This window comes from Capricornis sumatraensis, chromosome 9 (assembly GCF_032405125.1).
Source record: "Capricornis sumatraensis isolate serow.1 chromosome 9, serow.2, whole genome shotgun sequence".
Classification (NCBI taxonomy): Eukaryota; Metazoa; Chordata; class Mammalia; order Artiodactyla; family Bovidae; genus Capricornis; species Capricornis sumatraensis.
Window position 1 is genome coordinate 5,006,125 of NC_091077.1, and position 144,179 is coordinate 5,150,303.

At 40.8% G+C, this 144,179-nt stretch overlaps 1 protein-coding gene and 1 pseudogene across 1 annotated transcript; both read right to left on the reverse strand.

Annotated features, from left to right (window-relative positions):
* Positions 1-722: 722 nt before the first annotated feature.
* LOC138085564 (zinc finger protein 658-like) lies at positions 723-44,128 on the reverse strand (annotated as a pseudogene).
* An 8,398-nt stretch (positions 44,129-52,526) lies between these two features.
* PRSS38 (serine protease 38) lies at positions 52,527-91,254 on the reverse strand. Its single transcript, XM_068980020.1, has 5 exons — positions 91,074-91,254; positions 90,727-90,889; positions 89,906-90,177; positions 53,253-53,392; positions 52,527-52,781 (listed from the first exon to the last, which is right to left on the reverse strand). Exons 1-5 carry the CDS (start codon positions 91,252-91,254, stop codon positions 52,527-52,529), a joined length of 1,011 nt encoding a protein of 336 aa, XP_068836121.1.
* Positions 91,255-144,179: the final 52,925 nt, after the last annotated feature.

Sequence of the window (144,179 nt, forward strand, 5' to 3'; positions counted from 1 at the left end):
TCTGTCCATGGGCTTCTCTAGGCAAGAATACTGCAGCGGGTGGCCATGCCCTCCTCCAGGGGATCTTCCTGACCCAGGAATCAAACCTGGGTCTCCTATGTCTGCTGCACTGGCAGGCCGGGGTCTTTACCACTAGCACCACCTGGGAAGCCCTAAAACTTAGTCGCTTAACACAACAGTCATTTCCCATGGTTTCTGTGGATCAGGAATTTGGGAGTAGCTTAGCTGTTCTGTTCAGCCTTAAGATCTGCTGTGAAGTTGGATATTGTTTGAAGGCCTGGAGGTCTGCTTCTAGGGGAGGCCACACGGCTGTTGGTTAAAGGCCTCCGTTTCTCTCCACAAGAACCTCTCCACAGGCCTTCTAAGCCTTCTCCTTCCAGGATGGTTGACTTTCTCCAGAACTTGCAGTCCAAGAGACTGAGGTGGAAGTACAAATGCTCTTCAGGCTTTAGCTTTGGGAGTCACACATCATCACTTCCTCAATATCCTTTTGGTCACAGAGCCAACCCTATTCAGTGTGGCTGCTGCAGGCAAAGTCACTTCGGTCACTGCAACTCTTTGCAACCCTACGGGTCATAGCTCTCCAGGCTCCCCTGTCCATGGGATTCTCCAGGCAAGAATGCTGGAGGGGGTTGCCATTTCCTCCTCCAGGGGATCTTCCCGCCCCGGGGGTGGAACCTGCATCTTTTACGTCTCCTGCCTTACAGGTGGGTTCATTACCGCTAGTGCCACCTGCGACGCCGTTCAATGTGGGAGGGGGCTACAGAAAGGCACAAATGAAGTGAGGGTTACCGGAGGCCAATCTGAGGCTACCACAATAGCTTCAGTTGCTGTTATTTAGAGTTCTACAAGTCTTTCCTTTATAGGTGATTTCTCCTCTGTCTGGCTTCTTGAACGATATTCTCTTTGTTGTGGATATTCCTCAGTTTTACTATAATGTGTAGGATATGTTGTACACTTGTGGGTTTATATTTTTCATCAGTTCAGGGAAATTCTCTTAATATATTAATATAACCCTTAATGTTTGTTCAGTTCAGTTCAGTCGCTCAGTCGTGTCCGACTCTTTGCGACCCCATGAATCGCAGCACACCAGGCCTCCCTGTCCATCACCAACTCCCGGAGTGCACTCAAACTCATATCCATTGAGTCAGTGATGCCATCCAGCCATCTCATCCTCTCTCGTCCCCTTCTCCTCCTGCCCCCAATCCCTCCCAGCATCAGAGTCTTTTCCAGTGAGTCAACTCTTCGCATGAGGTGGCCAAAGTATTGGTTTCAGCTTTAGCATCAGTCCTTCCAAAGAACACCCAGGACCGATCTCCTGTAGAATGGACTGGTTGGATCTCCTTGCAGTCCAAGGGACTCTCAAGAGTCTTCTCCAACACCACAGTTCAAAAGTGTCAATTCTTCAGCCCTCAGCTTTCTTCGCAGGTTCCCAAATCAATCCTTCTCACTTTCTCTTAAGAGATTCCAGATAGACACAGATTAGATCCTCCCACTGTATCCCCTTGTGCCATTCAACCTCATTTTTGTGTTTCCCACCCTCTCTGATGCATTCTGGATAAATTCACTGAGTATGCCTTCTGCTTCCTGACTTCTCTCTTCAACTGTGTTTAATCTGCTGCTGAACCCAGCTACTGTGTGCACATTTCTTTAAAATTTCAGTGATTATATTGAACTTTTTAGAAGTTACATTAAAATATTCTATTCATTCCTGAAGGTTTGCTTTTATACTGTGTAACTACATCCTTTATTTTTCATTTTTTAAAAACATTTCACTTGAAAAATAACATCTGTACATAAAATTTCACAAAACAAGATTGTACAGCTGAAAGTTATCATAAAATAAATGCCTTTATGGTGAGAACATCACCCAGATCAAGAAATAGAATGCATCTTGCAGCCCAAAAGTATCCTTATGCTTCTAATAACTCTCTCTTTCTTCCTCCTTGTAATTCTCTGTAGGCAACCACTATTCCAACTTTATAATTTTGTTATTTTAAACGCCTACATTCTTAAACACCATAGTTTATCCTTGCCTGTTTTCTGAATTTCATGTAAATGGAAGTACACAGTACATGTTTTGTTGTGTTCAGCTTCTTTTATTCAATATTAGCGCTGTGAGATTCATGCATATTGTTGCTTGTTGTAATCTGTTTATTTTCATTGCTGCATAGTATTCCATTGTGTGAATATACCACTCTTAAAAATACCTTCTTCTGTAGCTGAATGTGTTTGTTTCCCTGTTTGGGTCAACTGTGAATAATGAGGCTATGTTTTGCCAAATGTTTTACTTTCATTTCAGGTTCAAAGGATTCATTAACCAAAAAAACAACTCATTACAAACAAACAATTTCAATATTTAATAGACAATTATTTAACTTAATTTCAGTATACAGTCATTAAAAGAAAAGAGAAATAGAAACAATAGAGAAGAGTGATAGCACATTTATCACCAAATTGGGCTGATCAACACCCAGACTTAAACAGCATGCTGGGAGTTTGTGTGTGTGTGTGCGTGCGTGTGTGTGCATGTGTGTGTGTGGTGTGCGTGCGCGTGTGCATGTGTGTGTGTGGTGTGTGTGTGCATGTGTGTGTGCCTGTGTGTGTGGTGTATGTGTGCACATGTGCATGTGTGTGTGGTGTGTGCACACGTGTGTGTGCGCGTGTGCATGTGTGTGCACACGCGTGTGTGTGCGTGCATGTGTGCATGTGCTCAGTCAGTCGTGTCTGACTCTTTTGTGACCCCATGGAGTATCACCTGCCAGGCTTCTGTGTCCATGGAATTTTCCAGACAAGAATATTGGAGATGGTTGTCATTTCCTTCTCCAGGGGATCATCCTGAACCAGGGACCCAACCCACGTCTCGTGTCTCCTGCAATGGCAGGCAGATTTTTTACCACTGTGCCACATGGGAAATCCAGCCTGCTGGGAAGTCCCTCGTTAACAGCAATCTGGAGTCCTGACTGGGAGAAGGCCCTGGGTAGGGTGTCCACTGCACGGGTGAGACTTCAAACTGCAGTGCTGGGGGCTCCCACTTATAATCCCAAGCTGCAAACTGATATCATTAATTTGTGTGCAAAAATGCAGCTCTGGTTTTACCTTAACGTTTTACAGGGCTGTCTGTTTTTATGTTGTGAGTCATACGATTTCGCTAAACCTGGGGTGCAGTTGGCCAGACCTCCAGGGGCTCAAGAATTCCAAGACCCACTCCCTTTCTTATCTAAAGTGCCACCTGACTAGGTGTGCTTGTGGGCAGATACGGAATCTGGGCAATGTCCACACAGGCCAGAATCAAGATCAGAGGTGTGCTCTTCTGCTTCTGAAGCCTGAACAAGACTTTCTCCATTTTAATTTCCCTAACCAGCCATGAACATAATTTATTTGTATTTCTTGTTGGACACGTGCATGCATTTCTTTTTATTAACCTAAAACTGGATTGCTGAGTCAAAGGATGGAGGCATATTCAACTTTAGCAGATAGTGCCAAACAATTGAACCAATTTAAATTTTTTCTAGAGTGCACAAGAATTTTCATTGTTCCATATGGCTAGTTTTTTTTTTTTTAAGTATTTGGTATTGTGGTGGATATGGAGTAGTATCTCATTATTATTTAAGCTTGCATTTCCCTTATGAGTAATGAATTGGTTATTTAAATATCCTCTTTTAAGAAGTGTCTATTGAAGTATTAGCCATTTCTCTATTGGGTTATCTTTTTCTTGATTTTTTTTGAAGCTCTTCGCATTTGTCAGTTTTGTGAGTTATATTTTCTTAAACTTCACAGTTTCTCACTGATTCAATGTGTGGGGGCTTAGTTGCGTCTGACCCTTTTTGGCCCCATGGACTGTAGCCTGCCAAGCTCCTCTGTCCACGGGCTTTCCCAGGCAAGAATACTGGAGTGGATTGCATTTCCTTCTCCAGGGGATCTTCCCAACCCAGGGATTGAACCTGGGTCTCTTGTGTCTCCTGCACTGGCAGGTGGATTCTTTACCACTGAGCCACCTGAGAAGTCCTGGGCCACCTGAAGAGTGTCTTCCGATGTCTTCAATAGTGTCTTCTGATGAAAAGAAAATTTTAATTACAATGTTCAAAATTTCATGTTTTTCCTCATGGTTAATGCTGTGTGTGTGTGTGTGTGTGTGTGTGTGTGTGTGTGTGTGTGTGTGCGCTTAGTCACTCAGATGTGTCTAACTCTTTGTGACCCCATGGACTGTATTCTGCCAGATTCCTCTGTCCATGGGGTTTCCTAGCCAAGTACACTGGAGTGGGTTGCCATTTCCCTCTCCAGGGGATCTTCCCGACCCAGGGATTGGCCTCGGGTCTCCTGCACTGCAGGCAGATCTTTACTGTCTGAGCTGCCAGAGAAGCATTAGTCTTATAGGAGGAGGAGAACGCTAAGCCAGGATATGTTCTGCACTGAAGCCCAGGGAGCAGTCCTTGCGTGGGAACTGGGGGCAGAGTTGCTGCAACCTTGAGACAAAGGACTGGCCATCCTGCTCAGATCCTCCATGGGCCCAGGCTCAGGTCAGCCTTGCAGTGGGGGCGGTGCTAGCTTCCCAGACCAGGCACTCCCACTTGGACAAGGATAACCCTCTTGAGAAGAGCAGCTGTTAACTTCTCCAGCCAACACTGACAGCAGCTGGCTGTGGGCACACCAGCTGCCACAGAGGCTCTGGGAGAAAACCAAGGGCATCGACCACATCCTTACTGCTCTTATTAAATCCACTCTCTCTGGCTGGCTTCCTTGAGATTCGGTTGGTCACACGTTCTTAGAAAATGTTGAAAAGGACGGTTGGTGGGATACTCCATGCTCCTGCTGCTGCAGTAGGCCCTAAGCCTGATGATACTCATCATGCTCGCCCTCCCCATGCAGTGTCCTTCTGACGTTTGCTGGCCTTTGTGGTTTGCCTGGGGGCAAGAGAAAACCCAGATTCTCATCCTTGAGAAGTATGAGACACTCCTCAAGCTATAGTGACTTCATTTGCCACTCACAGTCACAACCAAGCATTTGAAGAGCAAAGGACACCCCTGGGGATTGTCTGGGTCTAAACCATTGTTTCTGACCCTGCCTCCGTTATGTAGCCCCAGCCCAACTCCTCAGGATGATCAAGGTTCATTAGCTGTGTCAGCAGAGGTACTCAATCTGGTGGAAGCTATCACTTGAAATCTAGTGGGACTCTTACTGCACTCCCTGGTAGAATTCTATCTTTTCAAGACCTAAGATCTCTGCACCATAGAGCAGACATTGATTTAAAGTACGTGCCACGTGTAAAAGAGTCAGTGGGGATTCGCTGTATGACTCCGGGAACTCAAACTGGGGCTCTATGACAACCTAGAGATGCGGGATGGGGTGGGAGGTGGGAGGGAGTTTCAAGAGGGAGGGGACATATGTACACCAATGGCTGATTCATGTTGACGGATGGCAGAGACCAATACAATGTTGTAAAACAGTTATCCTTCCATTAAAAATAAATAAATTAAAAAAAAATACAGTACATGCCACATTCTGAGACATAGTGCCCCATCCTTGCAGAGTTTTTACATCTAAGCTGGTACGTCATCTGCATCTTTTGGAGGCCAGTCAAAGACAGCTTCTGACTGGTGGGAGAGGTGGTGGGTTCCATGTTTTAAAGGGGACCCTTTAGTGAGGGTCTGCGGGATCCTGTAGAGGTAAATCAGACATTGGTGAGCTTTGTGTTGGCTGAACCACTGCAAGTTGGAAAGGCAAAGTCAGTCCTGGTCAGAAAGGAAGCTGTCCAGTTGCAGGCAATGTGGCCCTGAGCTGGTAGGTTGCTTTCTTCAGGAGGTTGTGCAGGGTCTTAGCCTGGCCTCCCGTCGGCCTCCATGAACTCCCTGCACAGCGCTTGATGGTGGTTGAGTCTTCTGCAGTGGCTGCCCTCAGGTGGCTTCAGCATGTGACAGAAAAATCTCACAGCTTTGTGCCCTCTCCCCAGAACTCCTGCTTCCTACACTCCCAATTTGCTTCTTCCAGGCTCCTTACCTAGCCTAACTATTTGCTGCTCATATTTAGCTGGATTTCCTGCTGCCTCCATGTCTCCCTTATACTTTTATCTTGGGCTGCAAGGTAGATGGTCTTAGGAGGAGGTCCATGCATTAGGAGGTACCTATCACCACTGTTTGCAAGGTTTTCTCTGGGCACAGCAGCAGTCCACTCACTGAACCACCCCATCTTGATTTTCTCTTCTTTGTCAGCTAGTCTTAAGGGCCCCCAGAAGGCCAGGAGGGCTGAGGAAGCGCTTCTGTATGACAGCTTAAAGAACCCAGCTAACTGTTCCTGCAGCTTACTGGCCCCTCTGGACCTGCCTGATGGTGATTAGCAGGGCCCACCTAACCTTATGACCTGGAGGGCCTGGAGCTTGTCATTGGCAGTACGGGCCACATGGCCACTCAGATGCCATGCTTGGATGCTTGCTTTCTGCCAGTGTCTGGTGCATGTCAGGAACTGCAGAAATGGTGAATGAGAAGAGAACCTCCCAACCGGAGCTGATCCGATGTTCCTCACAGTGTCTTTCTGCACCTCATACCTCTCTGGTGCCATGGGATCTAATGAGCTCCACTATCCAATTGGTAAGCCTGGTTATACTACAGCTGGGACCTGACATAAAACCGTTTCCTCTCTGGGCTTCATGTGGTGCAGTCTCCCCAAGTGCAGAGCATGCTGCCTCCAAAAACCAGAGGGGCACTGTGCTTCCTTCTTGGTGGGAGGAGGTGTGAGGTGTAGTGTTTTACCCTTCAGTGTGGAAGAGAAACACCAGGAAGTCCCAATGGGGCCTTGTATCCCAGTCCAATGGAGAAGTATGAATCTCTTTAGGATTTACTGCCCACCCCCCCGCCCCCGCCACCCAACGCAGAGTGTCTTTCCAAGGATCCAATATGCTTGGCTTTAGGGAACCTGAAGAGTGACCCCCAGGTGGACATGCAGAAGAACCTGACTTGTTATAGGTCCCTGTACACTCCTTCTCCATAGGAAAAGCTGTATGGCACTTTGGGTTTCTAGCTGTCAGAGCGAACATGGACCCTGTGTTCCACATCCTTGAAAGATCTGGGTGTTCTCCTTCTCCTAAGATATAACTACTCCGTAAATGGTCATACATCCTGTTGGGAAAGACTGGAGGAGTCACTGCTGTACATGCTTGCCAATGTATGCAAGGTCCTTCATAGGACACAGGTTCTGGGTCTGAACACTGGCTTAGATCTGGAAGCAAGGGCAGAGATAAAGCTTTCCTCTGGGATAGCTGGCTCATCCTTCTTCTCATTCTGATTTTTATTTTTATTTTTCGGTTTGTAAGCTATCTATATTGCCTCAGAAACACCAAGTTCTTACCAAGTTCATTTCCATAGACACCTGAGGGTCAGAGCCCCTAGGCTGCCATCTGACCTTGCTGCTCATGATGGTACTTGTTCATCCTGCTTCTGATAGTCATGCATTGCCCTGACCTCCTTTTTCAAGGGCCCAACATCCCCATGGTTACCAGAGAGCCCAGTTTGGGAATAGAATCTCCTACATTTGGCTCTGCCCACAGAGGAGGGTGCTTTCTAGGTGGCTTTAGTGGTAAAGAATCCACCGGCCAATGCAGGAGACTTAAGAGATGTGGGTTTGATCCCTGGGTTAGGAAGATCTCCTGGAGGAGGGCATGGCAACCTACTCCAGTATTCTTGCCTGGAGAGCCCCATGGACAGAGGAGCCTGGTGGGCTACAGTCCATGGGGTTGCAAAGAGTCGGACACAAGTGCAGTGATTTAGCATGCACGCATGCATGCCACAGTGGAGAGCTCTCTGGGACACACCCTGGGCCCTTGATACACGCGGTGTTTCCGAATTCCTCCTGTAGAATGTGGCTGCTAGTGGTTTCTGATTTCATATAACTGACATATTCTAGCATGCCCACTTCTGTAAAAAGGACATTGGAATTTTGATGGGCATTTCATGTAATCTGTGGATCACTTTGGGTAGTTTTGGATTCTCCTGGGAATATTTTCTTAATAAGCTGCCTGTGCAACAATTCTCATCTCAGGGTCTACTCCTGGGGAGACTGGCCTAAGACAAGCTATTTTACTGATTTTATTTATTTATTTTTTATTGAGGTAGAACTCACATACCATAAAATTCACCAGTAACCATTTTAAAGTGTACAATTAGGGGCATTGAGTACATGCCTACAAATTACATCCTTTATACACTTGTGTGCCCTTTATAATAGATTTATAATTACTGTCTTATGCACATCTTTTCAGTCACATAGGAAAATAAGAGGAGTCACAAGCCGTAAGCCAGTGATGATGGCCTCTACGTTCACTGTGCAGTTATGACGGCCAGTGCCCTTGTTTCCTGCACAGCCTCGAACGACTGTCCAGCGTCCTTCCGTTGTAACTTCAAGTGGAGCATTTCTTATAGGCCAAGGCTACTCATAACAGACTTCCTCACCTCTGGCTAATCTGGGAATATCATTTTTCCTTCATTTTGAAGGACAATTTTGCTGCTATGGAATATTTTGTTGACACTATTGGTATTTAAATTTCAGTGATTATATATTTTTAATTCCCCAAGTTATATTTTCTGCCATCTGTGTTTACTTCAGAATATCCTGTCCTTGTACCCTAGGTTGCTATGCCATCCTCTTATCTTTCTGAATATATTAAATATACTAATGAAAGGCCTTCTAGGAACTGCTCTATGAAAAATTTTTATTGGAGTATAGTTGACTTACGATGTTGCGCTAGTTTCAGCTGCACTGCAAAATGGATCAGTTACATTCACATATGCATTTACACATACCCACTGTGTTTTAGACTCTTTTCTCATTTAGGCCATTCTAGGCTACCGAGTAGAGTTCCCTGTGCTGTAGAGTAGGTCCTTACCAGCTATATATTGTATATATAGTAGTATGTATATATATATCAATCCCATCGCCCAATTTATCCCTCCCGCCCAACCCCCTGATAATCAGAACTTTGTATTTTACATCTGTAACTCTATTTCTGTTTTGTAGGCAAGTTCATTTGTAGCCTTTTACGTATTTCACATATAAGTGATACGATATTTGTCTTTCTGTGTCTGACCTCACTTAGTGTAACAGTCTCTAGTGCGTGCCATGTGTCTGTGCTAAGTTGTTTCAGTTGTGTCTAACTCTGTGCGACCCCATGGACTGTAGCCCGCCAGGCCCCTCTGTCCATGGGATTCTCCAGGCAAGAATACTGGAGTGGGCTGCCATGTCCTCCTCCAGGGGGTCTTCCCGACCCAGGGATTGAACCCACATCTCTAATATCTCCTGCATTTGCAGGTGGGTTCTTGACCACTAGCGCCACCTGGGAAGGCCCTAGGTCCATTCATGTTGCTGCAAAAGGTGTTATTTTAAAATTTTTTATTGCTGAGTTGTATTCCATTGTATATATGTATCGTATCTTCTTTATCCAAGGAATTGGCCTATTATTCCTTTTCTTTCAACCTAAGTCCTGTTAATTTGCCTTCTTTATGCTGTTTCCCAACTGGTTTTTGGTTGCACACATGTCAAGTTTGTTTTTCTTATTATGCCTGTCTCTGTGTGTTGAATAGTAAAGGGTGGTTTCCACCTATACTCTAGCTACCATCTCGAGGCAGAGGGTCCTCCAGGCTCATTCCTCTGCTCTCCCAGGAAGCCACAGTCTGAGTTGCTTAGCTACCCGCCCATCACGGTTTCCTCAGGTCTTTCCATTGTGTTCAGTGGAAGCGTTGAATACAAACAGACCCTAAGTAGCAAGACTACAGGTATGACCAAGGAGCCCAGACTGGTGAACAAAAAAGGGTGTTGGTTGGGCATCCCCTGGGAGCTGACCAAAGTTGGGATGGGGCAGACCAGGCTGTGGGGAGCAGCTCACTGTCCACTGTGCTGCCTACTAACTCACAAAGGCTCCAGAAGCCAGAGTTGAAATCCTCCTCCGTGCAGGTGTGTGGTATCCCTGACACTGGCCTGCAGAACAGGGGGCTCCTCAGAGTGTCACCCTTGAGGGTCCCCTCCCACAACCCTTGCTGGGACAGGTGTGCACACACGCAGGACCCCTACCCAAAGGGGCTGACAGGGAGCTGCCCTGCACCCAGTCTGAGAGCTGCACATGCTGCCATTCATTGGATGCCAGGTACTTTGCTCACCAGTCCCTGTCCCGCAAGCACCCCTGCAGCTGCTCCTGCAGGGCCTGTCTGGGCATGAAGCTATGCCCTTGCAGTCCCTAGAGCCAGGCCTTCTAGGCCCCTGTGATCTGTGCACACTTGGACTCCTGAAAGCTTCCCATGCTCCAATAAGTGAAATGCTGGAAACTGCCAGATTCAATGTTTTTGCCACTGTAATTCAGCAACTCCAAGCCAGGTGTTGCTCACTTTGCAGCTGCCTACAGAAGGTCCTTCTGGGTATAGAAGTCCACTCACACAGACAAATTGGGAGGTAGGAGCTTACTCCCAGGCTGACTGTGAAAGGCCTCCTGGGCAGTGGGATTGCTCAGTGGGTTGTGACCAAGAAAGCAGCCTCTGATCTTACAGTGTTGGTTCTTGGAGGAACCTTGAAGTGTGAGCTGAGCTGGCAGGGGATTGACCAGTGCTGGGCTGATGCCCGGCCTCTGCAGCTAGGCCTCCCTGAGTGATGGTGCGGATGCACTGTGATGTTTGAATGATGATTTCATGTTAAATTTTATCAAAGGTGTTCAAAATGCTCCTACGTCTTTTCTTTTTTGTTCTTTTGATGTTAATTAATAGTTATGGTTTTTCTACTGTACAACTATCATTGCCTTTCAAGAAGTAATAAGAAAATGAACGGCAAACAAAGGAAATAAAGTCCCTTTTCAGAGAATTGATGATCTAACTCAGAAACCTAAGAAGAATCTACAGACAAATATTGCAACAGTTGGAGTTAATTGGATTTAATGGTTTGGAGATCAATATACAGAGTAATTGGGACTTCCCAGGTGGTGCTAGTGGTAAAAGACCCATCTGCCAGTGCAGGAGAGCTAAGTGACATGGGTTTGATCCCTGGGTCAGGAAGATCCTCTAGAGGGCATAGCAACCCACTCCAGTATTCTTGCCTGGAGAATCTCGTGGACAGAGGAGCCTAGAGGGCTACAGTCCATAGGGTCGCAAAGAGTCAGACACACTGAAGAGACTTAGCCTGCATGCATACATACAGAATAATTACACTTCTCTCTTAAATAGCAAGCAGCTAGCTGAGACTTTCAAAGGCAGCCACTGAGGGACTTGGTGCTCTTCAGAGGCCTTGTCAGACCAGGGGTCAAAAGTTGATTCCAAAGCCCACCGAAGGATGGCCCTACTTGGGTAGGGGGTGTGCCTGGCAACTGCACACCTAGGAGCTGGTGGCAGTGTGGTGCTATGGCATTACTGTAAGCGCAGGAGGCACGAACACAAGAAAGCCGCAGCCCATGTGTCTGCCTTCTCCGCACTCTGATTTGTAAGAAAATTTCATGATCAGTACCTAATGTGGCCTATAACAATTAAAAATGGCCTGTCCTGGAAGAGACTCACAGGCAAGCTGACATGAGACCACACACCGAGACAGGTGCCCAGGGAACAGCAGAAACGTAGGGTAGATGCAGGGAAGAAGCCGCTGGCCCAAGCCACCATGGCCCCTGCCCATAATGGTGAGAAGCGGCAGAGCTCTGGATGGACGCACTAGCCCTGAATACCACTGAGACCAAGGAGGTCCCCACAGGAGGGAGTCTCCCTGCCAGGCCTCTCAGGACTGCAGCTGTGCAGGCAGCAGGCTGAGTGGACAGCTGAGATGCTCTGCAAACAGAATAAATGTTTCACAGTCCTTTGGTGTTGGGGAAACAAAGGCCAGTCAGTGGGAGGGGTACTGGAGAGAGCCTCGGTGGGATAAGTTGAGGACCAGGAAGACCTTTCCAAGGGCCTTTGCCAGTTCTGGGCATCCTATCAGCCAGGCTGTGGCTTGGCTGCAAGTGGCTGGAAAAGAGGGCCCAGCAGAGTCCTGGCAACTTGTTGGGTTGGATGAGAAGCTAGAAGAGCTGCGAAGACAGTTCCCCAAATAGGGGAAATTCTGAAACTTCAGACAGCAGATTAAGGTCCAAGACAAAAATCTCAATAGACAAACTCATTTCCCAGCTGTCTTTGATGAAGAGACCTGAGTAGGCGTTTGGGGGAACATAGGATTTCTCTGAAGTTCCTGGAGCTGCAACCAGACTGCACAGAGCCTTGACCCCGGTAGCTCCCGATGGTCATTAGACCATGCCTGCTGTTGCCCAGCAGAGGGGACCAAAAGACCTGTAGCTTCCAACGTGCTTATGCAGAGGAATTTGGCATTCAAGCAAAACTTACTAGGCAGTGAGAGAGAGGATCAAGTACCCTCACTTCAGAGGGGAAACAGACAGTAGTTAGTCTTGCCTTTGCAAAGCATCCCTGAGTGTGAGGAAGAAGCCTGTGTTGCTAGCAGCCTCTCATTTCTCCTGCCCCCCAGGTCTGGGTGTCTCTTTTGCCTGAGTGCTTCCCAGAGCCCCCTAGTGCCAGGGAATTTGTCAATTTATGGGGGGTAGTGCTTAGAGGTCCAGTTGCCAAAGGACTGGGAGACTCAGACATCAGCCATCCCCTTGAACACTGGGAGGATGTCCCCTGCTTCATTCCTTTTCTCTTTAGGACCTCTGTCCTGTTGGGTGGGCAGGCCCACCTCATCTTGGTCATTTATATAAGCATTTCTTTATGGCCATTTATTGCCATACCAGTCCCCTTAACCCATTCCACCTGAAGCAATTATTTTCATATTTTCAAGGTACATTTTTATTGAAATATAACAATGTGTAAATTGTTATTCTGTGATGATGATAAAGTTAGATGTGATTTACATTTAAAATTAAGCATTACCATTTAAAAGAGAACAATTCAGGGGCATTAAGAACATTCGCACTATTGTGCAAAACCCATCTAACTGCACATGTCTTCATTACTCCAAAAGCATAACCATACCAATCACCAGTTGCACTGGGACATTACCTCATCCCCACCCTTCAGATGAGTTCAGTTCAGTTCAGTCACTCAGTCGTGTTCGACTTTTTGCGACCCCATGAATCCCAGCACGCCAGGCCTCCCTGTCGATCACCAACTTTCAGAGTTCACTCAGACTCACGTCCATCTAGTTGATGATGCCATCCAGCCATCTCATCCTCTGTCATCCCTTTCACCTCCTGCCCTCAATCCCTGCCAGCATCAGAGTCTTTTCCAATGAGTCAACTCTTTGCATCAGGTGGCCAAAGTACTGGAGTTTCAGCTTCAGCATCATTCCTTCCAAAGAAATCCCAGGGCTGATCTTCAGAATGGGCTGGTTGGATCTCCTTGCAGTCCGAGGGACTCTCAAGAGTCTTCTCCAACACCACAGGTAAAAGCATCAGTTCTTTGGAGCTCAGCTTTCTTCACATTCCAACTCTCACATCCATACATGACCACATGAAAAACCATAGACTTGACTAGACGGACCTTAGTCGGCAAAGTAATGTCTCTGCTTTTGAATATGCTATCTAGGTTGGTCATAACTTTTCTTCCAAGGAGTAAGCATCTTTTAATTTCATGGCTGCAGTTACCATCTGCAGTGATTTTGGAGCCCCCCAAAATAAAGTCTGACACGGTTTCCACTGTTTCCCCATCTATTTCCCACGAAGTGATGAGACGGGATGCCATTATCTTCATTTTCTGAATGTTGAGCTTTAAGCAATTTTTTTCACTCTCCACTTTCATTTTCATCAAGAGGCTTTTTAGTTCCTCTTCACTTTCTGCCATAAGGGTGGTGTCATCTGCATATCTGAGGTGATTGATATTTCTCCCGGCAATCTTGATTCCAGCTTGTGTTTCTTCCAGTCCAGCATTTCTCATGATGAACTCTGTATATAAGTTAAATTAGCAGGGTGACAATATACAGCCTTGACATACTCCTTTTCCTATTTGGAACCAGTCTGTTGTTCCATGTCCAGTTCTAACTGTTGCTTCCTGACCTGCATACAGATTTCTCAAGAGGCAGGTCAGGTGGTCTGGTATTCCCATCTCTTTCAGAATTTTCCACAGTTTATTGTGATCCACACAGTCAAAGGCTTTGGCATAGTCAATAAAGCAGAAATAGATGCTTTTCTGGAACTCTCTTGCTTTTTCCATGATCCAGCGGATGTTGGCAATTTGATCTCTGGCTCCTCTGCCTTTTCTAAAACCATGTTGAACATCAGGAAGTTCATGGTTCACATATTGCTGAAGCCTGGCTTGGAGAATTTTGAGCATTACTTTACTAGCATGTGAGATGAGTGCAATTGTGCAGTAGTTTGAGCATTCTTTGACATTGCCTTTCTTTGGGATTGGAATGAAAACTGACCTTTTCCAGTCCTGTGGCCACTGCTGAGTTTTCCACATTTGCTGGCATATTGAGTGCAGCACTTTCACAGCATCATTTTTCAGGATGTGAAATAGCTCAACTGGAATTCCATCACCTCCACTAGCTTTGTTTGTAGTGATGCTTTCTAAGGCCCCCTTGACTTCACATTCCAGGATGTCTGGCTCTAGGTGAGTGATCACACCATTGTGATTATCTGGGTTGTGAAGATCTTTTTTTGTACAATTCTTCTGTGTATTCTTGCCACCTCTTCTTAATATCTTCTGCTTCTGTTAGGTCCATACCATTTCTGTCCTTTATCAAGCCCATCTTTGCATGAAATGTTCCCTTGGTGTCTCTAATTTTCTTGAAGAGATCTCTAGTCTTTCCCATTCTGTTCTTTTCCTCTATTTCTTTGCACTGATCACTGAGGACGGCTTTCTTATCTCTTCTTGCTATTCTTTGGAACTCTGCATTCAGATGGGCATATCTTTTCTTTTCTCCTTTGCTTTTCACTTCTCTTCTTCTCACAGCTATTTGTAAGGCCTCCCCAGGCAGCCATTTTGGTTTTTTGCATTTCTTTTCCATGGGGATGGTCTTGATCCCTGTCTCCTGTACAACGTCACGAACCTCTGCCCATAGTTCATCATGTACTCTATTTACCAGATCTAGGCCCTTAAATCTATTTCTCACTTCCACTGTACAGTCATAAGGGATTTGATTTAGGTCATACCTGAATGGTCTAGCGGTTTTCCCTACTTTCTTCAATTTAAATCTGAATTTGGCAATAAGGAGTTCATGATCTGAGCTGCAGTCAGTTCCTGGTCTTGTTTTTGTTGACTGTATAGAGCTTCTCCATCTTTGGCTGCAAAGAATATAATCAATCTGATTTCGGTGTTGACCATTTGGTGATGTCCATGTGTAGCGTCTTCTCTTGTGTTGTTGGGAGAGGATGTTTGCTATGACCAGTGCATTTTCTTGGCAAAGCTCTATTAGTCTTTGCCCTGCTTCATTCCACATTCCAAGGCCAAGTTTGCCTGTTACTCCAGGTGTTTCTTGACTTCCTACTTTTGCATTCCAGTCCCCTATAATGAAAAGGACATCTTTTTGGGGTGTTAGTTCTAAAAGGTCTTGTAGATCTTCATAGAACCGTTCAACTTCAGCTTCTTCAGCATTACTGGTTGGGGCATAGACTTGGATTACTGTGATATTGAATGGTTTGCCTTGGAAATGAACTGAGATCATTCTGTCATTTTTGAGATTGCATCCAAGTTCTGCATTTTGGACTCTTTTGTTGACCATGATGGCTACTCCATTTCTTCTCAGGGATTCCTGCCCACAGTAGTAGATATAATAGTCATCTGAGTTAAATTCACCCATTCCAGTACATTTTAGTTCACTGATTCCTAGAATGTCGACGTTCACTCTTGCCATCTCGTTTGACCACTTCCAATTTGCCTTGATTCATGGACCTGACATTCCAGGTTCCTATGCAATATTGCTCTTTACAGCATCGGATCTTGCTTCTATCACCAGTCACATCCACAGCTGGGTATTGTTTCTGCTTTGGCTCCATCCCTTCAATCTTTCTGGAGTTATTTCTCCACTGATCTCCAGTAGCGTGTTGGGCACCTACTGACCTGGGGAGTTCCTCTTTCAGTATCCTATCATTTTGCCTTTTCATACTGTTCATGTGGTTCGCAAGGCAAGAATACTGAAGTGGTTTGCCATTCCCTTCTCCAGTGGACCACATTCTGTCAGACCTTTCCACCATGACCCGCCCATCTTCGGTTGCCCCGTGGGCATAGCTTAGTTTCATTGAGTTAGACAAGGCTGTGGTCCTAGTGTGATTACATTGACTAGGTTTCTGTGAGTATGGTTTCAGTGTGTCTGCCTTCTGATGCCCTCTTGCAACACCTACCGTCTTACTTGGGTTTTCTTACCTTGCACGTGAGGTATCTCTTCACAGCTGCTCCAGCAAAATGCAGCTGCTGCTCCTTACCTTGGACCAGGGGGATCACTGCTGCCCTTCCTGACCTTCAATGTGGGATAGCTCCTCTAGGCCCTCCTGCACCCATGAAGCCACCGCTCCTTGGGCCTGGGGTTGCTCCTCCCGGCTGCTGTCCCCGACTTTAGAGGTGGGGTAGCTCCTCTCGGCCATGCTTAGTGCACTGGTCGCTGGCCACCGGCCACAGCAACCACTAATTTGCCTTGTCTATTTGGATTTACCTCATGTGGCCATTTCACATAAAAGATATCACACAGTGTGTGTCCTCTTGTGACTGTCTTCTCTCACTTCACATGATTTTATTTTAAATTTATTTATTTTTAATTGAAGGATTATTGCTTTACAGTATTGTGTTGGTTTCTACCACACATCAACATGAATCAGCCATAGGTATCTGTATCTATCTATCTAGAGGTTCCCCGCCTTGACCCTCCCTCCCGCCTCTCCCCCCATTCCACCCCTCTAGGTTGTCACAGAGCACTGGATTTGAGCTCCCTGCATCATCTGGCAAATCCCCACTGGCCATCTGTTTTACATATGGTAGTGTATATGCTTCAGTGCTGCTCTCCTATTTCATCCCATCCTCTCCTTCCCTCACTGTATCCACAAATCTGCTCACTGTGTCTGCATTTCCACTGCTGCCCTGCATATAAGCTCATCAGTCCTATCTTTCTAGATTCCATATATATGTGTTAATATATTATATTTATTTTCTCTTTCCGACTTACTTCACTCTGTATAATAGGCTCATCCAGTTCATTAGAAGTAGCTTATATGTGTCCCCTTTTATGGCTGAGTAATATTCCATTGTATGTACGTACCATAGCTTTTTTATCCATTCATCTGTTGATGGACATCTAGGTCACTTCCATGTCCTGCTGCTGCTGCTGCTAAGTCGCTTCAGTCGTGTCCGACTCTGTGCGACCCCATAGACGGCAGCCCACCAGGCTCCCCCATCCCTGGGATTCTCTAGGCAAGAATACTGGAGTGGGTTGGCATTTCCTTCTCCAATGCATGAAAGTGAAAAGTCAAAGTGAAGTCGCCCAGTTGGACACGACTGAGCAACCCCATGGACTGCAGCCTACCAGGCTCCTCCGTCCATGGGATTTTCCAGGCAAGAGTACTGGAGTGGGGTGCCATTGCCTTCTCCACCTTCCAAGTCCTATTTATTGTAAATAGTACTGCAGTGAAACTTGCGTACATGTGTGTCTTTCAATTATGGTTTCCTCGGGGGATATGCCCAGTGCTGGGATTGCTGGATAATATGGTAGTTATATTATTAGTTGCTCATAATAGTCTTATGATCTTTGTATTTCTTCATAGTCTTAACTTCTCCTCTTTCATTTCTAAATTTATTGGTTTGAGTCTTCTCCCTTTTTTCTTGATGAGTCTGGCTAGTGAGTGGTCTGTTGATTTTGTTTATCTTATCAAAGAACCAGCTTTTACTTTTATTGATCTTTGCTCTTGTTCTATTCATTTCTTCTTCATTTATTTCTGCTCTGATCATTATGATTTTTTTCCTTCTACAAACTTTGGGGTTTTTTTCTTCTTTTTCTAGTTGCTTTAGGCATAAGGGTAGGTTGTTTATTTGATTTTTTTTCTCATTTCTAGAGGTAGGATTGTACTGATATAAGCTTCCCTCTTAGAACCACTTTCGCCACATCCCATAAGTTTTGGGTCATCATGTTTTCGTTGTCATTTGTTTTTACATATTTTTAAATTTCCTTTTTGATGTCTTCAGTGACCTGTTGATTATTTAGAAATGTGTTATTTAGCCACATGTATTTGTGATTATTACAGTTTTTTTCCCCTGTTGTTGATATCTAGTCTCATAGCATGGTGGTCAGAAAAGATGCTTGCTATGATTTCAATATTCTTAATTCAATATTCTGTGGCTTTATATGTGACCCAAGATGTGGTCTATCCTGGAAATTTTTCTGTGTGCAGGTGAGGAAAGGTGTATCCTGCTGTTTGGGGATGGAATATCCTGAAGATATCAATTAGGTGTATCTGACCTAATGTGTGACTTAAGGCCCATGTTTCCTTATTAATTTTCTGTCCAAATGATCTGTCTGGTGGTGTGAGTGGGGTGTTGAAGACCCATACTATTATTGGGTAACTGTTCATTTCCCCTTTTATGGTTGCTGTGGTTCAGTCACGCATTTGTGTCTGACTCTTTGTGACCCCGTGGACTGAAGCATGCCAGGCCTCCCTGTCCTTCACTATCTCCTGCAGCTTGCTAAAACTCATGTCCATTGAATCAGTAATGCCATCCAATCATCTCATCCTCGGTTGTCCCCTTCTCCTCCTGCCTTCAGTCTTTCCCAGCATCAGGGTCTTTTCTAATGAGTTGGCTGTTTGTATCAGGTGGCCAAAGTATTGGAGTTTCAGCTTCAGCATCAGTCCTTCCAATGAATATTCAGGATTGATTTCTTTTAGGACTGACTGGCCTGATTTCCTTGCAGTCTAAGGGACTCTCAAGAGTCTTCTCCAACACCAGAGCTCAAAAGCATCAATACTTTGGTGTTCAGCCTTTTTTATGGTGTAACTCTCACATCCATACATGACTAGTGGAAAAACCAATGCTTTGACTAGATGGACCTTTGACAGTAAAGTAAATGTCTCTGCTTTTTAATATGCTGTCTAGGTTGGTCATAGCTTTTCTTCCAAGGAGCAAGCGTCTTTTAATTTCATGGTTCTAGTTACCATCTGCAATGATTTTGGAGCCCCCCAAAATAAAGTCTGTCACTGTTTCCACTGTTTCTCCATTTATTTGCCATGAAGTGTTGGGACTGGATGCCATGATCTTCGTTATTTGAATGTTGAGTTTTAAGACAGCCTTTTCACTTTCCTTTTCACCTTAATCAAGAGGTTCTTTAGTTCCTCTTCACTTTCTGCCATAAGGGTGGTTTTATTTGCATATGTGAGATTATTGATATTTCTCCCAGCAATCTTGATTCCAGCTTGTGTTTTATCCAGCCCAGCATTTTGTGTGATACACTCTGCATATAAGTTAAATAAGCAGGGTGACAATATACAGCCTTGATGTCCTCCTTTCCCAATTTTCAATCAGCCATTGTTCCATGTCCAGTTCTAACTGTTGCTTCTTGACCTGCATACAGGATTCTCAGGAGACAGGTAAGGTGGTCTGGTATTCCCATCTCTTTAAGAATTTTCCACAGTTTATCGTGATCCACACAGTCAAAGGCTTTAGTTTAGTCAATGAAGCAGAGTGGATGTTTTTCTGGTGTTCTCTTGCTTTTTCTATGATCCAATGGATGCTGGCAATTTGCTCTCTGGTTCCTCTGCTTTTTCTAAGTCCAGCTTGAACATCTAGAAGTTCTTGGTTCACATACTGTTGAAGCCTGGCTGGGAGAATTTTGAGCACTGCTTTATGGTTGTTAGCATTTGCATTATGTATTTAGGTGCTCCTATGCTGGAGGCATACATTTTTATAATTGCTATACCTTCTTCTTGGATTGTTCCTTTGATCATTATGTAGTGTCCTTCCTTATTTCTCATAACAGTTTTTATTTTAAAGTCTATTTTGTCTGATGTGAGTATTGTTGCTCTTGCTTTCTTTTGATTTCCATTTGCATTGTGTATCTTTTTTCACCCCCTGACTTTCAATCTGTATATGTCCTTAGGTCCAAAGTAGGTCCTTTGCAGGCAGTACATACATGGGTCTTGTTTCTGTATTTGTTTAGCCAGTCTGTGTCTTATGGTTGTAGCATTTAATCCATTTGCATTTAAGGTAATTATTGATATGTATGTTCCTATTACCATTAATTGTTTAGGTTTATTTGTGTGTGTGTGTGTGTGTGTGTGTGTGTATTTAACTTATATGCAGAGTACATCATGAGAAACGCTGGGCTGGAGGAAGCACAAGCTGGAATCAAGATTGCCAGGAAAAACATCAATAACCTCAGATATGCAGATGACACCACCCTTATGGCAGAAAGTGAGGAGCCTCACTTTCACTAAAGAGCCTTTTGATGAAAGTGAAAGAGGAGAGTGAAAAAGTTGGCTTAAAGCTCAACATTCAGAAAACGAAGATCATGGCATCTAGTCCCATCACTTCATGGCAAATAGATGGGGGAAAAGTGGACACAGTGGCTGACTTTATTTTTGGGGGCTCCAAAATTACTGCAGATGGTGATTGAAGCCATGAAATTAAAAGATGCTTACTCCTTGGAAGAACAGTTATGACCAACCTAGATAGCATATTAAAAAGCAGAGATACTACTTTGCCAACAAAGGTCCGTCTAGTCAAGGCTATGGTTTTTCCAGTGGTCATGTATGGATGTGAGAGTTGGACTATAAAGAAGGCTGAGTGCAAAGAATTGATGATTTTGAACGGTGGCATTGGAGAAGACTCTTGAGAGTCCCTTGGACTGAAAGGAGATCACACCAGTCAATCCTAAAGGAAATCAGTCCTGGATATTCATTGGAAGGGCTGATGCTGAAGCTGAAACTCCAATACTTTGTCCACCTCATGTGAAGAGCTGACTCATTTGAAAAGACCCTGATGCTGGCAAAGATTGAAGGCAGGAGAAGGAGACAATAGAGGATGAGATGGTTGGATGGCATCACCGACTTGATGGACGTGGGTTTGGGTGGACTCCAGGAGTTGGTGATGGACAAGGAGGCCTGGCGTGCTGCGGTTCATGGGGTTGCAAGGAGTCGGACACGACTGAGCGACTGAACTGAACTGAACTGATGTGGGTCTTTTCTTCTCTTGTGTTTCTTGCTAGAGAAGTTCCTTTAGCATGCGTTGTAAGCCTGGTTTGGTGGTGCTGAATTCCCTTACTTTTGTTTGTCTGTAAAGCTTTTGCTTTTAACATCAAATCTGAATGAGATCCTAGCTGGGTAGAGTAATCTTGGTTGTAGGTTTTTCTCTTTCATCTCTTTAAATATATCCTGCCACTCCCTTCTGGCCTGCAGAGTTTCTGTTGAAAAGTCAGCTGTTAACCTTACAGGGGTTCCTTTGTATGTTATTTTTTGCTTTTCCCTTGCTGCTTTTATTATTTTTTCTTTGTGTTTAATTGTTTTTTAGTTTGATTAATATGTATCTTGCTGTATTTCTCTTTGGGTTTATCCTGTATAGAACTCTCTGGGCTTCCTGGACTTGGGTGGCTATTTCCTTTCCCATGTTAGGGGGGTAATCCCCTCGTTTATTTTCCTCACACTCTTTCTTTTAATCTTCTTCTTCTGGGACCCCTATAATTCAAATATTGGTGCATTTACTATTGTCCCACATGTCTCTGAGAGTGTCCTCAGTTTGTTTATTTTTCATTCTTTTTTCTCTATTTTGTATCTCAGCAAAGGTCCATCTAGTCAAGGCCATGGTTTTTCCACAGAATCAGTGCCTTCCCTGTCAAACTACCAATGGCTTTTTAAAAAGTTATAAGTAATATTTTTTAAATTTGTATGGAGATACAAAAGCTTCAAAGCACAGACCAACTGGGGAAAAATAATCATTTAATTCCAGCAAGTTAAAGAATGTATGTACTGCTTGCAAAGGACCTACTTTGGACCTAAGGACAAAGGAAAGATATAACCATCTGAATGCAGAATTCCAAAGAATAGCAAGAAGAGATAAGAAAGCCTTCTTCAGCGATCAATGCAAAGAAGTTCTCCAAGCCAGGCTTCAGCAATACGTGAACCTTGAACTTCCAGATGTTCAAGCTGGATTTAGAAAAGGCAGAGCAACCAGAGATCAAATTGGCAACATCCGCTGGATCATGGAAAAAGCAAGAGAGTTCCAGAAAAACATCTATTTCTGCTTTATTGACTATGCCAAAGCCTTTGACTGTGTGGATCACAATAAACTGTGGAAAATTCTGAGAGAGATGGGAATACCAGACCACCTGACCTGCCTCTTGAGAAATCTGTATGCAGGTCAGGAAGCAACAGTTAGAACTGGACATGGAACAACAAACTGGTTCCAAATAGGAAAAGGAGTATGTCAAGGCTGTATATTGTCACCCTGCTTATTTAACTTCTATGCAGAGTACATCATGAGAAACGCTGGGCTGGAAGAAGCACAAGCGGGAATCAAGAATGCCGGGAGAAATATCAATAACCTCAGATATGCAGATGACACCACCCTTATGCCGGAAAGTGAAAAGGAACTAAAAAGCCTGTTGATGAAAGTGAAAGAAGAGAGTGAAAAAGTTGGCTTAAAGCTCAACATTCAGAAAACGAAGATCATGGCATCTGGTCCCATCACTTCATGGCAAATAGATGAGGAAACAGTGGAGATAGTGTCAGATTTTATTTTGGGGGGCTCCAAAATCACTGCAGATGGTGACTGCAGCCATGAAATTAAAAGACGCTTACTCCTTGGAAGAAAAGTTATGACCAACCTAGATAGCATATTCAAAAGCAGAGACATTACTTTGCCGACTAAGGTCCGTCTAGTCAAGGCTGTGGTTTTTCCAGTAGTCATGTATGGATGTGAGAGTTGGACTGTGAAGAAAGCTGAGCGCCAAAGAATTGATGCTTTGGAACTGTGGTGTTGGAGAAGACTCTCGAGAGTCCCTTGGACTGCAAGGAGATCCAATCAGTTCATTCGGAAGGAGATCAACTCTGGGATTTCTTTGGAAGAACTGATGCTAAAGCTGAAACTCCAGTACTTTGGCCACTTCATGCAAAGAGTTGACTCATTGGAAAAGACTCTGATGCTGGGAGGGATTGAGGGCAGGAGGAGAAGGGGACGACCGAGGATGAGATGGCTGAATGGCATCACTGACTCGATGGACATGAATCTGAGTGAACTCCGGGAGTTGGTGATGAACAGGGAGGGCTGGCGTGCTGCGATTCATGGGGTCTCAAAGAGTCGGACACGACTGAGCGACTGAACTGAACTGATGGTTACCAAAGGGGACAGTGGGAGTGGTGGAGAGATAAATTGTAATAAACTATAATGAAAAAGAATTGGCAAAAGATTATATATTTCTATACACCTGAAACTAACACAACATTGTAAATCAACTATATTTCAATTTTTAAAATTGAGCTCTTATATATAATAACTAATTCAAAATGGATTAAAGCCCTAAATATAAGACTTTAAGCTAATAAAGTCCCTTAATAAAACATAGGAGGGAAGCTTTATGACTTTGGATTTGGCAATTTTTTTTTTTTTTTTGGATATGACACCAAAAGTATAGGCAACAAAAACAGTAAGAGACAAATGGGTCTACATTAAACTTAAAAAAATGTGCATCAGGGCATACTCAACAGAGTTAGAGACATCCTGGGAAATAGATGGGGAAACAGTGGAAACAGTGTCAGACTTTATTTTGGGGGGCTCCAAAATCACTGCAGATGGTGATTGCAGCCATGAAATTAAAAGACGTTTACTTCTTGGAAGGAAAGTTATGACCAACCTAGATAGCATATTCAAAAGCAGAGACATTACTTTGCTGACTAAGGTCTGTCTAGTCAAGGCTATGGTTTTTCCAGTAGTCATGTATGGATGTGAGAGTTGGACTGTGAAGAAAGCTGAGCGCCGAAGAATTGATCCTTTTGAAGTGTGGTGTTGGAGAAGACTCTTGAGAGTCCCTTGGACTGCAAGGAGATCCAACTAGTCCATCCTAAAGGAGATCAGCCCTGGGATTTCTTTGGAAGGAATGATGCTAAAGCTGAAACTCCAGTACTTTGGCAACGTTATGTGAGGAGTTGACTCATTGGAAAAGACTCTGATGCTGGGAGGGATTAGGGGCAGGAGAAGAAGGGGACGACAGAGGATGAGGTGGCTGGATGGCATCACTGACTTGATGGACGTGGGTTTGGGTGAATTCTGGGAGTTGGTGATGAACAGGGAAGGCTGGCGTGCTGTGATTCATGGGGTCGCAAAGAGTCGGACACGACTGAGCGACTGAAATGAACTGAACTGAACTGATAGAATATTGTAGAACTACAATATTATAGAATTGCAAATTAGAAAATATTTGCAAATCATATGTAATGAGTTAATACCCAGAGTATACAAAGAACTGCTATAACACAACAAAAAGAAACAACCTGATTTTAAAATCAAAGAAGTTAAATAGACATTTCTCTAAAGTTGGTATACAAATGGCCAATAAGCACATTGAAAATGTGCTCATTAGAAAAATGAAAATAAAAATAGTGAGATATTACCTTGCACCCGTTAGGATGTTTACTCTCAAAAAGCATGAAATAAGTGTTTGCAATGGAATAATTTTAGCTCAGAAAAGGAAGGAAATTCTAATATATGCTATGACATGGATGAATCTTGAGGTCATGTTCAGTGGAAGAAGCTGGTCACAAGAGAACAAATGCTACGTGATTCCACTTATATGATCCAAGAGCAGTCTAATTCATACAGGCAAAGTAGAATGGGGATTGCAAGATTGGGGGAGGGAGAAATGGAGAGTTATTAATAAATAGAGTTTTAGTTTTGCAAGATAAAAAGACATGCATGGTGGTGATGGCTGCCCACAATATAAATGTATCTAATACCACTGAAATGTATAGTATAAATGGTTAAGATTGCAAGCTTTATGTTATGTGTATTTTGCCACAGTTTAGAACAATCTAAAAATTAGTAAAGAGGCAAACCGCAGAACTGGAAAAAATATTTGCAAATCACGTAATGGATTAATATTCAGAATATATAAACAACACCTAAAACTCTACAAAAAAAAGCAACCAAGTTAAAAATGGGCAAGGGATTTGAATAGACATTTCTCCAGAGAAATGGCCAATCAACATCACTAATAATTAGGGAAATGTAAGTCCAAACACAAGACATGGCTACACATACATTAGAATGACTATTATAAAAATTCAGAAAATGTTTTTGAGGTTGTGGAGAAATCAGATTCCTGTACATTGCTGCTGTTTAGAATATAAAATGGTACACCTGCTGTGGAAAACAGTATTGCATTTCCTCAAAACATTAAATATAGGATTACCATATGATTCAGCAATTGTAGTTCTGGGTATATACACCAAAGAATTAACAGCGGGACTCAAACAGATATTTTCACGTAAATGTGTATAACAGCATTATTTATATTAGCTAAAAGGTAGAAACAACCCAAATGCCCATTGACAGATGAATGGACAAAAAAACGTAGTGTGTACATCTGGTGGGATATTATTTACTCTTAGAAATTAAATTCTGGTACATATTATGACATGGAAGAGCCTTGAAAACATTACACTAAATGAAATAAGTCAGATACAAAATGAAAAATACTGTCTCATTCCACTTATATATGGTGACAGTTCATAGAGACAGAAAGTGGAATAGTGGGTTCCAGGGACTAGGGGGAGGGCTGTTGTTTAATGGGTTATAATAACAATGAGTTATTGTTTAGTGGGTAAAGAGTTTCAGTTTGGGAAGATGCAAATCTGGGCAATGAGTAATGGTGATGGTTGTACATCCATGTAAATTGAACATAATGCCACTGAACTAACTGTACACTTAAAGATGGTCTAAATGCTAATTTGTATGTCATGTGTATTTACCCAATAAAAAAAACAAAAAAATATTTTAAAACAAAACAGTAAGTAGAAACTTTAGTCTTGGAGAATGTAATCTAGACATTATAAAAGTTTGACCACCTAAAACCATTCTTTTTACTAGTCAAACATTTATTCGTTGATTAGTAAATTCAAGAATTCAAGTTTTCCCTCCATCTCGAAAACTTCACATTTCACAGTCGGTTTGTGTACAGATAAATATATTCTTGTATAGTTTCTATAATACTTGATCTTACGTATAAAACATGTTTTGATACTTCAGTTCTAGCTGAGAATTTTATTTTTAATTCTGAAACTCATACATTTCCTCAGAAAAATTTACCTGAAGCAAACTCAGTATTTGTTAAAAATGTCATTTATCAATATATATCAAAATATATAAGATTTTACTCTAACCTTAATTATTTGATGTTTAAAGTTTACTCTGTGGAAAAAATTGTGTATCTTTCCCTGAGATTTCTGATTTTTATTTAAGTCTTGTCATTCAGGTTACTGACAGATGTTTGATTCATCCTCATGTAAAGTATCTAATATTCAATGATAGGTTGAATTCTAAAAATGAACTCAACAGAGTAAAACCAGAATTCAACAGAGTAAAAACTTAATTTTTGCTTTAAAAGCAAACAAGAAACAATTGGTGAAGATAAGCTAGTGGAGAATTGTTTCATCCAGTTATTGACTCTAGCTTCTTTCACCTTGTACTCGATCATATTTAATATGTGGGACCTACTAAGTCTGCCATGGAAATCTCTCAGTTCCAGCATAACACAGGACAAGAAGAATGTAAGGTGACTTATTAAGACCATTTATTACTTAAATGTAATGGCATCATCATTACATTACATCTAGTCAAACCATGGGTTTTCCAGTGGTCATGTATGGATTTGAGAGTTGGACTATAAAGAAAACTGAGCACCGAAGAATTGATGCTTTTGAACTGTGGTGTTGGAGAAGACTCTTGAGAGTCCCTTGGACTGCAAGGAGATCCAACCAGTCAATCCTAAAGGAAGTCAGTCCTGAATATTCATTGGAAGGACTGATGTTGAAGCTGAAACTCCAATACTTTGGCCACCTGATGCGAAGAGCTGACTCATTGGAAAAGACCCTGATGCTGGGAAAGATTGAAGGCAGGAGAAGAAGGGGACAACAGAGGATGAGATGGTCGAATGGCATCACTGACTCGATGGACATGAGTTTGAGCAAGCTCCAGGAGTTGGTGATGGAAAGGGAAGCCTGGCATGCTGCAGTCCATGGGTCACAAAGAGTTGGACATGACTGAGCAACTGAACTGAACTGAATAGCATTGTACTCTATGACCAGCCCCACCCAGATGAAGGAACAATTGGGAAACTAAGACAAACTATGTGCCCAGTGGAAAAGGAATCAGTTAAGGAAAATAATTTGCTTGCCTATGTGACATGAGCTTTTCTACTGTGTATTATCTAATAAAGTATAGACTGCTGTTGCTGTTAGTTCCTAAGTCGTGTCCAACTCTTTGCAACCCCAAGAACTAGAGCCCACTAGGCTCCTGTCTATGGGATTTCCTAGTCAAGAATACTGGAAGGGTTGCCATTTCCTTCCCCGGGGATCATCTCAACCTAGGGATTGAACCTGAGTATCCTGCTTGGCAGGCAGATTCTTTATCACTGAGCCATCTGGGAAGCCCCATAGCACATTAACACTTTTAAATTCACTTCAGTTCAGTTCAGTCATTCAGTTGTGTCCAACTCTTTGCGACCCCATGAATCGCAGCATGCCAGGCCTCCCTGTCTATCACCAACTCCCAGAGCCTACACAAACTCATGTCCATTGAGTTGGTGATGCCATCCAGCCATCTCATTCTCTGTAGTCCCCTTCCCCTCCTGCCCCAAATCCTTCCCAGCATCAGGGTCTCTCCCAACAAGTAACTCTTCGCATAAGGTGTCCAAAGTACTGGAGTTTCAGCTTCAATATCAGTCCCTCCAATGAACACCCAGGACTGATCTCCTTTAGAATGGACTGGTTGGATCTCCTTGCAGTCAAAGGGACTCTCAAGAGTCTTCTCCAACACCACAGTTCAAAAGCATCAATTCTTCAGTGCTCAGCTTTCTTCACAGTCCAACTCTCACATCCATACATGACCACTGGGAAAAAAACATAGCCTTGACTAGATGGATCTTTGTTGGCAAAGTAATGTCTCTGCTTTTTAATATGCTATCTGCTGCTGCTGCTAGGTCGCTTCAGTCGCGTCCGACTCTGTGCAACCCCATAGACGGCAGCCCACCGGGCTCCCCCATCCCTGGGATTCTCCAGGCAAGAACACTGGAGTGGTTTTTCCTTTTCTTCTCCAATGCAGGAAAGTGAAAAATGAAAGTGAAGCCGCTCAGTCGAGTACGACTCTTAGTGACCCCATGAACTGCAGCCCACCAGGCTCCTCCATCCATGGAATCTTCCAGGCAATATGCTATCTAGGTTGGTCATAACTTTCCTTCCAAGGAGTAAGTGTCTTTTAATTTCATGGCTGCAATCACCATCTGCAGTGATTTTGGAACCCTAAAAAATAAAGTCTGACACTGTTTTTACTGTTTCCCCATCTATTTGCCATGAAGTGATGGGGCCGGATGCCATAATCTTAATTTTCTGAATGGTGAGCTTTAAGCCAACTTTTTCACTCTCCTCTTTCACTTTCATCAACAGGCTTTTTAGTTCCTCTTCACTTTCTGCCATAAGCATGGTGTCATCTGCATATCTGAGGTTATTGATATTTCTCCTGGCAATCTTGATTCCAGCTTGTGCTTCCAGCCCAGCGTTTCTCATGATGTACTCTGCATAGAAGTTGAATAAGCAGGGTGACAATATACAGCCTTGATGTACTCCTTTTCCTATTTGGAACCAGTCTGTTGTTCCATGTCCTGTTCTAACTGTTGCTTCCAGACCTGCATACAGGTTTCTCAGAGGTAGGTCAGGTGGTCTGCTTTCCCATCTCTTTAAGAGTTTTCCACAGTTTATTGTGATCCACATAGTCAAAGGCTTTGGCATAGTCAATAAAGCAGAAATAGATGTTTTTCTGGAACTCTCTTGCTTTTTCCATGATCCAGCAGATGTTGCCAATTTGATCTCTGGTTGCTCTGTCTTTTCTAAAACCATCTTGAACATCTGGAAGATCATGGCTGACGTATCGATGAAGCCTGGCTTGGAGAATTTTGAGCATTACTTTACTAGCATGTGAGATGAGTGCAATTGTGCAGTAGTTTGAGCATTCTTTGGCATTACCTTTCTTTGGGATTGGAATGAAAACTGACCTTTTCCAGTCCTGTGGCCACTGCTGAGTTTTCCACATTTTCTGGCATATTGAGTGCAGCACTTTCACAGCATCATCTTTCAGGATTTGAAATAGCTCCACTGGAATTCCATCACCTCCACTAGCTTAGTTCGTAGTGATGCTTTCTAAGGCCCACTTAGATGGATGGCTCTAGATGAGTGATCACACCATCGTGATTATCTTGGTCATGATCTTTTTTGTATAGTTCTTCTGTGTATTCTTGCCACCTCTTCTTAATATCTTCTGCTTCTGTTAGGTCCATACCATTTCTGTCCTTTATCAAGCCCATCTTTGCATGAAATGTTCCCTTGGTGTCTCTAATTTTCTTGAAGAGATCTCTAGTCTTTCCCATTCTGTTCTTTTCCTCTATTTCTTTGCATTGATCACTGAGGAAGGTTTTCTTATCTCTTCTTGCTATTCTTTGGAACTCTGCATTCAGATGCTTATATGTTTCCTTTTCTCCTTTGCTTTTCACTTCTCTTCTTTTCACAGCTATTTGTAAGGCCTCCCCAGGCAGCCATTTTGCTTTTTTGCATTTCTTTTCCACAGGGATGGTCTTAATCCCTGTCCTGTACAATGTCACGAACCTCATTCCATAGTTCATCAGGCACTCTGTCTATCAGATCTAGGCCCTTAAATCTATTTCTCACTTCCACTGTATAATCATAAAGGATTTGATTTAGGTCATACCTGAATGGTCTAGGAAACTTAGGTCTTTTCCCTGCTTTCTTCAATTTAAGTCTGAATTTGGCAATGAGTTCATGATCTGAGCCACAGTCAGTTCCTGGTCTTGTTTTTGCTGACTCTATAGAGCTTCTCCATCTTTGGCTGGAAAGAATATAATCAATCTGATTTTGGTGTTGGCCATCTGGTGATGTCCATGTGTAGAGTCTTCTCTTGTGTTGTTGGAAGAGGGTGTTTGCTATGACCAGTGCATTATCTTGGCAAAACTCTATTAGCCTTTGCCCTGCTTCATTCCATACTCCAAGGCCAAATTTATCTGTTACTCCAGGTGTTTCTTGACTTCCTACTTTTGCATTCCAGTCCCCTATAATGAAAAGGACATCTTTTTTGGGTGTTAGTTCTAAAAGATCTTGTATTCATAGAACCGTTCAAGTTCAGCTTCTTCAGTGTTACTGGTTGGGGTATAGGCTGCATTACTGTGATAATGAATGGTTTCCCTTGGAAATGAACAGAGATCATTCTGTCATTTTTGAGATTGCATCCAAATACTGCATTTTGGACTATTGTTGACTATGATGGCTACTCCATTCCTTCTAAGGGATTCCTGCCCACAGTAGTAGATATAATGGTCATCTGAGTTAAATTCACCCATTCCAGTCCATCTTAGTTCGCCAATTCCTAGAACGTTAACGTTCACTCTTGCTGTCTCGTTTGACCACTTCCAATTTGCCTTGATTCATGGACCTAACATTCTAGGTTCCTATGCAATAATGCTCTTTACAGCATCAGACCTTGCTTCTATCACCAGTCACATCCACAACTGGGTATTGTTTTTGCTTTGGCTCCATCCCTCATTCTTTCTGGAGTTATTTCTCCACTGATCTCCAGTAGCATTTTGGGCACTCACCGACCTGGGGAGTTCCTCTTTCAGTATCCTATCATTTTGCCTTTTCATACTGTTCATGTGGTTCTCAAGGCAAGAATACTGAAGTGGTTTGCCATTCCCTTCTCCAGTGGACCACATTCTGTCAGACCTCTCCACCATCACCCATCTGTCTTGCTGGCCCCACACAGCATGGCTTAGTTTCATTGAGTTAGACAAGGCTGTGGTCCATGTGATCAGATTGGCTAGTTTTCTGTGATTATGGATTCAGTGTGTCTGCCCTCTAACGCCGTCTCATAACACCTACCGTCTTACTTGTGTTTCTCTTACCTTGGTCGTGGGGTCTTCACAGCTGTTCCAGCAAAGTGCAGCTACTGCTCCTTACCTTGGACAAGGTGTATCTCCTCACAGACACCCCTCCTTTTTTTAAAAAAAATAATTAATTGTTTGGAGGCTAATTACATTACAATATTGCATTGGTTTTGCCATACATTCACATGAATCTGCCATGGGTGTACATGTTTTCCCCATCCTGAACCCCCCTCCCACATCCCTCTCCATCCCATCCCTCTGGGTCATCCCAGTGCAGCAGCCCTGAGTCCCTGTATCATGCATTGAACCTGGACTGGCAATCCATTTCACATATGATAATATACATGTTTCAATGCCATTCTTCCGAACCATCCCACCCTGCTGTCTCACTTACAGGGTTATCGTGCAGTTCAGCTCAGTTGCTCAGTCATGTCCGACTCTTTGCGACCCCATGAATCACAGCATGCCAGGCCTCCCTGTCCATCACCAAATCCCGGAGTTCACTCAGACTCATGTCCGTTGAGTTGGTGATGCCATCCAGCCATCTCATCCTCTGTCATCCCCTTTTCCTCCTGCCCCCAATCCTTCCCAGCATCAGGGTCTTTTCCAATGAGTCAACTCTTCGCACAAGGTGGCCAAAGTACTGGAGTTTCAGCTTTAGCATCATTCCTTCCAAAGAACTCCCAGGGCTGATCTCCTTCAGAATGGGCTGGTTGGATCTCCTTGCAGTCCGAGGGACTCTCAAGAGTCTTCTCCAACACCACAGTTCAAAAGCATCAATTCTTCAGCGCTCAGCTTTCTTCACAGTCCAACTCTCACATCCATACATGACCACATGAAAAACCATAGCCTTGACTAGACAGACCTTAGTCAGCAAAGTAATGTCTCTGCTTTTGAATATACTATCTAGGTTGGTCATAACTTTTCTTCCAAGGAGTAAGCATCTTTTAATTTCATGGCTGCAGTCAGCATCTGCAGTGATTTTGGAGCCCCCCAAAATAAAGTCTGACACTGTTTCTATATTCCATATATATGCGTTAGTGTACTGTATTGGTGTTTTTCTCCCTGGCTTACTTCACTGTGTATAATAGGCTCCAGTTTCATCCACCTCATTAGAACTGATTCAAATGTATTCTTTTTAATGGCTGAGTAATATTCCACTGTGTATATGTACCACTGGTTTCTTATCCATTTGTCTGCTGATGGACATCGAGGTTGCTTCCAAGTCCTGACTATTATAAACAATGCTGTGATGAACATTGGGTTACACGTGTCTCTTTCAATTCTGTTTTCCTCAGTGTGTATGCCCAGCAGTGGGATTGCTGGGTCATATGATGGCTGCCCCTTTTGACCTTGAACATGGAGGTCCTCTCAGCCTTCCTGTGCCTGCGCAGCTGCCCCTCCTTGGACATGAGGTTGCTCCTCTTGGCTGCTGCCCCTGACCTCGGACATGGGGTAGGTGGCTCAGATGGTAAAGCATCTGCCTACAGTGCAGGAGACCTGGGTTTGATCCCTGTGTTGGGAAGAGCCCCTGGAGAAGGAAATGGCAGCCCACTCCAGTGTTCTTGCCTCAAAAATCCTGTGGACACAGGAGCCTAGTAGGCTACAGTCCATGGGGTCACAAAGAGTTGGACACAACTGAGCGACTTCACTTCACTTTTAAATTCAGACACTTGTTTTTCTCTCTGGTGTGCATTCTGGTGTGATGTACTCTTTTTTTTTCCCAGACAAATTCTTTACTGTGAAATAGATTTCATTTTCTATGTTTTCCTTAACATGATACAACATAGCATATTTATGGGAAACTGCCTTTGAATCCAAGATATTTTTGCTCTATTTTACTGTTTTATAAGCTGGTTCACTATCCTACAGGCAGGCTTTGTGAGACCAGATATATCTACTTAAAATTTTACCAGATAGTCTCAACTTTAAGATGAGGGGAATTGACCTAAATCTCATCTAAATTCTTCCTGCTCTGTGAAAATTTTCCTAGTAATGGTATTCAAAACTAACATTTTTCTCCTTTATTTTTTACCAGAGTCTTTATTGTAATTAACACACATTTAAAATTTTTTTATTTTACTTTATTTTACTTTATAATACTGTATTGGTTTTGCCATACATCAACCTATAATTGGGTTAATTACATGAACATATATTTTCCTTCAGCAATTTATCAAATTTGGGTAGCTCATACCCCCAATTTGTAGCATTAGCTTTATACAACACATATTTGATAAATCTGTGAAGTGTTCATTCATTCTGGGTATGAATGCACTATGTAAAAATAAAATTAAAATTAAACATATCTTTAAAGAAGAATTTAACATTCAAGTGATTTAAAGTTTTTCAAAAATATTTGTTGTTTTGTTGTTGTTTGGTCATTAAGTCATGTCTGATTCTTTTTCGACAACCACGTCTTATAGCCTGAGAGGTTTCTCTGTCCATAGGATTCCCAAGCAAGAATACTGGAATGGGTTGCCATTTCCTTCTCAATGGTGTGATGTACTCTTAAGAGCTGCCTTATGCTTTCAATTTTTCACCATTGAGGATAATTTTTGCCATGGGTTTGTCATATATAGCTTTTATTATGTTGGGGTATGTTCCTTCTATTCCTGCTTTCTGGGTTTTTTTTTTTTTTTATAAAATTGAAAGCATTTCCCCTAAAGTCAGGAACAAGAAAAGGGTTCCCACTCTCACCACTACTATTCAACATAATTTTGGAAGTTTTGGCCACAGCAGTCAGAGCAGACAAAGAAATAAAAGGAATCCAGATTGGAAAAGAAGAAGCAAAACTCTCACTGTTTGCAGATGACATGATCCTCTACATAGAAAACCCTAAAGACTCCACCAGAAGATTACTAGAGCTAATCAATGAATATAGTAAAGTTGCAGGATATGAAATTAACACACAGAAATCCCTTGCATTCCTATACACTTACAATGAGAAAACAGAAAGAGAAATTAAGGAAACAAGCCCATTCACCATTGCAACAAAAATAATAAAATACTTAGGAATATATCTACCTAAAGAAACAAAAGACCTATATATAGAAAACTATAAAACACTGGTGAAAGAAATCGAAGAGGACACAAATAGATGGAGAAATATACCATGTTCATGCATTGGAAGAATCAGTATAGTGAAAATGAGTATACTACCGAAAGCAATGTATGGATTCAATGCAATCCCTATCAAGATACCAATGGTATTTTTCAGAGAACTTGAACAAATAAATTCGCAATTTGTATGGAAGTACAAAAAACCTCGATAGCCAAAGCAATCTTGAGAAAGAAGAATGGAACTGGAGGAATCAACCTGCCTGACTGCAGGCTCTACTACAAAGCCACAGTCATCAAGACAGTATGGTACTGGCACAAAGACAGAAATATAGACCAATGAAACAAAATAGAAAGCCCAGAGATAAATCCATGCACCTATGGACACCTTATCTTTGACAAAGGAGGCAAGAATATACAATGGAGAAAAGACAATCTCTTTCACAAGTGGTGCTGGGAAAACTGATCAACCACTTGTAAAAGAATGAAACTAGAACACTTTCTAACACCATACACAAAAATAAACTCAAAATGGATTAAAGATCTAAATGTAAGACCAGAAACTATAAAACTCCTAGAGGAGAACATAGGCAAAACACTCTCCGACATAAATCACAGCAGGATCCTCTATGACCCATCTCCCAGAATGTTGGAAATAAAAGCAAAAAATAAACAAATGGGACCTAATTAAACTTAAACTCTTTTGCACAACAAAGGAAACTATAAGCAAGGTGAAAAGACAGCCTTCAGAATGGGAGAAAAAAACAGCAAATGAAGCAATGGGAGAAGAATTAATCTCAAAAATATATAAGCAACTCCTGCAGCTCAATTCCAGAAAAATAAATGACCCAATCAAAAAATGGGCCAAAGAACTAAACAGACATTTCTCCAAAGAAGACATACAGATGGCTAACAAACACATGGAAAGATGGTCAACATCATTCATTATCAGAGAAATGCAAATCAAAACCACAACGAGGTTCCATTTCATTCCTGTCAGAATGGCTGCTATCCAAAAGTTTACAAGCAATAAATGCTGGAGGGGGTGTGGAGAAAAAGGAACCCTCTTACACTGTTGGTGGGAATGCAAACTAGTACAGCCACTATGGAGAACAGTGTGGAGATTCCTTAAAAAAAAACACACACAAAAAAAACTGGAAATAGAACTGCCATAAGACACAGCAATCCCACTACTGGGCATACACACCGAGGAAACCAGAATTGAAAGAGACCCATGTACCCCAATGTTCATTGCCGAACTGTTTATAATAGCCAGGACATGGAACAACCTAGATGTCCATCAGCAGACGAATGGATAAGAAAGCAGTGGTACATATACACAATGGAGTATTACTCAGCCATTAAAAAGAATACATTTGAATCAGTTCTTTGAATGTTCTTTGAATGAACATTCTTTGAATGTTCTCTGATTACATTTGAATCAGTTCTTTGAATGAGGTGGATGAAACTGGAGCCTATTATACAGAGTGAAGTAAGCCAGAAAGAAAAACACCAATACAGTATACTAACGCATATATATGGAATTTAGAAAGATGGTGATGATAAGCCTATTTGCGAGACAGCAAAAGAGACACAGGTGTATAGAACAGTCTTTGGGACTCTGTGGGAGAGGGTGAGGGTAGGATGGTTTGGGAGAATGACATTGAAACATGTATATTATCATATGTGAAATGAATCACCAGTCTAGGTTCGATGCATGAGACAGGGTGCTCGGAGCTGGTGCACTGGGATGACCCAGAGGGATGGGATGGGGAGGGATGTGGGAGGGGGGTTCAGGATGGGGAACACATGGACACTCGTGGCGGATACATGTCAATGTATGGCAAAACCACTACAATATTGTAAAGTAATTAGCCTCCAATTAAAATAAATAAATAAATATATATATATATATATATATATTTTTAAAAAGAGCTGCCTTATGGACAAAGGTTTTTCCACATTTATAACATTCATAGGGTTTCTCCTCTGTATGAATTCTCAGTACTTCAGAAGCTGAATTTTGGGCAAAAGCTTTCCCACACTTATTACACTCATAGGGTTTCTCTTCTGTGTGAATTCTCTGGTGTGCACTAAAGTGTGACTTCTTGGAGAAAGTCTTCCCACACTCACTACATTTGTAGGATTTTACACCTGTGTGAATTCTCTGATGTAATCTGAGGGTTGAATTATGTGCAAAAGTTTTCCTCCATATATTACATTAATAAGATTTCTCCCCATGTGAATACTCTGATGTGCACTAACATGACTTCTGAGATAAAGTTTTGCCACATTCATTACATTCGTAAGATTTCTCCTCTGTATGAGTCCTCAGATGTACTCTGAGGTGGATGTCTTGGAGAAAGTTTTTCCAAATATATTACATTCATACAGTTAACTACATTTTGTGAATTCTCTGATGTACCCTGAGGGCTTAATTATCTGCAAAGTTTTCCCACATTCCTCACATTTATAAGGTTTCTTTCCTGTATGAGTTTTCTGATGTGCACAGAGGTGTGTCCTCTGGGAGAAAGTTTTCCCACATTCATGACATTCATAAGGCTTTCTCCTTTGTGAATTCCTTCATGTCCACTGAGGTATGATTTCTGAGAGAAGGTTTCTCACATTCACAACATTCATAGAGCTTCTCATCTGTGTGAATCCTCTGATGCGTACTGAGGTGTGTCTTGTGTGCAAAAGTTTTCTGAAATTCATTACATTTGTAGAGTTTCACCCCACTGTGAATTTTCTGAAGTGCTCTTATCAGGGGAAGCACACTGACTGAAGGGCTTCTGTGGTGGCTCAGATGGTAAAGAATCTGCCTGCAATGCAGGAGACCCGGGTTTGATCCCTGGATTGGGAAGATCCCCTGGAGGAGAGTATGGCTACCCACTCCAATATTCCTGAATGGAGAATTCCATGGACAGAGTAGCCTGATGGGCTAAAATCCACCGGGTTATATAGAGTTGGACATGACCGAAGTGCCTTAGCACAGCAAAGCACAGCACTGACTGAAACCACCCACTCTGGCCAGACACCATAGTAACCATTTGTGTGAGTTATTTTATGACAGGAGGTCCTAGTAAGGAATATGGAATTAACAAGCCACCACCAACCAGAAAAATTTGGGAAAGGTCAAAAGGAGATGCCACGTGTCCTGCCACCTCCCAGAATCCTTCTCATTGGCATCCATCTTGGGCTGCACAATGCATGCGCCACCAGGAAGGACTCTGAATCAGAGTGATTGGCCAAAGAAAGCCCAGAAACTAATCTCATCACCATAAAACCTGAGACTGTGAGCCACGTGCAGAGAAGTTCTCCTCAGTTCCTTACCCTCCTGCTCTCTGCCTGGCCACTTCTTTCCAATAAAGTCTCTTGCTTTGTCAGCATGTGTGTCTCCTCAGACAATTCATTTCTGAGTGTTAGAAAAGTGCCCATCCTTGGCCCCTGGAAGGGGGTCTCCCCTCCTGCAACACTCTGAAGTTTGAATTATGGGCAAAAGTTTTCTTATAGTCACTACATTCATATGGTTTCTCACCTGTGTGAATTCTCTGATGTGCTCTGAGGGTTGAATTATCAGCAAAAGTTTTACCACATTCATTACATTTATAGAGATTGACACCCATATGTGTTCTGGAATAATGAATAGGATGTGAATTTGAACAAAAGGATTTCCCACACTTCTCACATTCAGAAGGTTTCTCACCTGAGTGGGTCCTCTGATGTTGAATGAGGTGTGCTTTCTGATAAAGGATTTCCCACATTCAATAAGTTCAAATGACTTCTCTCCTATGGCACATTGCTGATGTACATTGAGGGATGAGTTTTGATGGGAGGATTTCTCATATTTATCATACTAGTAAAATTCCTCTTCTTTGTGAGTTCTCTGATGTATTGTAGGGTCTAATTTCTGGTAGAAGGCATTTGTAAATCCATTATAAACACAGAATTTATCTTTAGTTTGTGTCTTCTGATGTACTGTATGGGCTGAGCTCTGGCTCAAGTTCTTCACACTTAGTGCTTTCAAAAGCACCTTGTTCTATAGCAGTTCTCTGAGGGTGAGTGAGGGGTAAATTCCTACTGAAGTTATTCCCGTTTTCATTACATTCATAGTGTGTCATGGCCATGTGATCTTCATTGGATTCCACAATGGAGGTTTTGTCATAGGATTTGCCACATTCATTAAGATCAGAACATTTCTCCTTTGTGCCAGTTCTCATGAAGTTAAAAAGAGTTGCTGTACCAGTCCTCTGTGACAACCTAGAGGGGTGGGATGGAAAGGTATGTGGGAAGGGGATTCAAGAGGGATGTGGCATACGTATATAGCTAATGCTAATTCATGTTGATGTACGGTAAAAACCATCACATTATTGTAAAGTAATTACCCTCTGGTTTTTAAAAGAGTTGCTTTATCACAGTTTTCCCTAAATTCATTATCCTTACAGGATTCCTCTCCTGTTAGCAACCTCTTAGCTGTAACACAGACAATCTTATTATGTAAAGCTTTTCCATATTCATTACATTCAAAAGATTGCTTCAGGGTTTGAAATTTATGATAATCTTTCACATATCTGAGAGCTTTCACATTTTTATCATATTTGTAAGAGCTCTCCCATATGAGTTTTCTCATGCTGAATATCCAGCTGCAAATTTTCACATACATTTATGTTGTCCTTCTGTCATAAATAGTTCCTATTACCAATAATTCAGAAACAATTGGAAAATTCATATTACATGTGTCACTTTTTGTTGTTGTTGTTCAGTTGCTTAGCCATGTCCCACTCTTTGAGACCCCATGAACTGCAGCACACCAGACTTCCCTGTCCTTCACTATCCCACAGAGTTTGCTCAAACTCAAGTCCTTTGAGTCAATGATGCCATCCAACCCTCTCATCCTCTGTTATCCCCTTCTCTTGCCCTCAATCTTCACCAGCATCTGTGTTTTCCAAAGAGTTGGCTCTTCGCATCAGGTGGCCAAAGTATTGGAGCTTGTTTTAGCACCAGTCCTTCCAGTGAATGTTCAGGGTTGATTTCCTTTAGGATTGACTGGTTTGATCTCCTTGCAGTTCAAGGGACTCTCAAGAGTCTTCTCCAGCACCACAATTCAAAGGCACTCATTCTTCAGCATTCAGCCTTCTTAATTGTCCAACTCTCACATCCACACATGACTACTGGAAAAATCATAGCTTGGACTATACAGACCTTTGTCAGCAAAATGATGTCTCTGATTTTTAATACACTGTCGAGGTTTGTCATAGCTTTTCTTCCATGGAGCAAGCATATTTTAATTTCATGGCTGCAGTCACTATCTGTAGTGATTTGGAGCCCAAGAAAATTAAATCTATCACTGATTTCCATCTTTTCCCATCTATTTGCCATAAAGTGATGAAACTGTATGCCATGATCTTAGTTTTCTGAATGTTGAGTTTTAAGCCAGCTTTTCCACTCTCCTCTTTCATATTCATCAAGAGGGTCTTTAGTTGCTCTTGGATTTCTGCCATTAGGGTGGTATTATCTACCAACCTAGATAGTATATTGAAAAGCAGAGATATTACTTTGCCAACAAAGGTCCGTCTACTCAAGGCTATGGTTTTTCCAGTGGTCATGTATGGATGTGAGAGTTGGACTGTGAAGAAAGCTGAGGACCAAAGAATTTATGCTTTTGAACTGTGGTGTTGGAGAAGACTCTTGAGAGTCCCTTGGACTGCAAGGAGATCCAACCAGTCCATTCTACAGGAGACCAGTCCTGGGTGTTCATTGGAAAGACTGATGCTAAAGCTGAAACTCCAATACTTTGCCCACTTCATGCAAAGAGTTGACTCATTGGAAAAGACCCTGATGCTGGGAGGGATTGAGGGCAGGAGGAGAAGGGAATGATAGAGGATGAGATGGCTGGATGGCATCACCGACTCGATGGACATGAGTTTGAGTGAACTCCGGGAGTTGGTGATGGACAGGGAGGCCTGGCGTGCTGTGATTCATGGGGTCGCAAGGAGTTGGAGACGACTGAGTGACTGAACTGAACTGAACGGAACTGATCTGCCTATTTACATACTTTGGCCACCTGATGCAAAGAGCTGATTCATTAGAAAATACCTTGATGCTGGCAAAGATTGAAGTCAGGAGGAGAAGGGGATGGCAGAGGATGAGATGATTGGATGGCATCACTGACTCAATGGACGTGAATTTGAGCAAGCTCTTGGAGATGGTGGAGGACAGGGAAGCCTGACATGCTGCCATCCATGGGGTTGCAAAGAGTTGGACATGACTGAGCGACTGAAAAATAAAACCTTAATACCTGAGGTTATTGATATTTCTCCTGGCAATCTTGATTCCAGCTTCTGTTTCACCCAGCCTGACATTTCACATGATATATTCTGCATATAAGTTAAATAAGCGGGGTGATAATTATACAGCCTTGATGTATTCCTTTCCAAATTTTGAAGCAGTCCATTGTTCCATGTACGGTTCTGACTATTGCTTTTTGACCTGCATGCAGGTTTCTCAGGAGGCAGGCAAGGTGATCTGGTATTCTCATCTCTTTAAAAGTTTTCCACAGTTTGTTTTGATCCACACAGTCAAAGGCTTCAGTGTAGTCAATGAAGCAGAAATATATGTTTTTCTGGAATTCCTTTGATTTTTTTTATGATCCAGTGGATGTTAGTAATTTGATCTTTGGTTCCTCTGCCTTTTCTAAACCCAGCTGTACATCTGGAAGTTCTTGGTTTACATACTGTTGAAGCCTAGCTTGAAGGATTTTGAGCATTACCTTGCTAGTATGGAAATGAGCACAATTGTACGGTAGTTTCAACATTATTTGCCATTGCCCTTCTTTGGACTTGGAATGAAACTGACCTTTTCCAGTCCTGTGGCCACTGCTGAGTTTTCCAAATTTGCTGGCATGTTGAGTGCAGCACTTTCATAGCATTATCTTTTAGGGTTTGAAATAGCTCAGCTGAAATTCCATCACCTTCATTAGAATTGTTGGTTGTAATGCTTCCTAAGGCCCACCTGACTTCACACTCCAGGATGTCTGGCTGTAAGTGAGTGATCACATCATTGTGGTTATCTGGGTCATTAAAATCTTTTTTGTGTAGTTTCTTTGTGTATTCTTGATACCTGTTTTTAATATCTGCTTCTGTTAGATATTGCTTCTTTAATACTGTTTCTGTCCTTTATTGTGCCCACATTTGCATGAAATGTTCCCTTGGTATCTCTAATTTTCTTGAAGAGATTTCTAGTCTTTCCTATTCTATTGTTTTCCTCTGTTTCTTTGCATTGTACACTTAAGAAGGCATTCTTATCTCTCCTTGCTATTCTTTGGAACTCTGCATTCAAATGCATATATCTTTTCTTTTCTCCTTCGCCTTTAGCTTCTCTTCTTTTCTCAGCTATTTGTAAGGCTTCATCAGACAACCATTTTGCCTTTTTTTTCACTGGGGATGGTCTTGATCCCTGCCTCCTGTACAATGTCACAAACCTCCGTCCATAGTTCTTCAGGCATTCTGTCTATCAGGTCTAATCCCTTGAATCTATTTGTCACTTCCACTGTATAATCATAAGGGATTTGATTTAGGTCATACCTGAATGGTCTAGTGGTTTTCCCTACTTTCTTCAATTTAAGTCAGAATTTGGCAATAAGGAGCCTATGATCTGAGCCACAGTCAGCGCCAGGGCTTGTTTTTGCTGACTGTATAGAGCCTCTCCATCTTTGGCTGCAAAGAATACAATCAGTCTGATTTTGGTATTGACCATCTGGTGATGTGTGTGTGCAGAGTCATCTCTTGTGTTGTTGGAAGACGGTGTTTGGTATGATCAGCGCATTCATTGGCAAAACTGTTAGCCTTTGCTCTGCTTCATTTTGCAATCCAAGGCCAGACTTGCCTGTTACTCCAAGTATATCTTGACTTTCTACTTTTGCCTTCCAGTCCCCTATGATGGGAGGGCTTCCTGGGTGGCTTAGAGGTTAAAGCATCTGCCTGCAGTGTGGGAGACCCGGGTTCGATCCCTGGATCTGGAAGATCCCCTGGAGAAGGAAATGGCAACCTGCTCCAGTATTCTTGCCTAGAGAATCCCATGGATGGAGAAGCCTGATAGTCTACAGTCCATGGGGTCACAAAGAGTCAGACACAACTGAGCGGCTTCACTTTACTTCACTTCCCCTATGATGAGAAGGACATCTTTTTTTTTTTCTTTTGGTGTTATTTCTAGAAGGTCTTGTAGGTCTTCATAGAACCATTCAACCTCAACTTCTTCAGCATTAGTGGTTGGGGCATAGACTTGGATTACTGTGATATTGAATGGTTTGCCTTGGAAACAAACCGAGATCATACTGTTGTTTCTGAGATTGCACCCAAGTACTGCATTATGGACTCTTGTTAACTATGAGGGCTATTCCATTTCTTTAAGGGATTCTTGGCCACAGTAATAGATACAATTATCTACTAATATCTATATAATTATCTACTACTGTGGGTAAGAATCCCTTAAAGAAATGGTCATCTGAATTAAATTCACCCATTCCTGTCTTATTTTAGTTCACTGATTCCTAAAGTGTTGATGTTCACTCTTGCCATCTCCTGTTTGACCACTTTCAATTTGCCTTGATTCATGGACATATCATTTCAGGTTCCTATGCAATATTCTTCTTTACAGCATTGGACTTTACTTTCACCACTAGACACATCTGGGCATCATTTCTGCTTTGGCTCAGCCTCTTCATTCCTTCTGGAGCTATTTCTCTGCTCTTCTCTAGTAGCATAACCTACTGACCTGGGGAGGTTCATATTTCAGTGTCATATCTTTTTGCCTTTTCATACAGTTCATGGCATTCTCAAGGCAAGAATGCTAAAGCGGTTTTCCATTCTCTTCTCCAGTGAACCACATTTTGTTAGAACTCTCCACCATGACCCGTCTGTCTTGGGTGGCCCTACACAGGATGGCTCATAGCCTTACACAAGCCTGTGATCCATGTGATCATTTGGGTTAGTTTTCTGTAAATGTGGTTTTCATTCTGTCTGCCCTCTGATTGATGAGGATAAGAGGCTTGTGCAAGCTTCCAGATGGGAGGGACTGGCTGTGGGGAAAACTGGGTCTTACTCTGGAGGGCAGAACCATGCTCAGGAAATCTTTAATCCAATTAAAGCTTTTAGCTGCTAGTTGCAATTTTAGTGTTCTTGCAGAAGAAGATGAGTGCACATCCTTCTACTCCACCATCTTGCTGGTAGTATGGAGCTCCCTAAAACCATTTTTAACATTGGTTGAAACTTCTAGATGTATGTTCTGTTTGATTCTCTGTAAATATTATTGCGATCATGCCTGAAAAACAAATTCTCTCACATTAACTGTGTTGATGAACTTGTACTCACAGTGTAAGAACGTGGGACTTACCCAAGGTCAACAAATTCATCAAGACAGCCTGCTGTGCCTGCCCCGCTGGCCCTTTCACTATGTGTTGTCACTGTCACTTCTGCTTCTTCAGTTGGTTATTGGAGTGTTCTTGTTCTCATAACCTGCTTCAGCTTTTCTGTTGTTATTTTCATTCTTTTTCAATTGGTTCTCATAACTGTTATCCTTATTTCCTTCACGATTTTGACATGAGATTTGTTTTCATTTGGCTATAGTAAGGCAAGTTTTGTCTCTGAGATCTTTTTGTGTGTGTGATTTGCAGTTTTGGCTTCTTTTTTTCTTGGTTACTGTTTGACTGGGTTACTCCCTGTGTCATTATTTGAATTTTAGTATGATCAATAATACTGAGAAAGGTACAAACTAATCTGATATTAAGACCTCCATAACAATGTATGGCAAAAACCAATACAGTATTGTAAATTAAAATAAAGTAAAAAAAAAAAAAAAAGACCTCCATAAGAGCAATTCAAAATGCATTTTAAGTTGCCACTTTGTTCTACTGAGTGGCGGTCTCTGATGCACTGATATATGTGTGCGGGAGTTCTGCCATTGGAGCACTTACTTTTCCAGGCAGTTTGGTTGCATCTGCAGCCATCATGTGTGTTGTTTCACCAGGAACCAGAAAACTTTGCTAAGGCAGATTAGGAAGAGGAACTAAGGCATGAAGGTCAGCTGGGATGCATGAAGCACTCAGCTTCAGTTGGCCACTTCACCATGTCAGTTTTCTGCCTGATTGACACAGAGACTTGAGTAAGTTGTATTTCATGAATTTCCATTCCAACAGATGTTTGGTATGTTTACTACTGCACATGCTGCGTTATTAACTCTGTTCCTGACAGGATAGAGCTTCCATCTTGACCTGTGTAGTGAAAACTTAACTCTCACTTGCAGACTAGCTTGTGTCATACATACAGGGCCTGAGTATTCCTGGCAGCATTGCCGTACCCAGATGGCTAGCAATTACTTACCTCTTTACAGAAGGATGTATACAATGTAAATAAGAATACATCCTTAGCTGAATCCCCAGTGGCCCTGGATGAGAATGAAGGAGACACAGGGAAAGATATCAAATGAAGTTAAGAGTTTATCTTAACCTATTGCTGTTACAATACTCGTGTTGCAAACATCACAGATCATAATGATGGGAATGCATCACTCTGGCCCTGGGTGCAGCTTTGTCTCAGCTTTGTGCCAAAACACAAGGCCAATGACAGTAAAGACTAACTACTTTGGTGCCTCTTGTCACTCCAAGGCCCTGACAGTGCTTGGTTCACAGCCGTGCTCGGTTCACAGCAGTGCTCAACAAATACCCTGTGACTGTTACCTGGAATGAATACGGGTATGTTTTGTACTAAAGAATTCTAGTGTTCAGCTGTGTGTTCTAATGTTCAGGCTCTCTTGCCCCACATCTTGTAAATAATGACTATTAACAACTGAGATCATCTGCAGCACTGCACATGCACTTCAGGAGGTGCTCACTAGGTCACGAGCTGCTTTGTGTTGTAGGGATATATGAGCTTCACTTAGAAAGTGGCAGCATTTTACTGCTGCCTCTCAGCTGTGTCTGTTGCATCAGCCGCAAGAGGAGAGAATAGAGCATGTATACGCTTATTGCTGCCGCATCAGCCAGGAGAGAATAAACCTGTCTGCAGTTCCTACGGTTCCTTGAGTCTTCTTCCTGCCTCTTAGCTAGCACCTTGCCTACCCTAGGTTCAGCGAACAGTGCAAACTGGATGATCAGCAATATAATCGGTGTAGTGGGCAGGATACCCAGCAGGTAGGGGAGCCTGAGGCTCCACTGGATGGAGGAAGCCAGTGGCCACCATATAGCATGTGGTGCCACATGGCTGCAATTCTCTCAGTGTGGGCTCTGGTGGAAGACTAGGAGGTGGTGGACGGTACACTGGACATCATTGGAAAGGCTTTACAGGTGGTGAGTTCCCGTTTGCCAAACAAGGCTGTACAGACTGCCTGGCACTGTGGGGTGGATTTTCCTGACGGCCCTGAAGGTGAATATAAACAGTGCTCTCAGTGATGCTAGTGCGCAGTGTGCAGAGATGCTCGGAAGGACTGCTGCTGCTGCTGCTGTTGCTAAGTCTCTTCAGTTGGGTCAGACTCTGTGCGACCCCATAGATGGCAGCCCACCAGGCTCCCTGGTCCCTGGGAGTCTCCAGGCAAGAACACTGGAGTGGGCTGCCATTTCCCTCTCTAAAGAATGAAAGTGAAAAGTAAAAGGGAAGTCACTCAGTCGTGTCCAACTCTTCACGACCCCATGGACTGCAGCCCACCAGGCTCCTCCGTCCATGGGATTCTCCAGGCAAGGGTAATGGAGTGGGGTGCCATCGCCCTCTCCCAGAAGGACTAGAGCATCATATATTGGTGTTAGAGCAAGAACCCCATGCTGATGAATCCAGCATCTCTGACAGCAAGGCAGTAAGTGATGGTGATGATGAAAGTTAATGAGGCAGTGAGGCCCATTCATGGTACAGCAGAAAGTGAAGCATGAGCACCTTGTGTGGCCTGGGGAAGGCATCCTCAAGGGGCCCCCAGGGTGACTGAGTTCATGACATTTCAACCATATACTCAGGTGAAGTTGCTCGACTTGGGTAAGCAGTTTTGACAAGAGCCAGGGGAACCTTGGAGCTTGGCTTTTGTGACTCTGGGACACAGGGGTGGGCCCGGCACCTGTGGGGGGTTTTGTGGGTCCTTACTGAGAGAAGTAGAGGGATGGCATGCAAGATGCCATTTTGAAAATGTAAAGACCCTGAAGGGGGCTTGAGCTGACATGAGCCCCATCTGGGTTATGCAGATACAAATATGGGCTGATTTGTGCGAAGGCATAGTGTAAAGGCTGTGTCCTGTAATATAGGTTTAGATGAGTATACTGTAAAGGCTGTGTCCTGTGATGTAGGTTTAGTAGAACAGTGTACTGTAACAGCTGTGTCCTGTGATGTAGGTTTAGTAGAACAATGTAGTGTAACATCTGTGTCCTGTGGTGTAGGTTTAGTAGAACAATGTACTGTAATGGCTGTGTCCTATGATGTAGGTTTACTAGAACACTGTACTGTCAAGGCTGTGTCCTGTGATGTAGGTTTAGTAGAACAGTGTGCTATAACGGCTATGTCCTGTGATGTAGGTTTAGAACAGTGTACTGTAACGGCTGTGTCCTTTGATGTAGGTTTAGAACACTGTACTGTCAAGGCTGTGTCCTGTGATGTAGGTTTAGTAGAACAGTGTACTGTAAACGCTATGTCCTGTGATGTAGGTTTAGTACAACAGTGTACTGTAACAGCTGTGTCCTGGGATGTAGGTTTAGTAGAACAGTACACTGTCAAGACTGTGTTCTAAGATGTACTAATTCTCATTCTCTTGCAGATTTAGAAGAGTTGAAAGATTTTGGAATCATGTGGATGGGCTGTGATTGCCACAGAGATCCCCTCCTTGAAGGGGTGGGCCCGGCACCTGTGGGCGATTTTGCAGGTCCTTAATATAAAATCGCCACAGAGGCAGAGTTGTTCTTCTGGAGGCTTTACTGCAATCTCACATGGACCGACAGTGGACTGGACTTGGCCGTGGAAGATAAGGGCACTGCACATGTGGTGGGTGGCTCTTCCAGCCCCGTGAGGGCAAGAACTGCAACATGAGTTCCAGGTGATACCTGGCATTGGGTTTTACTATGTCTTGGGGATGCAACTGTTTGTTGTTGTAGCTACTGCTGTTGCAAGATATAAATCCAAGGGTCAGTGTTACTCTACAAGGGAGTATCACAGAAGATGGACTGTGCATTGAATGTGAGGCAAGAGACCCTGAGGGGGTTGAGTGTGGGGAGACAGCAAGTTGGCATGTTCAGGCTCTCTCACCCCATGTTTTGTAAATAATGACTGTGTAACTGTTGAGATCATTTTTAGTGCTGTGCATGCGTGTCAGGAGGTGCTAACTTGGTCATGAGCTACTTTGTGTTGTAGGGATATATGAGCTTCACTTAGAAAGTGGTGGCACTTTACTGCTGTCTCACGGCTGTCTGTTGGATCAGCCACGAGAGGAGAGAATATACTGTGTATACTTTTATGACTGCTGTATCAGCCAGGAGAGAATAAATCTGTCTACAGTTCTGTGGCTCCTTGAGTCTTCTTCCTGCCTCTTAGCTCGTGCCTTACCTACCCTGGGTTCAATGAACAGTGTGTACAGTGAGATACAGTGAGACAACTGGCATCACCAGCAGAATCAGCAATACATCAGCCCTTCCAAAATTGCTGGGAAAAAAAAAGTCTACTTGGTCAGGGTGTATACTGTTTCTAAGACCAAATTTATATGACCATGTCAAATCACACTTTTGAAACCTTAAACATCTTCAGTGACTTAAAGTGACACAGTTGGGAGAATGGCACTGAAACATGTATAATATCATATATGAAATGAATCACCAGTCCAGGTTCGATGCATGATACTGGATGCTTGGGGCTGGTGCACTGAGATGACCCAGAGGGATGGTACAGGGAGGGAGGAGGGAGGGGGGTTCAGGATGGGGAACACATGTATACCTGTGGCAGATTCATGCTGATGTATGGCAAAACCAATACAATATTGTAAAGTAATTAACCTCCAATTAAAATAAATAAATTTATTTAAAAAATAAAATAAAAAAATAAAGTGACACATTTCCCATACACTGATTTTCCAACAAGATATTGTTGTTTAATCACTAAGTCATGTCCAACTCTTTGCAACTCCATGGACTGCAGCAACATATATTTGGGCTCAATTCTGAGTGTTTTAGCCACTGTGTGTATGCACAGACACAAATTGTCAAGTCTATGGAATGTTATTATTGTAGCATCTTTTCAGTTCTGTTCAGTAACTCAGTCGTATCCAACTCTTTGCAACCCCATGAATCGCAGCATGCCAGGCCTCCCTGTCTGTCACCAACTCCCAGAGTTCACTCAAACTCACGTCCATGGAGTCGGTGATGCCATCCAGCCATCTCATCCTCTGTTGTCCCCTTCTCCTCCTGCCCCCAATCCCTCCCAGCATCAGAGTCTTTTCCAATGAGTCAACTCTTCGCATGAGGTGGCCAAAGTACTGGAGTTTCAGCTTCAGCATCATTTCTTCCAATGAACACCCAGGGCTGATCTCCTTCAGAATGGACTGATTGGATCTCTTTGCAGTCCAAGGAACTCTCAAGAGTCTTCTCCAACACCACAGTTCAAAAGCATCAATTCTTTGGTGCTCAGCTTTCTTCACAGTCCAACTCTCACATCCATACATGACCACTGGAAAAACCATAGCCTTGACTAGACAGACCTTTGTTGACAAAGTAATGCCTCTGCTTTTGAATATGCTGTCTAGGTTGGCCATAACTTTCCTTCCAAGGAGTAAGCATCTTTTAATTTCATGGCTGCAGTCACCATCTGCAGTGATTTTGGAGCCCCCCAAAATAAAATCTGACACTATTTCCACTGTTTCCCCATCTATTTGCCATGAAGTGATGGGACCAGATGCCATGATCTTCATTTTCTGAATGTTGAGCTTTAAGCCAACTTTTTCACTCTCCTCTTTCACTTTCATCAACAGGCTTTTTAGTTCCTCTTCACTTTCTGCCATAAGGGTGGTGTCATCTGCATATCTGAGCATCTTTTGGGGATAGTTTAATTTCTGCTGGCTTAGTCCCCACCATGACTTGAATTTAGTTTTACTCCTGGGTTTTCTTACCTATCTGTGTTTTGCTGTAAACTTTGAAATCAATTTATCTAACTCCAGAAAAGAAAAACACATTTTGAATTGTCTGTTCAAGAATCTAGGATATCTTGTCATTCATCCAAATCTACTTTTTCTTTTTAAGGATTTCCTCATATGAATTTTCACATTTTTTGTTAAGGTTATAGGTATCTTATCTCTTTCATTGTTATTATAATTGGTGTTTTTGTCTTTCATCACGTATCTTTTAACGGGAATATAGCCTGATTTTGTCATGTTTTATCTAATGACCTTACTGAACTTTCTTACTATTTGTGGTAGTTTCATAGTTTTCTCTTGGGTGTTCCAGATATCCTCTAAGTCTTCTTTTTAAAGAAATTCAGCTTTATATCATTTTTAATTTTTATTTATTTTTAAAAATTTTATTTATTAATTTTTGCTGTGTGGCATGTGGAATCTTTGTTCCCAACCAGAGATTGAACTCCCGTCCCCTGCATTGAAAGCATAGAGTCTTAACCACTGGACCACCAGGGAAATCCTTCTAAGTTTTAAAATAGGAGATAGATTAAAAGGCCCTTTTCCATTTCCCTGGATGATTCTCTACTGTGGCTGTGGTGGCCAATCTTCCAATATGGTATTAAGGAGCAAGGGATAAAGGAACCTTTCTGTGACCCTAACTTCAGCATAAAGGCACTCATTCCCTCACTAAAGAAAGTGCTAGCTTTTAGGCTGACGTGTATATATACATATGCTGCTAAGTCACTTCAGTCGTGTCTGACTGTGTGTGACCCCATAGACAGCAGCCCACCAGGCTCCCCCATCCCTGGGATTCTCCAGGCAGGAGTACTGGAGTGGGGTACCATTTCCTTCTCCAATGCATGAAAGTGAAAAGTGAAAGTGAAAGTGAAGTCGTGTCTGACCCTCAGCGACCCCATGGACTGCAGCCTACCAGGCTCCTCCATCCATGGGATTTTCCAGGCAGGAGTACTGGAGTGGGGTGCCATTGCCTTCTCCAAATTTTCCAGGCAAGAATACTGGAGTAGGTTGCCATTTCCTACTCCAGGGGATCATCCTGACCCAGGGATTGAGCACAGGTATCCTGCATTACAAGCAGACTGTTTAGTGTCTGAGCCACCAGGGAAGTCCAGTAAGATATACACATATATATATCCAGTAAGATATACACATATATATACGTGTGTATATATATATATATCCCAGAGTTTAGACTCACAGCCATCGAGCCAGTGATGCCATCCAGGCATCTCATCCTCTGTCATCCCCTTCTCCTCCTGCCCCCAATCCCTCCCAGCACCAGAGTCTTTTCCAGTGAGTCAACTCTTCGCATGAGGTGGCCAAAGTACTGGAGTTTCAGCTTTAGCATCATTCCTTCCAAAGAAATCCCAGGGCTGATCTCCTTCAGAATGGATTGGTTGGATCTCCTTGCAGTCCAAGGGACTCTCAAGAGTCTTCTCCAACACCACAGTTCAAATTCATCAATTCTTCAGCACTCAGCCTTCTTCACAGTCCAACTCTCACATCCATACATGACCACAGGAAAAACCATAGCCTTGACTAGACGGACCTTAGTCGGCAAAGTAATGTCTCTGCTTTTGAATATGCTATCTAGGTTGGTCATAACTTTTCTTCCAAGGAGTAAGCGTCTTTTAATTTCATGGCTGCAGTCACCATCTGCAGTGATTTTGAAGCCCCCCAAAATAAAATCTGACACTATTTCCACTGTTTTCTCATTTATTTGCCATGAAGTGATGGGACCAGATGCCATGATCTTCATTTTCTGGATGTTGAGCTTTAAGCCAACTTTTTCACTCTCCACTTTCACTTTCATCAAGAGGCTCTTTAGTTCCTCTTCACTTTCTGCCATAAGGGTGGTGTCATCTGCATATCTGAGGTGATTGATATTTCTCCCGGCAATCTTGATTCCAGCTTGTGTTTCTTCCAGTCCAGCGATTCTCATGATGTACTCTGCATATAAGTTAAATAAGCAGGGTGACAATATACAGCCTTGACGTACTCCTTTTCCTTAGAAAAACAATAATATTGTGAATTATATCTATGGGTTTTCTAATAATTATCTTTGCATTACTGGAATAATTCCTACATGGTTATAATTCATTACTTAAAAAATAATGTTGAATTCTGTTAATATTTCATCAGGACTTTTGTTAATTGATAGGTTGGATTGTCTTAGTTTTCTGTGTGTGGTTAGTTTTTGTCTTTACAACACTCTCCTTTGTCTGTGTCTGGAGCAGAATGGACAGCACTGGGACAATCCTGTGGTTAAAGGCCTGATGTGATTCCCAAGGAGGCCATCTCAGCTAAGGACCTTCACTAGGATAGAGGTTTTTTTCCTTAAATTTCCCCATTTCGTCTTTGGAATTTGATCTCTAGCCTTCTGTCTCTGCTGGGATCAGTTTCAGTAAATTAGTTATTTCCTAAAAAGTGATACTTTTCACTTGACTTTATTTACATAAAATTGTATAATATCTCTTAGGATTTCTTAAATTTTTTATGTTCAGTGGATATATCCTCGTCATTTCTTGTTTTGTGTATTTTTAGTCTCACATCATATCTTGATTAAATTCATGAAGTCCTTTCCTACTTTTTGATTTTTTGTTAAAATTGGTATTTCTGAAATGCTAGTTTTAGTGTTTTCTGTTGTTTGGCTTTTGATTTCTGCTTTTACCTTTTTAAGCTTCCTTTGTGTGCCTACTCTTAGCTCATGTTTTCTATTTTCCAAATTAGATGTTTAAGCATTTAATACTCTGATATTGATAGGTCTGTTTTTAAGATGATGACTTTTCCTCTGCCCCAGCTTTGGTCACACCCTGGATTCTATATCCAGACACCAGTGCTTACATGGCTGTCCTTTCTAGACATGCTGTGGTTTGGTTTATCCTCTCACCCTTCTGCCCATCATTCTGACAAGGCAGAGTGATGAACATACTCTGCATGTGAAAGGGAGGCTGTACTCGTGTAGAAAGATAAACATATGATTTCTGGGACACTTGCTTTGTAAATATTTAATATCTTCTCAAATCTTAGGTGCCCAGAGCACTCAACAAATGTACTTTGCCCTCCCATGAACCGCCACCCTTCTGTGATGAGACCAGCCTCTGCCTTCCTAGGTGTGGCCCTCATCAGTCTCCTTCCGGACCTTGCATGTGAGCTTGGCTGATGGCCCTCAGTTTGCTCAGGTGGGTGAGGGCTTGAGGGGCTGGAGCTGGGCAGGGATGGAGGCATGCAGCCGTGAGGAAGCTGGGTGACGGTTTTGGTCCTTAGAGCATTGACAGGACAGCCAATGAGGTCATAAGGACATTGATGATGGCCCCCAGAGTAGAGGAGAGCGCAGGGAGTGGCTGAAGAGGTAAAGGTGTGTTTTCTATGTGATGATGAATCCATTTTGAGAAAAAGGAGACTCGGGCAAAAACTGTCGGATACATAGGGTATGCGCAACCCTGCCCCCAGCTCACTATTCCAATTTGCACCCAGGTGCGGTCGAATTCACAGACAAGTGGGCCGCCAGAATCACCCTGGAAAAAAGAGGAATTTCTTGTGAACTGGGAGTTTGGGGCCTCCTGCATAAGGGTGGCCCAATGCCAACACTATGGGATAGACCCAGGGTCCCGCCACTCATGCAGCCCCACCTTGTCAATGGGAAGGCCCTGCTGCAGGCAAGCAGTGTTCACTACACTGTCCTGCAAGTAGAGGGTAGGTGCTGTGGGATGACAGTCAGCATGGCCCCTGGGAAAACGTGGAGCCCTGGGCTGCTCTGGCCAGCACGGGGGTTCACAGGGCCTGACTGAGGCCTGCATTGCATTTGCACATAAGCCACCTTGTGGTCTCACACTCAGCCCATGGCTATATGGAGATGTACTTCTGAGCCCCATAGGAACAAGGCTGTTGGGGACCACTGACCCACCCAGTAGAAGTGCTCCTGGCTTAAAGCATATATAACATCTGAAATCCCTGGGTTTAGCCTCCATTCCCACAGTGGGTCACACCTCACATGCAGTCTTCATGTCCCTGAAGTTTCCAGCACACAGCATGTCTGGCAGAATGTCTGTTTGTCCATAGAGCAGTCGGCACAGTTGCCATGGGACCAGAGGCAGCCGTACCTCCTGCAGCTTGTTTGAAGTGTCTCCTGTCAAAAGCATTGCAGGCCCAGTGAATGGTCTTCTCACTCCTTTTCCCCAGAGCACACACTGGAGCTCCCTCAAGGCTTAGTGGCTCACACCAGGGCTCCTTCTCTTGCTCCCATCCTCCACATGGCTCCCTTCTCTGCAATGGAGGCCCAGGCTTTTGTCAGTAAAATTTAAATATGTGCCACATGACAATTCCTAAGAGAGATGTAAGAGCCAAGACTCGGTTCATCCCATTATATTCCCATTGTCGCAGCTCAAATGCAAACAGCTCCATCAGCTCCATCAGCTGAGAGTGAGTGGATGACAGAATGTGCGCAAGAAAGTAGCCTCCAAAAGTTTTGTGGGTTGTTATTCCATGTGACAGGTCTGAGTGGGTACTGGTGGTGGTGGGGGGTGTATTTAGGGATAGTGTAGTCTGTGGCAGAGGGGAATTAGTTTTAGAGTAAACAAGTGTGTACCTCAAAGGAAGATGATGGGAAGCAGAATGTCAGCAGTGTTTGTGGTTTCTATTGAGAGCACTGGCAAGGCAGTATCAGGAGAGGCGCCATGGAAGAATTAGATGGTTAATAGAAGGAATAAAAAAACTCAAGGTTGGTGATGCTGGAGAAGCAATGTAGTAAAATGCAGTTGGAAAATACTTTTAACTACTAAGCCAGCTAGAAATCTATCTGAGGCCTTTCACTGTGCTCACACTGGGGTAACTGGGAGTGAACTTGCCTCTACCATAAGCTAGCAGTAAACATATTTACCTAGAAGGCAATTATTTCCCATTCAACATGAGGAGGGCATGGCTGTGGCCCCTGAGAAAAGAGAACAGATGAGGTGAGGTCTGTAAGGGCCTCATCTTCCTCCTTGGGGCACATTCCAGGCTGTGCCATGAAGAGAAGCACAGGTAGCTGGAATCTGCAAAGGTGGATGCCAGAATCAGGGTATTCCAGAGTGAAGGACCCCTGAGGGAGCACAGGAGGCCTTGGTGCCTGCAGTCTGCCGTTGGACCCTGAGCCGCGGGTACACAGTATACAATTCCACAGGAAGGGCAGAGTAGCCAGATGAGACTTCATAGTTCCCAGAGCTCACACAGGTCTAGAAGGCTGAGTTGTAACCAGTTAAGAGTGAAGAGCCTTGTGGAGCATCTGAGACATTGAATGAAGACAGTGTAGAGGTAGGAGAAAATATCCCTGTCACGTTTGCACAGATGCCAAGGCCCACATGGAACCAGGTGGACAGAGATCCAGAATGATGAGCTCTGAAAATGATTAGCACAGTACAAAGGAAGAGGCGTAACACAAAGTGGAAGCGAGAAGTCGGCTAGCTATAATTTCAATGAGCTATTCAGTTGTGGGCCAGGGTGCCAGCTCAGAATGATGAGAAATCAGACAAGAGGAGGACTGCACTCACTGGAAGGTCTTTCTCCTAGGCCTTCACTGGCAGCTCATGCAATATACTTGGGGCAGAGCAAGGGACCACAGAGAGAACATCTCAGTGTAGGTGTTCAGAAGATTACCACCTACCACTAAGGACCTGAAAGAACACATTTTGCTTACCTCGCACATATGGAGCAGAAGCCTTCTACTGGTAGTGTGTGGCAGGAGGCACCACATACTCCTGTCCTCAGGGCCTCGTACAGGTGCACTATTCTGGAGGAAGAGTAGAACAGCCCCACATCCTGGGAAAATCTCAGATGCCAAGACCAACAGCAGAAGCCACAACCCAGTTCCAGTTCTCACTAGCCTGAATCAGACCTTCCCCATCCTAATGGTTTAGCAGCAGAAGAGGAATGCCTGTTTTGGGGTACAGAGACTTTTATCTTAAGTGTTCTTCTTTAATATCTGGCATTCAACCAAAAATGAAAAGATACACACACACACACACACACACACACACACACAGAGGTATGGAAATAAAACACTGGACCCACTGTTGAGATGTAACATTGAACAGAATCAGACCCAGAGATAACTGAAAGTATCTGAAAGGAACTTTAAAGTAGCTATGATTAGTACATTAAAGAAATTAAGAAGTAATCAAGCATGAAAAAATGAAGAATTTTAAAGTAGAGATATGGAAACTATTAAAAAACAGTCAATTGGGAATGCCAGAAATACACACTATCAAAAATTTTAAAATTTCTTCAACAGGCGTTTCAGCAGACTGGACACAAATGAGGAAAGAATCAGCAAATTGAAGATAGGTCAATAGCTATTATCCATGCTGAAATACCAAAGAAAAAGAGTGGAGAATAAAGCAAAACCTTAAGAGATGCAGGAAAATAGCCGTGTAACATATGTGGAATTAGTCCCAGAAGAAGAAAGTGTAGAGCATAAGAAATATGTGGAGATATAAAGGACAAGAATTTTCCAAGATTAAAGACTATAATAATCACAGACTCAAGAATTTCAGAGAACTCCACACCAGAATAAAACAAGCAAACGTCATAGTCAGTGGAATTCCCTGATGGTCCAGTGGCTGAGACTCCACACTTTCACTGCAGGGGGGATGGGTTCAATTCTTGGTTGGGAAACTAGGATCCCACTGGCCACGTAGTGCAGCAAAAGAAAAGGAAGGAAGGAGGAAAGATCATAGTCAAATGGCTGCGAGATGAAGCCAAGGAAAATCCTAAGGCAGTGAGGTTGGAAACATTTAACACAGAGGATCGAGGATAAGAGTTACAAGTGTTTCATTAAAAACTATGCAAGTCAGGAGACAATGAATCAGACTATTGCAAAACAAAATTAAACTAGAAAACTGTCTACCTAGAATTCTATATCTAGGGAAATTATCTGTAAAAATGAAGGCAAAATAAAGACTTGTAGTCCAACAAACAGACCTGTAGCTCTTATTCACTGCTGAAGACAGTGTAAAATTGTATACACACTTTGGAAAATCCTTTGCAGTTTCTCAAAACTACATGAATAAGTAATTTCACTGTCATGTATGCACCCAAGAGCAATGAGAACACATGGGCATAGAGACAGCTGTAAAAGAATGTTCTTAAGAGTTTTATTCACAGTACCCCAAAACTGAAGCAACACAAATGTCAGTCAACAGAAGGATAGACAAATAAACTTTGGTATTTATGTGATGAAAAGGCAAAAAGATATGACACTGAAAATGAACTCCCCGGGTCGATAAGGTGCCCAACATGCTACTGGAGAAGAGTGGACAAAGAGCTCCAGAAAGAATGAAGAGGTGGAGTCAAAGTGAGAACAGTGCCCAGTTGTGGATATGACTGGTGACGGAAGTAAAGTCTGATGCTGTAAAGAACAATACTGCATAGGAACCTGGAATGTTAGGTCCATGAATCAAGGTAAATTGGAAGTGGCAAAACAGGAGATGGCAAGAGTGAACATCGACATTTTTAGGAATCAGTGAACTAAAAGGGACTGGAATATCTGTGGTGGATTCATGTTGATGTATGGCAAAACCAATACAATATTGTAAAGTAATTAACCTCCAATTAAAATAAATAAATTTATATTTTTAAAAAATGGACTGGAATGAGTAAATTTAATTCAGATGACCATTATATCTATTACTGTGGGTAAGAATCCCTTAGAAGAAATGGAGTAGCCCTCATAATCAATAAAAGAGCCCAAAATGCAGTTCTTGGGTGCAGTCTCAAAAACGACAGAATGATCTCTGTTTGTCTCCAAGGCAACCCATTCAATATCACAGTAATCAAAGTCTATGCCCCAGCCACTAATGCCAAAGAAGCTGAACGGTTCTATGATGACCTATAAGACCTTCTAGAACTAACACCAAAAAGGGTGAGATGGGGAGGGAGATAGGAGGGAGGTTCAAAAGGGAGAGGATATATGTATACCTATGGCTGTGAGGTTTGACAGAAAACAACCAATTTCTGTAAAGCAATTAATCTTCAATAAAATAATAAATTTTAAAAAAGATATCCTTTTCATCATAGGGAACTGGAATGCAAAAGTAGGAAGTCAAGGTAAATTTGGAGTAACAGGCAAGTTTGACCTTGGAGTACAAAATGAAGCAGAGCAAAGGCTAACAAAGTATTGCCAAGAGAACATGCTGGTCACAGCAAAAACCCTTTTCCAACAACACAAGAGATGACTCTACACATGTATATCACCAGATGGTCAATACCAAAATCAGATCAATTACATCCTTTGCAGCCAAAGATGGAGAAGCTCTATACAGTCAGCAAAAACAAGACCAGGAGCTGACTGTGGCTCAGATCATGAACTCCTTATTGCAAATTTCAGACAAAATTGAAGAAAGTAGGGAAAACCACTAAGCCATTCAGGTATGACCTAAATCAAATGCTTTACAATTATACAGTGGAAATGACAAATAGATTCAAGGGATTAGATCTGATAGACAGAGTGCCTGAAGAACTATGGAAAGGGGTTTGTAACATTGTACAGGAGGTGGTGATCAAACCATCCCGAGGAAAAGAAATGCAAAAAAGCCAAAATGCTTGTCTGAGGAGGCCTTACAAATAGTTGAGAAAAGAAGAGAAGCTAAAGGCAAAGGAGAAAAGGAAAGATATACCCATTTGAATGCAGAGTTCCAAAGAATAGCAAGGAGAGATAAGAAAGACTTCTCAGTGATCAGTGCAAAGAAATAGAGGAAAACAATAGAATGGGAAGACTAGAGCTCTCTTCAAGAAAATTAGAGATACCAAGATCCCCTGGAGAAGGAAATGGAAATCCACTCCAGTGTTCTTGCCTGGAGAATCCCATGGACGGAGAAGCCTAGTAGGTTACAGTCCATGGGGTCGCAAAGATTCGGACACGACTGAGCAACTTCACCTCACCTCACCTTAAGGGAACATTTCATGCAAAGATGGGCACAATAAAGGACAGAAATGATATGGACCTAACAGAAGCAGAAGATATTAAGAAGAGGTGGCAAGAATACACAGAAGAACTATATAAAACAGATCTTCATGACCCAGATAACCATGATGGTGTGATCACTCACCTAGAGCCAGACATCCTGGAATGTGAAGTCAAGTGGGCCTTAGGAAGCATCACTATGAACAAAGCTAGTGGATGTGATGGAATTCCAGTTGAGCTATTTCAAGTCCTAAAAGATAATGCTGTGAAAGTGCTGCACTCAATATGCCAGCAAATTTGGAAAACTCAGCAGTGGCCACAGGAGTGGAAAAGGTCAGTTTTCATTCCAATGCCAAAGAATGCTCAAACTACTGCACGGTTGCACTAATCTCACACACTGGTGAAGTAATGCTCAAAATTCTTGAAGCTAGGCTTCAACAGTATGTGAACTTCCAGATCTTCAAGCTGGTTTTAGAAAAGGCAGAGGAACCAGAGATCAAATTGCCAAGATTCACTGGATCATTGAAAAACAAGAGAATCCCAGAAAAACATCTGCTTCATTGACTATGCAAAAGCCTTTGACTGTGAATCACAACAAACTGTGGAAAATTCTGAAAGAGATGGGAATACCAGACCACCTTACCTGCCTCCTGAGGAATCTGTAAGCAGGTCAGGAAGCAACAGTTAGAACTAGACATGGAACAACGGACTGGTTCCAAATTGGGAAAGGAGTATGTCAAGGCTATATATTGTCATCCTGCTTATTTAACTTATATGCAGAGTACATCATGCAAAATGCCAGGCTGGATGAAACACAAGCTGAAATCAAGATTTCTGGGAGAGATAAAATTAACTTTAGATATTCAGGTGACACCACCCTCATGGCAGAAAGCAAAAAGGAGATAAACAGCCTCTTCATGAAAGTGAAAGAAGAGAGTGAAAAAGTTGGCTTAAAACTCAACATTCAAAAAACTACGATCATGGCATCCAGTCCCATCACTTCATGGCAAATAGATGAGGAAACAATGGAAACAGTGACTGACTTTATTTTCTTGGGCTCCAAATTAAAAGATGCTTGCTCCTTGGAAGAAAAACTATGACAAACATAGACAGTATATTAAAAACAGGAACATTACTTTGCTGACAAAGGTCCGTCTAGTCAAAGCTATGGTTTTTCCAGTAGTCATGTATGGATATAAGAGTTGGACTATAAATAAAGCTGAGCACTGAAGAATTGATGCTTTTGAGCTGTGATGTTGGAGAAGACTCTTGAGAATCCCTTGGACTGCAAGGAGATCAAACCAGTCAATCCTAAAGGAAATCAAACCTGAATATTCATTGGAAGGACTGATGCTGAAGCTGAAGTTCCAATATTTTGGCCACCTGATGGGAAGAACTGACTCATTGGAAAAGACCCTGATGCTGGGAAAGATTGAAGGCAGGAGGAGAAGGGGATGGCAGAGGAAAAGATGGTTGGATGGTATCTCTGACACGAGTTTGAGCAAGCTCTGGGAGATAGTGAAGGACAAGAAGCCTGGCATACTGCAGTCCACAGGGTTGCAAATAGTTGGACATGAACTGAACTGAATATTCCTCAAAATAAAAAGGAACTGAAGATACAAGCAAAACATAAATAATTCTTACAGACTATATTAAGTAAAAGAGTATTCCATTTATATATAAAGTCCAAAAATTAATGGGTAAATCACAGAAATCACAACAGAAGCTACTGTAGAAGAAAGAGCTTGGCTGCAAAGCAGTAAGAGAGCTTTTTGAGGTGATGAAATGTTAAATGTATTGATTTGAGTGTTTCAAGAATGTTTTATATAGAAACAGAAATAATTTTAGAAGTTAGAAAAATGATCAGAGAAGCTCTCTGAAGAATATTCAGATGAGCTGAGTAAGTGGAAAACAGTGTGGTCTTATGAGCGGAGTGTCAGAGACATCTTTTTTGGGTAATGTTCAGGAATTTCCTGGTGTGGAATAGAAGAGGGAAATAACTAAGAAATATGCTCAAACTACCACACAATTGCACTCATCTCACACGCTAGTAAAATAATGCTCAAAATTCTGCAAGCCAGGCTGCAGCAATACGTGAACTGTGAACTTCCAGATGTTCAAGATGGTTTTAGAAAAGGCAGAGGAACCAGAGATCAAATTGCCAACATCTGCTGGATCAACAAAAAAGCAAGAAAGTTCAAGAAAAACATCTATTTCTGCTTTATTGACTATGCCAAAGCCTTTGACTGTGTGGATCACAATAAACTGTGGAAAATTCTGAAAGAGATGGGAATACCAGACCACCTGACCTGCCTCTTGAGAAACCTATATGCAGGTCAGGAAGCAACAGTTAGACCTGGACATGGAACAACAGACTGGTTCCAAACAGGAAAAGGAGTACGTCAAGGCTGTATATTGTCACCCTGCTTATTTAACTTATATGCAGAGTACATCATGAGAAACGCTGGACTGGAAGAAGCACAAGCTGGAATCAAGATTGCTGGGAGAAATATCAATAACCTCAGATATGCAGATGACACCACCCTTATGGCAGAAAGTGAAGAGAAGCTAAAAAGCCTCTTGATGAAAGTGAAAGAGGAGAGTGGAAAAGTTGGCTTAAAGCTCAACATTCAGAAAACGAAGATCATGGCATCTGGTCCCATCACTTCATGGGAAATAGATGGGGAAACAGTGGAAACAGTGTCAGACTTTATTTTTGGGGGCTCCAAAATCACTGCAGATGGTGATCACAGCTATGAAATTAAAAGACGCTTACTTCTTGGAAGGAAAGTTATGACCAACCTAGATAGCACATTAAAAAGCAGAGATATTACTTTGCCAACAAAGGTCCATCTAGTCAAGGCTATGGTTTTTTCAGTAGTCATGTATGGATGTGAGAGTTGGACTGTGAAGAAAGCTGAGCACTGAAGAATTGATGCTTTTGAACTGTGGTGTTGGAGAAGACTCTTGAGAGTCCCTTGGACTGCAAGGAGATCCAATCAGTCCATTCTAAAGGAGATCAGTCCTGGGTGTTCTTTGGAAGTGAAGTGAAGTGAAGTCGCTGAGTCATGTCTGACTCTTTGTGACCCCGTGGACTGTAGCCCACCAGGCTCTTCTGTCCATGGGATTCTCCAGGCAAGAATACTGGAGTGGGTTGCCATTTCCTTCTCCAGGGGAATCTTCCTGACCCAGGGATTGAACCCAGGTTTCCCACATTGCAGGCAGACGCTTTAACCTCTGAGCCACCAACGACAGATGCTAAAGCTGAAACTCCAGTACTTTGGCCACCTCATGCAAAGAGTTGACTCATTGGAAAAGACTCTGATGCTGGGAAGCATTGGGGGCAGAAGGAGAAGGGGACGTCAGAGGATGAGATGGCTGGATGTCATCACTGACTCAATGGACATGAGTTTGGGTGAACTCCAGGAGTTGGTGATGGACAGGGAGGCCTGGCGTGCTGCAATTCACGGGGTCACAAAGGGTCGGACACTACTGAGCGACTGAACTGAACTGAATGGAATTGTACTATGTTAAGTGTTTATCTGCTAAACAATAAACTATAAACTGAAGGGAAATGAATGGCATTAATGAATTCAATTTTCCAGATTTTCCTACATATGCACCCTTTGCTCTGTGTCTGCAGTCACTCCCATCAGGAGGTGTCATGTATATTCTCAGTCCTTGGATCTGGATTTTGCCACATGACATGCTTTGTCAATGGGATTCGAGCAGACTTGCTGCAAGCAGAGACTTCAGAAAACGTGTTTCTCCACCACTGCCTGTGAATGTTTCCTGGTCAGCCTGCTGGACAGTGAAAGATGCATGCATCAGAGTTCAGCACTCCAGCTCCATCTGTCACAGGTCAGCCCACAGAGAGAGTTATCAGACACACAGGCATGCTCAGCCACAACCAGCAGGACCACACAGCTCCAGACCTGTACTTGTGAAAGTGTTGCCAGAGTGGACCAAAAGGTAGCATGATGTTCAAAATGTCAACGACTCTGGGGCCCAGGAGAGACTGGTAACTTTGCTCAATGTGGCATTTTTCAAGGCCCTTTTAAGAAGTAGCCAAGGTGGAGGATGTCCTCAGAGAACATTGCCAAAGAATAGTGCCATGGAAATTCAAAATCTTAGCAGTTTTATTGTAGAAGTCAGGGGGCTAATTCTAAAATTCATATGAAAGTGCAAAGGACTCAGCATTCCCATGATAATTTTGAAGAAGAGAAACACTGTGGAAGATGTATAAGACCAGACTCATCATAAAGCTCTGGTAAGTAAGGCCTGTTGTACTGGAGATATCCAAGTGGCAGAAGAGTAAGTCTGGAAGTAGGCCCCACGCATGGTCACAAGATGTTTGACAAAGGGGCCAATATAGGTCAGTGGGGAAAGGAGATGATTCTTTACAAATGGTGGTAGAGCAAGGTGCAGAAGCAGAAGATATTAACAGGTGGCAAGAATACACAGAAGAACTATACAAAAAAGATCTTAGAGACCCAAATAACCACAATAGTGTGATCATTGACCTAGAGCCAGACATCCTGGAGTGTGAAGTCAAGTGGGTCTTAGGAAGTATCACTAAGAACAAAGCTAGTAGAGATAAAGGAATTCCAGCTGAGCTATTTCAAATCGTAAAAGATGATGCTGTGAAAGGGCTGCACTCAATATGCCAGCAAATTTGGAAAACTCAGCAGTGACCAGGCCACAGGACTGGAAGAGGTCAGTTTTCATTCCAATCCCAAAGAAAGGCAATGCCAAAGAATTTTGAAACTACCATGCAATTGCACTCATTTCACATGCTAACAAAGTAATGCTCAAAATTCTCCAAGCTAGGCTTCAGCAGTACATGAATTGAGAACTTTCAGATGTAGAAGCTGGATTTAGAAAAGGAAGAGGAACCAGAGATCAAATTGCCAACATCTGCTGGATCATCAAAAAAGCAAGAGAGTCCAGAAAAACATCTACTTCTGCTTTACTGACTATGCCAAAGCCTTTGACTGTGTGGATCACAACAAACTGTGGAAAAATTCTGAAAGAGATGGGAATACCAGATCACTTGACCTGTCTCCTGAGAAATCTGTATACAGGTCAGAAAGCAACAGTTAGAACTGGACATGGAACAACAGACTGGTTCCAAATTGGGAAAGGAGTATGTTGAGGCTGTATATTGTCATCCTGCTTATTTAACTTATATGCATAATGCATCATGAGAAATGCTGGGCTGGAAGAAACACAAGCTGGAATCAAGTTGCTGGGAGAAATATCAATAACTTCATATATGCAGATGACACCACCCTTATGGCAGAAAGTGAAGAGGAACTTAAGAGCCTCTTGAAAGTGAAAGAAGATAGTGAAAAAGCTGGCTTAAAACTCAGCATTCAAAAAACTAAGATCATGGCATCCGGTCCCATCACTTCATGGCAAATAGATGGGGAAACAATGGAAACAGTGACAGACTTTATTTTCTTGGGTTTCAAAATCACTGCAGATGATGACTGCAGTCATGAAATTAAAAAATGCATGCTCCATGGAAGAAAAGCTGTGACCAACCTAGACAACATATTAAAAAGCAAAGATATTACTTTGTTGACAAAGGTCTGTCTAGTCAAAGCTATGGTTTTTCCAGTAGTCATGTATGGATGTGAGACTTTGAGAGACCCTTGGACTACAAGGAGATCATGTATGGATGTGAGACTTTTGAGAGTCCCTTGGACTACAAGGAGATCAAACCAGTCAGTACTAAAGGAAATCAGTCATGAATATTCATTGGAAGGACTGACGCTGAAGCTGAAGCTCCAATACTTTGACCACGTGATGGGAAGAACTAACTCATTGAAAGATACACTGGGAAATATTGAAGGCAGAAGGAGAAGGGGACGACAGAGGATGACATGGTTGGATGGCATCACCGACTCAATGGACATGAGTTTAAGCAAGCTTCAGGAGTTGGTGATGGACAGGGAAGCCTGGCATGCTGCAATCCATAGGGTCGCAAAAAGTCTGACACAACTGAGCAACTGAACTGAACTGAATCCCAGATGACTTCACTAATGAATTATACCAAACATTTAAAGAAGAAACAATAGGAATACTACAAAACCAAATATTACCCTGATACCACAGGCAGACAAAAATCACAGTACAGCCAATATCTCTCATAAATATACATGTAAAAATCTTAAACAAATTATTGGTAAGTTGATTCTAGTGACCTATAAAAATGATTGTACACAATGACCAAAAGGGATTAATTGTAGGAATGTAAAGTTCATTTAACATCCCCAAATTAATACGTGTGTGTGTGTGTCAGTCGCTCAGTAGTGCCTGACTCTTTGCGACCCCATGGACTGCAATCCACCAGGTTCCTCTGTCCATGAGATTCTCCAGGCAAGGATCCTGGAGTGGGTTGCCATTTCCTTCTCCAGGGAATCTTCCCTACCCAGGGATCGAACCCGGGTCTTCTGCACTGCAGGCAAATTCTTTACCGACTGAGCTACAAGGGAAGCCCAAATTAATATATATAGTAACCTTATTAATAAAAGTCAAAAGCCACATGCATATAGATAATAAAAGGCATTAAAAACATCTAACATCTGTTCATGATAAACTTTCAACAAACCAGGGATAAAAGGAAGTTTACTCATTGGTAAAGAGCACCTACAAAAATTCCACATCTAATACCATTCTTAATGATAAATGACTAAATATTTTCCCCCTTAAGATCAGAAACAAGGCAAAGATACTCACTTTTACCACACGTTTAACATTGTATTGCAGGTTGTAGCCAGTGCAATGAGTAAAAAATTCTTACTCTCTTCTGGAAAGTTAGAATTAAAACTACTTTGTTGAAGATAAAATAACAATTGTATGAGGGAACTAATAATGTCCAAAAACTATTAAAACTAGTTTTCAGAATACAAGATAAATATACAAATGTCAAGTATATTTCAATATATTAATAATAGCAATGAACAATTTAAAACAAAATTACTAAAACAGTTCCATTCACAATAGTTTCAAAAAGAATGAAATTTTTAAGAATAAATTTATCAAAGAATGGGTCACATCTATACAACCAAACACTGTAAAATAGCACAGAGCTTAAGACAATCTAAATCAATAGCTATCCATTCAATGTTCATGGATTAGAGGACTCAATATTATTAAAATGGAATTAGTTCCCAAATTTGTTTATAGATTTAATGTCATCCCTGTCAAAATCTCAGGAGGTGAGAAACATTGAAAATCAAGCAGAAAGAGCCAGAACCAACTTTGTCAGAAATATGGGAAAACAAAAGTTCACAGCAATCAAACAAACACTGATGCAAGAGAAAGGCAACTTCAAACTGATAGGAAAGCTTTGTGGCAGTTTTACTTGTCCTTTTCCCACCCCCTTCCCAGTACAGAGGCGCCTTTCCACAAAAACTCATTTTATCTTTTTAAAACATTTTTAGAGCATATTATTGTCTTGGTTTCTCAGCTATAAAACTATATATATATATATTTTATAGTATAGTTTATATAGATAGTTTTATGCTGCTGCTGCTAAGTCGCTTCAGTCGTGTCCGACTCTGTGGGACCCCATAGACGGCAGCCCACTAGGCTCCCCCGTCCCTGGGATTCTCCAGGCAAGAACACTGGAGTGGGTTGCCAATGCCTTCTCCAGTGCATGAAAGTGAAAAGTGAAAGTGAAGTTGCTCAGTTGTGTCCGATTCTTAGCAATCCCGTGGACTGCAGCCCACCAGGCTCCTCCGTCCATGGGATTTTCCAGGCAAGAGTGCTGGAGTGGGGTGTCATCTATATAGTATATATAAACTCCCAGAGTTTGCTCAAATTCATATCCATTGAGTCAGTGTTGCTATCTAATCATTTTGTCCTCTGCCACCCCTTCTCCTTTTGCCTTCAATCTTCCCCAGCATTAGGGTCTTTTCCAACGAGTTGGTGCTTCACATCAGGCGGCCAAAATATTGGAGCTCCATGTATACTATAAAATGAAAAAGAACCCAAAAAAACAAATAAAAGAAGACACAGAACAACAGAAAGCCAAAGTAGAAGAAGCAATACATAAAAGAAATTAAAAATATGATTTGAAAATCGCCAAAGCCTAAACAGAAATAATGACAAAAACAGTAACCACCACAACAGAGAAAAAAGAAGAAAGCAAAACAAAATAGAACAAAAAACCCCAGAACCAACAATGAACTAATCAAAACATAAAAATAATAAACGTTTTCTTAGGGTCTCAGCTGTCACTGTCTTTGGGCACACTGAGAGACACAATCCACCTCAGCCTCCCCAGGAGGCACTCCAGCACTGGGGAAGGCTGGTCTCAGTAGTCTTTGTCCTGGAATTGCTCTCCAGTCCCCACACTCCAGCTCCCAGCACCCGTGCACACCAGCGGACATGCGTCCCAGCCTGGGGTCCAGGGTCCAGGGCCATGGCATGGATTGTCTGTGTCTTTCCCCGTCTGTTCAGACTGTCACAGATCAGCTGGTTCACTCTCTGACAGCCTCAACTGCTTCCCTTCTGTCCCAACCAATTCCTCTGGATGCGGGAGTCTTCTTTGCTTCAGCTCCCCCACCCCTGGGTGCTGGTCCTGTCCTGCTTGCCCTCCCCCTCCTTCTCGCTTCTTCCTTTCATCCCTACCAAATCATGCATGGATCCACAGAATCCGTTCTAGTAGTCAAGGACTCCTGCTGGTATTCAGTCAGTGTTCTGCAACAACTGTTCTGTCTGTAGATGCATTGCTGATGCATCTGTGGAGAGAGATGCATTCCATGTCCACCTACTTCTCCACCATCTTGGTTCCCCCATAGTGGCACCTTTGAACAGGGAAACCCACATCCCAGGTATAGGACCCTCGTACTTGATTCCAGAAGAAGCAAAGCAGATCTTATCTACAAATTATTGCATCTGTCTGAATCTGTCGGAGGGCTACCTGAAGAACTGACATAGACACTCATCCCTGTTTCACCCAGTTCAGAACGCAGGCTGTAAAGGTGGTGGGCACTGCTCAAATACTCTGTAAGCCAAGCAAAACAGTCTATGGAGGTCCAGGGGAAAAGATTATTGTCAAAATATCCAATAAACTGGCTAAAATTTGGGAGTAACAGCTCAGGAGAATTTCTTAGAGAAATTAAGACATTCAAAAGCATCCATGTAGACAGATATATTTATTATTGGAGGCTTGTGACAAGTTCAAACAGAATGGCCTCAGTAGAAAGAAAAACTATAGATTTATGAGGTAATATGCCATGAGAAGCTATAAATGTGAGTTCATATGTGAAGAAGCAAAGGAGAGACTGAATTTGCAGCAGATGACAATGAGCAAATCATTCATGATGTGAGAGCCTCAGAGAGCAACACTGAGCTGTGTGCAAAGATTTAGGGCTCTTCTTTAGACAGCAATGACAACACTAGGAGAGCAATCTCAAAGAGATTTCCAGAGCAAACAGGGCAGCTTGCTCCATAAGACATGAACTAGGAGAAAACAGGTAAACTTATATGGTAGATTTTTAAGTGATAACTTCTGGTATAAGAAAAAAATACTGACTTATAGTACCCATCTCGGACTGACTAAACAATGTTCTGGACTTAGGCCCTGCCAGCCAGACTCAGCATTGCCCAAACTGTGGGGTTTGGAATGGCCTCACCCTGGTTCCCCTGTATCTTCACACAGTTTGCCAATTAGGAAAACACCCTTCTTTTCCCTTGAGCCTATATACCTGTTTACAAATATGCTATTATATAAAATATTTTTAGAGGGCAAATATTGCATCTTTTTTCAACATTCTATCATGTATACTATCATGTAAGAATTGAATCGCCAGTCTATGTCTGACGCAGGATACAGCATGCTTGGGGTTGGTGCATGGGGATGACCCACTGAGATGTTATGGGGAGGGAGGTGGGAGGGGGGTTCATGTTTGGGAACACATGTAAGAATCAAAGATTTTAAAATTTTTAAAAAAATTAAAAAAAATAAAAATTAAAAAAAAATTGCTGTGATGTTGCTGTCCTTTATTTTTTTCTTTTTTCCATCTTTATCAAGATATAATTGACAAAATCATATATACCTTTTTTTCATGATGAGACGTCAACAGAAAGTCTCTTTTTAAAAAAAATTTATTTATTTTAATTGGAGGCTAATTACTTTACAATATTGTTGTGGTTTGGCCATACATTGACATGAATCAGCCATGGGTATACATATATATCTTAAAGTGTACAATGTGATAAAATAAAAACATCCCTGTATTTGATGGAATTTAGAAGGCCACACACACACCCAGGGTAAGGCATATGCTAAGAAAGACATGAGACAGGCCCTTGGGTTTCACAATGAGCTGATCTTTAGGTTCAGTGCAAGCCCATCTAAGTGTTGAAAAAGTACCATAGTAGAGAGCAAAGACAAGAAGAAGAGATTTGTTTGCTTTATTGGTTTGTTTTAATTACTGACATTGAGTAAAATATCTGTCACAGCAGTAGCTGCACAGATTCTAAGGAATGGATACATTAGTGATTATACATGACAAGGAATACAGCCTCAGCAAAAATATGGGAAAATCATTAAACAAGCTACTACAGCCTTTGACAGTTAAAAGAAGAAAGAAAGGAAAAGGAAAGTCTTGAGGAGAGAGAGAATTTTATCTTCAGAGTTACATTAAAATACTCAATACCCAACCACATATAATATTTATTATATACTCAAAGTACAAAACTCAATATTCCAGTTTTCAGCAACAACAAAAATCATACAAAGAAACAGAAATGTATAGCTTATTCAAGGAAACAAAACAAATGGAGAAACTGTCCCTGGGGGCTTAAAACTTTCTTAAAAATTCTCAAAGAACTAAAGGAAAACATACAAAAAGAATTAAAGTAAATCAGGAAAATGACCAATAAACAAAATGAAACTATCAAAACTATACACTATTGAAAGGTGCCAAACAGAAAAGTTGGCACTGAAAAGTCTAACAGTTGAAATAAAACTTCACTGGAAGTGGAAAACAGCAAATCTTAGCAAGCAGAAGAGAAAATTAGTTAACCTAAATATAGGACAATTGAAAGTATAAAAAAATTTAAGGAACAGAAGAAAAAAAAAACTGAATAGATGCTAAAGGACCTGTGGAACAGTATAAAATCCATCACTATATGTTGTTATTGGATGCCTAGAAGGAGAAGACAGAGAGAAAAAAGGCAGAAAGAATATTTGGAAAGATAATAGCCTGAAACTTCCCAACTTGGTAGAATATTTGAATCTACTAATCCAAGAAGTTCAACAAATTCCAAGTAGATTAAAATCAAAGAGGGTCCCTATGTAGACACACTATAATTAAAGTTCCAAAAGCTAAAGAGAAACAGAATTTTGAAAGGAGCGAAACAGAAGCAATTTGTCCTTAATAAGAGCAACAGATGCTTCTCATTAGAAACAACAGCTAAGGAGGTCAGAAGACAATGGGATAACACAAAGTGCTAAAATAAAAAACTGTCCACTGAGACTCTATATATGGCAGCAATGACCTTAAAAAATGAGAACTTAGATAATTAAGAGATAATGGTTTGGTACTATTAAATCTTCCCTAAGAGAAATTCTATAAGGAGTTCTGGTGAAAATGAAAGTACAAAGAAATTTTTTAAAATCCTGGTAAAGATAAATATTTGGGCAAGTATAAAACTCCTTACCGTCATCTTTTTGGTTTGTAATTTCACTTTTTATTTCTATAGAATTTTAAAGACAAATTCATAAAGTAATTTAAAATACATGTTTGAGGCACACAGTGTACAAAGATGTGACTTGTACAGTTTCTATATGCTATTGAGGTTATACTGGTATCAGTTCAAACTAGATTGTTATAAATGCAGAATATTAAATGTAATCTCCATGGTAACAACAAACAAAAATGTCTAAAAATATACACATTAAATGTGAAGGGTTTAAAACAGCTCACTATAAAAATTAATTAAGCACAAAAGAAATCAGTATTGGAGGAAATAAGGGACAGAAAGATTTAAAACTGAAAAGAAATAGCAAATGATGGAAGTAAGTTCTTACTATAAGTAATTAGTTTAAATGTAAATGAGTTAAACTCTCCAAAGGACAGAGAGTGACAGAATTAATTTTGAAAAATCCAGCTATATGCTGTCTATGAGACTCATTTTAGATTCAAGGATACAAAAAGATGGAAAATGAAAGGACTGAAAAAAGGATATTTTACACAAATACTAATATCAAAGAAAGTGGGAAGGCTATACTAATTTCAGACAAAATAGACTTCAAGTCAAAACTGTTACAAGAAACAAATAAAGGCATTATATATTGATAAAAGAATCATTTCATTAAGTTTTCTTTATAATTAATATAGTCATCAAACAAAATATGGAGTGAACATTGGCAGAACTGAAGTGGGGAAACAGACAGTCCCATAGTAGTGGTTGTAGATCCAATACCACACTTTCAATAACATGTGGAACAAGAACATTATAAGAAAATAGAGGACTTGAAGAACACTATAAACCAATTGGACCTGACAGACATTTATATAATACTTCACCCAACAACAGTGGAATATACATTCCTCTCAAGTAGGCATGGGACAAAGTCCAGAACAGAATATATAAGTTAGTCATGAAACAAGTCAATGAATTTTAAAATATTGAAATCATGTAAACTGTGTTCTCTGAATACATTGGAATTAGCTAGAAATCAATAACAGAAAGATTACTTTAAAAAATTGAAATTAAACAATACATTCTGGGAAAACCAATAAGTCAAAGAAATCACAAGAGCAAATACTTAGAGAAGAATGAGTGAAAACAGCATATGAAACTTATAAGATGCGACAAACACAGTGCTCAGAGGGGAATTTAAAAATATAACTCCTGCATTACAATAGAAGAAAAATCTTCTATCAATAACCTAACCTTGCCCCCTTGTGAAGCTGAGAGAAAGAAAGGCATGATAAACTCAAAGCTAGCAGAGGAAAGAAGTAAAAAATAGAAAGAAAAAAAGATATATGGCAAAATCAATACAATATTGTAAAGTAATTAACCTCCAATTAAAATAAATTTATATTTAAAAAAATAAAAGCAAAAAAAAAAGAAAGAAAAACAGTACAATCAATCAAACCAAAGTTTCACTGAAAATATAAACAAAACTGGCAAACCTTTAGCTAGACTGATAAAGAAAAAAAGAGAAGATACAAATCACATACATCAGAAGTCAAAGTAGAGGAATTTACTATTGGTCTCAGAAAAATAAAAATGAATTATAAGAGAATACTATGAGGAATTATACTCCAACAAATAAGATAACTTCAATGAAAGACAATTCCTAGAAACATGCAAATAGCCTAATCTGACAGAAGAAGAAATAGGAAATTTCAGCAGATTCTTAACAGAAAGATTAGTTCAGTGAAAATGTTTAACAATGAAAATCTAGTACCATATGGATTCATTGGTGAATTCTATCTAACATTTAAAGAATTAACACCCTTCTTCTCAAACTTCCCAAAAAATGCAAGATAAGGGAACACTTTGTAACTCATCCTATAAAGCTGGCATTACCCTGATACCAAATCTAAAGACATTATAAGGAAAAAAAAAAAAGATCATATACTTGAAAGTACAGATTCCTGGGCACCTACTCCAGCTCTCTTACTCTAGTGCTGCTCTCGACTAATATAGGGCAGTGATGGTCAAAGAAATGCACACACGAGGAGTGGAGCCATCTTGGACCCAACCTCGGGGCTCTGCTCCAGCACCCTGGGCCCTGCTCCTGCTCCTCATGGAGTAATGACTGCCACTGAGGTCAGGAGAATTCCAGGCACACACCTGCCTCTGGTTTGAGCCCCTCCATCTCCAGCCATACTCCCAGCAAGGTGGTAGCCACCAGCACACCCTGGGTGACTCATGCTTAATTCAGATCCAGATCTCCTACCAAAGGCACTGGACACATGCAAATTGAATAGGGATGATCTCCTAAGAGGATACCCCTTTAGACTACAATAGATAACTGTTTTCACCTAATTTCATAGAAACAAAAAAGTTAAAATGAGAAACATAGGAATATGATTCAAATGAAAAATCGAGGACTAAGACCCTAGAAAAATGCTAATGAGACAGATAAATAATTCATCAGATGAGTTCAAAGTAATGGTAATAAGCTAAGTGAACTTGGAAAAAGAATAAACAGAGTGAGAATCTTAACAAGGAACTAGAAATTTTAAAAAGGACCAGTTAGAGCTGAAGAAAACAACTAAAATGAAAAATTTTAATGAGGATAGTTTAAGTGACCTCTAAAATCATGTCAAGTACACTAATATTTGCATTTAGGGGTTCCAAAACAAGAGAGAGAAAAAGGTAGGAAGTGAAGTTGATGAAATTACAGCTGAAAAATTCCTGAGGCTGAAGAAGGAAATATTTTCCAGATGTAGGAAGCACAGAGTCCCATACAAGATGAACCCAAAGAGATTCACACTAAGACATACCATAACTAAAATGGCAAAAGTTAAAGATAATGAGAGAATTTTAAAGGTGGCAAAAGAAATACAAATAGTCACATATAAAGGAATTCCCTATAAGGCTATATGTGGTTGTCCTGCACAAATTTTGCAAGTCAGAAGGGAGTGGCATGATATATTTATTTAAAGTACTGAAAGTAGGACTTCCCTGGTAGTCCAGTGGCTAAGATTCCACACTCTGAATGCAGAGGGCTCAGGTTCAGTCCCTGGTCAGGGAAGTAGATCCCACGTGCTGCAACTAAGAGATAGCATGTCACAACTAAAAGATTCCACATGCCACAACCGAAGATCCCAGATGCTGCAACCAAGACCTGGCACAGCCAAGTAAAAAAGTAAATAAAAATAAATATTCAAAAAAGTACTGAAAGGGAAAAACTTACAACCAAGGATACTCTACCACCAAGGTTATCATTCAGAACTGAAGAAGAGCTGAAGATTTTTTCAGACAAGCAAAAACTAGAAGAGTTCATAATACTAAACTGATCTTACAAGAAATGCTAAAGGGTATTTAAATGGAAAAGAAAAGACTACAAGAAGTAAGAATTTATATGAAAGGGGAAAATATCCCACTAGTAAAGGCAAATATATATTAATAGCAAAGGCTGTGATCAAACACTTAAACTAATAGGAAGGTTTAGAGGCAAAAAATTTTAAATCAACTATAATGACAGAGCATGAGATGGTTGGATGGCATCACTGACTCGATGGACATGAGTTTGAGCAAGCTCTGGGAGTTGATGATGGACAAGGAAGCCCGGCATGCTTCAGTCCATGCAGTCACAAAGAGTTGGACACAACTGAGTGACTGAACTGAATTGATAACTATAATAAACAAGGAATAGATATGAAGATGTGAAAAACACAAAACACAGGTGAAAGTAGTAAAAAAAAAAAAAGATCTTTTAGAATGTGCTTGAATTGAACTGACTATGAGTTTGAACCAGTAAATATAGTCATAGATCAAAATAAATGGTAACCACAAATCAAAAACCTACAATAGACACACAAAAACTACAGAGAAAAGGATACTAAAGAAAACCGTCAAACCACAAAGGAAGAGACAAAAAAAAATAACAGAGAAGAACTAAAAGACAGCAAGAAAACAAGTAACAAAATGACAACAAGTCCATACCTATCAATAATCACTTTAAACATCAATACACTAATGTTCCCACCAAAAGACAGAAAGGGGCTAATTGGATGAAAAACAAGACTCGTCTATATTTAGCCTACAAGAAACTCACTTCAGAGCTAAAGACACACAGAGACTGGAAGTGAGGGAATGGAAAAAGTTTTTCCACACAAATGGAACCAAAAAGAACGCTGGGGTGGCAGTACTGACAACAGAAAAAGAAGACTTTAAACAAGAGTCTATGACAAAAGGCCAAGAAGGGCATTATACAATAAAGGGATCAATCCAAGAAGAGGATATAATGTTTGTTAACATTCATGCACCTAATATGTATGTATATTAGTTGCTCAATTGTGTCCAACTCTGTGACCCCATAGACTGTAGCCACTCAGGCTCTTCTGTCCACGGAATTCCCCAGGCAAGAAAATTGGAGTGGGTAGCCATTCTCTTCTCCAGGGGATCTTCCCAACCCAGGAATCGAACCTGGGTCTCCAGCATCACAGGTGGACTCTACTGTCTGAGCCACCAGGGAAGTCCATGCACCCAATATAGTACTGTGCTGTTTCTGGATGGAATGTTCTATAGACAGCCATTATGTCCATCTGATCTAATGTGTCATTTAAAGGCCATTGTTTCTTTACTGATATCTGTTTGGTTGTACCTGGGGTGTTATAGTCCCCTACTATTATTTTATCATTGCAAACTTCTCCCTTTCAGTCTGTTAGTATTTGTTTTATAGATTTAGTTTAACAAATTTAAGAGGATAGAAATTATATCAAACCTCTTTTCTGACCATAAAGATATGAAACTAGAAATCAACTACAGGAAGAAAAATAGTAAAAACACAAACGCATGGAGACTAAACAACGTGCAATTAAAAAGCAATGGGTAAATGAAGAAAGCAAAGATGAAATCAGAAAATACCTCAAGACAAAAATAAAACCAATTTTTCAAGATCTATGGTATGCAGCAGAAGTAAATCCAAGAGGGAAATTTATACCTGTAGAAACAAGAAAAATCTCAAACTACATACCATCTAAAGGGATTAGAAAAAGAAGAAAAACAAAACCCAAAGTCATCAGAAGAAAGGAAATAATAAAGGCCAGAATAGAAAAGAATAAAATATAGAAAAAAATAGAAAAGATCAATGAAACCAAGAGCTATATTTTGAAATGATAAAGAAAATTAATGTGTTTAACCAGGTTCAATAGGGAAAAAAAAGAAAGAGGACCCAAATAAACAAAATGAAAGAGGAAAAATTATAAATGATATCACTACTGCTGCTGCTAAGTCGCTTCAGTTGTGTCCAATTCTGTGCGACCCCATAAATGGAAGCCCATCAGGCTCCACTGTCCCTGGGATTCTCCAGGCAAGAACACTGGAGTGAGTTGCTATTTCCTTCTCCAATGCGTGAAAGTGAAGTTGCTCAGTAGTGTCCAATTCTTAGCGACCCCATGGATGCAGCCTACCAGGCTCCTCCATCCATGGGATTGTCTAGGCAAGAGTACTGGAGTGGGATGCCATTGCCTTCTCTGAATGATATCACAGAGATACAAAAAAATTAGAACACTATGAAAGTTATATGCCAACAAATTGGACACCCTAGGAAAAAGTGGATAATTTGCAAAAAAAAACATGCAACCTTCCAAGACTGAATCAAGAAGAAATAGAAAATCTGAAGAGACTGATCACTAGTAGTGAAACTGAATCAGTAACACAGAACTCCCAGGATGCGAAAGTCAAAGACTGAACAGCTTCACAGCTGAAGAGTTAATGCCTATTGTTCTCCAACTATTCAAAAAAATTGAGGAGGAGGAAACACTATTGAATTCATTCTGCAAGACCACCATTTTCCTGATATCAAAACCAAAGACATTATAAAAATGAAAACTACTGGACAATATCCTGATGAATATAGATTAAAAAAATCCTCAGTGTCTTAGCCAACTGAATTCAACAGTATATAAAAAAATCAAACCATGATCAAAAGAAATTAATTACAGGGATGCAAGGATGGTTCGATATCTGCAGATGGTTCAATGTCAATGTGATATACCACATTAACAAGTGCTAAGTCACTTCAGTCATGTCTGACTGTTTTCAACCCCGTGGACTGTAGCCTGCCAGGTTCCTCTGTCCGTGGGGATTCTCCAGGCAAGAATACTAGAGTAGGTTGACATGCCCTCCTGCCACATTAACAAAAGGAAAAATAAAAATGACAATATCATCTCATAGACACAAAAGAAGCATTTGACAAAATTCAAAATCCATTTATGATAAAAACTCCCTTCAGAGTTAGTATATAGAGGACATATCTCAATATAATAAAGGCTAGTTGTGAGAAACCAACAGCTAATGCCATGCTCAGTGCTGAAAAGCTGAAAGTTTTTCCTCTAAAATCAGGATTAAGACAAAGATGCTCAATCTTTCCTCTTTTGTTTGACATAGTATTGGAAGTCCTGTGGGAAAGATTGAAGGCAGGAGGAGAAGGGGACGACAGAGGATGAGATGGTTGGATGGCATCACCAACTTGATGGACATGAACTTGAGCAAGCTCCAGGAGTTGGTGATGGACGCGGAAGCCTGACATGCTGCAGTCCCTGAGGTTGCAAAGAGTCGGATGCAACTGAGCGACTGAACTGACTGACTGGAAGTCCTAGTTACAGAGGTCAACAAGAAAAAGAAATAAAAAGTATCCAAACTGGAAGGGAAGAAGTAAAATGGTCACTATTTCAGATGACATGATGTATACAAAACCCTAGATAGTATATTCAAAAGCAGAGACATTACTTTGCCGACTAAGGTCTGTCTAGTCAAGGCTATGGTTTTCCTGTGGTCACGTATGGATGTGAGAGTTGGACTGTGAAGAAGGCTGAGCGCCAAAGAATTGATGCCTTGGAACTGTGGTGTTGGAGAAGACTCTTGAGAGTCCCTTGGACTGCAAGGAGATCCAACCAGTCCATTTTGAAGGAGATCAACTCTGGGATTTCTTTGGAAGGAATGATGCAGAAGCTGAAGCTCCAGTACTTTGGCCACCTCATGCGAAGAGTTGACTCATTGGAAAAGACTCTGATGCTGGGAGGGATTGGGGGTAGGAGGAGAAGGGGACGACCGAGGATGAGATGGCTGGATGGCAGCACGGACTCGACGGACATGAGTCTGAGTGAACTCCGGGAGGTGGTGATGAACAGGGAGGCCTGGAGTGCTGCGATTCATGGGGTCACAAAGAGTCAGACACGACTGAGTAACTGAACTGAATGTCTCTACCAAAAACTATTAGAATTAATAAAGGAATTCAGTAAAGCGGAAGGATACAAGATTAATATAAAGAAATCCATTGTTTTTCTTTCTAAAAAGTTGCACTAAAATTTAACATATTAATAATTTTTAAATTAAAGTATAGTTCATTTACACTATTATATTAGTTTCAGGTGTACAGCATCGTGATTGAGTATTTAACAGATTATACTTTATTCAAAGTTATTACAAGATAGTGACTGAAATTCCTGGTACTATACAATATATCCTCGTTGCTTATCTATTTTATATGTAATATTTTATATCCCTTTATCGTATCCTCCTAATTTGCCACTTCCCTTTCCCTAAGCCTTTGGTAACCACTAGTTTGTTTTCTAAATCTGTGAGTTGGTTTCCATTTTGCATATATTCATTGGTAGTATTTTTTAGATTCCACAAATTAGGAATATGACTCACATAGTATTTGTCTTTCTGTGTATAAATTATTTAACTAAGCATAATATTCTCTAGATCCAGCCACATTGCTGCAAATAGCAGAATTTCATTCACTTTTGTGGTTGAGTAATGCCCCAACCAGTAACGCTGAAGAAGGTGAAGTTGAACGGTTTTATGAAGACATACAAGGCCTTTTAGAACTAACACCCAAAAAAGATGTCCTTTTCATTATAGGGGACTGGAATGCAAAAGTAGGAAGTCAAGAAACACCTGGAGTAACAGGCAAGTTTGGGCTTGGAATACAGAATGAAGCAGGGCAAAGGCTAATAGAGTTTTGCCAAGAAAATGCACTGGTCATAGCAAACACCCTATTCCAACAACACAAGAGAAGACTCTACACATGGACATCACCAGATGGTCAACACCAAAATCAGATTGATTATATTCTTTGCAGCCAAAGATTGAGAAGCTCTATACAGTCAACAAAAACAAGACCAGGAGCTGACTGTGGCTCAGATCATGAACTCCTTATTGCCAAATTCAGACTCAAATTGAAGAAAGTAGGGAAAACCGCTAGACCATTCAGGTATGACCTAAATCAAATCCCTTATGATTATACAGTGGAAGTGAGAAATAGATTTAAGGGCCTAGATCTGATAGATAGACTGCCTGATGAACTATGGAATGAGGTTCATGACATTGTACAGGAGACAGGGATCAAGACCATGCCCATGGAAAAGAAATGCAAAAAAGCAAAATGGCTGTCTGGGGAGGCCTTACAAATGGCTGTGAAAAGAAGAGAGGTGAAAAGCAAAGGAGAAAAGGAAGGATATAAGCATCTGAATGCAGAGTTCCAGAGAATAGTAAGAAGAGATAAGAAAGCCTTCTTCAGCGATCAATGCAAAGAAATAGAGGAAAAGAACAGAATGGGAAAGACTAGAGATCTCTTCAAGAAAATTAGCGATACCAAGGGAAGATTTCATGCAAAGATGGGCTCGATAAAGGACAGAAGTGGTATGGACCTAACAGAAGCAGAAGATATTAAGAAGAGGTGGCAAGAATACACAGAACTATACAAAAAAGATCTTCATGACCAAGATAATCACGATGGTGTGATCACTCACCTAGAGCCAGACATCCTGGAATGTGAAGTCAAGTGGGCCTTGGAAAGCATCGCTACAAACAAAGCTAGCGGAGGTGATGGAATTCCAGTTGAGCTGTTTCAAATCCTGAAAGATGATGCTGTGAAAGTGCTGCACTCTACATGCCAGCAAATGTGGAAAACTCAGCAGTGGCCACAGGACTGGAAAAGGTCAGTTTTCATTCCAATCCCAAAGAAAGGCAATGCCAAAGAATGCTCAAACTACCGCACAATTGCACTCATCTCACATGCTAGTAAAGTAATGCTCAAAATTCTCCAAGCCAGGCTTCAGCAATACGTGAACTGTGAACTTCCAGATGTTCAAGCTGGTTTTAGAAAAGGCAGAGGAACCAGAGATCAAATTTCCAACATCTGCTGGATCATGGAAAAAGTAAGAGAGTTCCAGAAAAACATCTATTTCTGCTTTATTGACTATGCCAAAGCCTTTGACTGTGTGGATCACAATAAACTGTGGATAATTCTGAAAGAGATGGGAATACCAGACCACCTGACCTGCCTCTTGAGAAACCTATATGCAGATCAGGAAGCAACAGTTCGAACTGGACATGGAACAACAGACTGGTTCCAAATAGGAAAAGGAGTACATCAAGGCTGTATATTGTCACCCTGCTTATTTAACTTCTATGCAGAGTACATCATGAGAAACTCTGGACTGGAAGAAACACAAGCTGGAATCAAGATTGCTGGGAGAAATATCAATAATCTCAGATATGCAGATGACACCACCCTTATGGCAGAAAGTGAAGAGGAGCTAAAAAGCCTCTTGATGAGAGTGAAAGAGGAGAATGAAAAAGTTGGCTTAAAGCTCAACATTCAGAAAACAAAGATCATGGCATCTGGTCCCATCACTTCATGTGAAATAGACGGGGAAACAGTGGAAACAGGGTCAGACTTTATTTTTGGGGGGTCCAGAATCACTGCAGATGGTGACTGTAGCCATGAAATTAAAAGACACTTACTCCTTGGAAGAAAAATTATGACCAACCTAGACCGTATATTCCAAAGCAGAGACATTACTTTGCCGACTAAGGTCCGCCTAGTCAAGTGAAGTGACATGAAGTGAAGTTGCTCAGTCGTGTGTGACTCTTTGCGACCCCATGGACTGTAGCCTACCAAGCTCCTCTGTCCATGGGATTTTCCAGGCAATAGTACTGGAGTGGACTGCCATTTCCTTTTCCAGGGGATCTTCCCAACCCAGGGATCAAACCCGGGTCTCCCGCATGGTAGACAGACGCTTTACCATCTGAGCCACCAGGGAAGTCTAGTCAAGGCTATGGTTTTTCCTGTGGCCATGTATGGATGTGAGAGTTGGACTGTGAAGAAGGCTGAGTGCTGAAGAATTGATGCTTTGGAACTATGGTGTTGGAGAAGACTCTTGAGAGTCCCTTGGACTGCAAGGAGAACCAACCAGTCCATTCTGAAGGAGATCAGCCCTGGGATTTCTTTGGAAGGAATGATGCTAAAGCTGAAACTCCAGTACTTTGGCCACCTCATGCGAAGAGTTGACTCATTGGAAAAGACTCTGATGCTGGGAGGGATTGGGGGCAGGAGGAGAAGGGGGCAACGGAGGATGAGATGGCTGGATGTCATCACTGACTCGATGGACGTGAGTCTGAGTGAACTCCAGGAGTTGGTGATGGACAGGGAGGCCTGGCGTGCTGCGATTCATGGGGTCACAAAGAGTCAGACACGACTGAGCGACTGAACTGAACTGAACTGAACTGAGGGAGGCCTGGCATGCTGCAGTTCATGGGGTCGCAAAGAGTCGGACATGAGTGAGCGACTGAACTGAACTGAAACATATATATACACACACATATGCTGTGATCCACACAGTCAAAGGCTGTATAAACAACTGTGGAAAATTCTTAAAGAGATGGGAGTATCAGACCACCATACCTGTCTTCTGAGAAACTTGTATGTAGGTCAAGAAGCAACAGTTTGAACTAAACATGGGGCAACTGACTGATTCAAAATTGGGAAAGGAGTATGACAAGGTTGTATATTATCACCCTGCTTATTTAACTTATATGCAAAGTACCTCATGCAAAATGCCAGGCTGGATGAATCACAAACTGGAATCAAGACTGCTGGGACAAATATCAACAACCTCAGATATGCAGATGATACCACTCTAATGGCAGAAAGCAAAGAAGAACTAAAGAGTCTCTTGGTGAGGGTGAAAGGGGAGAGTGAAGCAACCTAGGTGTCCATCAGCAGACAAATGGATAAGAAAGCTGTGGTACATATACACAATGGAGTATTACTCAGCCATTAAAAAGAATACATTTGCATCAGTTCTAATGAGGTGGATGAAACTGGAGCCTATTATACAGAGTGTACCCAGAAAGAAAAACACCAATACAGTATACCTACGCATATATATGGAATTTAGAAAGATGGTAATGATAACCCTGTATGTGAGACAGCAAAAGAGACACAGATGTATAGAACAGTCTTATGGACTCTGTGGGAGAGGTTGAGGGTGGGATGATTTGGGAGAATGGCATTGAAACATGTATAATATCATGTGTGAAATGAATCACCAGTCCAGGTTCGATGCATCATACAAGATGCTCAGGGCTGGTGCACTGGGATAACCCAGAGGGATGGTATAGGGAGGGAGGTGGGAGGAGGGGCTCAGGATGGGGAACACGTGTACACCCGTGGTGGATTCATGTTGATGTATGGCAAAACCACTATAATATTGTAAAGTAATTAGCCTCCAATTAAAATAAATAAATTTACATATTAAAAAAAAGAAAGGGGAGACTGAAAAAGCTCTCTTGAAACTAAGCATTAAAAAAACTAAGATCATGGCATCTGGCCCCATCACTTCATGGCAGATGGAAGGGATAAAGTGGAAGCAGTGACAGAATTTATTTTCCTGGGCTCCAAAATCTCTGTGGGTGGTGGCTGAAGCCATGAAATTAAGACATTTACTTCCTGGAAGGAAAATCATGACAAACCTAGACAGCACGTTAAAAAGCAGAGACATCACTTTGCCAACAAAGTCCGTATGTTTCCAGTAGTCATGTACAAATGAGAGAGTTGGACCGTAAAGAAGGCTGAGCATTAAAGAAGTGATGCTTTTGAACTGTGGTTCTGGAGAAGACTCTTGAGAGTCCCTTGGACTGCAAGGGGATCAAACCAGTCAATTGTAAAGGAAGTAAACCCTGAATATTCACTGAAGCTTTAGCTCCAATACTTTGGCCACCTGATGCAAGGAGCCAACTTGCTGGAAAAGACTGAAGGCTAGAGGAGAAGGAGGCAGCAGAGGATGAGATGGTTAGAGAGTATCACTGACTCACTGGACATGAATCTGAGCAAACTCTGGGAGATAGTGAAGGACAGAGGAGCCTGGCATGCTGTTGTCCATGAGGTTGCAAAGAGTCAGACATGACTTAGTGACTGAACAACAACAAATATGTGTATGTATGTGTGTGTGTATATATACATATATGGCTCAGCAATAAAGAATCTGCCTGCAGTGCAGAAGACCTGGGTTTGATCCCTGGATCAGGACGATCCCCTGGAGGACATGGCAATGCACTCCAGTATTCTTGCCTGGAGAATTGCCATGGACAGAGGATCCTGGAGGGCTGCAGTCCATGGGGTTGCAAAGATTTGGACACAACTGAGTGAGTAAGCACAGCACAACATGGTCATACTACCCAAAGCCATTGCAAATTTAATGCAACCCTCACCAAAAAAACCATGATATTTTTCACAGAACTAGAACAAATAATCCTAAAATGTATATGGAGTCACACACACGCGCACAAACACACACACACACAAATAGCCAAGGCAATGTTGAGAAAAGGGAACAAAGTTTTAAGAATCATGGTGGCTGACTTCAGATTATACTACAAAGTTTCAGTACTCAAACAGAGTGGTACTGGCACATAAAACAGACACACAGATCAATGGAAAACAATAGAGGACCCAGAAATAAATCCACACACTTATGGTCAATCAATCTACAACAAAAAAGGAAAAATATACAATGGGGAAAAGGCCATCTTCAATAAATGGTGCTGGGAAATTGGAATATCTTCATGTAAAATAATTAGAACATTTTCTCATACCACATATGAAAATAAACTGAAAATAGATTAAAGACTTAAATGTAAGACCTGAAACCACAAAACTCCTAAAAGGGAATATACACAGAACACTCTTTGACATGAATTATAGCAATAGTGTTTTGGGGTTGTCTCTTTAGGAAAGAAAGGAAAATAAACAAATAAACAAATGAAATCTAGTTAAACTCAAAAGTTTTAGCATGGTAAAGGATACCACTAAGTTACAAAATGAAAAGACATCCTACTGAATGAGAGAAAATATTTGCAAGTAATATGCCCTATAAGTGTTAATATCCAAAATATATAGTAGTTTATACAACTCTCTATAAGTTTATATCTGTATCTATCTATATGCATATCTCCTATCTATCTAAGTTCAATTTCAGAATGGACAGAAGACCTGAACTGACATTTTCCCTGAGGAGACACACAAATGGCCAGCAAGCACATGAAAAGATGCTCAACATAGCTAATCATCAGAGAAATGCAAAGCAAAACCACAGTGAAATACCACCTCACACCTGTCAGATGGCTATCATCCACAAGATCATGTTAATAAAGACCATCAATGAAGCTGAACAGAACAGAAAAAAAGAAAATATATAGATAAAGATGGTTTAAGATGACACCATCCCTGCAGAAAACCAAGAGGAACTAAAGAGCCTCTTAATGAAAGTAAAAGAGAAGAGTGGAAAATTTGGCTTAAAACTCAACGTTCAAAAAAGGAAGATCATGGCATCTGGTCCCATCATTTCATGGCAAATAGATGGGGAAACAATGGAAATAGTGGTAGACTTTATTTTCTTGGGCTCCAAAATCACTACAGATAGTGACTGCAGCCATGAAATTAAAAGACGGTTGCTTCTTGGAAGAAAAGCTATGACAAACCTTGACAGTATACTAAAAAGCAGAGACATTACTTGCTGACAAAGGTCCATATAGTCAAAAAACTATGGCTTTTCCAGTATGTATGGATGTGAGAGTTGGACCATTAAGAAAGCTGAGCACCAAAGAATTGATGCTTTTTTAAAATGTTATTTATTTTTTAATTGAAGGATAATTGCTCTACAGAATTTTGTTGTTTTCTGTCAAACATCAACATGAATCAGCCATAGGTATATATATGTCCCCTCCCTCTTGAACCTCCCTCCCATTTCCCTCCCCATCCCACCCCACTTGAGTTCCCTGGACATACAGCAAATTTCCATTGACTATTTATTTTACATATGTGAGAGTTGGATGGTGAAGAAAGCTGAGTGCCAAAGAATTGATGCTTTTGAACTGTGGTGTTGGAGAAGACTCTTGAGAGTCCCTTGGACTGCAAGGAGATCCAACCAGTCCATTCTAAAGGAGATCAGTCCTGGGTGTTCATCGGAAGGACTGATGTTGAAGCTGAAACTCCAATACTTTGCCCACCTCATGCAAAGAGTTGACTCATTGGAAAAGACTCTGATTCTGGTAAAGACTGAAGGTGGGAGGAGAAGGGGACGACAGAGAATGAGATGGTTGGATGGCATCACCGACACAATCAATGGACATGGGTTTGGGTGAATTCTGGGAGTTGGTGATGGACATGGAGGCCTGGCGTGCTGCGATTCATGGGGTCACAAAGAGCTGGACATGACTGAGAGACTGAACTGAACTGAACTGAACTGAACTGACTGTAAGTTTCCATGTTACTCTCTCCATACATCTCACCCTCTCCTCCCCTCTAAAAGAATTCAGAATAATGATAGTAAAGATGCTCAAAAACCTTGAAAATAGAATGGAGAAAATGTAAGAATCAATTAACAAAGACTTAGAAGAATTAAAGAATAACATACAAACAACACAATTACTGAAATTAAAAACACTCTAGAAGGAATCAATAGCAGAATATCTGAAGCAGAAGAATGGATCAGTGAGCTGGAAGATAAAATGGTGGAAATAACTGCTGAAGAGCAGAATAAAGTAAAAAGAATTAAAAGAACTGAGGATAGCCTCAAAGATCCCTGGGACAAGATTAAACGCACCAGCATGACAGGGAACCCACAATGAGAAGAGACAGAAAAGGGGGCAGAGAACATATCTGAATATATAATCACTGAAAAATTTCCTAACCTGGGAAAGGAAACAGACATCAAGTCCATGGGGCACAGAGAGTTGGCCCACACAGGATCAACCAAAAAGGACCACACCAAGACACACTGTGATTAAAATGGCAAAAATTAAGGACAAAGAGAGAATATTGAAAGCAGCAAGGGAAAAGCAACAAATTACATACAGGGAACTCCCATAAGGTTATCAGTTGACTTTTCAGCAGAAACTCTGCAGGCCAGAAGGGAATGGCATGATTAACTTAAAGGGGTGAAAGGGAAAAACCTACAACCAAGAATAATCTACCTAGTAAAGTTTTCATTCAGATTTGATGGAGAGATTGAAAGTTTTACGGATGAGAATAAAAGAGTTCAGCACCACCAAACCAACTTTACAAGAAATATTAAAAGGACTTCTCTAAGTGAAAAAAAAAAAGCCACAACTAGAACATGAGAATTATGAAAGCAAGAAGCTCATTGGTAAAAGCAAATACATGTGAAGATAGTAAATCAAACACAGAAAGCCAATAAGAAGGTTAAAAGACAAAATGCCAAGACTATATCCACAATAAGTAGTTAAGAAATACATGATCAAAAAGAAGTAAATATATAAAAACAATAATCTTGAAGAAAGGGGAGTAAATATGCAGTGTTGTTAAAAATACATTTGAAAATAAAAGATCAGCAATGTAAAATAATCATGGGTATTACAGAAGAATTATATAAACCTCATGGTAACCACAAAGAAAATCTGTAATAGATAGATAGACACACAGAAAAAGAACGGAATCCAAGCAAAATGCTACATATAGTCTTCAAATCATGAGGAAATAGAACAAAGGAAGAAGAAAGGAACAAAAAAGAGCTATGAAAGCAATCCCAAGCCAATGAACAAAACAGCAGTAGTTAACACCTACTTTAGATATAAGTGAACTAAATTCTCCAATCAAATGACATTAAATGGATGCAAATATAAGACCCATATATAAGAGCCTACAAGAGACTCACTTCAGATCTAAACTAACCTAAGTGCCCATTAATAGATGAGTGGTTGCGAAGAGTTGACTCATTGGAAAAGACTTTGATGCTGGGAGGGATTGGGGGCAGGAGGAGAAGGGGACAACAGAGGATGAGATGGCTGGATGGCATCACTGACTCGATGGATGTGAGTCTGAGTGAACTCCAGGAGTTGGTGATGGACAGGGAGGCCTGGCGTGCTGTGATCCATGGGGTAGCAGAGTCAGACACGACTGAGCAACTGAAATGAACTGAACTGGACTGAAGAAGATGTGGTACGTATATATAATGGAACATTAACCAGCCACAAAAAAGAATGAAATCTTACCATTTGCAACAACATGGATGGATCTTGAAGATATTGTGCTAAATGAAATAAGTCAGAAAAAGACAAATATTGTGTGTGTGTGTGTGTGTGTGTGTGTGTGTGTGTGTGTTGCTTAGTCATGTCTGACTCTGCAACTCCATGGACTATAGCCCACCAGGCTCCTCTGTCCATGGAATTCTCCAGGCAAGAATACTGGAGTGGGGTGCCATTTCCTTCTCCAGGGAATTTTCCCAACCCAGTGACTGAACCCAGGTCTCCCGCATTGCAGGCAGATTCTTTACCATCTGAGCCACCAAGGAAGCCCAAATATTGTATGATTTCACTTATGTGTGGAATCTAAAGAAAACAAATGAACAAACAGGACAGAGTTATAGATACAGAGAAAAAACAGGTGGTTGCCAGAGGTGAGGGGCTGGGGTAAAGAAAGAAATGGGTGAGGAAGATTAAGAGGTACAAACTTCCAGTTGTAAAATAAATGAGTCACAGGTATGAAATGTACAGTGTGTGGAATAAAATAAAAAATTATGTAATATATTTGTATGGTGACATGTTGTAATTAGACTTATTATGGTGATAATTTTGAGCTGTAGAGAAATGCCAAATCACTATGTCGTGTAACTGGAACTAGCATATCAATTAGACTTCAAAGACAAACTCATAGAAAAAGAGATTACTTTTGTGATTACCAGTGGCAGGGGAGTGTTGAGGATGGAATTGGTTGAAGGTAGTCAAAGGTTATAAACTTCCAGCAGTTACAAGATAAATAAGTACTAGGGATGTAATGTGGGCTTCCCAGGTGGGTCTGTGGTGAACTGAGTCATGTCCGACTGTTTGCAATCCCACGGACTGTAGCCCATCAGGCTACTCTCTCCATGGAATTCTCCAGGCAAGAGTACTGGAGTTGGTAATCATTCCCTTCCCCAGGGGATCTTCCTGACCCAGGGATTGAACCTGGGTCTCCTGCATTGCAGGCAGATCCTTTACACTGCTGCTGATGCTGCTAAGTCACTTCAGTCATGTCCAACTCTGTGCGACCCCATAGATGGCAGCCCACCAGGCTCCCCCGTCCCTGGGATTCTCCAGGCAAGAACACTGGAGTGGGATGCCATTTCCTTCTCCAAGTCCTTTACACTAGGGAAGCCCAATAAACTAGATAGAGGATTTTTAAATAGTGCTTGTCAACACCAGTGTCCATGTGATAGAATGAGCTCCCCTAAATGGTCGTGTCTGACTCTTTGCAACCCCATGGACTGTAGCCTGCCAGGCTCCTCCGTCCATGGGATTTTCCAGGCAAGAGTACTGGAGTGGGTTGCCATTTCCTTCTCCAGGAGATTTTCCTGAACTAGGGATCGAACCCATGTCTCCTGCATTGTAGGCAGACACTTTACCACCTGAGCCACCAGGGAAGTCCTCTTTAAATGGTGCCACCAGTGTCTATGTCTGTGGGATGAGCTCCAGTTGCTTCCTACCTCTTGGGGAGACTCTCCAAGATAAACAGGTGGATCTGACCCAGGCTCTTTTCAAATTACTACTCTGCTCTAGGTCCTGGAGCATGTGAGATTTTATATGTGCCTTTGAAGAGTGGAGTCTTTATTTCTCACAGCTTTCTGGGTGTCCCAAAAGTAAGGCCTGTTGGCCTCCAAAACCAAATATTCCTGGTATAGGACCCCAGGACCGGGGAGCCCAATGTGAGGTTCAGACCCTTTATTCCTTGGGGAGAAGCTCCATATTTGTAATTATCCTCCTATTTGTGGGTCATCCACCCAAGCGTATAGGTCTTGACTATACTATGGTTTTGCCCTTCCTACCCATCTCTTTATGGTTCCCACCTTTAGTTGTAGAAAATCTTCTCTGGTGGATTCCAGTCTTTCTCATCAATATTTGTTTCATCAATGACTGTAATTTATGTGCTCCAGTGAGAGGAGGTGTACTCCGCCATCTTGGCTTTATCTCCCTAATTCCAGTTTCTGTCTTTTGATCTGAGAGTTCAACCATTTACATTCAAAGTAATTACTGGCAAGGAGCAACTTACTTCTGTCATTTTACTACCTACTTTCTACATGCCTTATAGCTTCCCCCTTGCCTCATTTTCTTGCATTCTTGTCTTCTTATCATTTAGTTGATTTTTTGTAGTGAAATATTTAAATTCCCTCTTAATTTCCTTTCATGTTTACCATGGGGATTACATTTAACATTCTAAAGTTTTAACATTCTAATTTGAATTTATATTAGTTTAACTTCAACAAGTTTTTTTTAATTAAGTAAAGAAGATGCTAAACTTTCTTAAACTGATATAAGATATCAATCTGAAATCTCCAAATCAAGTCACAGATGCAATAGTAAGCTATTAGAAGCATTTCAATTAAAATAAAAAACAAGAAAAAGAGACCTAGCAACATTTCTACTAGAGGTTCTAGTCATTGCAATAAGATAAGAAAAATTAATTAAGGATAAGATATAGAAAAGGAAGTGATGAAACAAGCTTTATCTGAAGAAAATATATTTAAACATCTAGAACAACTAAATAATCAACTGACAAACTATTAAAAATTAGTCCTTTATGGTGGGTGGAAATATTATCAATACACAGAAATCAACAGCTATGTCTGATTAGCAAATGCAATCATCGCAGCACTGTTTATAATAGCCAGGACAGGGAAGCAACCTAGATGTCCATCAGCAGATGAATGGATAAGAAAGCGGTGGTACATATACACAATGGAGTATTACTCAGCCATTAAAAAGAATACATTTTAATCAGTTCTAATGAGGTGGATGAAACTGGGAGCCTATTATACAGAGTGAAGTAAGCCAGAAAGAAAAACATCATTACAGTATACTAACACATATATATGGAATTTAGAAAGATGGTAATGATAACCCTGTATGTGAGACAGCAAAAGAGACACAGATGTATAGAACAGTCTTTTAGACTCTGTGGGAGAGGGAGAGGGTGGGATGATTTGGGAGAATGGCATTGAAACATGTATAATATCATATATGAAACGAATCGCCAGTCCAGGTTTGATGCATGATACAAGATGCTTGGGGCTGGTGCACTGAGACGACCTAGAGGGATGGTATGGGGAGGGAGGAGGGAAGGGGGTTCAGGATGGGGAACACATATATACCTGTGGCAGATTCATGTTGATGTATGGCAAAACCAATACGATATTGTAAAGTAATTAACCTCCAATTAAAATAAATGAATTTATATTTAAAAATAATAAAATAAAAAAATTAATAAAAATTAAAAATAAATAAAAATAATCTTTTATATAACCATAGAAATCCTAAAATACAAAGATTTAAACCTAGAAAGCAAGTACAAGGTCTTTATAGATAACTAGAATAACTAATATGTTTTTTCATAGGTTAAAAAAGATTATAAATTGAATTAAAAATTTTAAGAACAACTATGCTGGAAATTTGTGCTCTTGGTATACAAAATATTAGTTTCACACTCAAAGTAGATGTAACTACTTCTCTGTATACAACAAAGCCAGCCAGGAATAAAGTACAACTCCACATTGACAGGGAAACATATAGTGATTGATGTATAAAGATTCCAGTCCTCAGATATTTGCAGCCCCTTAATGGACAGAATGTGTTCTCTCCAGTAATATCATAAAGCCATCATCCCTTCCACAAGCTCCAATAAAGGGATCCACCCTGCACTTTGTTTCTTACCTTGTCGAGAGATGGATCCCCATCCTGTAGCCCAGCAAGAAAGGTTTGAAAGAGCCAAGTCTGGGGGTGCAATACAGATGGGAAGCACAGAGTCGGAAAAAACAATACGGGTTTTCAGCTGCACCAGAGCAATGTCGCCTCCAATAGGGTGATACAATCCATATGTGGGGTGTATGATCACCCTATTCACCTCAAACCACTGTGTGTGATTGCCTGCAACCTTGAGATCCACAAGACCCACATACATATCAAATGCCTCAATGTTCTTATTCCTGTAGAGACAGAGAACAAAAGTACAGTGGTTCAAGCACCTGACACATGGGAAGAGGAGCTTCCATGAGCTCACAGGCCCAAGGAGTCCTGGAACATGGGGGCCTGGGTATCCAAGCTCTCAGCCAGAATGTGGGAAGTGAGCCATTCCAGCACAGTAGGGACCTGACTGGCAGAATTGCCCCCAAAGAAGTCCTGACCTGAGTACGTGGAGGATTCAAGGACTCACCAGTATCTGCTGGATGGTGAGCTTGTCAGATGTACAGTGAGCTGCCAATGAGGATAAGTCTTTCATCACCTCTCATCTTATCATCCTAAGATGTGACTCCTCACCTCACCTCTCATCCTATTATTTTGTTCCACACCTATCTGGAAGAGCTGATGGCCCTAAAGGAGTCCTCAGTCCTGTGCAAGAAGCTGTAGTGAATGGAGCTGTGTGCTGGGTCCCACTCTCTCCCCAACTCCAAGAAGTCCCAGTCCTATGTGGTCCATGTGGTTCCTCCTGCAGCCCTAGGCTTCCAAGGGAAGGGTATCCATCACCGCCCACTCACCTGTCAAAGCAGTGGGCAGCCGACAGGATCCAGTACTCATCAACGATGGACCCCCCGCAGATGTGGAAACCTGCATAGTGCACACTGGCCTGCCAGGGCCACTTTGTCTCAAGGGCATCCACGCCTCCCAGTATCTTCCCTTGCACATGACGCTGGCCACAGGCTAAAGGAAGAATGACAAACGGTGTGAGCAGCAGCGGCACCAGGGTGGGCCTGGCCACGTGCAAAGTGAAGGGAGGGAGAGTGGGAGGCGTGGAAAAAGGAAAGGACCACGCAAGGCTGGGTCTCCACCCTGGGGAGTCAGAAGCCCAGGATTCACCGGATTCACTGCCAGGACCACCGCCAACCTGGGCTTGGAGGGGTCCTAGCCACATCACGGCTAAAGGCGACCTCCTCACTGGCAGGGTGCCTGTGAGCTGTGGCTGCAACCTGGGTGGGAGGCAGGAGAAACAGGAGCAGGAGGAGGCTCGGGGTCATGGGCCAGGACTCTCCAGGCCCAGTGCGAGAGCCAGTCAGTGCCGCCGCCATGTGGGCGTGTCTCAAGGACGTCAGGGCTGGAGCGCACAACCTGTGACGCCATAAACATGCGACAGTGTCCAGGCACACAATAGTACGAAGGCGCCACAGCACAAACGCCAGCTGTCTCGCTCCTCAGCCAGGAGCCAGCTCTCAGGGGGCCCCCCTCCACACCCCACCTCCCCCATCCTCACCATGGCTGGCTCTCTGTGGTTTCACTCCCTGGAGGGTGCTCAGTTAGACTCTGGGTGGTCTCTTTCCCTCCTTAGCTGCCTGGCTGTTGGTTGATGCAATGGGAATAGTTTCCTCCTGAGTCTCCCAACATCCAGCCAGCAAGCTTAGATTTGGTCACGTCTCAGTTGCAGCATTTCAGAAATGTACAAGCACTTTTCACACCTCTTTTTGATCATATTTGCAAATGTACCTTTGAATAAAGCAAGTTATACAGATGTTGGGGGAAAAGGGGTTGGAAAAATGCACTATAGTACTTAAGCCCCCTCTCTGGAAACGTCAGAACTCTGTTGTTGTGACAATACATAAACAAATGAACAGGACTATGTTCCAACAAACTGCATTTACAGACAGTGAAATTGGAATTTTATTTAATTTTTGCATCTCATAAAATATTTTCTTGTTTTAACCCCAAGCAATAAAAATGTATAAACTGTTCTTAGATAAGAATGTACAAATGTACATTAGTTCAGATGTACAGAAGTAAGTAGTTTGCCAGCCTCTGCTCTGTTTCTCATATTTCTTTTTTTTTAACATAGATTTTATTTTTTATAGCAGTTTTAGGTTCACAGCAAAAGTAGACAGAAGGTACAGAGGTTGTTAATGGGGAGTCAATGCATGTATCAGCATAGGAGGTATTGGGAAATCTCTGTACACTCCATTTCTTGATATTAACCCCTTGTCTTTATATATATTGCCAGAAATTTCTATTTTTTCAATGTTTCTTGTTCTTTAATATGTTTCAAGTGTGTTCATAATTGTTCAATGGAGAACTTTTATAATGGCTGCTCCTTGCCCAGTAATTCAATAGCTATGTGAGCTTGATGTTGGTGCTCATTAATAGTCTTTTTTAAATTAATTTATTTTAATTGGAGGCTAATTACTTTACAATATTGTAGTGGTTTTTGCCATACGTTGACATGAATCAGCCATGGCTGTACATGTGTTCCCCATCCTGACCCCCCCTCTCACCTCCCTTCCCATCCCATCCCCCTGGGTCATCCCAGTGCACCAGCCCTGAGCACCCTGTCTCATGCATCGAACCTGGACTGGCGATCTGTTTCACATATAATAATATAGATATTTCAATGCTATTCTCTCAAATCATCCCACCCTCGCCTTCTCCCAGAGTCCAAAAGACAGTTCTTTACATTTGTGTCTCTTTTGCTGTCTTGCATATAGGGTTATCATTACCATCTTTCTAAATTCCGTATATATGCATTAATATACTGTGTTGGTGTTTTTCTTTCTGACTTACTTCACTCTGTATAATAGGCTCCATTTTCATCCACCTCGTTAGAACTGATTCAAATATATTCTTTTTAATGGCTGAGTAATATTCCATTGTGTATATGTACCACAGCTTTCTTATCCATTCGTCTGCTGATGGACATGTAGGTTGCTTCCATGTCCTGGCTATTATAAACAGTGCTGTGATGAACATTGGGGTACACGTGTCTCTTTCAATTCTGGTTTCCTTGGTGTGTATGCCCAGCAGTAGGATTGCTGAGTCATATGGCAGTTCTATTTCCAGTTTTTTTAAGGAATCTCCACACTGTTCTCCATAGTGGCTGTACTAGTTTGCATTCCCACCAACAGTGTAAGAGGGTTCCCTTTTCTCCACACCCTCTCCAGCATTTATTGTTTGAAGACTTTTGGATAGCAGCCATTCTGACTGGCTAATAGTCTTTTCTTATTGGAATTGAGAGTTTACTAGTTCTTAGTGTGACAAAGGCTTAGACTGACAAGGGCTTCCCTGGTGTCATGGATGGTAAAGTGTCTGCCTACAATGCGGGAGACCTAGGTTCAATCCCTGGGTTGGGAGATCCCCTGGAGAAGGAAATGGCAACCCACTTCAGTACTCTTGCCTGGAAAATCCAGTGGAGAGAGGAGCCCTGTGGGCTACAGTCCATGGGGTCGCAGAGAGTCGGACACAATTGACTGACTTCAATAGTGTGACAAATAATTTTGGACTGTGTCCTATGCATTTTGAGTATTACTCTTGAGACTCTGGCTTCCACTTAAATCTTCTATTTTAGCAGGTTGAAAATCTGTTTAGGTACAGAATGCACATCCTGGCTCACTCTGGTGAACTGTGGTTCCAACAGCAGTTTATCAAGTCTCTGCAGGACTATTCTTGTTTGTCCACTTGCATGCTTCCAAGATGATGGGATCCCACCTCATAGTCTTCTCAGTGCTGGCTTGAGATGGGGAAGGGTATTACCTCCTACTGCAGGTGAGGAGAGAAGACAGGCTCTACAATGTGTCTGACTTGCATGTCCTATCCTTCCTGCAAGGGGTTGTGAAGTCAGAGAGCTCTGGTTCTCAATCAGGGGTGATGTTCCAAGAGCACATTTGGTAATATCTGTATATATTTTTGATTATAGGAATTTGGGGAGTGTGCTATTGGCATCTGGTGGGTTATACAGGGATACTGCTGTATATCCTATAGTGCACAGTATATCCTTCCAGAGCAAAGGCTTTCCCAGCCCCATATGTCAATAATGCTGAGTATGAGATATCTTGGCTCACAGGCTTCATGAGGACCACCTTACTAAAGGAAAAAGAGGTTGGAACATAGCCTCTTACCAGTGAATTCAGTGTCTGCAATGCCTGTTTGGGAATTGCAGCTCTCCTCATGTTTGCCACAAGAACAGGGTGGTGAAAAGGGTTTTGTCATGGTAGGCAAAACTTTTCTGGACCTTCAGCTTTTCTTAAGGCATGTGTATGTGTGTGATTTTCAGGTTGGTATTTCCAGATTTCAGACTTCCCTAACCTCAAGTTGGATGCATGGAAGGAAAGAAAACCCCAGGAAACTCCCCACTGGGTTGTTATTTGAGTCCTGAGGTCCCTAGCTAATTTGCCTCCTTTTGTCCACCTTTCAGAATCTAATGGTAAGTGGCTTGTGGCATTGTGGTCACTGAGAGGAATAAAGTAAAATGTATTCATTTTTTCTAAACTTCAAAGAACTCGAAATCCTTAATGACTTTTGTTTTCTTCTCCCAGCTGAGTTTGTTTCCTACAAATTGCTGTTTTCAACTTGATTGATTTGATGCTTATTTTCTGTGTTTAGAGACTTTCCTTGGATGTCTGGTCTTCTATTTGAAATTATGAGTGTTGGAATAAAAAATGATTGGAAACTCTGGGATGTGGACCTAGCTTGTTTACTTTGAACTTGCTAGGGAGAGAACTGGATGAGTCATGGGAGAGATGCTGATGTCAGTATCTTTAAGACATATTTCTTGGGTTTGTCAGCTTCTCCAGAGGGCCCCAAACTCCTTCTTAAATGATGGGAGTCTTGCTTCAGGGTTCTGGCAACTCAGGTCAAAGGTGGCGTACTCTTCATTAAGTAAGCCATCTCCTAATCCTCCAATTTTGGCATCTAAGGGCCCTGAACTGCCCTGAGACTCCTCTGTGTGAATTACTTGTTTTACTCCAAGCAGAAAACAAAACTTCAGATTTTTGCAATAGTCAGTAAGGTATATTAGCCTAGAGATATGGAATAGGGAGATTTAGGGATATAACTGTCTAAAACAGCTTTCCCTCCAATATTCTTTCCTTCCTAGTCAGATCTAGACACACTATTTCTTTTTGAAAATTCTGTTATAGATCATTATGGTTTTGCCTTTCTTCATAGCCCACTCAATTTTTTAAGGTAAATTACTATGTATAGATCTGCCATCCACTTGTCAAAACCTTTTTGATTAAGATATAATATACAAATAGTAATTGTATCCAATCATGCAAGTCTTGACAAATAAATACAATCCTGTTACCACCACCACCAAGTTATAGAATTCCTTTGTACCCCTCAACCCTACCACCAGTTTCCCTGTGCACCTTTATTGTCAAGCCTTCCTTTTCCCCCCCAGCCCCTTTAAACCACTAAGCTACTTTTCCATCCACATAGTTTGGCCTTTTCTAGAATATCATATATGTAGTCTTTTAAGTCTGACTTCCTCTACTTAGCATAATGCATTCGAGATTTATCCATGTGATGGCTAGTAAAATCACTGAATCTAGAATTTTCTTTTCTGAAGGGTTTTTAACTATGAATTCAATTTCTGTAATACATGTAGGACTATTCCAGTGGTTTGTTTCTTCTTGAATGAGTTTCGGTACTTTTTATCTTTTAAGGAAGCTGTCTGTTTCGCTTGAATTATTGAATTCATGGCTATAAAGTTAGTAAATATTTCCTTATTATTCTTTCAATGCCCCTAGTAATCACTCATCTTTGTTCCTGATATTGGTATCTTTTAACATATTTTTATTTTATTTTATTTGTTTGGCTCTGCTGCACAGCCTGTGGGATCTTAGCTTCCTGACCAGGTATTGAACCCAGGCTTCGTCAGTGAAAGTGCCTAGTCCTACCCACTGGAGCACCCAGAAATTCCTTAATGTTATTATTTTACATACGCAGGCTATTGGATTTTGTATTCTACTTTACTGAATATTCTTTCAGTTTGTGATAGTTTCACATTGATACTTTTTTTTTATTTAGTTGTAAGAGTGCTTTATAAATTATTGATACATCTCATCAGATATATGGTTTGCAAATATCTTCTCACAGTAGGTGGACTGTGTTTTCACTGTCTTGAACGTGCTTTATGACACACTAAGATTTTAATTTTAAAGAAGTCCAACTTCTGTATTTTCTTTTGCCATTTGTGCTTTTTGTGTCATAGCTAAGAAACCATTGCTTAAACTAAGGTCATAAAGATTTATTCCTATGTTTTCTTCAGTCAGTTCAGTTCAGTTGCTCAGTCGTGTCTGACTCTTTGCAACCTCATGAATCGCAGCATGCCAGGCCTGCCTGTCCATCACCAACTCCTGGAGTTTACCCAAACTCATGTCCGTTGAGTCAGTGATGCCATCCAACCATCTCATCCTCTGTTGTCCCCTTCTCCTCCTGCCCCTCATCCCTCCCAGCATCAGAGTCTTTTCCAATGAGTCAACTCTTCGCATCAGGTGGCCAAAATATTGGAATTTCAGCTTCAACATTAGTCCTTCCAATGAACACCCAGGACTGATTTCCTTTAGGATGGACTGGTTGGATCTCCTTGCAATCCAAGGGACTCTCAAGAGCCTTCTCCAGCACCACAATTCAAAAGCATCAACTCTTCAGCGCTCAACTTTCTTTATAGTCCAACTCTCACATCCATACATGACCACTGGAAAAACCATAGCCTTGACTAGATGGACCTTAGTCAGCAAAGTAATGTCTCTGCTTTTGAATATGCTATCTAGGTTGGTCATAACTTTCCTTCCAAGGAGTAAGCGTCTTTTAATTTCACGGCTGCAATCACCATCTGCAAACTGTTTCCACTGTTTCCCCATCTATTTGCCATGAAGTGATGGGACCAGATGCCATGATCTTAGTTTTCTGAATGTTGAGCTTTAAGCCAACTTTTTCACTCTCTTCTTTCACTTTCATCAAGAGGCTCATTAGTTCTTCTTCACTTTCTGCCATAAGAGTGGTGTCATCTGCATATCTGAGGTTATTGATATTTCTCCCAGCAGTCTTGATTCCAGCTTGTGCTTCATCCAGCCCAGCGTTTCTCATGATGTACTCTGCATAGACGTTAAATAAGCAGGGTGACAATATACAGCCTTGATGTACTCCTTTTCCTATTTGGAACCAGTCTGTTGTTCCATGTCCAGTTCGAACTGTTGCTTCCTGACCTGCATATAGGTTTCTCAAGAGGCAGGTCAGGCGGTCTGGTAGTCCCATCTCTTTCAGAATTTTCCACAGTTTATTGTGATCCACACAGTCAAAGGCTTTGGCATAGTCAATAAAGCAGAAATAGATGTTTTTCTGGAACTCTCTTGCTTTTTCGATGATCCAGTGGATGTTGGCAATTTGATCTCTGGTTCCTCTGCCTTTTCTAAAATCAGCTTGAACATCTGGAAGTTCACGGTTCATGTGTTGCTGAAGCCTGGCTTGGAGAATTTTGAGCATTACTTTACTAGCGTGTGAGATGAGTGCAATTGTGTAGTAGTTTGAGCATTCTTTGGCATTGCCTTTCTTTGGGATTAGAAGGAAAACTGACCTTTTCCAGTTCCATAGCCACTGCTGAGTTTTCCAAATTTGCTGACATATTGAGTGCAGCCCTTTCACAGCATCATCTTTCAGGATTTGAAATAGCTCAACTGGAATTCCATCACCTCCACTAGCTTCGTTCGTAGTGATACTTCCTAAGGCCCACTTTACTTCACATTCCAGGATGTCTGGCTCTAAGTGAGTGATCACACCATTGTGATTATCTGATTCATGAAGATCTTTTTTGTATAGTTCTTCTGTGTATTCTTGCCACTTCTTCTTAATATCTTCTGCTTCTGTTTTTTTTTTTTTCTGCTATGTTTTCTTATAAGAAGTTTATCATTTTAACTCTTACTTTTAGGTCTGAGATTGATTGTGAGATACATTTTGTGTTATGATGAGAGGTAGGGGGTCCAACTTTATTTTTTTGCATGAGTTGAACCGACTCATGCAACATCATTTGTTGAACCAACTCATCTTTTCTCACTGGTTTTCTTGGATCCTTGCTAAAAAACAATTGACAATAAATGTAAGGAGTTTCCCCCCATATATTTCTATCCTTATGCCAGTTACACACTGTCACAATTACTGTAGTCTTGTAAGTTTGTAATTATGAAAATTTAACTCCTCTGACTTTATTTTTTCTTTTTCAAGATTTTTTTGATTAGTCTGAGTCATTTTCCATATGAATTTTAGGGTCAGCTTGTTAATTTATGTAGCAGATTCTTCTGAAATTTTGATAAGGATTCAGTCAATCCAAACTTGGAGAGTATTACCATCTATTGTGGGTTGAATTGTATCCCTGGATGAATATGTCCTACATCCAGTATCTCAGAATGTGACTTCATTTGGAAATAGGGTTATTGCAGATGTAATTACAGTTAAGATGAGGTCAAACAGGAGTAGGGTGGGACCTTAATCCAATATAACTGTTGTCTTTGTAAGAAGCAAAGAGAGAGGCATGTAGGGAGAAAATAGCCATGTGAACACACAGAGACACACAGAGAAAGCAATGTGAAGGTGGATACCGAAATTGGAGTGATGCACCTGAAAGCGAAGGAATGCCAAGCATTGCTGGCAGTCACCAAAAACTAGGAAAAACATATGGAACTGATACTCCCTCAGAGACTTCAGTAGGAACCAATTTTATTGACACCTTGGTTTCAGACTTCTGGCCTCCAGAACTGTGATGGAATACATTTCAATTGTTTTAAGCCATCAAGCATGTGCTTTGTCATGGCAGCCATTGGAAACTGATGTAGATTTTGGTAATAGGAGTAGATCTGGCAAGGCCAAAGTCTACAGGGCAAGCAGTAGCTTGGAGAGTCTGGCAAGAGCTGGAGCTATCTTCTTGACTCTGAAATCTGTAGGGGAGGTCAGCAGGCTGGAAACTCAAATAGGATTTATATGTTATCATCTTGAGGCAGAACTCCTTTTCTAGGAAATCTCAGATTTTTGCTCTTTAGGCCTTCAATTGACCAGATGATGCCCACTCACATATCAAAGGTAATCTCCTTTATTTAAAGTCAATTGATTATAAATATTAATTATACCTACAATATACCTTCACAGAAACATTTAAACAGCATTTGAAGAAACAATTAGGCATCATAACTTGAATAAGTTGACACATAAAATTAACTGTGACAGTCCTCCTTTGTCAACTTGGCACCCATATATCCCTGTGTATGCAAGCTCAGGCACTTCAGTGGTGTCCAACTCTTTGCAACCCTATGGACTGTAGCCTGCCAGGCTCCTCTGTCCATGGGATTTCCAGGCAAGAATACTGGAGAGGGTTTCCATCCCCTCCTCCAGGGAATCTTCCCGACCCAAGGGATTGAACCTGCGTCTCCTGTATCTCCTGCATGGGCAGGCAGGTTCTTTACCACCAGTGCCACCTGGGAAGCCCATGAACAACCATATTAACCCCCAAATAAAGACAACAGCAAAGTTATACTTCTAACATGATGCATTCATCCTGAGTACAGCTGAAAATGCAGAAACTCTTTTCCCAGGAGAGAATACAAAGTCCTTGAGTGATGTTGTCTCTTCTCTTTGGCATCCTGAAAGGTACACACACACACACACACACACACACACACACACACACACACACACACACAACAAAATAAAGTAAAAATACTCATAATACCTACAGTCCTACTTCTGTACATGGTCACATGGTCCTAGCTGGTGTTTATAACTTCCCTCTTCTACTACTCATCCCATATTTCCTTTGCCCTCTGCAGGCGCCCTGAGATGGTTATGCTTCTTTACTTCATAGACCATAGATGACTCAAATGTTCATTCCTGAAGGGTCTGGGCCATTACTAGTCCTACGTGAATTGGATTGCTGTAGTTTCTCATTGATTTTTAATCACAGCATAGTAATACAGAGAGATACTGTAGAGATTTTCTGGGTTCAGACATAGTCTTCCTTACTTCCATTGTGAAGTAGTGGTCCGATTTCCCTTAGGTAATCAGGCTGAATCACCCCAGCTAGCACAATAACTCCTCCGTTTGCCTATTGATTCAGAAACATGAGGAGCAAAACCTAGCTGAGTGGCAGTCTTAAATTCCAGTTCAATGGCATCACTGCTGTATTTCCTTATGGAAGCATCCCTCTCCGTGGAACTAAGACTGGTAGATCAGGATTATGAAGCTAATACACAATCTTAATAATATTAAATCTGACCCATGAATATGATCAACTTTTAGTTTATTTAGATCTTTAATTTCTTTCAAGATTTCTCCCATCTTACATTTCTTTCATTACATTTGTTCCTTAATATTTTATTCTTTTCAGCGCAATTATAAGTTGAGTTATCTTCCTAATGTCATTATTGGATTATTTGTTGCTAATGTACAGAAATACAATCGATTTCTGTCCATTGATCTTATGCCTTACAGCTATTATTGTTATAACAGATTTTAGTGGCTTCTTTAGGATTTTTGTATACATAAGATCATGTTATCTCTAAGTGTAGATGATTTTACTTCTTCCTTTCCAATCTGGATTAAAAATTTAATTGTCTTTCATTTCTTTTTTTCATATTGGGGGAAGCGTCTAGTCTTTCATCATTAACTATGGTGTTAGCTATAAGTTTTTCCTAGATGCCCTTTATCAAGTTGAGAAAATTCCCTTACATTCTTTGTTGAGATTTTTAAATCATGAAAGGGCGCTGGATTTTGTGAAATACTTTTTCTACACGTATAAGATAATCATGTGGGTTTTTGGCCTTTATTCTATTAACCTGTTTGTATTATATTAGTTAGTTGTTGAATATTAACCTAACCTTGCATTTCCAGGACAAATCTCACTTGGTCATGGTGTATAATCCTGTTACTAAGTTGCTGAATTCAGTTTAACAGCATTTGGTTGAGAATTTTTGTGTCTTCTTGTGATGTTTATATCTGATTTTGATGTGAGAGAAATTCTAGCCTCAAAGAATGAGTTTATAGGTGTTCCCTCCTCTTCTATTTTTAAAGAGTTTCTGAAGCACTGATGTTGATTTTTTAGAAATTTTTATTGGAGTATAGTTGATTTGTAATTTGTGCTTCAGGTGTACAGAAAAGTGAATTAGTTATACATAGAGCCACTCTTTTATAGACTCTTTTCCCATATAGGCCATTACAGAGTATTGAGTAGGGTTCCCTGTGCTATTAAGTCCTTATTAGTTATCTGTTATATATAATAGTGTGTATATGTCAATCTCAATCTCCCAGTTTCTCTCTATCCCTCTTACCCCTTCACTGACTAAGCTTGTTTTCTACAGCTGTAACTCTATTTGTCTTTTGTAAATAAGTTTATTTGTACCCTTTTTTAGATTCCACAGGTAAGTGATATCATACAATATTTGTTTATCTCTGACTTACTTCACTCAGTATGACAATCTCTAGGTCTATCCATGTTATTAGATATAATAAATATCTAGAAACAATAAATAGCATTATTTCATTGTTTTTTTTAAAAAAATTTATTTCGTATTGGGGTATAGCCGATTAACAATGTTGTGATAGTTTCAGGGGAACAGCGAAGGTACTCAGCCATACAGACTCCCCTCCCATCCAGGCTGCCACCTAACGTTGAGCAGAGTTCCGTGTGCTATACAGTGAGTCCTAGTTGGTTACCAATTTTAAATATAGAGTGTGTACCTGTCTATCTCAAGCTCCCTAACTATCCCTTCCCTCCATGCTTCCCCCAGGCAACCATAAATTCATTTTATAAGACACTGAGTCTCTGTTTTGTAAGTAAGTTCATTTGTATCCTTTCTTTTTAGAGTCCACATATCAGGGATGTCAGATGATATTCTTCCTTCTCTACCTCCTGACTTACTTCACTCAGTATGACAATCTCTAGGTCCATCCATTTCACTGCAAGTGGCATTATTTTATTCTTTTTATGGCTGAGTAATATTTTACTGTATACATGTACCACATTTTCTTTACCCATTCCGCTGTGGATGGATATGTATGTTTCTTTCATGTCCTGGCTATTGTAAATAGTGCTGCAGTGAACATTAGATGCATGCATCTTTTTGAATTATGGTTTTCTCCAGACATATGCCCAGGAGTGTGATTGCTGGATCATATGGTAGCCTTCTTTTCACAGCTATTTGTAAGCCCTCCTCAGACAGCCATTTTGCTTTTTTGCATTTCTTTTCCATGGGGATGGTCTTGATCCCTGTCTCCTGTACAATGTCACGAACCTCCATCCATAGTTCATCAGGCAGTCTATCTATCAGATCTAGGCCCTTAAATCTATTTCTCACTTCCACTGTATAATCATAAGGGATTTGATTTAGGTCATACCTGAATGGTCTAGTGGTTTCCCCTACTTTCTTCAATTTAAGTCTGAATTTGGAAATAAGGAGTTCATGATCTGAGCCACAGTCAGCTCCTGGTCTTGTTTTTGTTGACTGTATAGAGCTTCTCAATCTTTGGCTGCAAAGAACATAATCAGTCTGATTTCGGTGTGGACCATTTGGTGATGTCCATGTGTAGACTCTTCTCTTGTGTTGTTGGAAGAGGATGTTTGCTATGACCAGTGCATTTTCTTGGCTAAACTCTATTAGTCTTTGCCCTGCTTCATTCTGCATTCCAAGGCCAAATTTGCCTGTTACTCCAGGTGTTTTTTGACTTCCTACTTTTGCATTCCAGTCCCCTATAATGAAAAGGACATCTTTTTGGGGTGTTAGTTCTAAAAGGTCTTGGAGGTCTTCATAGAACCGTTCAACTTCAGCTTCTTCAGCATTACTGGTTGGGGCATAGACTTGGATTACTGTGATATTGAATGGTTTGCCTTGGAGACGAACAGAGATCATTCTGTCATGTTTGAGATTGCATCCAAGTACTGCATTTCAGACTCTTTTGTTGACCATGATGGCTACTCCATTTCTTCTGAGGGATTCCTGCCTGCAGTAGTAGATATAATGGCCATCTGAGTTAAATTCACCCATTCCAGTCCATTTTAGTTCACTGATTCCTAGGATGGTGACATTCACTCTTGCCATCTCCTGTTTGACCACTTCCAATTTGCCTTGATTCATGGACCTAACATTCCAGGTTCCTATGCAACATTGCTCTTTGCAGCATTAGACCTTGCTTCTATCACCAGTCACACCCACTACTGGGTATTGTTTTTGCTTTGGCTCCATCCCTTCATTCTTTCTGGAGTTATTTCTCCACTGATCTCCAGTAGCATATTGGGCACATACTGACCTGGGGAGTTCCTCTTTCAGTATCCTCTCATTTTGCCTTTTCATACTGTCCATGGGGTTTGCAAAAAAGCAAAATGACTGTCTGGGGAGGCCTTACAAATAGCTGTGAAAATAAGAGAAGTGAAAAGCAAATGAGAAAAGGAAAGATATAAGCATCTGAATGCAGAGTTCCAGAGAATAGCAAGAAGAGATAAGAAAGCCTTCCTCAGCGATCAATGCAAAGAAATAGAGGAAAACAACAGAATGGGAAAGACTAGAGATCTCTTCAAGAAAATTAGAGACACCAAGGGAATATTTCATACAAAGATGGGCTCGATAAAGGACAGAAGTGGTATGGACCTAACAGAAGCAGAAGATATTAAGAAGAGGTGGCAAGAATACACAGAAGAACTGTACAAAAAAGATCTTCACGACCCAGATAATCATGATGGTGTGATCACTCTCCTAGAGCCAGACATCCTGGAATGTGAAGTCAAGTGGGCCTTGTAAAGCATCACTACAAACAAAGTTAGTGGAGGTGATGGAATTCCAGTAGAGCTGTTTAAAATCCTGAAAGATGATGCTGTGAAAGTGCTGCACTCAATATGCCAGCAAATGTGGAAAACTCAGCAGTGGCCACAGGACTGGAAAATGTCAGTTTTCATTCCAATCCCAAAGAAAGGCAATGCCAAAGAATGCTCAAACTACTGCACAATTGCACTCATCTCACACACTACTAAAGTAATGCTCAAACTACTCCAAACCAGGCTTCAGCAATATGTGAACTGTAAACTACCAGATGTTCAAGCTGGTTTTGGAAAAGGCAGAGGAACCAGAGATCAAATTGCCAACATCTGCTGGATCATCGAGAAAGCAAGAGAGTTCCAGAAAACATCTACATCTGCTTTATTAACTATCCCAAAGCCTTTGACTGTGTGGATCACAATAAACTGTGGAAAATTCTGAGAGAGATGGGAAAGCAGACTACCTGACCTGCCTCTTGAGAAATCTGTATGCAGGTCCGGAAGCAACAGTTAGAACTGGACATGGAACAACAGACTGGTTCCAAATAGAAAAAGGAGTACATCAAGGCTGTATATTGTCACCCTGCTTATTTAACGTCTATGCAGAGTACATCATGAGAAACGCTGGGCTGGAAGAAGCACAAGCTGGAATCAAGATTGCTGGGAGAAATATCAATAACCTCAGATATGCAGATGACACCACCCTTATGGCAGAAAGTGAAGAGGAACTAGAAAGCCTCTTGATGAAAGTGAAAGAGGAGAGCGAAAAAGTTGGCTTAAGGCTCACCATTCAGAAAACGAAGATCATGGCATCCGGTCCCATCACTTCATGGGAAATGGATGAGGAAACAGTGGAAACAGTGTCAGACTTTATTTTGGGGGGCTCCAAAATCACTGCAGATGGTGACTGCAGCCATGAAATTAAAAGACGCTTACTCCTTGGAAGAAAAGTTATGACCAACCTAGATAGTATATTCAAAAGCAGAGACATTACTTTGCCAACAAAGGTCCATCTTGTCAAGGCTATGGTTTTTCTAGTGGTCATGTAGGGATGTGAGAGTTTTACTGTGAAGAAAGCTGAGCGCCGAAGAATTGATGCTTTTGAACTGTGGTGTTGGAGAAGACTCTTAAGAGTCCCTTGGACTGCAAAGAGATCCAACCAGTCCATTCTGAAGGAAATCAGCCCTGGTATATCTTTGGCGGGAATTATGCTGAAACTGAAACTCCAGTACTTTGGCCACCTCATGCGAAGAGTTGACTCATTGGAAAAGACTCTGATGCTGGGAGAGATTGAGGGCAGGAGGAGAAGGGGACGATAGAGGATGAGATGCCTGGATGGCATCACTGGCTTGATGGATGTGAGTCTGAGTGAACTCCGGGAGATGGTGATGGACAGGGAGGCCTGGAGTGCTGCGATTCATGGGGTCACAATGAGTCGGATACGACTGAGTGACTGAACTGAGCTGAACTGATGGTAGCCTTATTTTTAGTTTTTTTTAGAAACCTCCATACTGTTGTCCACAGTGGATGTCCCAATTTATATTCCCACCAACAGTGTAGGAGAGTTCCCTTTTCTCCACACCCTGGCCAGCATTTATTGTTTACTGATTTTTTTTTGATGATGGACCTCACCAGTGTGAGGTGATGTGATATCACATTGCAGTTTTGATTTGCATTTCTCTAACAGTTAGGGATGTTAGAGATGTTAGATCATCTCTTCATGTGCTTTTTAGCCATCTGTGTTCTTTTTTGGAGAAATGTCTATTTAGCTCTTTCACCTATTTTTTCATTGGGTTGTTTGTTGCTTATACATATATATACATATATATGTATATATATATATATATATATATATATACTGAGTTGCACGAACTGTTCATATCTTTTGGAGATTAATCTCTTGTCAATTGCTTCATTTGAAAAATTTCCCCCCATTCTTTAGCCTCTCTTTTGTTTTGTTTATGGCTCCTTTGCTGTGCAAAAGCTTTTAAGTTTAGTTAGGTCCTACTTGTTTATTTTTGTTTTTATTTTCATTACTCTAGGTGGTGCATTGAAAAAGATCTTTCTGTGATCTATGTCAGAGAGTGCTCGCCTATATTTTCCTCTAATAGTTTTTATACTATCTAGTCTTACACTTAGGTCTTTAATCCATTTTGAGTATTTTTGTGTCTAGTGTTAGGGAGTATTCTAATTACTTCATTCTTTTACATACAGTGTCTAGTTCTCCCAGCACAGCTTCCTAAAGAGATTGTCTTCTCTCCACTGTGTATTATTGCCTCTTTTGTCAGATTAGGTGACCACAGGTGCATGGGCTTATCTCTGGGCTTTCTGTCCTGCTCTATATTTCTGTTTGTGTGAGACTATCACACTGTTTTGATTGCTGTAGCTTACTAGCATAGTCTGAAGTCAGGGAGCCTGATTCCTCCAGCCCTGTTCCTCTTTCTCAAGAAGGCTTTGGTTATTCTTGTCTTTTGTGTTTTCACACAAATTGTAAAATTTTTGTTCTAAATCTATGAAAAAGGCCATTGGTAATTTAATAAGGACTGCATTGAATCTATAGATTGCTTTGGTAGTATATTTCACAGTATTGATTTTTCCAGTCCAAAAACACAGTATATCTCTCCATTTTTTTGTATCATTTTTTATATTTCTTTAATCAGTATTTTTGATGAAGGTGAAGAAGTGTGAGAAAGCTGACTTAAAACTCAACACTCAAAAAACGAAGATCAGGATGGGGAACACGTGTACATCCGTGGTGGATTCATGTCAGTGTATGGCAAAACCAATACAATATTGTAAAGTAAAAATAAAATAAAGTGTAAAAAAAAAAAAAGCAAAACGAAGATCATAGCATTCCATTCTATCACTTCATGGCAAATAGACGGGGAAACAATGGAAACAGTGACAGACTTTCTTGGGCTCCAAAATCACGGCAGATGGTGACTGCAGCCATGAGATTAAAAGACGCTTGCTCCTTGGAAGAAAGTTATGACCAACCAGACAGCGTATTAAAAGGCGGCGTATCAAAAAGCAGAGACATTACTTTGCCAACAAAGGTTGTCTAGTCAAAGCAATGGTTTTTCGAGTAGTCATGTATGGATGTGGGAGTGGACCATAAAGAAGGCTGACTGCAGAAACATCGATGCTTTTGAGGTATGGTATTGGAGAAGACTCTTGAGAGTCCCTTAGACTGCTAGAAGATCAAACCAGTCAATCCTAAAGGAAATTGATCCTAAACATTCCATGGGGGTCACAAAGATTTGGACATGACTGAGTGACTGAACAACAAAAATCAGTATCTTAAAGTTTTCTGAGTACAGGTCTTGATTTTTATCTCTGACAGAATTTACCATTGAAGTCTTTGGGGCCTGGACATTTATTGAAAGTGAAAGTGTTTGTTGCTCAGTTGTGTCTGACTCTTTATGAAGTTTCTACTAATTCAATCTCTTTATTTGTTGCAGATGTATTCATATTTTGTATTGTTTCTTGAGTCAATTTTAAGGAAAAGAAAAAAATTTTAATATAGTATGTACCACACAGTGAAATAACAAAATTTGACAGTATACACAGTAGAACAAAATAATAATGCTTTATATCTGATATTTAATTTTTTTAAAATATTTGGTCCTAGTTTAGTCATTGATATAAATTTTGTTTTACTTTTTTTATAATAGCTATTTCTATAAAAATGTGACTTTATAGTTAAAAAAAAAAAGAGGGAGAACAAAATGGCAGAGGAGTAGATGGACGTGGAGTACATCTCTCTCCACAGATGCATCTTCAGACACAGAAGTGCATGCAGAACACCAGCTAAAAGTGGACAGGAGTAACTGACCAACAGAAAAGAATATATAGACCCATGCAAAACTTGGTAGGAGGAAGGAACTAGGGGGAAAAAACAGCAGTGTTAGTAAGAATGGACCTGCCCTCGATGGGTGGGGGAACTGAAGCAGGGGTCTGATCCCCACATCAGGGTAATTGACTGAGTCAGAGGAGAACCATTTAAGGCTGAGAGTGAAACAGCTTATCTGTGGCAGCCTAAATGGAATGAGAATCAGACAGTCCTTGCCACAGCCATACATACCCCAGACGGTGCAGTGGCTGGGAGCTGTAGTTTAGGGATTAGGGAGCAATCCCAGGGCAAGGGCTGTCTTTGACTGTGGAAAGAGTGATGGAGGGGATGTGAGGGAGGAGATTGTGGTTGGAAATGCCTGTGGAGGAAAGCTGAGGAGCCATGGAAGCAAGGCGATACTGCTGAGTCATGCGTAGGGGATGGAGCCATCACCATAGCCTCTCTCCGCCCCCACTTGCCAACATTGGCAGCTGAACAATAGAGAGGCTGGCCCATCAAATGCCTGATGCACTGAACTACAGAGTAGGACCCCACCCAGGTGCCCCGAACAACAGAGAAGGACCCCAGGCAAGGAAGCCCTCTAAGTGCCTGAACAGGCAGAGGTATGGAGAAAGACTGGCCAAAGAGGCCTTCTGATCACCAGCTACAAGAGTTTCAAAAAAAGACTCTGATAGGGCCCTAACTCCTCTGGTGGAGGCAGTCTGTGTCCCTGCACACTTGGGGCTGCCAGGGTCCCCGCAAGCCAAGCAGCTTCACACTCAACTCTCACTGTTGAGCTGCCACAGGCAAAAATAGTCTTGTGTCTATGCGTGCAGGATCACTTCGGTCGTGTCCGACTCTGCAACTCTGTAGACTGTGGCCTGCCAGGCTTCTCTGTCACAGAGGGGAGTTCTCTAGGCAAGAATACTGGAGTGTATTGGCCAATATTGGTTGCCATACCTTACTGGAGCACTATATTTCCTGCTGCCATAGCCGCCAACCCCCCTGAGTACCTGGTGCTGCCAGAACCCCTGCAACCCAAGCAGCTGCACCACCTCCATACCTGGCCCTCACTGGGGCAAACCCAAGTCCTCAAGGGCAGCCCCGGCAGCAAACCCCAGTGGACGACCCACATGCAGAGGTGGAAATAAAACCACAGCTGAAAACCGGGGGTAGTGTGGCTAGGGAAGAAGACCCAAAACCTTCCCACCAGCTGTACAAGCTGCAGGTTAAATCCACATGATCAACTAGGCAAATTCTGTGTCTATGGAATATATAAAAGGTTACTGAGAGCTCCCACAAAAGAAAACGCACTAGTTCTGATAGCTGTGGACATTGGAGGCAAGAACGCACAGGAATAGGGCCAGATCAAAATCTGAACTGTTCCCACAACAGGTCCAGAGGTCAGCACCGTGTTGGGAGGCATCCTAGGGAGGTGAGGTGGACTGTGACTCCCAAAGAGGGAGAGGTCTCTGACAACAGTGACTCAAGAAAAACAGTTATTATTATTATGTTTTGACTTGTTCTGTAGATTTTCTTGGATTTTCTTTCTTTTTTTCCCTTCCCCCCCCCCACCCCCGTTGTAGTTGTTGATTTTATTGGCACTATGAAATCTAATTATGAGCTTTTTTTTCCTTTTTTTTTCTCAGTCATATTTTTTATTGTTGTTATAAACCTCTGCCTCTATGTTGGGCTTTTGCAGTTCTGGGGAGGTTTTCTCTCTCTCTCTCTTTTTAAATTATATATTTTTAACCTATTGTTTTGTTTTGTTTTACATTTATTCCTTTGCTTTTCCTACTGTTCTCTTCCCCTTGCAGTCAATCTTTGATATATATAAATCTTCTTTATCTACCACTATTTAACTTTGCATATCTATTCTTTCTTTCTTTTCCTTCTTTCCTTTAATCTCAATGTATTTGTTAATTTTACTTTCATTGTTTTATTCCCCAATTGGCACCTTGCTTTAGTTTTGTTTTCCAGTTTGTGCTTTAGTTAGTGTTCTGGTAGACATAATTTTTGGTTCCTTTTGTTCACTGGATCAGTCCATTGTACTTTATTTCTGTTAGACTGTTTTTATTTTGTTTATCAGTGTCTATGTATATGTGTATATTCACATATTTTATTGTTGTTATAAACCTCTGCCTCTAAATTGAGCCTTTGCATTTCTATGGAGTTTTCCTTTTCTCTTTTCTTCTTCCTTTTTTTTTTCTTTTCTCTTTTTTATAATTTTAATTTTTTAAACCTATTATATTTTTTCTACATTTATTCCTTTGTTTGCCTTTCTACTGTTCTTTTCCCCTTGCAGGTAATCTTTAATGTATATAAGTTTGCGTCTACCTCTAGCTTCAGCAATATGTGAACCGTGAACTCCCTGATGTTCAAGCTGGTTTTAGAAAAGGCAGAAGAACCAGAGATCAAATTGCCAACATCCGCTGGATCATGGGAAAAGCAAGAGAGTTCCAGAAAAACATCTATTTCTGCTTTATTGACTATGCCAAAGCCTTTGTGTGGGTCACAATAAACTGTGGAAAATTCTGAAAGAGATGGGAATACCAGACCACCTAACCTGCCTCTTGAGAAATCTGTATGCAGGTCAAGAAGCAACAGTTAGAACTGGACATGGAACAACAGACTGGTTCCAAATAGGAAAAGGAGTACGTCAAGGCTGTATATTGTCACCCTGCTTATTTAACTTACATGCAGAGTACATCATGAGAAACGCTGGACTTGGAAGAAGCACAAGCTGGAATCAAGATTTCTGGGAGAAATATCAATCACCTCAGATATGCAGATGACACCACCCTTATGGAAGAAAGTGAAGAGGAACTAAAAAGCCTCTTGATGAAAGTGAAAGAGGAGAGTGAAAAAGTTGGCTTAAAGCTCAACATTCAGAAAACGAAGATCATGGCATCCGGTCCCATCAATTCATGGGAAATAGGTGGGTAAACAGTGGAAACAGTGTCAGACTTTATTTTTGGGGGGCTCCAAAATCACTGCAGATGGTGACTGCAGCCATGAAATTAAAAGACGCTTACTCCTTGGAAGAAAAGTTATGACCAACCTAGATAGTATATTCAAAAGCAGAGACATTACTTTGCCGACTAAGGTCCGTCTAGTCAAGGCTATGGTTTTTCCATTGGTCATGTATGGATGTGAGAATTGGACTGTGAAGAAAGCTGAGTGCTGAAGAATTGATGCTTTTGAACTGTGGTGTTGGAGAAGACTCTTGAGAGTCCCTTGGACTGCAAGGAGATCCAATCAATCCATTCTGAAGGAGATCAACCCTGGGATTTCTTTGGAAGGAATGATGCTAAAGCTGAAACTCCAGTACTTTGGCCACCTGATGCGAAGAGTTGACTCATTGGAAAAGACTCTGATGCTGGGAGGGATTAGGGGCAGGAGGAGAAGGGGACGACAGAGGATGAGATGGCTGGATGGCATCACGGACTCTATGGATGTGAGTCTGAGTGAACTCCAGGAGATGGTGATGGACAGGGAGGCCTGGCGTGCTGCGATTCATGGCGTCACAAAGAGTCAGACACGACTGAGTGACCGAACTGAACTGAACTGATCTATTCTTTCTTTTCTTTCTTTCCTTTCCTCTCAAAATATTTGTTAGTTTTATTTTCACTGCTTTATTCCCCAATTGGCCCCTTGCTTTAGTTTTGTTTTCCAGTTTGTGGTTTAGTTAGTTTTGTTCTGGTAGATATAATTTTTGGTTTCCTTTGTTCACTGGGTCAATCTATCATACTTTATTTTTGTTGGACTGTTTCGATTTTGCTTATGGGTGTATATGTACATGTGTATATTCAGTCACACTTTTTATTGTTGTTATAAACCTCTGCATCTACATTGGGCTTTTGCATTTTGGTGGAGTTTTCATTTTCTTCCCCCTTCTTCCGGTTTTTTTTTTTCTTTTCTTTTTTCTTTTTTATAATTTTAACTTTTATTTCTTAAAACATATTCTATTTTTCATGCATTCTTTTGTTTGCCTTTCCTACTGCTATTTTCTCCTTGTAGTTAATCTTTAATGTATATAAATCTTCATCTACCTCTATTTAACTTTGCATATCTATTCTTTCTTTCTTTCCTTTTTTTCCTCTCCTCTCAACATATTTGTTAGTTTTGTTTTCATTGCTTTATTCCCCATTTGGCACCTTGCTTTACTTTTGTTTTCCAGTTTGTGCTTTAGTTAGTTTTGTTCTTAATGGTAAATATAATTTTTATTTCCTTTCTTCACTGGGTCAATCTCTTATACTTTATTTTTGTTGGACTGTTTTGACTTTGGGTGTATATGTATATGTATGTATTCCATTATTTTAGTTATAATTTGCCTTATTTTGTAACTGCCATTTGTCTGGGGTTCATCTTTGGTTTCTCATTCTTGGATATTTGTTTTAATCTCCTTAACGCCATAACAAACCACTTGCGGAATCTTCGTTCCTGACCAGAGATCAAGCCCTGAGCCTTTGGAGTGGGCGCACTGACTCCAAGCCCTAGACTACCAGAGAACTAACCCTAGGCAGTATCAAATAGTGAGGACTCACACAAAGGAAACCACTGGAATACAAGACCCAGCATCACCCAACCACCCTGTGCAGGATGCCTCATCTAAACAACAAGCATAACAAAAATACAAACCCAATCATCAGCAGACAGGATTACCGCCTCACTCCACCTTGCCCATCAGAGGAAAAACAAACAAACAAACAAAACTCAGCACAAATCTTACCCTATAAGAAGCTTACACAAACCACTGGACCAACCTTAGGAGGGCAGAAACCAAAAGGAAGAAAGAATTCAAATTTGAAGCCTGGGAAAAGGAGACCTCAAACACAATAAGTTAAAAAACTTTTAATAAAAAGGCAGAGAAATACTACACAGATGAAAGAACAAACTAGAAACACAAAAATCCAAATAAATGAAGAGGAAATAGCCTAAATACCTGAAAACGATTTCAGAATAATGATAGTAAAGGTGATCAAAAACCTTGAAAACAAAATGGAGAAAATGCAAGAATCAATTAACAAAGACCTAGAAGAATTAAGGAATAAAAATTCAGAGACAAACAACACAATTACTGAAATTAAAAATACTCTAGAAAGAATCAATAGCAGAATATCTGAAGCAGAAGAACAAATCAGTGAGCTGGAAGATAAAATGGTGGAAATAACTTCTGAAGAGCAGAATAAAGTAAAAAGAATGAAAAGAACTGAGGATAGTCTCAGAGACCTCTGGGACAATGTCAAACGCACCAACATTCAAATTACAGGGGTCCCAGAAGAAGAAGAGAAAAAGAAAGAGTATAAGAAAAATTTTGAAGAGATTATACTTGAAAATTTCCCCAATGTGGAAAAGGAAATAGTCAATCAAGTCCAAGAGGCACAAAAAGTCCATACAGGATAAACCTGCCGGGAGCCAGCATGAGGAACTCCGCCCATGGCAAAGGTCATGAGGAAGGAGGCTTCGGCATACTCAAAGGCAGGATCGAGCCATGGGAAACCCCCGTTCCCGAGCATCTACCCCCAAAACCAGAGTCTGCCTACTTTACTTATGCTCTCACCTACACCTCTGACTTTAAGGAAGGCTCTCCCCCATCACCATTTCTCTCAGAGAAGGAGCTAACTTTCAGCTCCAGTTAATAAAAATTCCTGGGTGTGACAAAAGTGTTTCAACTTACAAACTCCTCTGAAGGTTCTCTAGCCTGCTTGAGCGCATTACTCTGGCCACATGTGATTGTTTACAGCCTCTCAACCGTGCGAGGCATGAGATGCTTTAAAACTTTCTAAATACAGACTCTTTTGAGAAGTTAGAAAATTATTAGTATAGTATAGTAGATTGATTAGAAATTATATTGGTGAAGGGTTTTTCATTTGTTGAGCCAATATTTGCTGCTAAATTTTCATATTCCCTGCCCTTATAGTGAATATAACTAGCATATAGGAAAAATAAGTATTAACCTTTAAGATTAACCATGTTAAACCTTAGGCTAAGTAAATTCCTTTCTTGATCATAACCCACTACACCCTCACCCTATAGGGATGCAACTTGATTTGGAGGGTGGCGCCTGGTTTAAGAAAAAAATCACCCCTGGAAAAAATAAGTTTTCTGGTTAACTGACTGTTATCAAAAAGGACAATAAAATGTCAGCAGGCCTCATGGCCAGAAGATGATGCAAAACCCCTAAGACCGTTGTATAATTTTATATGAAGCACCTGATTTTGACAAGGGTCAGGTCTGCTGACCCCTGTGTCACTCTGTATTCATCCCTATGTATAACAAAAAGTATATAAACAAACCTGAAAAATAAAGAAATGGGATCAGTTTCTGGAAAGACTGATTCCCTCGTGTCGTTCTTTCTTTCCCCTTCTGGCTGAATTCCCATCTGGAACGTGGGTACTCACCAAGCCTGCTAATTTTGCCTGCGCTTCTAAGATCAGACCAGGGAGGCCTCAGTGCCTCCTCTCCTTTGGGAGAATGGAAAGACACCTGTAGCCTACATAGGTGGTGATTGGTATTCCACGTAAACTGAGTTATTCAGCCTCTTTTTCTCCACTAATATTTCCTACTACACTATCCGTTTCTAATCTCTCTATATATCTGTAATTAAATAAGTTTTTTCCTAGGACTCCAATTCCGTCTCCCCTTCAAATTACCCTGGATCCAAAGGAGAAACACACCAAGACAAGTACTAATCAAACTAACAAAGATTAAACACAAAGAAAAAATATTGAAAGCAGCAAAGGAGAAGCAAAAAGTAACATACAAGGGAAACTCCATACATTTAACAGCTGATCTTTCAGCAGAAACTCTGCAAGCCAGAAGGGAATGGCACGATATATTTAAAGTACTGAAAGGTAAAAATCTCCAACCAAGATTACTGTACCTGGCAAGGATCTCATTCAAAATTGATGGAGAAATAAAAAGCTTTTCAGACAAGCAAAAGTTAAGAGGCTTCAATACCACCAAACCAGATTTACAACAAATGTTAAACGGACTTATATAGTCAAGAAATACAAGAGAAGAAAAAAGATCTACAAAATCAACCCCAAACAATTAAGAAAATAGCAATAGGAACATACATATCAATAATTACTTTAAATGTAAATGGATTAAATGCTCCAACCAAAAGACACAGACTGGCTGAATGAACACAAAAACAAGACCCATATATATGCTGTCTACAAGAAACCCACTTCAGACCTAAAGACACATATAGACTGAAAGTGAGAGGATGAAAAAAATATATTCCATGCAAATGGGAAGCAAAAAAAGCTGGAGTAGCAATCCTCATATCAGAAAAAATAGACCTTATAAAAATGTTACAAGAGATAAGGAAGAACACTACATAATGATCAAGGGATCGATCCAAGAGGAAGACTTAACAATTGTAAAATCTATGCATCCAACATAGGAGCACTTCAATACATAAGACAAACACTAACAGACATAAAAGGAGAAATTGACAGTAACACAATAATAGTAGGAGACTTAAAATCCCACTCACACCAATGGACAGATCATCAAAACAGAAAATTAACAAGGAAACACAAGTCTTAAATGATACATAGATGAGATGGATCTCATTGATATCTTCAGGACATTTCATCCAAATGCAGAAGAATACATCTTGTTTTCAAGTGCACATGGAACATTCTCCAGGATAGACCACATCTTGGGTCACAAATCAAGCGTCAGTAAATTTTAGAAAATTGTAATAGTATCAAGCGTCTTCTCCATCCACAACACTATGAGATTAAGTATCGATTACAAGAAAAAGGAAAAACCTGTAAGAAACACAAACACATGGAGATTAAACAACACATTTCTAAATAACCAACAGGTTACTGAAGAAATCAAAAGGGAAATCAGAAAATTTCTAGAAATAAATGACAATGAAAACATGACAACTCAAAACCTATAGAATGCAGCAAAAATTATTCTAATAGGGGAGTTTATAGCAATACAATCCTACCTCAAGAAACAAGAAAAACATCGAACAGACAACCTAACTTTACACCTAAAACAACTGGGAAAAGAACAAAAACAACAAGAACACACACACACATACAAAAACAGAATTAGTAGAAGGAAAGAAATCATAAAGTTCCAAGCACAAATAAGTGAAAAAAGATGAAAGAAACAACAGTAAAGATTAATAAAACTAAAAGCTTGTTCTTTGAGATGATAAACGAAATTGACAAAACTTTAGCCAGACTCGTCAAGAAAACAAAAGAGAAGAATTAAACCAACAAAATTGGAAATGAAAAAGGAGAGGTTCCAACAGACAATGCAGAAATACAAAGGATTATAAGAGACTATTGTGAACAACTATATGGCACTGAGCGACTGAACTGACTGACTGACTGATATGGCAATAAAAGTCGATAACCTGGAAGAAATGGACAGGTTCTTCGAAAAGTTATAGAAATTATGAACAACTGAATTCAGTTCAGTTCAGTCTCGCAGTCGTGTCCGATTCTTTGCGACCCCATGAACTGCAGCATGCCAGGCCTCCTTGTTCATCACCAACTCCCGGAGTTCACCCAAACTCACGTCCATTGAGTCAGTGATGCCATCCAACCATCATTCTCTGTCGTCCCCTTCTCCTCCTGCCCTCAATCTTTCCCAGTCTCAGGGTCTTTTCAAATGAGTCAAATCTTCACATCAGGTGACCAAAGTATTGGAGTTTCAGCTTCAACATCAGTCCTTCCAATGAACACACGGGACTGATCTCCTTTAGGATGGACTGGTTGGATCTCCTTGCAGTCCAAGGGACTCTCGAGAGTCTTCTCCAACACCACAGTTCAAAAGCATCAGTTCTTTGGCACTCAGCTTTCTTTATAGTTCAACTCTCACATCCATACATGACTACTGGAAAAACCATAGCCTTGACTAGATGGATGTTTATTGGTAAAGTAATGTCTCTGCTTTTGAATATGCTGTCTAAGCTGGTTATAACTATCCTTTCAAGGAGTAAGCATCTTTTAATTTCATGGCTGCAATCACCATCTGCAGTGATTTTGGAGCCCCCCAAAATAAAGTCTTTCACTGTTTCCACTGTTTGCCCATCTAGTTGCCATGAAGTGAAGGTACTGGATGCCATGATCTTAGTTTTCTGATGTTGAACTTTAAGCCAACTTTTTCACTCTCCTCTTTCACTTTCATCAAGAAGCTGTTTAGTTCTTCACTTTCTGCCATATGGGTGGTGTCATCTGCATATCTGAGGTTATTGATATTTCTCCCAGCAGTCTTGATTCCACCTTGTGCTTCTTCCAGTCCAGCATCTCTCATAATGTACTCTGCATATAAGTTAAATAAGCAGGGTGACAATATACAGCCTTGACGTGCTCCTTTTCCTATTTGGAACAAGTCTGTTGTTCCATGCCCAGTTCTAACTGTTGCTTCCTGGCCTGCATACAGGTTTCTCAGGAGGTCAGGTGGTCTGGTATTCCCATCTCTTTCAGAATTTTCCACAGTTTATTGTGATCCACACAGTCAAAGGCTTTGGCATAGTCAATAAAGCAGAAATAGATGTTTTTCTGGAACTCTCTTGCTTTTTCTATGATCCAGCAGCTGTTGGCAATTTGATCTCTGGTTCCTCTGCCTTTTCTAAAACCAGCTTGAACATCTGGAAGTTCACCATTCACGTATTGATGAAGCCTGACTTGGAGAATTTTGAGCATTACTTTACAAGTGTGTGAGATAAGTTAAATTGTGCAGTAGTCTGAGCATTCTTTGGCATTGCCTTTCTTTGGGATTGGAATGTAAACTGACCTTTTCCGGTCCTGTGGCCACTGCTGAGTTTTCCAAATTGCTGACATATTGAGTGCAGCTCTTTCACAGCATCATCTTTTAGGATTTCAAATAGGTCAACTGGAATTCCATTACCTCCACTAGCTTTGTTCGTAGTGATGATTTCTAAGGCCCACTTGACTTCACACTCCAGGATGTCTGGCTCTAGGTGAGTGATCACGTCATCATGATTATCTGGTCTTGAAGATCTTTTTTCATGGTTCTTCTGTGTATTTTTGCCACCTCTTCTTAATATCTTTTTCTTCTGTTAGGTCCATACCATTTCTGTCCTTTATCAAGCCCATCTTTGCATGAAATATTCCCTTGGTATCTCTAATTTTCTTGAAGAGGTCTCTAGTCTTTCCCATTCTGTTGTTTTCCTCTATGTCTTTGCATTGATTGCTGAGGAAGGCTTTCTTATCTCTCCTTGCTATTCTTTGGAACTCTGCATTCAAATGGGTATATCTTTCCTTTTCTCCTCTGCTTTTTGCTCTCTTATTTTCACAACCATTTGTAAGGCCTCCTCAGACAGCCATTTTGCTTGAGGGATGGTCTGGATCACTGTCTCCGGTACAATGTCACGAACCTCCATCCATAGTTCACTGGACAACTCAATTGCAAGCACTGAAATTGAAGCTGTGATAAAAAATCTCCCCCCAAAACAAAAACCCAGGACCAGATGGCTTTACAGGAGAATTCTATCTAACATTTAGAGAAGAGCTAATGCCTATCCTTCTAAAACTCCTTCAATAAATTGCAGAGGAACACTTCCAAATTCATTCTATGAGGCCACCATCAGCCTAATACCAAACCAGACAAAGACAACACAAGAAAAGAAAACTACAGGCCAATATCACTGATGAACATAGGTGCAAAAATCCTCAACAAAATTTTAGCAAACAGAATTCAGCAACACATCAAAAAGCTCATAGACCATGATCAAGTTGGGTTTATTCCAGGAAAGCAAGGATTCTTCAATATATGCAAATCAATGTGATATGCCATATTAACAAATTGAAAGACAAAAATCATATGATTATCTCCATGATGCAGAAAAAGGCTTTGACAAAATTCAGCACCCATTTATGATTAAAACTCTTCAAAAAATGGGCATAGAAGGAACCTACCTCAACACAGTAAAGGCCATATATGATAAGCCTACAGCAAACATTATTATCAATGGTGAAAAACTGAAAGCATTCCCCATAAGATCAGGAAGAAGACAAGGGTGTCCACTTTCACCATTATTATTCAACATAGTTCTGGAAGTCCTAGCTACAGCAGTCAGAGGAAAAAAAGAAATAAAAGTACCCAGATTAGAAAAGAAGAAGTAAAGCTCTCGCTGTTTGCAGATGACATGATACTGTACATAGAAAACCCTAAAGATAGTGTCAGAAAATTACTAGAGCTAATCAGTTAATTTAGCAAGGTTCCAGGATACAAAATCAATACACAGAAATCACTTGCATTTCTATATACTAACTGAAAAATCAGAAAGAGAAATTAAGGTATCAATCTCATTCACCATTGTAACAAAAAGAATTAAATATCTAGGAATAAACTTACCTAAGGAGACAAAAGAACTCTACACAGAAAAGTATAAGACACTGATGAAAGAAATCCAAGATAACATAAACAGATGGAGAGATAGTCCATGTTCCTGGGTAGGAAGAATCAATATTGTGAAAATGACAATACTACCAAATGCAATCTACAGATTCAGTGTGATCCCTATTAAATTACCAATGGCATTTTTCACAGAACTAGAACAAAAAAATTCACAATTCATATAGAAACACAAAAGGCCCCAGATAGCCAAAGCAATCTTGAGAAAGAAGGATGGAGCTGGAGGAATCAACCTTCCTGACTTCAGAATATACTACAAAGCTACAGTCATCAAGACAGTATGGTACTGGCACAAAAACAGAAATATAGACTAATGGAACAAGATTGAAAGCCAATAAATAAACCCATGCACCTATGGGTACCTTACTTTTGACAAAGTAGGCAAGAATATACAATAGGGCAAAGACAGCCTCTTCAACAAATGGTGCTGGGAAAACTGGACAGCTACATGTAAAAGAATGAAATTAGAACACTTCCTAACACCATATACAATAAATTCAAATGGATTAAAGACCTAAATGTAGGACCAGAAACTATAAAACTCTTAGAGGAAAACATAAGCAGAACACTCAATGACATAAAGGATGGATCAAATGGATCAAAGTAAGATCCTCTATGACCCACCTCCTAGAGTAATGGAAATAAAAACAAAAGTAAACAAGTGGGACCTGATTAAACTCAAAAGCTCTTGCACAGCAAAGAAAGCTATAAGCAAGGTGAAAAGACAACCCTCAGAATAGGAGGAAATAATAGCAAATGAAACAACTGACAAAGGGTTAATTTCCAAAATATATAAGCATCTCATACAATTCAATGCTAGAAAAACAAATAACCCAATCAAAAAGTGGGAAGAAGACCTAAACAGACATTTCTCCAAAGAAGACATACAGATGGCTAACAAACACATGAAAAGATGCTCATCATCGCTCATTATTAGAGAAATGCAAATCAAAACTACAATGAGATATCACCTCACACCAGTCAGAATGGCCATCATCAAAAAATCTACAAACAATAAATGCTGGAGAGGGTGTGAAGTAAAGGGAATGCTTTTGCACTGTTGGTGGGAATGTAAATTGATACAGCCACTATGGAAAATGGTATGGAGGTTCCTTAAAAAAAACTAGGAATAAAACCACCATGCTGCTGCTGCTGCTAAGTCACTTCAGTCATGTCCAACTCTGTGTGACCCCGTAGACGGCAGCCCACCAGGCTCCGCCGTCCCTGGGATTCTTCAGGCAAAAACACTGGAGTGGGTTGCCATTTCCTTCTCCAATGCATGAAAGTGAAAAGTGAAAGTGAAGTCGCTCAGTCGTGTTCAACTCTTTACGACCCCATGGACTGCAGCCTACCAGGGTCCTCCGTCCATGGGATTTTCCAGGCAAGAGTACTGGAGTGGGTTGCCATTGCCTTCTCCAAAAACCACCATATGACCCAGCAATCCCACTCCTAGGCATATACTCTGAGGAAACCAAAAGTGAAAAAGACACATGAATCCCATTGTTCAATACAGCACTATTTACAATAGCTAGAACATGGAAGCAACCTAGATGTCCACTGACAGATGAATGGGTAGAGAAGTTGTGGTACATATACACAATGGAATATTACTCAGCCATAAAAAGGAATGCATTTGAGTCGGTTCTAATGAGGTGGATGAACCTAGAACCCATTATACAGAATGAAGTGAGTCAGAAAGAGAAAGATAAATACCATATTCTAACATGTATATATGGAATCTAGAAAAATGGCACTGAAGAATTTATTCACAGGGCAACAGTGGAGAAATAGACATAGAAAATAGACTTATGGACATGGGGAGAGGAGAGGAGAGGGTGAGATGTATGGAAAGAGTAACATGGAAACTTACATTACCATATGTAAAATAGATTGCCAATGGGAATCTGCTGTATGGCTCAGGAAACTCAGACAGGGGCTCTGTATCAACCCAGAGGGGTGGGACGGGAAGGGAGATGGGAGGGAGGTTCAAAAGGGAGGGGATATATGTATACCTGTGGCTGATTCATGTTGAGGTTTTACAGAAAGCCACAAAATTCTGTAAAGCAATTATCCTTCAATTAAAAAAATAAATTAAAAAAGAGAAATTGTTCAGTTCATTTACATTACGTCATTTGTTATTGTATTTGTTCTTGGTTTCCCTTATAATACTTCTTATTTCTTTAGGGTTGCTAGTGACAACTCTGCTTTCATTCCTAAATTTAGTAATTTGTGTTTTCTTCCTTTATTTTTATTGGTCAATCTCACTAAATCACATTGATTCTTTAGAGTTCATTTCTATATTTAAACTATCAGTAAGAATTTAAAGTCATTCTTTCCCAAGTCCTCAGGTTATTTTCTACTGTCTGATATTGGGCTAATAATTTCATAACAGGTTATTCAATGGATTAGTTGCTTTATGAGGAATGCATCTGGGATTTTCCCTTAAGAATATGATAAATATTATGCATCCATAAATTTTTAAATGTTTTAATGAGAAATACATTGTACGTTTAATGTAGTATGATCATTATTCTTACTTCTGTAGTCATGCAATTTCAGTTCTTCTTTCATCCTTTCAAGAAGAGAAAATGCATCTTTGGTTTCCCCTTTTAAGTTGGGAGGGAAGTCACTGCTGTTACTCCAACACACTTATGGTATCATTTAAAAGATTTGCTGCACAGAGCTCGTTTTCATTTCAAGATGCATTACTTGGTTCTCACAAAGTTCATTGGCTACATATATAGATTCCACTCGTGTATATGTAAAGACATCATGGAGTCTTGATGGCACAAAGTCAAATGCAGAAATCCTAGGGCCTATAATTTCATAAACCTTTAAGGAATCTATCAATACCATAGGGGTAATTATCATTTGCAAAAGATTATTCTTTCTCACATCCAGTCCCTGGAAATCTTACATCCTATCAATGTGCTTCAAGGACCACTACCCTTCAAGGCTTGCCAGACCCATGCCTGATCTTCAGGGGTGTCTGAAATCCTGAACTCTCTCCTTCAGTCCCTCACCTGACCACCAGGCTGGAGCACCCACTCCTATGGAGAGCTCTGACTTTTTGGGCAGTCCATGAAGTTGACAGAAATCAAACAGCAATTTGAAGAAGAAAGCCCACCCTATTCAAAAAGGCAAGGGCAGCAGAGTGATGGGGAAGCAGCTTAGGAAGGAAGGTCTTCAGAAAGGTGGATGAGCGCTTCACATCATGCTAAAGAGACAAGCATTGTCACCAGGTGCTGAATTTGCCCACAGGACCAGTGCCTATATTTTGAGTGGGTTGGGTGGCACAGATGGAATAGTGAAACATCTCTTGCAGTCATAGGAATCCATTCAATATGCCTGGCAGCATTAATGAAATATAAGAATATGACATGTTTCCATTTATCCTTGAGCAATTTGGACCAGAACTTCATTCCAATTTGTAGCTGTTTTTTGGTAAGTACAGCACCCTGGGAAGAAAGAAAGAGTTTGCTTTGAGCTGGAAAAAGAGTGAGCTTCCCTGTCTCCCATCCCCACATCTCAGTCCCAAGGAATTCATGGCCAAGTGCCCAGTGTGTCTATGCTGGAAACCAAGCAAGGTCTGTATCTGGTCAGCTTACAAGATGTCTCTTTCCATAATGTTTCTGCCCTAAAGACATATCTCATCTCTCCTCCTAACTGGGCTGCAGAGTCCAGAGGTTATGTTTCTCTGTGTGCAGAGTTAACCAATACCATCCTGCAGAGCTGTAAGTCCCACAGGACAAAGGAGAGCTGAGAAAGAGAGGACACTTGTCCTCAGACTAGCAGACCAGGGATGCCCATGGCTGCAGTTCCCACAACCTTGGGCCATTGTGCTCTAATAAATTCTTGTGGCCCTAGGCTGTCATCACTAGCTTTAGGCCTCAGGATTCTGGCCTTTTCTGCTTTTGCTTCTTTGTCCCAGGTAAACTCTTACAGAGGCTTTCCCATAATCAAGATCAGAGTGTGCAGTCATATTTCTGAGGTCAATGACTAGTGTCCCATACTTAGACACAAAGGCAAGTTTCTATTTAGTGAAAGTAGTACCTTAAAGAGCTAGAACATTTGAACACCATAGTGTTCAACACCATTAGTTGAACACCATTTCAACTCTCATTTCTCTCACAACCATCCACAGTCCTTGATGGCACTCATAGAAGAAGAAACCTTTGTTCTGTCATCTTGGCACATAGAATTGTTACCTTGGATTCTTCCTAGGGAAAGACTCTAAAAACTGCTAAAAAGAGCAACAGGATACAGGTGCATTTCAATTTCCTGGAGAAACTCTGAAATTATACCTGCTGGAAGAAGGGCTAAGAGCTGCTGAACTACAGGAACACTTTCTTTGATTTCTTCAAGCCCCAGTGGAAAACATGAGGCATAACCAGCACACCAGAAACACTCATCATTGAGTATGAATGGATGTAAGTCACACTAGAGCAACATGCGCTCATATACCAAGTCTTATCCATGCATCTGTGCTTCGTGGTGGAGACAAAAGTGCGTACGTTTTCACTTCTTGAAAATGAAAGCATCAGCAAGTATAGCAATAGTCATGGCTGAAATCGACAGGGATCAGTGCTGAGGCAGAATGTCAGGTTAGATCCAAACCAATGCAAAACAGAATGATGGTAGCACTTTTTCTTATGCCCAACTTGAGAGGAAATGCCCGAACTTTTTCCCAGTGTCAAATAGAATGACAATAGCATCTTTTCTTATTCTCAGTTTTTGAATGAATTCTTCTAACTCCTCCCCAATGTCAAACTGAATGGTGATAGCATCCTTTCCTATCCTTACTTCATAATACATGAACAAGACTTCTTCCCAATTATAATGATGTTAGAGGCAGCCTTTGTTGGTGGTGGGGTTTCTTTTTTTATATATACTCTTCACCAAGTTAGGAAATTTCCCTTCTATTTCTACTCTACTAAGATTTTTAATAATGTGTTTATAATGGTGACTACTAAATGTCTTTTCTATTGAAATAAGCTCTCTCTCTTATTCTATTAGTAGAATTGTTGCTCTTATAATAATTTCATTATTTCTATCATTACATTCCTGCAACAAAGAAACTGAGAAAAGAAGTGGAAGAGAGGAAATAAGTGTGTCATATATAGATGATCTGATTTTCTACATTGAAAAGTCAGAAGATTCTAAAGACAAATTATTCTTGTATTAGAAAATTTTAGCAGGGAAAGCTGGAGAAGGGGAGGGTGGGACAAACTGTGAAAGTAGCATTAACATACATACAGCTATCACGTGTAAAAGTAGACAGCTAGTGAGAAGTGGCTACATAACACAGGGAGTGCAGCCTGGAACTCTGTAACAGCCTAAAGGGCGGGATGGGGAAAGGGGAAGGAGGCTTGCAAGGGAGGGAATATATATATAATTATGACTGATTTGTATTGTTGTATGCCTCAAACTACCGCACAATTGCAGTCATCTCACACGCTAGTAAAGTAATGCTCAAAATTCTCCAAGCCAGGCCTCAGCAATACGTGAACCACGAACTTTCAGATGTTCAAGCTGGTTTTAGAAAAGGCAGAGGAACCAGAGATCAAATTGCCAACATCCGCTGGATCATGGAAAAAGGAAGAGAGTTCCAGGAAAACATCTATTTCTGCTTTATTGACTATGCCAAAGCCTTTTTTTTTTTTCTTCTCTGCAAGTTACTTTCTTTTTTTTTCTTTTTTTTAAATTATTATTATCATTTTTTTACTTTACAGTATTGTATTGGTTTTGCCACACATGAATCCACCACGGGTGTACACGTGTTCCCAAACCTGAACCCCCCTCTCACCTCCCCCCCCCCCCCCATCATCCCTCCGGGTCATCCCAGTGTACCAGCCCCAAGCATCCTGCACCCTGCATCGAACCTAGACTGGTGATTCATTTCTTATATGATATTATACATGTTTCAATGCCAAGCCTTTGACTGTGTAGATCACAATAAACCGTGGAAAATTCTTCAAGAGATGGAAATACCAAACCACCTGACCTGCCTCTTGAGAAACCTATATGCAGGTCAGGAAGCAACAGTTCGAACTGGACATGGAACAACAGACTGGTTCCAAATAGAAAAAGGAGTACATCAAGGCTGTATATTGTCACCCTGCTTATTTAATGTCTATGCAGAGTACATCATGAGAAACTCTGGGCTGGAAGAAGCACAAGCTGAAATCAAGATTGCTGGGAGAAATATCAACAACCTCAGATATGCAGATGACACCACCCTTATGGCAGAAAGTGAAGAGGAACTCAAAAGCCTCTTGATGAAAGTAAAAGAAGAGAGTGAAAATGTTGGCTAAAGGCTCAACATTCAGAAAATGAAGATCATGGCATCTGGTCCTATCACTTCATGACAAATAAATGGGGAAACTGTCAGACTTTTCTTGGGCTCTAAAATCACTGCAGATGGTGACTGCAGCCATGAAATTAAAAGATGCTTACTCTTTGGGAGAAAAGTTATGACCAACCTAGACAGCATATTCAAAAACAGAGACATTACTTTGCCGACTAAGGTCCGTCTAGTCAAGGCTATGGTTTTTCCTGTGGTCACGTATGGATGTGAGAGTTGGACTGTGAAGAAGGCTGAGCACCGAAGAATTGATGCTTTTGAACTGTGGTATTGGAGAAGACTCTTGAGAGTCCCTTGGACTTCAAGGAGATCCAGCCAGTCCATTCTGAAGGAGACCAGCCCTGGGATTTCTTTGGAAGGAATGATGCTGAAACTGAAACTCCAGTACTTTGGCCTCCTCATGTGACGAGTTGACTCATTGGAAAAGACTCTGATGCTGGGAGGGATTGGGGGCAGGAGGAAAAGGGGACGACAGAGGATGAGATGGCTGGATGGCATCACTGACTCAATGGACATGAGTTTGAGTGAACTCCGGGAGTTGGTGATAGACAGGGAGGCCTGGCATGCTGTGATTCATGGGGTCGCAAAGAGTCGTACACAGCTGAGCAACTGAACTGAACTGATGGCAGAAAACAAAACACTGTAAAGCAATTTTTCTTCAATAAAATAAAGAGAAAGAAAAATTTAGCAAATTGGCTAGACTGAATATCAGACATAAACTATCATATGTGTATACATAAGCAAAAAAACATCTGGGACACACATTTTAAAAGATGGCAACATTAACCTAACAACAGAAGTATTCAGGTATTTAGGATAAACCAACAAAGGATGAGATAAATTAAAAATGGTAAGATACCCAATGTTCATGGATATAAATATAATTATCTTCAAATTAATCTATATAATGAAACTCCAAATAAAGTAAAAATAAAAATTTTTTTAAAAAGAAAGAAAATGAAGGAAAAAAAAAAGAAACTCCAATAAAAATCCTGACATAATTGTGAATGTACATTAAAAACTTGTTTTAAAGTTTGTAACTCATGTGGAAGGGTAAAGTCTAAGAAGAATATGGCAGATAAATTTACCCTCAAGATACAAAATCTCATTATGATGTTATAGTAATTAAAATTCAGTAGTACATATGCTGAGACAAAAAAAAAACTGGTTTGGTAATGGATAATTGATAATGGAATAGAGCTCAAGATTAAAGCTTTATATATATATGGACCTTTGATACTTAACTGCAGTGGCATGGGAAATCAACAGGAAGAGGAGCTTTTCAATAAAAGATACTTGGAAAAGGGCTATCCATAAGAAGAAAAATAAGACAAGAACTCTACCTCACACTTCATACTTTAAAACTTTTAGTTTAAATATGGATATTTCCAATAATTATAAACAAGGTAATATGGTCCTCTCAATGAAAAAAATTAAAAATTTACAACAAAGCATTTTCAAAAAGGCAGAGGAACCAGAGATCAAATTGCCAACATTCAGTGAATCATGGAGAAAGCAAGGAAGTTCCAGAAAAACATCTACTTCTGCTTTATTGACTATGCCAAAGCCTTTGACTGTGTGGATCACAACAAACTGTGAGAAATTCTTAAAGAGTTGGGAGTACCAGACCACCTTACCTGTCTCCTGAGAAACCTATATGCAGGGTCAAGAAGCATCAGTTAGAACGGGACATGGAACAACAGACTGGTTCCAAATTGGAAAAGGAGCACATCAGGGCTGTATATTGTCACCCTGCTCATTTAACTTCTATGCAGAGTACATCAAGTGAAATGCTGGGGTGGATGAAACGCAAGCTGGAATCAAGATTGCTGGGAGAAATATTAATAACCTCAGATATGCAGATGACACAACCCTTATGGCAAAAAGTGAAGAGGAACTAAAGAGGCTCTTGATGAAGATGAAAGAGGAGAGTGAAAAAGCTGGCTTAAAACTCAGCATTCAAAAAACGAAGATCATGGGGGGGGCGGTCCTAAGATGGTGGAGGAATAAGATGTGAAGACCACTTTCTCCCTCACAAATTCCTCCAAAGAACATTTCAACACTGAGCAAACTCCACAAAACAACTTCTGTAGGCTGGCAGAGGACATCAGGCAACCAGAAAAGCAGACCATTGTCTTCAAAAACAGTGAACTTCTCTGGGTGTCCCTCAATGTGGAGAAACTTTTCATCTTTAACCTAGATGTTTTATCATCGGTGCTATATAGATGGAGAAGTCTAGAGGCTACTGTAAAAATAAAACTGAAAACCAGAAGCAGGAGGCTTAAGTCCAAAGCCTGAAAACATCAGAGAACTCCTGAATTCAGGGAACATTAAGCAATAGGAGCTCATCAAATGCCTCCATACCTACAGTGAAACCAAGCTCCACCCAAGGACCAAGAAGTTCCAAAACAAGACATATCACACAAATTCTCCAGCAACACAGGAACACACTCCTGAACTTCAATATACAGGCAGCTCAAAGTTACTCCAAAACCTTTGACGTCTCATAACCCGTTACTGATCACTCCACTGCACTCCAGAGAGAAGAAACCCAGCTCCACCCACCAGAACTCCAACACAAGCCTCCCTAACCAGGAAACCTAGACAAGCCACTGATACAACCCCACCCACAGTGAGGAAGCTCCATACTAAAGAGAACTCCACAAATTTCCAGAATATAAAAAGGCCACCCCAAACACAGCAATATAATCAAGATGGAGAGACAGAGGAATACTCAGCAGGTAAAGGAACAGGAGGGTTGCCCACCAAACCAAACAAAAGAGGAAGAGGTAGGGAATCTACCTGAGAAAGAATTCCAAATACTGATAGTGAAAATGATCCAAAATCTTGAAATCAAAATGGAATCACAGATAAATAGCCTAGAGACAAGGATTGAGAAGATGCAAGAAAGGTTTAACAAGGATCTAGAAGAAATAAAAGAGAGTCAATATATAATGAATAATGCAATAAATGAGATCAGAAACACTCTGGAAGCAACAAATAGCAGAATAATGGAGGCAGAAGATAGGATTAGTGAAATAGAAGATAGAATGGTAGAAATAAATGAATCAGAGAGGAAACAAGAAAAACGAATTAAAAGAAATGAGGACAATCTCAGAAACCTCCAGGACGATATGAAACGCTCCAACATTCGAATTATAGGAGTCCCAGAAGAAGAAGACAAAAAGAAAGACCATGAGAAAATCCTTGAGGAGATAATAGTTGAAAACTTCCCTAAAATGGGGAAGGAAATAATCACCCAAGTCCAAAAAACGAAGATCATGGCATCTGGTCCCATCAGTTCTTGGCAAATAGATGGGGAAACAATGGAAACAGTGACAGACTTTATTTTCTTGGGCTCTAAAATCACTGCAGATGGTGACTGCAGCCCTGAAATTAAAAGATGCTTGCTCCTTGGGAGGAAAGTTATGACAATCCTAGACAGTGTATGAAAAAGCAGAGACATCACTTTGTCAACAAAGATCCCTATAGTCAAAACTATGATTTTTTCAAGTAGTCATGTACAAATCTGAGAGTTGGACCATAAAGAAGACTGAGCGCTGAAGAATTGTTGCTTCAAATTGTGGTGCTGGAGAAGACTCTTGAGAGTCCCTTGGACAGTAAGGAGATCAATCCAGTCAATCCTAAAGGAACAGTCAATCCTAAAGGAAATCAACCCTGAATATTCACTGGAAAGACTGATGCTAAAGCTTCAGCTTCGATACTTGGCCACCTGATCCAAAGAGCTGACTCGTTGGAAAAGATCGCAAAGCTAGAAAAGATTGAAGGCAGGAGTAGAAGAGGGTGGCAGAGGATAAAATGGTTAGATAGCATCACCCACTCAATAGAAATGAATTTGAGCAAACTCTGGGAGATAGTGGAGGACAGAAGAGCCTGGTGTGCTGCAGTTCATGAGGTCACAGAGTGGGACATGACTCAGAGACTGAACACCAATGTATTTGTATAACTGAATCACTTAGCTGTTCACTTGAAACTAACATTTTATAAATCAACTATATTCTAGGATAAATAAAAATTAAATTAAAAAATAAAATGGAGATAAATTATTTTATTAAATATCTGGGAATTGATGATATGTTACAAATTTTAAAAATACACAATGAAATGTTAAATAAGTCATTAATAATGGAATAGCCTGTTATATATCTGTCATCAGAATTAATAGTAAAGGCTATTTCATGTTCCTATAAATATAAAAAGCAATATTAAAACCAGTTCCAGTTCAAGATGGTGCAGTAGAAGGATGTGAACTCATCTCCTCCTGTGAAAGCACCAAAATTGCAACTAGCTATTGAACAACCATCTACAGGAGGTTTTTCAGAGGACACCAGGGAACCCACCAAAAAAAGATACCTCATGTCCAAAGACAATGAAGAAATCACAGCGAGATGGTAGGAGGGGCACAATCACAGTGAAATCAAATTCCATACCCATCAGGTGGATGACCCACAAACTGGAGAACAATAATACCAAAGAACTTCCTGCACTGTTTTGAAAGTTCTGAACCCCACATCAGGCTTCCCAGCCTGGTTATCTGACAAAGGTATTGGGAATCCCCAGGAAATCTGGCCTTGAGAGCCAGTGGGATTTGATTATAGGACTTCTAGAGGACTGGGGGAAACACAGGCTCGTCTTGGAGGGCACAAACCAAATTTTGTGCACACAAAGACCCAGAAGAAATGATCAATTACCCTATAGGAGACTGAAACAAAAGTACCTGTGTGTTGGAGGGCCTCCTGTGGAGGCATGGGTCAGCAGGGGCTCAACACAGGGATGGGGACACTGGCAGCATCAGGCCAGAAAGGTCCCCCTTGGCATAAACTCTCTTAGGGGTCACATTAACCTTACTATAGAGCCCATAGGCCCCAGGGCTGGGTCACCTCAGGCCAAATAAGTACCAGGGAGGGAGTGCAACCCCAGCCATCAGCAGATGTGAAAGTGTTAGTCACTTAGTCATGTCCGACTCTTTGTTATCCCATGGACTATAGCCCACCAGGCTCTTCTGTCCATGGGATTCTCCAGGAAAGAATAGTAGAATGGGTTGCCATTCCTTTCTCAAAGGGGATCTTCCTGACCCAGGAATAGAACCCAGGTCTCCCATATTGCAGGCAGATTCTTTACCATCTGAGCCACCAGAGAAGCCCTCATCAGCAGATAATTGGATTAAATCTTTACTGAGCAAGGCCCTGCCCACCAGAGAAAGACCCAGTTTTTCTTGTCACCAGTCCCTCCCATCAACAAGCTTATACAGGCCTCTTGGCTTCATCCATCAGAGGGCAGATAGAATAAGCATAGTCTCACAGTGGCTAAAACAAAAACCATATTACAGAAAGTTAATCATGATGAAAAAGCAGGTAGTTACGTCCCAGATGGAGGGACAAGATTAAAACCCCAGAGGAACAACTAAATGAAGTGGATATAGGCAACCTTCCAGAAAAAAAATTCAGAATAATGATAGTAAAGATGATTCAGAATCTCAGAAAAAAGAGTGGAGGCAAATATTGAGAAGACACAAGAAATGTTTACCAAAGGCCTAGAAGAACTAGAGGACAAACAAACAGATGAATAATGCACTAGGAGGGATCAACAGAAGGATAACTAAGGCAGAAAAACAAATAAATGACCTGGAGGACAGAATGGTGGAAATCACTGCCGCAGAACAGAATATAGAATAAAAAAGAATGGAAAGAAATGAAGCCAGTCTAAGAGACCTCTGGGACAACGTTAAACACCCCAACATTCACATTATATAGGGGTCCCAGAAAAAGAGAGAAAGGACCTGAGAGAATATCTGAAGAGATAATAGCTGAAAACATCCCAAACATGGGAAAGGAAATAATCCAAGTCCAGGAAGCACAGAGTCCCAGGCAGGATAAACCCAAGGAGGAATACACCAAGACACATAGTAATCAAACTGACAAAAATTAAGACAGAGATAAAATATTAAAACCAACAAGGGGAAAACAACAAATAACATACAAGGGAACTCCCATCAGGCTATCAGCTGATTTCTCAACAGAAACTCTACAAGCCAGAAGGGAATGGCATGATGTATTTAAAGTGATGAAAGAAAAGAACCTGCAACCAAGAATACTCTACCCAGCAAGACTCTCCTTCAGATTTGATGAAGAAATCAAAAGCTTTCCAGACAAGCTAAAGTTAAGAGGATTCAGCACCACTAAACCAGCTTTACAACAAATGCTAAAAGAACACAAGAGAGGAAAACACCTTCAGAAAATAAAGGGAAAACAGGAAAACGATAATAGGATCATCAGTTCAGTTCAGTCGTTCAGTCATGTCCAACTCTTTGTGACCCCATCGACTGCAGCACACCAGGCCTCCCTGTCCATCACCAACTCCAAGAGTTTACTCAAACTCATGTCCATCGAGTCAGTGATGTCATCCAACCATCTCATCTTCTGTCCTCCCCTTCTCCCACCTTCAACACCAATAATTACCTTAAATGTAAATGGATTCATTGCACAAACCGAAAGACTGGCTGGGTGGATGAAAACATATGCACGTCCACGTACCACATCTTTCTGCTTGGCCCCCCAAATTGTATGTAATTATTTTACATTGTTAAGTTAATCCTGTTCCCATTATGGATTGTAATTGGTTTTTTGTCTGACTATTGATTATGAAAACTGACAAACATTTTTACTATTGTAATTATGTAGCTATAACTCACTTAATAGCATTGTATCATGATTGGACAAGAGAAAAATTATAGAACTCTATATCACCAAAAGTACAATTTAGTAGAAAAACCTGTAATCACTTTTTAAAATCTATATGCATGTCAGAATTATCTTGAAATTTTTTGAAAAATACAAATGCCCAGGTATTGCTTTTTTTTCTCCAGAGCTCCAGATATGTTTCTAATGAGCAGCCATATATAAAAACAACTGGACTATATGATGACCTTTTACTTTTATCTAGTTTGTTTCACATTTTCTATTTCATATTCAATGCTCCCATTTCATTTAGTTTATGTTTTCCAGTTTCTCCATCTCTTCTTTTTTTGATGTTCTTTCTCAAGCCTTTATGGAGTGTAATAGAAAAGCTTTTGTATACATATATATATATATATATAATATATATATTTTAGAAAGCATGAACTTTTGCCTAACTAAAAAATTTATGACATTTTGATCTACTTCTGCCGGGGTCTGGTGGATTCAGTGTAATTCGAAGGGGAGACGGAGTAGGTGTCCTAGGAAAAAGCTATTTAATTAGAAATATAAAGAGAGATTAGAGAAGAATAGTGTAATAGAAAAATTAGTGGAGAAAAAAAAGGCTGAATAACTTGGTTTATGTGGAATACCAATAAAACTCCAAGACAAGGAATTTGCACCATCTACATAGGCCACCGGTGCCCACTTGAATAGCAGAGGGTGCCCCGCCCTGGGCTCCCTCTCGTGTGGATCTTAGAAGCCAGGGCAAGTAAGTATACATGGAGAGCATCCATGCTCCAGATGGGAATTCAGCCAGAAGGGGAGAGAAAGAATGACATGGGGGAATCAGTCTTTCCAGAAACTGATCCGTTTTCTTTATTTTCAGGTTTGCTTATATACTTTTTGTTATACATAGGAATGAATACAGAGTCACACGGGGTCAGCAGACCTGACCCTTGTCAAAATCAGGTGCTTCATATAAAAGTATACAAAGGTCTTAGGGGTTTTACATCATCTTCTGGCCATAAGGCCTGTTTACATTTTATGGCCCTTTTCGATAACGGTCAGTCAACCAGAACACTTATTTTTTCCAGGGGTGATTTTTTCTTAAACTAGGCACCACCCTCTGAAGGTACCAGATGCATTCCTATAGGGTGAGGGTGCAGGGGGTTATAATCAAGAAAAGGAATTTACTTAGCCTAAGGTTTAACATGATTAATATCAAAGGTTAATACTTATTTCTCCCATATGCTAGTTATATTCATTATAAGGGCAGGGAATATGGAGATTTAGCCACAAATATTGGCTCAACAAATGAAAAACCCTTCACCAGTATAATTTCTAATCAACCCACTATACTATACTAATAATTTTCTAACTTCTCAAAAGAATCTGTATTTAGAAAGTTTACAGCATCTTGTGCCTCTCACGGTTGGGAGGCTGTAAACAATCACATGTGGCTGGATGAAACTGCTCAGGCAGGCTAGAGAACCTTCAGAGGAGTTTGTAAGTTGAAACAATCTTGTAACACCCAGGAATTTTTATTGACTGGAGCTGCAAGTTAACTCCTTCTCCGAGAGAGGTGGTGGGGGTCAGCCCCCCGTAAAGTCAGAGGTGTAGGTGAGAGCATAAAACAGTAAAGTAGGAAGACTCTGGTTTTGGGGGTAGATGCTCAGGAACAGGGGGTCTCCTGAGGCTCGATCCCGCCTTTGCGTAATGCCGTGCCTCCTTCCTCATGACCTTTGCCACAGGTGGAGTTCCTCACGCTGGCTCCCGGAATATTTCATGAACAGAATGCTAGATTTCTTTTTATTTTTTAGATTTCTAATTAAAAAATAGATATGCAACAAGCAACAAAACTTTACTGTATAGCACAGAGAACTCTATTCAATATCATGTAATAACTTATGATGGAAAATAATTTCAAAAATAATATATGTGTATTTCTATAACTGAATCACCTTGCTGTACACCTGAAACATTGTAAGTCAACTATACTTCAATAAAATATGTATATTAAGAAAAAGAACCAAATCCAGCAACATATAAAAAGAATTGTATATCATGATCAAGTGGGATTTACTCCAGGGTTGTAAGGATGATTCAATATTCACAGTGTGAATTCAATTAATATGATACATCACATTAATAAAAGGAATGAGATAACATAACAAAAATAACATGATTATCTCAATAGGTGCAAAAAACACACTTGACAAAGTTCTACATTCATTCGTGATAACAATTCCCATCAAAGCTAGTATAGTGGGAATATGTATGAATATAATAAAGGGCATTTAAGACAAACTCTTAGCAAACACCATTCTCAAATGTGAAAAAGTGAAAGTCTTTCCTCTAAGTTCAGAAACGACACAAAGATGCCATGAAATTAAAAGACACTTGCTCCTTGGAAGGAAATCTATGACAAACCTACACAGTGTATTAAAAAGCAGAGACATCACTTTGTCAACAAAGGTACATATAGTCAAAACTATGGTTTTTCCAATAGTCATGGAAAAACCATTCCAGTAGTCATGGAAAAACCATAGTGCTTTGGGTTGGAAGAATTAATATTAGTAAAATGTCCATACTACCAAAGCAATTTACATATATAATGCAATCTCTATCAAAATACCCATGACATTTTCCACAGAAGTAGAACATGTAATCCTAAAATGTATATCAAACCACAGATAGCATGAATTGTCAATGCAATCTTGAGAAAAAATAACAAAGTTTGAGGTATTACAATCTCTGGCTTCAGACTATACTACAAAGCAATAGTAATCAAAACAGCATGGTACTGGCACAAAAACAGACACACAGATCAATATAACAGGGAACCTAGAAATAAACTCACACACATATGGTCAATATATGATAAAGAAAGCAAGAATATGCAATGGAGAAAAGACTGTCTCTTCAACAAGTGGGGCTGTGAAAACTGGACAGCTACATGTAAAAAATGAAATTGGAACATTTCTTCACCTCATATACAAAAATAAATTCAAAGTGGATTAAAGACCAAAATGTAAGACCCTGAAACCATAAAACGCCTGAAGAGAACAAAGGCAGAACATTCTTTGACATAAATAGTAGCAATATTTCTTTTGAAATCTGTCTCCTAAGGCAAAAGAAAGAAAAGCAAAAAAAAAAAACAAACAAACAAACAATAAATGAGACCTAATTAAACTTAAAATCTTTTGCAGAAGAAAGGAAACCATCAGCAAAACAAAAACACAACATACTGAATGGGAGAAAATATATGAAAATGACATAACCTTTAAGAGTTAGCACACGGTAATGCTCAAAATTCTCCAAGCCAGCTTCCAGCAATACATGAACTGTGAACTTCCTGATGTTCAACCTCGTTTTAGAAAAGGCAGAGGAACCAGAGATCAAATTGCCAACATCCGCTGGATCATGGAAAAAGCAAGAGAATTCCAGAAAAACATCTATTTCTGCTTTATTGACTATGCCAAAGCCTTTGACTGTGTGGATCACAATAAACTGTGGAAAACTCTGAAAGAGATGGGAATACCAGACCACCTGACCTGCCTCTTGAGAAACCTGTATGCAGGTCAAGAAGCAATAGTTACAACTGGACATGGAACAACAGACTGGTTCCAAATAGGAAAAGGAATATGTCAAGGCTGTATAGTGTCACCCTGCTTATTAAACTTATATGCAGAGTACATCATGAGAAACTCTGGACTGGAAGAAGCACAAGCTGGAATCAAGATTGCTGGGAGAAATATCAATAACCTCAGATATGCAGATGACACCACCCTTATGGCAGAAAGTGAAGAGGCACTAAAAAGCCTCTTGATGAAAGTGAAAGAGGAGAGTGAAAAAGTTGGCTTAAAGCTCAACATTCAGAAAATGAAGATCATGGCATCTGGTCCTATCACTTCATGGGAAATAGATGGGGAAACAGCAGAAACAGTGTCAGACTTTATTTTTGGGGGCTCCAGAATCACTGCAGATAGATTGCACCCATGAAATTAAAAGACACTTACTCCTTGGAAGGAAAGTTATGACCAACCTAGATAGCATATTCAAAAGCAGAGATATTACTTTGCCAACAAAGGTCTGTCTAGTCAAGGCTATGGTTTTTCCAGTGGTCATGTATGGATGTGAGAGTTTTACTGTGAAGAAAGCTGAGTGCCAAAGAATTGATGCTTTTGAACTGTGGTGTTGGAGAAGACTCTTGAGAGTCCCTTGGACTGCAAGGAGATCCAACCAATCCATTCTACAGGAGACCAGTCCTGGGTGTTCACTGGAAGGACTGATGCTGAGGCTGAAACTCCAATACTTTGGCCACCTCATGCAAAGAGTTGACTCATTGGAAAAGACCCTGATGCTGGGAGGGATTAGGGGCAGGAGGAAAAGGGGACGACAGAGGATGAGATCGCTGGGTGGCCTCACCAACTCGAAGCACATGAGTTTGGGCGAACTCGAGGAGTTGGTGATGGACAAGGAGGCCTGGCGTGCTGCAATTCATGGGGTCACAAAGAGTTGGACACGACTGAGTGACTGAACTGAACATAGAAACATAATACCTTTGATAATAACAGCATAAAAGTTGTGGGTGGGTAAGTAAATAACACTGTATGGGAACACGAATTCATAGGAAGACATGAACATAGAGATGGTAAATGAGAAAGTTAAGCTGCAGGGGCAGGGGCTCTGGGTGCAGCAGACCTGGGTATGGCATAAGCCCTCTTGGAGGAGGTCGCCATTAACTCCAGCACAGAAACACCAGAACATACTCAGGACTGAGGAAACAGACTCTCAGAGGCACACACAGAAGCTTGTGTGCACCAGGATCCAGGAGAAAGGAGCAGTGACCCCACAAGAGACTGACCCAGACATACCCATGAGTGTCCAGGAGTCTCTGGCGGAGGCATGGGTCAGCAGTGGCCTGCTCCAGAATCAGGAGTGGCCTGCACTGAGTGCAGCAGTGGGACCTTTTGAAGGAGGTATCCATTATCTTCATTACTTCTGCCATAGTTTGGCCTCAGGTCAAGCAACACAGAAGGAACACAGCCCAGCCCATCGACAGAAAATTGGATCTAGTTTCATTCTTTTACAAGTGGTTGACCAGTTTTCCCAGCATCACTTGTTAAAGAGATTGTCTTTACTCCATTGTATATTCTTGCCTGCTTTGTCAAAGATAAGGTGTCCATATGTGTGTGGATTTATCTCTGGGCTTTCTATTTTGTTCCATTGATCTATATGTCTGTCTTTGTGCCAGTACCATACTGTCTTGATGACTGTGGCTTTGTAGTAGAGCCTGAAGTCAGGCAAGTTGATTCCTCCAGTTCCATTCTTCTTTCTCAAGATTGCTTTGGCTATTCAAGGTTTTTTGTATTTCCATACAAATGTTGAAATTATTTGTTCTAGTTCTGTGAAAAATATTGCTGGTAGCTTGATAGGGATTGCATTGAATTTGTAAATTGCTTTGGGTAGTATACTCATATTCACTATATTGATTCTTCCAATCCATGAACATGGTATATATCTCCATCTATTTGTGTCCTCTTTGATTTCTTTCACCAGTTTTATAGTTTTCTATATATAGGTCTTTAGTTTCTTTAGGTAGATATATTCCTAAGTATTTTATTCTTTTCGTTGTAAAGGTGAATGGAATTGTTTCCTTAATTTCTTTTTCTACCTTCTCATTATTAGTGTATAGGAATGCAAGGGATTTCTGTGTGTTGATTTTATATCCTGCAACTTTACTATATTCATTGATTAGCTCTGGTAATTTTCTGGTGGAGTCTTTAGGGTTTTCTATGTGGAGGATCATGTCATCTGCAAACAGTGAAAGTTTTACTTCTTCTTTTCCCATTTGGATTCCTTTTATTTCTTTTTCTGCTCTGATTGCTGTGGCCAAAACTTCCAGAACTATGTTGAATAGTAGCAGTGAAAGTGGGCACCCTTGTCTTGTTCCTGACTTTAGGGGAAATGCTTTCAATTTTTCACCATTGAGGATAATGTTTGCTGTGGGTTTGTCATATATAGCTTTTATTATGTTGAGGTATGTTCCTTCTATTCCTGCTTTCTGGAGAGTTTTTATCATAAATGGATGTTGAATTTTGTCAAAGGCCTTCTCTGCATCTATTGAGATAATCATATGGCTTTTATTTTTCAATTTGTTAATGTGATGAATTACATTGATTGATTTGCGGATATTGAAGAATCCTTGCATCCCTGGGATAAAGCCCACTTGGTCATGGTGTATGATCTTTTTAATGTGTTATTGGATTCTGATTGCTAGAATTTTGTTGAGGATTTTTGCATCTATGTTCATCAGTGATATTGGCCTGTAGTTTTCTTTTTTTGCAGCATCTTTGTCAGGTTTTGGTATTAGGGTGATGGTGGCCTCATAGAATGAGTTTGGAAGTTTACCTTCCTCTGCAATTTTCTGGAAGAGTTTGAGTAGGATAGGTGTTAGCTCTTCTCGAAATTTTTGGTAGAATTCAGCTGTGAAGCCGTCTGGACCTGGGCTTTTGTTTGCTGGAAGATTTCTGATTACAGTTTCAATTTCCATGCTTGTGATGGGTCTGTTAAGATTTTCTATTTCTTCCTGGTTCAGTTTTGGAAAATTGTACTTTTCTAAGAATTTGTCCATTTCTTCCACGTTGTCCATTTTATTGGCATATAACTGCTGATAGTAGTCTCTTATGATCCTTTGTATTTCTGTGTTGTCTGTTGTGATCTCTCCATTTTCATTTCTAATTTTATTGCTGGAGAGGGTGTGGAGAAAAGGGAACCCTCCTACACTGTTGGTGGGAATGCAAACTAGTACAGCCACTATCGAGAACAGTGTGGAGATTCCTTAAAAAATTGCAAATAAAACTACCTTATGACCCAGCAATCCCACTGCTGGGCATACACATTGAGGAAACCAGAATTGAAAGAGACACATGTACCCCAATGTTCATCGCAGCACTGTTTATAATAGCCAGGACATGGAAACAACCTAGATGTCCATCAGCAGATGAATGGATAAGAAAGCTGTGGTACATATACACAATGGAGTATTACTCAGCTGTTAAAAAGAATTCATTTGATCAGTTCTGATGAGATGGATGAAACTGGAGCCTATTATACAGAGTGAAGTAAGCCAGAAAGAAAAACACCAATACAGTATACTAACACATATATATGGAATTTAGAAAGATGGCAATGACGACCCTGTATGCAAGACAGGAAAAAAGACACAGCTGTGTATAATGGACTTTTGGACTCAGAGGGAGAGGGAGAGGGTGGGATGATGTGGGAGAATGGCATTGTAACATGTATACTATCATGTAAGAATCGAATCGCCAGTCTATGTCTGACACAGGATACAGCATGCTTGGGGCTGGTGCACGGTGATGACCCAGAGAGATGTTATGGGGAGGGAGGTGGGAGGGGGGTTCATGTTTGGGAACGCATGTACACCCGTGGTGGATTCATGTCAATGTATGGCAAAACCAATACAGTATTGTAAAGTAAAATAAAGTAAAAATACAAATTAAAAAAAAAAAAGAAAATTGGATTAAAGATTTACTGAACATGCCCTCCCCCGCTCCCCCCTCCCATCAGAACATGACCCAGTTTCCCTTCAGTCAGTCTCTCCCATCAGGCAGCTTCCATAAGTCTCTTATCCTTTTCCATCAGAAGGCAGAAAGAATGAAAACCACAATCACAGAAAACTAACCAATGTGATCACATGGACCACAGCCTTGTCTAACTCAATGAAACTATGAACCATGCCATGTAGGGCCACCCAAGAGGGATAGGTCATGATGGAGAGTTCTCACAAAACGTGGTCCACTGGAGAAGGAAATGGCAAAACACTTCAATATTCTTGCCTTGAGAACCCCATGAACAGTATGAAGAGGCAAAAAGGTGAAAGATGAACTCCCCAGGTCAGTAGGTGCCTAATATGCTACTGGAGAAGAGTGGAGAAATAACTCCAGAAAGAATGAAGAGATGGAGCCAAAACAAAAACAACACCCAGTTGTGGATGTGACAGGTGATGGAAGTAAAGTCTGATGCTGTAAAGAGAAATATTGCATAGGAACCTGGAATGTTAGGTCCATGAATCATGGCAAATTGGAAGTGGTCAAACAGGAGATGACAAGAGTGAACATTGACATTTTAGGAATCAGTGAACTAAAATGGACTGGAATGGGTGGATTTAACTCAGATGACCATTATATCTACTACCATAAGCAAGAATACCTTAGAAGAAATGGAGTAGAAATTACAGTCTACAAAAGAGTCCAAAATGCAGTACTTGGATACAATCTCAGAAATAACAGAATGGTCTCTTTTTGTTTCCAAGGCAAATCATTCAATATCACAGTAATCCAAGTTTATGCCCCAACCAGGAATGCTGAAGAAGCTGGTGTTGAACGGTTCTATGAAGACCTACAAGACCTTCTAGAACTAACACCCAAAAAAGATGTCCTCTTCATTATACAGGACCGGAATGCAAAAGTAGAAAGTCAACAGATACCTGGAGTAAGAGGCAATTTACTCCAAACAGAAATTTGGCCTTGGAGTACAAAACAAAGCAGGTTAAAGGCTAACAGAATTTTGCCAAGAGAATGCACTGGTCATAGCAAACACCCTCTGCCAACAACACAAGAGAAGACTCTACACATGGACATCAACAGATGGTCAATACCGAAGTCAGATTGATTATATTCTTTGCAGCCAAAGATGGAGAAACTCTATACAATCAGCAAAAAACAAGACCGGGAGCTGACTATGGCTCAGATCACGAACGCCTTATTGCTAAATTCAGACTTAAACTGAAGGAAGTAAGGAAAACCACTAGACCACTCAGGTATGACAGAAATCAAATCCCTTATGATTATACAGTGGAAGTGACAAATAGATTCAAGGGATTAGATCTGATAGACAAAGTACCTGAAGAACTATGGAAGGAGGTTCGTGATATTGTATAGGAGGCAGTGATCAAGACAACCCCCAAGAAAAAGAAATGCAAAAAGGCAAAATGGTGTTTGACGAGGCCTTACAAATAGCTGAGAAAAGAAGAGAAGCCAAAGGCAAAGGAGAAAAGGAAAGGACACCCATTTGAATGCAGAGTTCCAAAGAACAGCAAGGAGAGATAAGAAAGCCTTCCTTAGTAATCAGTGCAAAGAAACAGAGGAAAACAATAGAATGGGAAAGACTAGAGACCTCTTCAAGAAAATTAGAGATACCAAGGGAATATTTCATGCAAAGATGAGCACAATAAAGGACAGAAATGGTATAGACCTAACAGAATCAGAAGATATTAAGAAGAGGTGGCAAGAATACACAGAAGAACCATACAAAAAAGATCTTCACAACCAAGATAATCACGATGGTATGATAACTCACCTAGAGCCAGACATCCTGGAATGTGAAGTCAAGTGGGCCTTAGGAAACATCACTATGAACAAAGCTAGTGGAAATGATGGAATTCCAGTTGACCTATTTTAAATCCTAAAAGATCATGCTGTGAAAGTGCTGCACTCAATATGCCAGCAAATTTGGAGAACTCAGCAGTGGCCACAGGAGTGGAAAAGGTCAGTTTTCATTCCAATCCCAAAGAAAGGCAATGCCAAGGAATGCTCAAACTACTGCACAATTGCACTCATCTCACATGCTAGCAAAGTAATGCTCAAAATTCTCCAAGCCAGGCTTCAACAGTACATGAACTGTGAACTTCCAGGTATTCAAGCTTGATTTAGAAAAGGCAGAGGAACCAGAGATCAAATTGCCAACATCCACTGGATCATGGAAAAAGGAAGAGAGTTCCAGAAAAACATCTACTTCTGCTTTACTAATTATATGCCAAAGCCTTTGACTGTGTGGATCACAATAAACTGTGGAAAATTCTGAAAGAGATGGGAATACCAGACCACCTTACCACCTTACCTGCCTCCTGAGAAATCTGTATGCAGGTCAAGAAGCCACAGTTAAAACTAGACATGGAACAACAGACTGGTTCCAAATAGGAAAAGGAGTACGTCAAGGCTGTATATCGTCACCCTGCTTATTTAACTTATATGCAGAATACATCATGTGAAATACTGATCTGGATGAAGCACAGGCTGGAATCAAGTTGGTGAGGGAAATATCAATAACCTCAGATAAGCATATGACATCACCCTTATGGCAGAAAGCAAAGAACTAAAGAGCCTCTTGATGAAAGTCAAAGAGGAGAGTGAAGAAGTTGGCTTAAAACTCAATATTCAGAAAACTAAGATCATAGCATCTGGTCCCATCACTTCATGGCAAATAGATGGGGAAACAGTGACAGGCTGTATTTTGGGGGCTCCAAAATCACTGCAGATGGTTATTTCAGCCATGAAATTAAAAGACACTTGCTCCTTGGAGGAAAAGCTATGACCAACCTAGACAGCATATTAAAAAGCAGAGAGATTACTTTGCCAACAAAGGTCTATCTAATCAAAGCTATGGTTTTTCCAGTAGTCATATATGGATGTGAGCTGCTGATGCTGCTAAGTCACTTCAGTCATGTCTGATTCCATGTGACCGCATAGATGGCAGCCCACCATGCTTCCCCATCCCTGGGATTCTCCAGGTAAGAACACTGGAGTGGGTTGCCATTTCCTTTTCCAATGCAGGAAAGTGAAAAGTGAAAGTGAAGTTGCTCAGTTGTGTCCGACTCTTCACAACCCCATGGACTGCAGCCTACCAGGCTCCTCTGTCCATGGGATTTTCCAGGCAAGAGTACTATAGTGGGTTGCCATTGCCTTCTCCCATGGATGTGAGAGTTGGACTATAAAGAAAGCTGAATGCTGAAGAAGTGATGCTTTTGAACTGTGGTGTTGGAGAAGACTCTTGAGAGTCCCTTGGACTGCAAGGAAATCCAACGAGTCAATCGTAAAGAAATAAGTCCTGAATATCCATCAGAAGGACTGATGCTGAAGCTGAAACTCCAATACTTTGGCCACCTGATGCAAAGAACTGACTCACTGGAAAAGATCCTGATGCTGGGAAAGATTGATGGCGGGAGGAGAAGGGGACAACAGAGGAAGAGATGGTTGAATAGCATTTCCGATGTGATGGACATGAATTTGACTAAGCTCTGGGAGTTGGTAACAGACAGGGAAGCCTGGCGTGCTGCAGTCACAAAAAGTCGGACACAACTGAGCGAGTAAACTGAACTGACTGAACTAGAACTGTATGCTTGCTCTTCTTTCTTCCCTAAGATTCTTTAACGGACATCAATTATATGTCCTTATAGGACAAAATTAATAATTATAGCAATGTATTATTGGGTTTGTAACACACACACACACATATGCAGGGTTCCTAACTGGCACTAGTGGTAAAGAATCCACCTGCCAATGCAGGAGACATAAGAGGCTCAAGTTTAATCCCTGGGTCTGGAAGATCCTCTTGAGGAGGGCAGAGCAACCCACTTCAGTATTCTTGCCTGGAGAATCCCATGGACAGAGGAACCTGGTGGGCCACTGTCCATAGGGTCACAAAGAGTCAGACACAACTGAAGCAACTTAAGACACATGCAATATGTACAGTAATAATACAACAAAAAGGGGGAGAAAATAGAACTATAAAGGAGTAAAGCTTCTATATGTTCTTGATTTAAGTTAATATAAATCATATCATAAATGATAAATCATTCTTGATTTAAGTTAATATAAATCTGGAGTTCATTTTGATAAGATTTATACAGGCATATCTCATTTTACTGTGCCTCACTTTATTATGTTTGGAAGGTTTTGCTTTTTTTTTTTTTAACAAATTGAAGGTTTGTGGCAATCCAGTACCAAGAAAGTCTTACTGGTACCATTTTTCCAACAGCATTTGCTCATTTTATGTCTCTGTGTCACAGTAATTTTTGCAGTATCACAACCCCTTCACCAACAGAAAGATTATGAATGGTTAAAACATAATTAAAATGCAGACATTATCAGACTAGATAAAACAAAACAAAGATCCTACTATTTACTGTCCCCAAGTGACACACTTTAAATTCAAATATACAAACAGTAAAAGGATATAAAAAAACATGTACCAAGAAAACCATAGAAGAACTAGAGTAGATATACCAATACCAGACAAAATGCATGTTAAAACAAAAATAT

Coding starts and splice junctions, on each gene's coding strand:
- PRSS38 (XM_068980020.1), bottom strand. CDS start 91,254: ATGGCGGCGGCACTGACTGGCTCTCGCACTGGGCCTGGAGAGTCCTGG. Junction 53,393..89,905: donor GGGATCCATCTCTCGACAAG/GTAAGAAACAAA, acceptor TGCTTTTGACAG/GAGACACTTCAAACAAGCTG. Junction 52,782..53,252: donor ACATGAAGACTGCATGTGAG/GTGTGACCCACT, acceptor TCTTTTTTCCAG/GGTGATTCTGGCGGCCCACT.